The sequence below is a fragment of the Lissotriton vulgaris genome, chromosome 7 (assembly GCF_964263255.1).
Source record: "Lissotriton vulgaris chromosome 7, aLisVul1.2, whole genome shotgun sequence".
NCBI lineage: Eukaryota > Metazoa > Chordata > Amphibia > Caudata > Salamandridae > Lissotriton > Lissotriton vulgaris.
In genome coordinates, this window is record NC_141695.1 from 1,603,501,609 (window position 1) to 1,603,645,787 (window position 144,179).

The window sequence follows — 144,179 nt, forward strand, 5'->3', positions numbered from 1 at the left end:
TACGCGGACCCACCGCATAATTGAAGCCGACTGTTGCATGGTACACTATTATGATGACATCTGTTTAGTGCGGTTACAACAGATTATCCTGGATACTAAAGCGCTGCCGTACCCCAGGGTTGACGGCACAAGGCTGTGTTAGACTAGATACATAACCACAGAACATGTTTGCATTATAGCGCTGCCGGCCCGGATGGGTTGTAGGCACAATGCCGTGTATGTACCTGCTTCCCTCAATAAAGGTGTTTAAAAAAAAAAAGTGTCATTTCACAGATTACCATACTGAACAAGGGGTTTGGTGTCGGTCACCCACTCTGGCAAACCCTGGGACTAAAATTTCACTGTGATGATTCTTATCAGGCACCATTGAGAGGGGCTGTATATTGTTTTACCAACTTTAATTGTGTACATATTTGTAATTTAATAAATCTATGACTACTGGTTGCCAGTGTATGAGCACCTCATTAAGCCTGTGTTGTATATTTAATCAAGCCAATATAAAAAGTTAGAGGCCCTATCAGTTCATTGGGAAAAGACATGTCAGATTCCTCAGGTGGGATGTTTGTATGATTAAAAGTTATGACAAAGCAAGTCAGCCTATTGTGAAAACCAAATATTAATGGCAATTACATAACATAGCATGAAGCTTTCAAGTGTGATTTGTTATTACAGTGGGCTAAAGCCAGTGTTTGGTATTTCTGTTATATTGAATCTCACAGATTACTGTTGTAGGCAAAATCTTTGGTTGTTGGTGACCCACCCAAACAAACTTAGTGCAAATTGGATACCCGATTTGCACTAAGGTAATCCTTATCAGCATCTATTAATAGATACTTACAATTATTTTGATAACTGGATTTTTTACATTTGTAATTTTATTACAAATTTGCACTGTAGTAATTCTTATTAGAATATCTTCATTGCTGTCCACCATGAAGATATAGAGGTATATATATATATATATATAGGACATTTGGATCAGCTCCGTTCTGCTACTGGTCTGTGTTATTTACACTCTGCTTCCATCCATGACAATATAGTGCATGAGGTAATGGTTCAGTCCACAATAGTTATCAAGCTCGCTTACCCAGCGAGTTATGACATTTCCTGAACACATGTGTACATCTGCCTAAAAATAAGTGCGCTTTAGTATCAGCACTGGTTGGCCGGTCCTTTCGTTTTCAAATGACTCCTTTTATAGTTCCCCTTTCATTTCTTTGGTTCTCCTCTATTTATTTTAATGTTTCCTAAAAGGATACTGCAGGTCTCCAGGCAGTGCTAACAGGTCCCTAGCTTGCTGCTTATTTCATCTGCACTGGGCATCCCATGTGGCCACGTCCCCTAAATCAGGAGACCATTATGGAATGCTGTTATCCGTAGTGTTAAACATCAAAACAAGTGCTAATACTGATTACCATTCATTCCACAATTCAAAACAAGATCACATAACCCAATTAATATGATCAAGTGAATCTATTCACAAAATGATTTTTTTTAATTAGAAAGTAATCATTGTTTTAATATTCCAAGATGGCCAGCATATTGGTTCTTAATATGGCAGTCATTCTAGATGGACACCCACTGCTATGTTTCGTTGCGTTACTGAAAATACATACCCACTTTATTTAGACTGCAGCATGTTTCGTGTTGTGTCAGAAGGTGAATACAGTAATGAGTCATGATTCATGAATGGTACAGGCAAATGTGGGTGACAGAGTGAATGTATAATGACTTGGGAGCCTCAACCCATCAGTGACACAAAAAGACAATTCATTCATAAGCCAGACCTATTGGTACTACCAACACTTTTTAAATAAAGCAATGACTGTCTCTTTAAGGAATACGGGCTGTTTTAAAAAAAGAATGTAATGTCAGAAACACAAAGCAGGGCGCAAGGTCTGCTATCTCCCACAGGTCCCTGAGTTATTAGCCATTGATAGAGGCTTTCAAAATATAATGGGTCAGATGTATCAAGCAAATTCGCATTCGCAAAGGCCAAAATTCGCATAATTTCGGCCTTTGAGAATGCGAATTTGCTAAATGGAATGTATGAAGCAAAATCTGGTGCAAAATAAGGAATCGCAAAATTTGCGATTCCTTATTTTGCAATTGCATTTAAGGAATTGCAAATTTTGCGATTCCTCAAATGCAATGTATGTAGCAAAAAAAAAAAAAATGTCCAACTTCTAGTTGGTGGTCAGTTGCGAATTCCTTGAAAAATGCACATTTTTGAATTTTTCAAAGTGCCATGTGACGTACATACATGCCCTTAGGGCATGTATGTGCGCCACATGTGCACCCATGCATATTTCAGGGGCGCAACAGGGTGTCCTATGGACACCCTTGAAATTATTCTCAATTTGCGATTCGCAAATTGCGAATCGCAAATTGAGAATAACTTCCCATTCATTCCTATGGGCCTCCTTGCCCATAGAAATGAATGGGAAATTATTCCTTAATTGCGATTAGCAATTTGCCAATCGCAATTAAGGAATTTTTTGAAATCGCTAAAAAATAGCGAAGTTCTACATACATCCCAATTTGCAATTCCCAAATAGCGATTTGTAAAAAGTCGCTATTTGGGAACCGCTAATGATGGTAATGATACATCTGCCCCAATATGCCTTATTCATATCCATTTTGCAATGCAACTGATTATCTCTTTAGCAAAATTCTGGACAGGTCACAAAATAACGAATCTGCAATTTTTCACCCACAATTTGTACTTGTCCACTGATACATGAGGCAAGTTGTTTCTTGGTTGCTTGACCATTGTGACCTTTCATCATGTGTCCCGCAGGAGCTTTCCATTTGAGAGAATGTGTTCATTCTCCATGAAGTGTACTGACTGTTCTGTTCTAGAGAACACTGCATGGAATTATGAGCTGCTTCTGTTTTTCGCTTGGATTGCTACAAAAATAAAATGTGAACAAAACACGTCTCAGGCAAATCACACTTCAACAGGAAGCACCATGCCTCATTAGGCACAGCCTACTTTAATATTTCCCAGCCCCAGCTCTAAATGTGCGAAAACAAGACAGATATTTAATTTAGAAATATTCTGAAAAAGTGACCTTTGGGAAGTGTTGTAACTAAATCTTGCACCGAGAAAAGTATTTGCCCAAATGGCTCAAATACGCTCTTAAAAGAGCAAGATTATTTGAGAAAATCTGCTCAAGAGGCACTAATGAGTTTCAATTGACTAGCCAAAAGAGGTCGTCAATTCAGGGAAAGGTAAGTTAAATGTGGGTATACGATCCACTGCTTTTCCCTGATAAATCTATATCCATAGGTTAGAGCTGGCATTGTTCAGACTCCCAAGACAACCTAGGCTGTCCTGACATCTGACTGCTGTAAGAAATGAGTCTCAATAGAGCACTGAGATTTTTTAATGCATATTACCAATGGATCATTCTTATGGCCGATTTCAAAATGGTGCCTATTTTATTCCAGGGAGTTGAATGTAGGTCCTGGATGGCCAGAGCCAGGGCAGATGCTCAGCATCTTCATATAAGATACATTTAAATAGAATGAATTTGTTGCAAAAGAAGAGGCCGACAGGTAAGTAAACAGGAGTCTTCTTTATTCAGTCTTAACACCATCACAGGTTCCAGTCAGCTGGAGTCAGCTGTAGAATGTTCATGCATTCCTGCCTGGCTCGTACCAAGGTGGGAAGGGTGGGGGGGGGGTGTGTACCATTGTGGATTACAACACATCTCCTTACATAGGGAAAGAAAGGGAGGGGAAGGGAGGACAAGTACTGGGCTAGTGTGAGGAATCAACAGAGAAACATGCAGATGTCACAAAGAATAACGATTCATATACATTGCAGTACCAAAAGGAGAGAAGCTATGTGAAACAGTAATCAAAAAATAATAATAATTCTGAGTTTCTAAAGCGCCTGGTTACACTTGCCAGGGTGTCCCCGCGCTATCAAAGGATTGAGCAGCAACCTGGGCAGATGGAACGGGGATAGCCCTGCACCGGAAAATTAAGGCTTCGGGAACAGGAGAGTTTTCAGCTCCTTCCGGAACACCACCTCCGAGGGCTCCACACGAAGCTTATGTGGGAGGGAGTTCCATCTCCGTGCAGCTAAGGAACGGAAGGATCACCCTCCCATTCTTGCCCTATTGATTCTAGGGACCGAGAGCAGGCCGGCACCCATTGAGCGCAGGAGCCGGGTGGGCTTGTAAGGAAGAAGCAGATTGCGCAGAAAGCCCGGACCCTTGCCATGAACGATCCTGTGACTGACACAGAGTGCTTTGAACTCTATACGTTCCTTGATAGGGAGCCAATGCAGTGTCTCGAAGGCCCTTTTTGAGGAGGCTCTCCTGGGAAGCTGCAGCACCAGTCGCGCGGCTGCATTCTGGATATGCTGCAGTCTTAGGATGCAGCTTGCGTTAGCTCCCAGGTAAAGGGCATTCCCATAGTCCAGCCTAGAGGTAACCAAGGCATGGACCAGGGCCCTTCTGGAAGACGCTGGGAGTAGGTCGAGTGTCCTTCTCAGACTGCGGAGGATTCCAAAACACGTCCCAGCGACACACCGAGTGTGATAATCAAAGGACATTTTGGAATCTATCCACATGCCTAAGTTCTTGCCCAACTAGGAGCATACATAGGTCTTAGCGATCTCCTAAGATTTGTGTTGGCGTTACCCCCCATGGGAGGGTTGACAGGGAAGTTAGACGCCTCCCTGTGAGGGACAATCCTGTCCATGCGCCAAGTTTGTCCATTAGTTAAGGTAACTACATTTCTTCCCACTTTGGCTACCTTCGTGGGTTCTGAGAATCTTGTAACCTCTCTCCTATGGTGTTTTAGAAGATCTACACGGACCCAACCCCCTTTTTTGATTGTGTGAGATTTTACATGTTTAGTAGCGTCATATCTGACCTTGTACTTGGGTTGATGACTGGTAACCCGTTCCCTAATCTCATCACGGTTCACCTCATTAGTGTTTTGTCTTTTTACAGGAGGTGAGAGCCTGGTTTTGGGAATCCTCCCCTTAAGTGAGCTGAAGGGGGACACTCCTGTGACCAGTTTCGGGGCTGTACAATAGGACCAAAGATTGTCTTGCATGGTGTCCTCTGCCGAAATGCCTAAAATCTCAGCATTCTGTAAACATTCTTTAATCATGCGATTCATGCGTTCTACCAACCTGTTGGCCCAGGGACAATATAGCACAGTCTTGTGGTGGGTGATACCCATTTCAGAGAGAAATTCAGACATATTCTCTGAGATGAACTGTACCCCTTTGTCGGTTTCCTAGATGTCTGGGATCCCCTCCTCAAAGAAAACGTCTCTGACGAATTTTATCATTACTTTAGTGTCGATCTGATGCACACACTTGTATACAATCCACCTTGTGTGGTAGTCCACCAAGACTAATAAGAACTGTTCCTTCAAGGACTTTAGGTCGAGAGGACCAATAATGTGTAGGGCTAATTTGGATCATGGTTTGTCTGGCACAGTGACAGGAGATAGTGGAGGTTTTCTCGTTTGTTGCATCTTGTCTGAAGGGCTACATTCGAGACAATCCCTCACCGTTCTTTCCACCATGGTATCCATCCCTGGCCACCAGTAGTCCTGTCTTATTTTATTCTTGGAAAGACTGCGCCCCAGGTGACCAGCATGGGCTAGGTCCACAATTTATTGTCTCAGTGCTACGGGTGGAACAACTTTTTCTCCCCTGCAAATCGTCCCCTCTTGGATGTTTAGTTCCAGTTTTACTTCCCAGAACCGTCTCAAAGAGGCAACAACTTTGCCTTTCTCATTTGGCCACCCATTGACAATAAAGTTTTTAAGGACCTTCATCTCTTCATTATTTCGTACATACTCTTTCCATTCATCTACCTTAAGGCTAGATAACTTCAAAATTACATCATCAGTTTCAACATGAGGTGGATAGTCATCACCCTCCATGGGTGAGCGAGATAGAAAATCCACTACTACATTTTTAGAACCTGGCATATACTTATCATTGTAGTTGTACCCTTCCAGACCCAACATCCACCTCGCTATCCTGGGTGTGGTCTTCTCAGACCCCTTGGTAGTGAACGCATACATGAGGGGTTTGTGGTCGGTTTTCACAGTGAAGGGAATGCCCCACAGAAAGAAGCGGAAGTGTTTGATGGCCCAAGCACAAGCCAGCGCTTCTTTTTCCACTACGGAGTAATTGGCTTCTATTCCTTCAAGGGCGCGAGAAGCGGACGCCACCACTTGATCGTGGCTGTTTATCATTTGGGCGAGACTGGCACCCAACCCTTTGTTACTCGCGTCTGTGTACAAGACCATGGGTTTGGTGGGGTCAAACCTGCCCAACGACGGGGCTGAGGCAAAGCTCTGCTTCACTGTGAAAAACGCCGCCTGACATTCATTGCTCCATACAAATGGGGTCCTAGCTTTGAGTAAAGTCCTCAAGGGTTCCACGATGCTTGCGTAATTTCTAACAAACTTTGCGTAGTACTCTGATAAGCCTAAGAATGACTTCAAGTCTTCAACACATGACGGAGCCGCAGTCCCTTGAATAGCTGCAACTAGGTCAACCTTTGGTTTGATTCCGTCTTGGGAAATGGTGTGGCCTAGGTACTCGACAGACCCTACCCCAATTCGGCACTTGTCTCTCTTTAAGGTTAAACCTGCTGCCTCCAATTTGCTGAGTACTTCTCTCAAGATGGTATTATGTTCTTCCAGGTTTTTTCCATAAATGAGGATGTCGTCCTGGAAACACATAGTACACTTAATGTCCTTCAGCATGTGTTGCATGATCCTTTGGAAGGCAGCGGCTGCAGATGCCAACCCAAAGGGCATGCGCTTGTACTGGAATGCTCCCAGAGGTGTTATGAAAGAGGTCAAGTGGCGGGAATCCGGGTGTAGTTCCACCTGGTGGTAGGCGGACGAGAGGTCTAACACACTGAAACAGCTAGCATCTTTGATCAAGGTGAGAACTTCGTGAATGCGTGGCAGAGGGTGCCTGTCCACTCATATGTCACTATTCAGGCCCCTCAGGTCCACACATAATCTGATCTCTTTACTGGACGCCTTAGTTGTGAGGATAATGGGGGCTAAATACTGCAAGCTTTCTATGGGCTCAATGACTTCTTGTGACAGGAGTTTATCTAGTTCTGCTCTGAGAGGAGTTTGCATCATGTGAGGTACCGGTCTAACCTTGTGGGCCACTGGTTTAGCATTGGCTTTAAGCTTCATAGAATGCTGATACTTCCTTAGTAGGCCGAGTTTGTCCGTAAAGACCTCGGGAAAGTCGTGGCAGACCTCTGTCCCCCCCACAGACTGGCCAACTAGTAGGACTTGGTCAGGGCTATTGGGGTCTAATTTTATGCCCAGTTCCCTCTGGTGTGTCCAACCAAACAAGTTGGACCCCTTCTGTATGATGTAAATTGCGCCCACTGTACTCCTCCCTTTGAACCCTATGTTCATGGTTGTTATGCCTAACAAGGGTATGGGGTCCCCATTGTAACCCCTATATATCAGGCTGTTGTGCGCCTTGTTGCCATGAGGGAAACAACTTAGTGAATGTCGCTGCATTCACTAACGTATATGGTGAGCAGGAATCAGCAAAGACCGTCACCTCTCTTTTATCCAAGGTGATAGTGCAAGACGGAAAGCTGTTCGTCTTTTCATCATCTTTTAGTTGGAACACTAATTTGTTTTCCTGGGGGGCATCTTGTTCTATGGCCAAAACGGATTTGGTTTGGTGATCTTTACACATCCTGGCCAAATGACCTTTTCTTCCATACTTATGACAGGTTAACGATCTTGCTTGACACCCTGCAAAGTTAGCTAGATGTGAAGGGTTACCGCATCTATAACATTTGAGTTTGGTGCCTGTTGGAAAGCCACTGGGACCTTTGCTCCTGCTCTCCGTAATGATCTCTGGTTTACTTATTGCATTTACTTCTGTGTTCTTCTCTCCATCCTCTTTCATCGCTACTATACAATCCACAGTGTGCTCAATTCCTACTGCTATGTCTATAGCTTGTTTCAGGTGGGGGTTAGCAACTAATAATCTTTCTTGTATCTTTGTGTTGGTGGTGCACCTTACCAACTGATCTCTAATTAGGGAATCTTGCAATGCATCGAATTCACATGTATAAGCTAGGTCTTTAAGGGCCGCAATGTACATTTTAACCTTCTCATTCTTCCCCTGTACCCTTGAAAAGAACTTATACCTTTCCAACACCACATTAATTGTTTTTCCAAAATGTTTTTCCAGTCTGTTGACTGCCAATAGGTACACATTATCATCGTCCTTGCTATCCTCACCTTCTTTTGTTGAGATATTGTCATATGTTTTTCCCCCCTCAATCCCTAAATTGTGGAGCAGGGTATGTAGTTTCCTGAGGGCAGAGAATTCCCCCCCCCAATTGCTATAAGATAGGACTCCAATAGCCCGAACCATTGTTTCCATGGTAGCTGTGGCTCTCCTACCTCATTGAGGAATGGGGTGGTTGTGACATATTTGTACTGGCCATTATGTCGGAGTGGGCTGCACAGAGTAGGGCTTGAAAGGAGAACAGCTGTGAGTAGGTTTAAACAGTATCTTTATGTCCATAAGCTTAAGAGATCTGCGGAGACAGACCTAATATGGGAGCTATGCCAACAATAATGATGCTCGAAGAAGGGAAATGAAGAAGAAAATGTTAAAATTGTTCCCAATAGCTAGCGAACGAGTCAGCTGTGCTTGTCAGCGTGTAGGAAGGTGACAAGCATGAGGAAAACCATGGACTGTAAGCTGTGCTTGTCAGCGTGATTTGAAGCAGCAAGCATGAGGGCACCAATCGTGGAAACAGCTCAAACCGCTTTAACCCAAAGGGTATGCTCGCACCAAGAAGGAAAAAACTAAATGTACTTTTATGCTGTGCCTGTCAGAGAAAGAATGGGGACAGGCTGAAAGAATGGTGGTGAGGAAAGAGTTAAACAGCCTGATATCTTCCTTGAAGACTGCTCCCTAAGTGAGTCTCATAGCCGTCGACATTGACTCCCTGAGGCGGAGGGCTGCCTGACTGACGAATTTGAGCAGCGTGCCTCACTCTGGGAGAAACCCCGCTTCACCGTCAGGACCCGATACAATGGTTTCTTCTATTCCCTCAGACTGCGGGGACAATGCTGAGGCTCCGCCACTTCCCGGCACTTTCAAGAAGGGAAGGAGCAAACTTTCCTCCGACGTGGAAGCACTGCAGCGGAAGAGACGGCAGGGAAAGATCACAGGTTCCAAGTCAGGCAGGGTGCTAACTCGCACAGCGCTTCGCCGCTTCATCCCATCCTCATCGCCAGTGTTGCAAAAGAATAGACGTACGGGTAAGTAAACAGGAGTCTTCTTTATTCAGTCTTAACACCATCACAGGTTCCAGTCAGCTGGAGTCAGCTGTGGAATGTTCAGGCATTCCTGCCTGGCTCGTACCATGGTGGGAAGGGCGGGGCGTACCATTGTGGATTACAACAGAATTCTAAATGTAAATAATATGCTTGGGGCCTGATTCCGAGCTTAGCCGATGGTCTGCCATGGAGGTACTGATCTGTTGATCAACGCACATCTGCTCAAAATCAATTTATCAACAACACCTGCAGCTGCAAGACACTCCTCAAAACACACAAACAGTTTACCACTCACAAAGCAAAGCATAAGCAGAAGACCTAAGTAACGTTTTCTTATCATGTTGTCTGGAAGAAGACAACCCAGATTCTCTGAAAATAAGTTAGCTATTATGGTGGATGAGATCATTAGGGTTGAGCCACAGTTGTTTGCAGCCCTGGTCCAGGTAGCAACCATGTGACAGAGAAGGCAAATGTGGGGCAGAATAGTGGATAAGATGAATGCTGTCTCCAACAACAGATGCTCACAAGATGACATCCTTGCTTCCAGGGCACCCTGTCAACTGGCGGTGGTCCTCCCAGGTCTCTCAATGTCATGCACAGGGAAGAGAAGGTGTTTTCCACTAAAGGCATTACAGGAATTCCAGGAGTCTGGAAAGTAAAAACATTAGCTCTCTATTACTAACAGATTCCCCTTCTCCATATTCGAATAGAAACCCATTCAAACAGAGGTAACATATATTGAGCAGAAATCACACCCTCCCCTAGATAAACTAACGGGCAGATTTACAAGCCCATTGCACCACTTTTGCGTCATATTTAACATGGGGAAAATGACGCAAAAGTGGTGCAAGGGGCTTGTAAATCTGCCCCTAAGCATCTAACAATTTACTCATAGCAATGTAAAATCTACCCACTACGTTCTCATTTATATACCACATTATACATTATACACCAAGTCATTTGTGGTGGTAGAAGTTAGAATAGAATATATCATTCCATCTTGTTAGGACTCTAAAGTTACAGGTCCAGTTTTAAGAATTGCCGTACACTTCATTGTGGGAGGTTATTTTTATTAATTGTTTAGCATATTGTTCAAACAAATATATTTTGAACCATAAGTAAAAGCTAAGGAACGAGAAGTGCAGGTAGAATTAATTTTCATGATTTGTGTAATAAGTAACACTTATTTACCATCAAACCTAATCACCCTTTTCCTGAGCCTTTCAATTTTCTAGGACAGCTCATTCTGCTTAAAACTTAAATGTAAACATGGCCCTATTTGCTGTCATGATCACCAGTGGCCAACACTGATAGAACCAACAACCTTTTGTCAACGCTAAAATGGACATCATGCTATATTCTAAAATACATTTCTGTAAGGGGCATATTGGATTGGTTTCAGTTTCACTTTAAAGCCTCTGATGTGCCAACCATGACAAAAAACAGGACAAATAGGCCCACTAGTAGCAAGCATCAGCCATTTCCTGGCACACTTGTTATTCAGTGACTTTCCAGGCCGAGGAGGGTCCTCCTCAAGTCATAGAAAGTACTCAGCTTCAGAGGGAGGAGGCTTCCTTCGGGACAAGCAGAAACATCCTAATTCATTTCTGGTACTCAACCCACAAATACGGTAATATTATTAAAGACTTCCCAAAAGTAAGACTCATCAGACTGGTAAGGATGCAGTCACACACTTTGTTTTCTACCATGAAAAGACTTGTGAACAATCTCTGGATAAAGATAATGGCTAGAGTTTGCACAGGAAAAGGAAATATTTATTATTGAGAAAGAGACATTACAGTAAGTTGAACTCACCTCAAGGTAAAATAATACCCTTTTATGTGCATTTAAGAAATATTTTCTAGTAAAAGGAAGTTATCAAGATATAATTAAAAGACACTACTTACTTGGAGGTCTTGATTCACCTGAAGAATTGTCTCAATTCAGACTTGCTGAAAAAGAAAAAAGATGGAATTACTTTTAAATTAGCAAACAGACTGGAACCTATGAAAACATTTTGCACAAACTGCATCCTCAATGTATAGAAAGGTTGAAAGGACATGCACGTAAACCAATGAATACGAGACCAATAGAGTTGCACCTCTGTAGGGTGTATAGATAGCACAGCAACACGACCATCCTAACCAGGGAGGCTCTACCTATCAGTGACAAGGGTAGATCTTTCTCGAATCGCATTGACATTCTCAGGCCCTCCAGCACCCTTTCTATATTTAGTTCCAAGAATTTTGGTTCTGTATAGGCAATCCTAGTGCCTAGATAACATATCCCCTTTGTTCCCCATGGGAGCCCCACCATTGGAAGCTCTTCAGGGTGCAGCTTGGTCAGGCCACCTAAGAGCAATAGGTGAGATTTATGTATAGTCATAAAGAGTCCTAATACCTCCCCGAAGTTCTTCAGAACTCACAACAGTGCTGGGGTAGATGTCTCTGGATCCCACAAATAGACTAGTGTGTCATCAGTTTACAAAGATATAATGTGCCTTGTCTCTCCCACTTAGATTCCCCCAGGGTCTTAGTGTATGTCAGAGCAGTGCTGCCACTGGCTCCAAAGCAAAGACGAAAAGCAGGGGAGACAGGGGGCAGCCTGCCGCATCTCCGGTGTAGCGGAAATGACTGAGACACCACACCACCCGTCCACACCCTAACACCTGGGTCAGTGTATCCAGGTTATAAACCTGGGGCCAATCCCCACCTTCTCCAGGACTTGCCAGAGGTATTCCAATGCAAATGAATCAAACTCTTGTTCAATATCTATAAACGCCAGTGTGCAGGAATCTTTATTCAGGTGTAGTACATGAACTATATGGGACAGTCGGCGGATCGAATGTAAGGATTGTCTAGTCTGTGATTCTCGCCGCCCGACCTCCGGGATGTGGGCTGAATGGCTGTGTATAATATGTGGACACATGAACAAGGGAGTGTGGACCCGCGTTAATGATAATTCTCCTGATTGAAATGCTATGTATTTGGTTCTGCAATAAAAACGATTTAACAAATGGGACAGTCGGCGGAAATTGAACATGGTGCTTCTCTGCAGGATAAAGTTGCACTGGTCGTCTTGTATGAATGTTGGTAAGTAGGAAAGCAGGCTCTCTGCCAAGAGGCAACTAAAGATCTTAATGTCCACATTAAGGAGCGAGAGTGGTCTCTATGATGAGGCAACCACAGAGTCTTTGCCCGGTTTTAATACCAGCACTATGAGGTCCTCATGCATGGTGGCAGGCAGGAGTGCCTGATGAAGTGCCTCCTGATATACCTCATGTAGTCTATTAGTGACCACATCAGCATATTTGGGGTAAAACCCAGCTGAGAATCCATTACCTCTCAGGGTCTTAGCAGATTTCTGCTGCTGCATCGCTGCCAAAATGTCCTCTTTCGTAAGACACTCTTCAAGAGCTGCTCTTTTCTCTGCTCCTAAACCGGGGAGATCTATCTCAGCCACAATGGCCACCCCATGGTCATCTGGTCTTCCAACACGTTTTGCATACGCTCTACATAGATCGGCTCAAAATACTTCATTATTAGCAAGCTGGGTGTTAACTAATGCTCCTTTCATATCGTGCAGCACCAGCACTGGATCCCGAGAGTCTTGCTGCCTCAACAGGCATGGCAGCATGGCACCAGTTGTGTCCCCCTCTGCATGTAACCTCTGACGATATGCTTTGTATGTGAATTTTTCCAGTCTGCACTAGTCAGCTAAAAGGCTTCCACTGATTCGCTGCCAGTCTTTTCGTTTTTGCTGATCTGAGGGTAGCTCTCTCTCTTTAACTCAAGTATTTCGGACTTTCCACGGGCCAGGTTGTGTTCGAACTGCTGATGGAACCCGTACGTGGTCTTTAGGCAGAGCCCACTAATCACAACTTTCATCACGTCCCAGTGTTGGGCCTTGCTACACGAGCTACCCCAGTTCACAGTGAAGTACTGGGATAGTTCCTCTCAGATTTTGGCCATAAATGGTGGGTCTGTTAGCGCCTCTGTGCACAAGTACCACAATGGCACCACCGGTCGAGCACATCCTCTCCCATCGACATCAATATTGGGGAATGGTCAGATAGATAGGCTGCCAAATAGGAAATCTCCCTCACATGTTGTGCTATTCCAGTAGAGACAATACAGTAGTCCCAATGATTACTCATCCCAGTGGCAGGGGTGTAGCAGGAGAACACTTTTGAAGCCGGCTTTCTTTACCTCTAAATATCTAGTAGGTTAAAGCCCGGGATCAGGTCTATGAGATGGTCTGTCATGTGTGGGTTCATGTTCCTGCACGGTGGGTCACTGCCAAGTAGTCCATTGGTACACAATTACATTCGGCGCTGCCACCACCTCAGCCGTCACATAGGGTGCAGCAGCTGCTATCACACCAGTAAAGAAAGTCTCATTGTCATTATTGAGAGCATACACATTCAGCAGGAACAGTTCGCTCCCAGCTAATTCCGCCAAAGGATTACAAAACAGCCTTCCGGGTCCATGACATGCTCTCTATAGTGGAAAGGCACTGTAGGGGCAACCTATATCATGGATCCCCAAGAATATCCGGAATATGAGGTTGCATACAGCTGTCCCCTCCATTTATTGCCGGAACTCAGGATACAGTCTCCTCATACATGAGTCTTCTGTAGGAAGGCAATGGGTACACACTTGATCTTTAATTCCTCATAGCTGTTTAGTAAAGTCCGTAGCTTGAGGGACCAGCTCTGCCGATTATCAAACACGGTCGCCAAGCTTCAGCTGGTCATCTTTGAGAAAATGTAGTTTCCCTTCAACGACTTCAATTTGAGCTCCTGGGCCCCCCTACTATGGTCTGACAGATTTCGAAAACGCAGATGTGGTTGGGAGTAGGACAACGTCGTGTGGATAAGTGGAACCTTGCCTGCCCTATCTGCCTCCCTAAGGTAACATAATATACCACAAGAAGCCACTACATTACCAGGCTCAAAATCAAGAGATGAGGAGACGAAAACATGAGATGCTGTGCCTGTGTTGTGATTGTATGTTGCAGAAAGCTCTCTTCTATGTCTATGCCCAAATGCCCTCAAAATCATTTAGAAAAAACTTGAAAACCAGGTTGTTCCAGTGAGGGGTGTCAGTTGGGGTTCTGCTCACGGTTCTAGCGCTGAGACACCATTTTTGGCTTTTGCGCACTTTATAAATATCATTATCATTATCATCATTATCATTATCATTATCATGATGCGATCCCAAGTTCAAACATTAATACTGAACACAGTCTGTGCATCCTTTTCAATTAAAGGGCATCGTCCGCATGCACAAATTGGGTAATTTAGTGCGAAGGTGCATGTCCTCTGGCACTGGAGCTCAGTCATGCATATTGGCGACCACAAGCCTGATTCTGCGCTGTGATGGCTACTGCTCATGCACTTACTCGTAGTTTTAACAAATTATTGTATGTTCAATAGACCCAACGAAATCCTTGAACACGGTGCACAACTTCTTACTGTTCTTATATGCTGTTTGATACACAGCTATATGACTCAGGGCCCGATTCACAAAATGAACTTACTACTTTTGGCATTCACAGAATGCACTTACTACTTTTGGTATTCACAGAATGAACTTACTCATTTCGGTATTCACAGAAGTTAGGACTACTAACTTTAGGACTCCTAAATGCCTTCTGTGAATACCGAAAGTCTTAAAATTACGATTTTTCTCAATTTAGTAGTAGTAAAGTTAGGACTCCTAACTTTAGGACTCCTAAATGCCTTCTGTGAATACCGAAAGTCTTAAAATTAGGATTTTTCTCAATTTAGTAGTAGTAAAGTTAGGAGTCCTAACTTTACTACTACTAAATTGAGAAAAATCGTAATTTTAAGACTTTCGGTATTCACAGAAGGCATTTAGGCATCCTAAAGTTAGTAGTCCTAACTTTACTACTACTAAATTGAGAAAAATCGTAATTTTAAGACTTTCGGTAGTCACAGAAGGCATTTAGGCATCCTAAAGTTAGTAGTCCTAACTTTACTACTACTAAATTGAGAAAAATCGTAATTTTAAGACTTTCGGATTTCACAGAAGGCATTTAGGCGTCCTAAAGTTAGTAGTCCTAACTTTACTACTACTAAATTGAGAAAAATCGTAATTTTAAGACTTTCGGTATTCACAGAAGGCATTTAGGCGTCCTAAAGTTAGTAGTCCTAACTTTACTACTACTAAATTGAGAAAAATCGTAATTTTAGGACTTTTGGTATTCACAGAAGGCATTTAGGAGTCCTAAAGTTAGGAGTCCTAACTTTACCACTACTAAATTGAGAAAAATCCTAATTTTAAGACTTTCGGTATTCACAGAAGGCATTTAGGAGTCCTAAAGTTAGTAGTCCTAACTTCTGTGAATACCAAAATGAGTAAGTTCATTCTGTGAATACCAAAAGTAGTAAGTGCATTCTGTGAATGCCAAAAGTAGTAAGTTCATTCTGTGAATCGGGCCCTAGGTCCCCACCTCATTGCTTTGTAGCAAAATGCCTTACAGCGTCATGTGAGCGCTACACAACAAATAAATATGCAGCGATGTGGTGATACAAGTGTAGTATACAGTGGTCTGAAGTCAATCGTTGTTCTTCTAAGAGAGCTTGGCTTATTCAAGACCCGGCCACATTTGTTCTGTTTTCTAACTGGCAACAGGAGACTTAAACCAGAACTTTCCAAGTTTATATTATAATCCATTACATTGTGCAGTCAGACAGAGCGTGCCTCCCATCTGATGCAACCTCAGCGTCCTTCTCTCTGCCCGCCCACATTTCCACAGCGGACCTCCTTCCACAGCACCATTGGGTAAATTTGGCCCCTCATACTTGCACCCCCTGGTACTCTTGAAAATGACCCCATGCTGGGTTCACGTGGGGGTAATGGGGCACGCTGCCAGGCAGATCTGAAGCATTTACTGCCAGCACCAAATATACTGGCGAGTGACATGACCACAAATCCCAGAGAAGGCACAAGAGCCTTTCCTTACTGTTCTCTACAGATTGTGCAAGGCATGGGCTGCATCACGGCCACCGCCATATTAAGATCAGGCAAGGGTGGCAGTTTCTACACAGCGGAGGCAGAGTTTTAGGCCGAACTTCGTTCTACAGGCGGAGTGCTGAGTGGCAAAAACTCCGTCTGCGGAGCGGAGTTCACTACACACCCCTAGACACAACATCATTTGAGGTATGCATGACCACTGCATCTTTTTTTTTTAAAGTTTCCTAGTCCCCTGACATTCCACGTCAGGAGTTTGGATACCTCATCTGCTATATTTCTCACTCCAATAGATCATCAGAAGGTCCGAGCAACCAGGCATGGCCAGCCGTAACAGGTCAGCAGTCGTTAATCTTCTGTCAGGATGAAAATTCATATTTCCAACATGTCTCAGCAGTCCTTTTGGAATAAGAAAAAGTTGTTATATGGTAAATTTTCTAAATGTGATTTACCCGTAAACACTGCTACGTGTTTAGGGATGATCTAATCACCCATCAGGTATGAGCATGGCAGAATACAAGGTTTAAGAAATTGGAGATTGGCTTACCCCAAAAAGAGAGAGAGAAATACAGTGTTTTCTGGGATTCATCAATTTCTACAGACAACTTATTGACCATTTTTCTCATGTAATCGCCCCAGTACATGACTACTTAGGAAAAAGGTACCATTTCACTGGCCATGCGAAGCAGAACAAGGTTTCCAAAATAAAAAAAAAGCTTTTTAACTACACCAGTTTTGTTCCACCCAATTAAGGCCAACCTTTCCCAGTAGAGGCATATGCTTTTAATGTGGTAATAAGTGTGAAAAGACATGCCTACTACATTCAGTCGCCTTCACCTTTGAAGAAAAAGGTAGTGTGGTTAACAAGATGGCTTCACAGAATCCCCTTTGAAAAAGTATTGGTATATATATATATATATATGAGCAATATATATATATATATATATGTGAGCAACTAAATAAAAAGTTTAAATACTGCGAGGTGGAGCATATAAGTAACACGAGCATAGGGCCTCATTACGATGGTGGTCCGAAAAGTGTCTGACCGCCATCGCATTGGTAATGAGACAGCCCAACAAGGAATCAACGGTCACACCTGCCATATTTCTATAGGACCGCTCTGTAGGTGGTCAGAAACTGCCTTTTTCTACAGTGGCTTGTGTGCAGCCTGGAAAAGGGCAGCAGAAACAAGCAGCAGTAAAAAAAAAGGCATTTTTCAAACATCCATGCACTGTGTGGCAGGCACCACATGGTGCTTGGCACGCTGTGCATGGTGCATGGATGTTTGGGGGTGCATCCCATGTGCTCTCCTGACCACTCAGCTGTGGCACAAAGGGGACTCGGACAAGCTTGGGGCCCCCAAATTCTCTTTACGGCTCCTTTCCAAGGCGGGGGGACTGCCATGAAAAGGCTGTCGAAAGGGTCATCCTAATCCCTACAGCAGTGCGCAGGCACCGCCCTCATGGTAGAAATAAGAGTCTGACCACTGTCCAATGGGCTCCTTGAGCCTGTTGAATGCGGCAGTCTTTCCCTCCGACATCATTGCTCTGACCACCGCTACTGTAATCTAACAATCAAAACAAGCCCTGGATGTTGGGTGGACAGCCACCGACAGCCTGTCAGTGGCAGTCCACCCGACAACAAAATGAGGGCCATATTATATTTCCGTATTTGCAGAACACCCTTTCAGCCTTATCCCATCCTAAAAGGCATACCTCTTACCTGGCCTCTCGAGCACCCTGTGCCTTAGAAATAATTAGAGTAGTGGTGGTGCCTGAAGGTGAGACTTTTGTTGATCATTGTGCTGTCCCTCACAACATCTACATAGAAGTTGAACTACATTACTATATTCATAACTGTATCAGAAGTACTGCAAAGTGACCAGTGTTGACTGACGAGAGAATTGAAGTTGCCACATTCAAGTCTCACAGTCTGTTGTGAAAATAAAGTGAAAGAAAGAATGTATCAAAATAGGGTTAGTGCTGCATCTCCACTGTGTATGTAGCAAACAGAACCTACCCTTCAAAACGGAGTTGGTGTAGTGACAGGGACTCACTTAAGACAGATGTATTTGAATCACACTTACATATTGCAGATCATTTTTAAAAATAATGTTTTACATGTTGAGGAATACAGCACTGTTAATTGTCCTCTAAATGCATATGACCCATTGTTAAAGTTCAGATTTTAAATTGATAACACATTCGATGCTCTCATATTGTGTTGTATGACATCAATGAACCCCATAAAAAGGCTAGAATAGTTAAAAATGTAGGTGATGGACACACAACTGATTTAGGGATTCAACTTCACAGACTGCTGCTAAGGCATATTCCAATTGAGTGAAACAACCCTAGACAGCTCACACACAGTATCACAGCCTCGAACTGTGAAGCCATATTCAACTTCAATTCACTCATCAATCTAAAGTTTCTACATTATATATGCAAAATATATAAGGAAATTCAATTGGATCAATAGTGATTCAACATGACATCTATGATGGGGTAAGAAGTCTGCACAACTTTAAACAAGGCCTGAATGTTTTTGAATTAATATATTATTTTCAAATAATACACTATACAATTGACTCAATCCTTTTATGTTTCTGGGTTCTAAGGTCTAGCAGTACGTTTTCACTTGTCATAGTCAACTGTTTTGACCACTTTACCTGAGGAAAGAAAGATCAAAAACTTTCAGCACTCCTGCCAATGAGGTTATTCTAGAAGAGAGTTGTGACCCATCAGGTTTGTGTTGCTAGCACCCTACTCCTCTCCCACTCCATCAGAACACATAGATATAATTCATCCAGCAAAGTCCTATCCCTATTACACAGATCATTGAGCCCACAATCTTCCTGTTGTCCAACAACTGTGGCCACCTTTGTGAGGTTCTGTAATTGTCGAGTCGGACTCCATTTTGTTCTGTGCCACCATTTTGTGTTGCCCTCACGTAGGCCTGTGAAGGTAGCCTGGCGAATAAAGTGGCCTGGCCTTCTTAGTTCATGTACACATTAACTAGGTTTCTTTTTGACTCTGAAATGAACTGTAAGAAACTGACCTCTTCACCTGAAACTGACCTCGCAAAGCCAATTTCCCTGATCGATCTTTGTCTGAGATTGCCAATCAATGTTCAGGACATCGTTAACTTTTAGTTTCCTTGCACATGCCTTATCTTGTTCAGCATCTGTTACCGTTTCTTTTTAATGTTTCTTCATTACACAGGTTATGCTTTCAATTATAGGTTTGTCCGGCTTGTGGAGATTGAATTTGGGACATTCCTAATAATTAACTTCTGGGTTGGGATACTGTAAATTGAGTTTTTGTTATGTGATACTTTGTTTGAAAATGTACCTTATTGGCTAGAATTTTGTGCAGTGGGTGTACATTTATAATATGAATATTGGGTATAAACTAAAAGGAGACGTCTCGCCTTAGTAAAATGAGCTGTCTCCTGAGAATTTACACTGTGATGTATTTCTAAGATCACTGTTACTAGCTGCAGCTAATAAACTTGGTCTCTGATGCCATCCAGAAGTATTCTGTGTCTCTGTATACCAAGACAGGTGAACTCGAATATCTTAGGCGAGCCCCTGACACCGCTGGGTTAAACCCCGGTTCTTCATTTGTCCTGGCTCCTGACTCAACAACGTCTCCTATCTAGCCAAGACCCATACATCTTTGCCACACAGTCAGTTACAGGCAGTTTCAAAAGCATTGGGTCAGGAACTGCTGCACCAAGAGAGTCTCAGGTCATGGTCACCAATGTCAACAATGGTGCACCTGACAGGTAGGTTCAACTGGGCCTGAATATAGAACTTTTAAGGGCCCAGAATGAGTACCAGAAGGCCCAAAATGGTCTCCTAGAGTGTTGCCCTAGTAGGGTGCAGGGTGGGTTCAAAGCACTGTCTTCAGCAGTGTCTGATTAGTTGCTGCTTTCCATGGTCAAGCTCCATCTGCTGACAGCTTGGCCCCAGAAACATCTATAGATGGCAGCTCCACGGAAAGAGGGACACTATTACATAGAGAGCCATCCGTCACCAATCCCTGGATGACACTCAGGTCCCTTTTGTAGCTCTTAGGAGGGGTCATTCATTTGGCCTAGTTGGGAATAACACCCAACAAGTCACCACCAAGGGAAGCAAAAAATTGATGTCATAATGTGAGTGTCTGGACTATTCACTGTATCCAGTTTCTGACTATACATTACCAATCCACTCATGGACTGTTGCCAGGAAAAAGATGCTAACCCATTGTTGGCTCATCTTTATTTTCTCAAACAACATACATGTGAAATAATTTTTAAAGAATGAATTCTTCTTTTTTTTATTTTTTCGATATAAATAAAACAATTGATAAAAATAGTATTTCACATAAAGTAAAAAAAGGGTGCATTGAATCTTTTCTAAAATATAGATACGTAATAAAGTCCTAAAATGTGACACCCTTTTATTGAATACACAAAATGCACATTTAATAAAAAAAATCAAAATGTAAATGTTTATTATCTCAGTATGCAGAAATTCAGCAATAGCGATTGCTTAACATTTTGTGTAATCCTAAATCTGGTAGCACACAAATGCCCAACAAGGGAGAAGGATGCATCAACAATGTTAATATACACTTGCCAAAATGTGAACCATGCAGAGAAGACACAACTTTAGGAAGTAGTCAAAATAAAGGATTATGAGGCATACCGAAAATCAACAATTATTTTGGCAATAGAATGTACGTAAGAAATCCATCTTTTGTGAAGAGATCAAATCAGTGTTACAGTTTGTTAGCAATAACTCCACCAAATACATTACCAACACAAATTGGAGACTTCAGACACACTTTGGGCCTCTCCTCATACTTTGCCCATAACACATATTGGGCCAGATGTAGCAAAATCAGAAATACCGACCCTTAATTACCGAATTTTACCGATTCGGTAATTAGTATTTCTAATGTAGGTACCAATTCGGTAAATTTTACTGAATCGGTAAAAATCGGTATTTACTGATTCGGTAAATACCGAATCGGTATTTGCTATTGAATCCTATGGGCCTTGAAGCCCATAGGATTCAATATCAAATACCGATTCGGTATTTACCGAATCGATAAATATCGAATTTTGTTTTAGGCTTGTGTGCCATGTGGCACACATACATGCCCTTAGGGCATGTATGTGTGCCACATGGCACAGGTGTACATGCACAGATGTGCATGTACACCTGAATCGGTATTTTACCATGCAATTGTATTGCATGGTAAAATACCGATTTTCAAAGTCCTGTGTCAATGTTAAAATGTGCACCTACATACCAAACATGCATTTTTGGTAATTTTAGCGACCGGTATATTTACCGATTCGGTAAAATATACAGAATCTGTAATTTTACCGATTCTGTAATGTTACCGAATCGGTAAAATTACCGATTCGGTAAAATTACCAAAAATGCATGTTTTTTATCCCCTACATCTCCATGGCCATTTACCGGTCGGTAACGGCCGAATTCGGCCGTTACCGGCCGGTTAATGGCCAAAATCTCCCACCTACATCTGGCCCAATGCCCAGATGCATTAATAAAAGTAACCCTATTTCTACAGATATTTGATGGTAGGCAAGTGTCCAGAATGTGGGGAAGTACCTCTTGTGGATCAGGAACTCACTCCAGCAGAGCCCAGCAAGCAGGGCTCAGGCAGGTCCAGTGGTAAGGCCAAGCAGGGCCAGTTGCATCAGAACAGCTGGGCAGTTGCAAGGAGGCCTTTGGAGCTTTTTATTTCCCCGTAGCTCAGAAGAGCAGGTCAGCCAATTGACCCTTGGTCCTGTCTCCTCCAAGCAGCCAGGCCGGCCTCAAGCAGCAGGGCAATACTCTGAAGTACAAGGCAGTCCTTATGAAGTCTCCCACAGGTCTAGGAGTAAACTTCAGAGTTGCTCTGAGAGTCCAATAATAATACCTGGTGGCAGCCATTGAAATGGGAGAAACCACTAGACGCCCCCTATCTGGTTCTGGAAATTTCTTCCATCCATGGAGTCCTTCCAGGCTCCATGGAGTCTTTGTGAGTCTGCTGAGGCAGCCCTTTTGAAATGTAAGTAGAACAAGAAGCATCTGGCCCATCCTGACAGTAAGGCCCATCCTTGTCAACACCTAGTACCCTTTTTTTTCATTGTCTGAGACAAATTCACAACAGTTAACTGCTAACTACACTTAATCATGTGGCCCAGGACACAGGCCGCAGGCACCAAATCGTTATGACAAGAAAATGCCAAATTTCTAAAAGTGGCATTGTCAGAATTATGACTTAAAATCCAACTTTACAATTAAGTGGGTTTCAAATTACAATTTATTTGAGTGTAAACTTTGCATTCCATCTGATCCTCATCAAATGTTATCACTTATTAAATGTAATAAGGTAACCCAATGTTATCCAGTGGGGGAGATGGCCCTTACAGCAATGAAAAACGAATGTAGGGGTTTTTCACTACAGGACATGTAAAACTTATAAGTAGACCTCAAACTGTTTAAATGCTCTGCACCCTGCATTAAGGGCTGTTTAAGGCCTATCTTAGAGGTGACTTATATGTATGAAACAGGAAGCCTTAGGCTTGGCAAAAGGGTTATTTTTCCAAGTCGAAGAAGCAGTGAATGTTGTTTTAATGACAGATATGTTTTAGGATCTTGAGATAGTTTAACTAGAATGCCTACTCCATCACAATGTGACATTTATTTATTTATTTATTTATTTATATAGCACCTGAATCAACCTCCCAAGAGGTATCTCTGCACTTCAGACAGGCAGCATAAGTGTAGTGCTACTGCAGCTGATTTAGTAACAGAAGAGAGTGGTCTTGAGCAACTTCCTAAATTGTAGGTGGTTAGGACATTGTCTCTAGTTCAGGGGGAGCTCGTTCTAATAGCGGGAGCCAAGATAGAAAAGGGCCTTTCCCCCTAGTCTTGCCCTCCTAACTCAGGGAACCTCAAGGAGATGTTTGGAACCCAAGCGGAGAGACCTAAAGGGAAGACAGGGTATGAATTTCGCTGAGAGATAAGTGGAACCAAGATTGAATAGGGCCTTATGGATGGTACAACAAATTTGGAATTTTACCCTTGGCGTATTGGAAGTCAATGAAGCTGCAAGAGAAGAGGGCTGGAGGCAGCCCTAGGGGGTGCGTTAAGGACTATTTGTGACGCCGTATCCTGGACTACCTGCAGTCTGCTGAGCGAAGTCTCAATAGCGGCGATCAGCAGACTGTTGCAGTAGTCCAAACAGCTTAATATAAGTGCCTGAGTCAGAGTCTTCTGAGTAGAATCAGGAAGCAGAGGAAAGACTCAGCAAAGTAGGCCCAATGTATGGAAACAGGCACCAGCTGTCTGAGCAGCATCCTCCTTCAAATTAAGGGCTTGATCCAAACGATGCCTAAGTTCTTAACAGTGGATTTAGGAGCGGGAGGAGCACCAAGATCAGCCGGCCACCATTCAGGCGTCCCTTAATAAGGGAGCCTCTCCGAAGAGCAAAATCTCCGTTTTCCCAACGTTACACTGGAGGAGATTACTCTTCATCCAGTTTGAAATGGCTCTCATACCAGAAGGAAAGGTCAACTTTACAGAAGGTGTAAATTTGTCAAAAGGAAAGAGCAGCTGTGTATCGTTGGCGTAGGATATAGGGGTGAACCCATACGTCCTCAGGAGATTGGCCAAGGGAGCAACATAGATATTAACCCTTTCGATGCTGATGACGAGCTGGGCTCGTCATGGTGCACGGTGGTCGTGTGCTGATGACGAGCCCAGCTCGTCATGAGCCCCACCCTCGGGGGAAGCGCTGGCGCTCCCCCCGAGGTTCTCTGATCCTCGTTGTTTTGCTCGGGGCGGCAGCGGAAGAGCTTCCGCTGCCCCCCCCCCCCCCCCCCCCGGGAATCCCTGATGACGTCAGCGCGCACAGCGCGCGCTGACATCATCAGGGATTCCCTGTGCTCGGGAAGCCATTTGCTTCCTGCGCGCCAAGGAGAAAGGTAAGTTTCTCGTGTCCGGCGGGGGTTTGGGGCCGCAAAGAGGCATCAGGGGAGAGGAAAGAGATTTTCCTTTCCCCTGAAGTCTCTTTGCAGGGCATTTCTGCCTCACGATCGCGCACAGCGTCGCGATCGTGCGGCGGAAATGCCCCCACTAGCACCAGGGATTGTAAATTTAGCGTTTCGGAAGCGACCCCTTGGGCAAGGGTCGCTTCCAGGTGGGCAGACATTTTCTCGACGATTTTCTGCCCCCCCTGGGGGCAAATCGGCCCGTTATTTCGGCCGTTTTGCCCCCAGGGGGGGCAGAAATAAACCACTGGCACCAGGGATTATTTGTTTTGGCAATGTTTGTTTTGGGAAGCGACCCCTTGGGTAAGGGTCGCTTCCTGGGGGCCATTATTTTGTCGTTTATTTTCTGTCCCCCCTGGGGGCAAATCGGCCCGTTTTTTTTGCCGTTTTGCCCCCGGGGGGGTCCGAAAATGCCCACTAGCACCAGGGATCGTGAAATTAGCTTTTAGGAAGCGACCCCTTGGGCAAGGGTCGCTTCCAGGTGGGCAGCCATTTTATTTTCGATTTTCTGCTGACCCTGGGGGCAAATCGGGCCGTTATTTCGGCCGTTTTGCCCCCGGGGGGGGGCAGAAATAAACCACTGGCACCAGGGATTTTTTATTAGTGCATGTTTGTTTTGGGAAGCGACCCCTTGGGTAAGGGTCGCTTCCAGGGGGCCTTGATTTTGTTGTTTATTTTCTGTCCCCCCCCCCTTGGGGCAAATAGGGCCTTTTTTTGCCGTTTTGCCCCCGGGGGGGGGGGCAGAAAATGCCCACTAGCACCAGGGATCTTGAAATTAGCTTTTAGGAAGCGACCCCTTGGGCAAGAGTCGCTTCCAGGTGGGCTGTGATAATATTTTTGTTTTTCTGCCCCCCCGGGGGGCAAATCAGCCCGTTTTTTTAGTTGCTTTGCCCCCAGGTGGGGGCAGAAATTCCCCACTGGCACCAGGGAACTGTTTTGAGGCAATGTATATGTTTTGGAGGCGACCCCTTGGGCAAGGGTCTCTTCCTGGTGGCAAGTAATTGTTTTTGAATTTCTGCCCCCCTTGGGGCAAATCGGAGTGGTGTTTGCCTGGCGGTGTGTGTAGTGGTGCTTGGCTGGATGGTGTGCGTGGAGTGGTACTTGGCTGTATGTGCACGGAGTGCTGCTTGGCTGGCGGTGTGTGTGGAGTGGCGCATGGCTGGATGGTGTGCGTGGAGCGGTACTTGGCTGTCTGTGCACGGAGTGGTGCTTTGCTTGCGGTGTGCGTGGAGTGGCGCTTTGCTTGCGGTGTGCGTGGAGTGGTGCTTGGCTGGCGGTGTGCGTGGAGTGGCGCTTGCGGTGTGCGTGGAGTGGTGCTTGGCTGGTGGTGTGCGTGGAGTGGTACTTGGCTGTCTGTGCGTGGAGTGGTGCTTGGCTGGCGGTGTGTGTGGACTGGTGCTTGGCTGGCGGTGTGCATGGAGTGTTGCTTGGCTTGCGGTGTGGTGCTTGGCTGGCGGTGTGTGTGGAGTGGCGCTTGGCTGGATGGTGTGCGTGGAGTGGCGCTTGGCTGGATGGTGTGCGTGGAGTGGCGCTTGGCTGGATGGTGTGCGTGGAGTGGTGCTTGGCTTGCGGTGTGCGTGGAGTGGCGCTTGGCTTGCGGTGTGCGTGGAGTGGCGCTTGGCTTGCGGTGTGCGTGGAGTGGCGCTTGGCTGGCGGTGTGGCGCTTGGCTGGCGGTGTGGCGCTTGGCTGGCGGTGTGGTGCTTGGCTGGCGGTGTGGTGCTTGGCTGGCGGTGTGTGTGGAGTGGCGCATGGCTGGATGGTGTGCGTGGAGTAGTACTTGGCTGTCTGTGCACGGAGTGGTGCTTGGCTGGTGGTGTGTGTGGAGTGGACTTTGGCTGGATGGTGTGCGTGGAGTGGCGCTTGGCTGGATGGTGTGCGTGGAGTGGCGCTTGGCTGGATGGTGTGCGTGGAGTGGCGCTTGGCTGGATGGTGTGCGTGGAGTGGCGCTTGGCTGGATGGTGTGCGTGGAGTGGTGCTTGGCTTGCGGTGTGCGTGGAGTGGTGCTTGGCTTGCGGTGTGCGTGGAGTGGCGCTTGGCTTGCGGTGTGCATGGAGTGGCGCTTGGCTTGCGGTGTGCGTGGAGTGGCGCTTGGCTGGCGGTGTGGTGCTTGGCTGGCGGTGTGGTGCTTGGCTGGCGGTGTGGTGCTTGGCTGGCGGTGTGTGTGGAGTGGCGCATGGCTGGATGGTGTGCGTGGAGTAGTACTTGGCTGTCTGTGCACGGAGTGGTGCTTGGCTGGTGGTGTGTGTGGAGTGGCGCTTGGCTGGATGGTGTGCGTGGAGTGGTGCTTGGCTTGCGTTGTGCGTGGAGTGGCGCTTGGCTTGCGGTGTGCGTGGAGTGGCGCTTGGCTTGCGGTGTGCGTGGAGTGGTGCTTGGCTTGCGGTGTGCACGGAGTGGCGCTTGGCTTGCGGTGTGGTGCTTGGCTGGCGGTGTGTGTGGAGTGGCGCATGGCTGGATGGTGTGCGTGGAGTAGTACTTGGCTGTCTGTGCACGGAGTGGTGCTTGGCTGGATGGTGTGCGTGGAGTGGTGCTTGGCTTGCGGTGTGCGTGGAGTGGTGCTTGGCTTGCGGTGTGCGTGGAGTGGCGCTTGGCTTGCGGTGTGCGTGGAGTGGCGCTGTGCTTGCGGTGTGTGTGGAGTGGTGCTTGGCTTGCGGTGTGCATAGAGTGGCGCTTGGCTTGCGGTGTGCGTGGAGTGGCGCTTGGCTAGTGGTGTGGTGCTTGGCTGGCGGTGTGTCTGGAGTGGCGCATGGCTGGATGGTGTGCGTGGAGTAGTACTTGGCTGTCTGTGCACGGAGTGGTGCTTGGCTGGCAGTGTGTGTGGAGTGGCGCTTGGCTGGATGGTGTGCGTGGAGTGGTACTTGGCTGTCTGTGCATGGAGTGGTACTTGGCTGTCTGTGCATGGAGTGGTGTTTGGCTGGCGGTGTGTGTGGAGTGGCGCTTGGCTGGATGGTGTGCGTGGAGTGGTTCGTGGCTGTCTGTGCACGGAGTGCTGCTTGTCTGGCGGTGTGTGTGGAGTGGTGCTTGGCTGGCGGTGTGCGTGGAGTGGCGCTTGGCTTGCGGTGTGGTGCTTGGCTGGCGGTGTGTGTGGAGTGGCGCATGGCTGGATGGTGTGCGTGGAGTAGTACTTGGCTGTCTGTGCACGGAGTGGTGCTTGGCTGGTGGTGTGTGTGGAGTGGCGCTTGGCTGGATGGTGTGCGTGGAGTGGTGCTTGGCTTGCGGTGTGCGTGGAGTGGCGCTTGGCTTGCGGTGTGCGTGGAGTGGCGCTTGGCTTGCGGTGTGCGTGGAGTGGTGCTTGGCTTGTGGTGTGCATGGAGTGGCGCTTGGCTTGCGGTGTGGTGCTTGGCTGGCGGTGTGTGTGGAGTGGCGCATGGCTGGATGGTGTGCGTGGAGTAGTACTTGGCTGTCTGTGCACGGAGTGGTGCTTGGCTGGATGGTGTGCGTGGAGTGGTGCTTGGCTTGCGGTGTGCGTGGAGTGGCGCTTGGCTTGCGGTGTGCGTGGAGTGGCGCTGTGTATTGCGGTGTGCGTGGAGTGGTGCTTGGCTTGCGGTGTGCGTGGAGTGGTGTTTGGCTGGCAGTGTGCATGGTCTGTCGCTTGGATGGTGGTGTGGGTGGACTGGCGCTCGGCTGGCGGTGTGTGAGTACCTACCTTCTGTTGGTCACTACACACACTGCTAGTTGAGTGACACTGTACTCAGTCCATCATTTTGTGTAGTTGCTGTGGCAGATATTTGGGTGTGTGAAAGTGATGGGCCCTTGAATGGCGCTGTCTGCTGGTGTGAGTGTTGTAATGTGATGGGTCTGCGGCTGGTGGTGTGAATGTTTTGTATGTGTCACACGTACGAAAGGTGTATGAATGTCCTTACTGCCCCCGTGTGATGGGGGTACTGGTAGGAGCAGAAGACCGACTGGCACCAAAGGGGTTAGGCAGTAAAATAAATTCAAAAAATTAACCAGTGTCTTGATGTTAAACCTCATCTAATCCCAATTGGTCTTTGCCCTATTTGATGGCCCCTCTGTGCAAATGTAAATTTGGGGGGCAAATTTGTGTGTGGTTTTTTCAATTGTTATATTGTTTGTGAAATGTGGTAGTAATTTTTTTATCTTCTCCATTTTTGCCTTGTTCCAGGCTTTTGCTGTTTGGATTGTTGTAGGTTGCGGGTCCGTTACTGTTGGTTTTGCAGCTTGTGTAGTTGCTTGTGCTTGGTAAGTGAATGTATTTTGTACTACTTTCCCTTGTTTTTTGTCTTTTTGAAAAAGGTTGTACTTATATCACTTTGTGTGGCTCTGTTTCTTTTTTTCTTCAGCATTAGTGTTTTATGTGCACTTTGATTTCTAATTTGTTTTTTTTCTTTTCTTTCTAGTGGGATATCATTTCTTTTTGCTGTGTCTCAGCAGAGTAGGTGCTGGTGAGTGTAGCTGTATTTGGTAAGAGTGAAATTGTTTTGGATTGTATTGATCTTTGTGTGAAAGCCTTACCTTGTTTACTTCTTACTTTGCACAATGTAGGTTGTTGTTCACTTGTGTGTGCTGTCTTTCTTTGTAAGGATAATGGCTAGTCGCAGGATTACTGCTCAGCAGGTTCTTAGTTTGCTTTTTGAGTCTTCCTCTGACCATGGTTCAGAGACTGACTCTGATTCGGATTTGGAGGTTGGTGGAGAAGATTCAGGCAGTGAGTTTTCTCTTTGCCTGCATTCATCATCATCGGATGAAGAATCTTCTTCTAGTGCTGATGAAGTGTCTATGGTAGCGGAGGACATTGTTGCGCCGGTAGTGGACCAAGAGGCAGCTGTGCTACTTCCTAGGGCTGCAAGGTATCCTTTCTTTTTACGTCGGCATGAGGCAGGTGGGCTACAGCCTGCGCCCAAAAGGCTTCACATTGCTGTGGTGCGCCAAGCGGCATCTGGTGCTGTTAGGCCTCCTATTGTTGTAGAGCGGCAAGGTGCATCAGGGTCTGATTTGTTTTCCGGTGGTGTAGTGCAGCAAGAAGCTTCTCAGGCTGCTGGGCTTCCCGTTGGTGAAGTGCTGCAAGAGGCATCTGGGGCTGGTAGGCTTCCCATTGTTGTAGAGCAGCAAGATGCATCTGGACCTGCTTTGTTTCCCGGTGGTGTAGTGCAGCAAGAGTCTTCTGGGGATGCTATGTTTTCTGTTGGTGATGTGCAGCCAGAAGTATCTGTGGATGTTAGGCTTCCCGTACGTGTACAGCAACAAGTGGCTTCTGGTCTGCAGGCTGAGGTGGCTGCTCCCCCCGTTCATGGGGATGGCCTCTGGGTTCCCCCTGGCATGGTGCAGCCGGCATTGCCAGAGTTCACTGGTGTTCCTGGGTGTAGAGTGAATACTTAGAATTTTCAGCCAATACATTTTTTGCAGTTGTTTATGGACGATGTGTTTTTGCAAAATATTGTTGACCAAACCAATTTGTATGCAGAACAGTTTTTGAGGGACAATAGTGCCAGGCTTAAGCCCCATTCTAGAGCTACTCTGTGGACTCCCACAAATGTTGAAGAGATGAAGAAGTTTTTGGGTTTAACTTTTTTGATGGGCTTGCTAAGGAAGCCATCAATGTCTTCATATTGGTCCACTAGTCCCTTGATGACAACAGCTATATATCCAGCAGTCATAAGTCGTGATCGGTTTTTGCTTCTTCTTCGGATGATGCATTTTGTTGATAATGGTTTAGCCTTGGCACGCGATCACCCTGATTGTGACCGTCTGTTTAAAATTCGGCCTGTCCTTGATCACTTTGTTGATCGTTTTTCTGAGATCTTTGCTCCTGGAAAAGAAATTGCAGTGGATGAGTCTTTGCTATTGTTCAAGGGCCGCTTGGTTTTTAGGCAGTACATTCCTAGTAAGAGGGCACGCTATGGAATCAAACTGTATATGTTGTGTGACAGTGAGACTGGATATGTCTACAATTTCAGGGTGTACACTGGTAAGGAGTCCAGCATTAACCCTCCTGGTTGTCCTTCCACTTTTGGAGTGACTGAGAAGATTGTATGGGAACTAGGTAGAGGATTATTTCACAAAGGCCACCATTTGTATGTAGATAACTTCTACACTGGTGTGCGGTTGTTCAAGGAGTTGGCCAAAGTGGGCACTGTTGCTTGTGGCACAATGCGCAGTAACCGGAAAGGTTTCCCAAAGGAACTTGTTTGCAAAAGGCTTGTGAGGGGACAGTCTACTGCATTGCGATGTGGGGAGCTTTTGGCTGTGAAGTTTTCAGACAAGAGAGATGTGTACATGCTGACTACTATCCATGACGAAAGTACTGTACCTCAGCCTGTTTGGGGTCAGGTTGCTGAAGTGCGCAAACCTGTGTGCATTCTAGATTACAATAAGTACATGGGTGGTGTTGACCGAGTAGATCAGAGGTTGGAACCTTATGATGCTATTCGAAAGGCTTACGTTTGGTACAAGAAATTGGCTATTCATCTTTTCCATTTGGCATCCTTCAATGCTTTTGTTGTGTTCCAGAAGTCTTGTCCTGAGTCGAAGATGCCTTTTGTTAAGTTTCAGGAGTCTGTAATAGCCAGCCTTGTACTAGTGGAGCAGGCAAGTGTTCCTAGATTTGGAATGGTGGAGGAGGTGGCTAGATTGAAAGATCGCCACTTTGCTGAATTCATTCCTCCCACTACCGCAAAAGACTTTCCGACTAGAAGATGCAGAGTCTGTTGGCGTAGAGGCGTGCGGAAGGAGTCTCGTATGTACTGCCCTGACTGTCCTTCTAAGCCTGGATTGTGTCTGTCAGCTTGTTTTAAATCATACCACACGAAAAAGAAGTATTGGGAGTTTTAATGAGCTGTGAAGTGAATTGCCTGGTCTGTATTCTGTAAAAAAAATTGGTTTGTTTCAAGGTTTGGCTTTAGTGCAATGTGTTTGGTTTTAGAATTTGTGTAAGTTGATTTGTAGGTATTTCCATTTGTTTAGTGTTTTTTTGAAAAGAATAATTCTAAATGTGATTGTGGTGTGTGCAGGCTGGCGCTTGGATGGCGGTGTGCGTAGACTGGCGCTTGGCTGGAGGTGTGTGTGGATTGGTGCCTCCCTGGCAGAGTGCATGGTTTGGTGTTTTGCGGGTGGTGTGTGTGGATTTTTGTTTGGCAGGCGGAGTGCATGGTTAGGTGCTTGGCTGGCAGTGTGAGTGTATGGTGCTTGGCTGGTGGAGTGCAAGGAATGGTGTTTGGTTGGCGGTGTGTGTGGAGTGGCGCTTGGCTGGATGGTGTGCGTGGAGTGGCGCTTGGCTGGATGGTGTGCGTGGAGTGGTGCTTGGCTTGCGGTGTGCGCGGAGTGGTGCTTGGCTTGCGGTGTGGTGCTTGGCTGGCGGTGTGTGTGGAGTGGCGCATGGCTGGATGGTGTGCATGGAGTGGTACTTGGCTGTCTGTGCATGGAGTACTGCTTGGCTGGCGGTGTGTGTCGAGTGGTGTTTGGCTGGCGGTGTGTGTGGAGTGGCGCTTGGCTGGATGGTGAGCGTGGAGTGGTACTTGGCTGTCTGTGCACGGAGTGGTGCTTGGCTGGCGGTGTGCGTGGAGTGGCGCTTTGCTTGCGGTGTGCTTGGAGTGGTTCTTGGCTTGCGGTGTGCTTGGAGTGGTTCTTGGCTGGCGGTGTGCGTGGAGTGGTACTTGGCTGTCTGTGTGCGCTGAGTGATGTTTGGCTGGCTGTGTGCATGGTTTGGTGCTTGGATGGTGGTGTGGGTGGTCTGGCGCTCGGCTGGCGGTGTGTGAGTACTAACTTTCTGTTGGTCACTACATACACTGCTAGTTGAGTGACACTCTACGCAGTCCATCATTTTGTGTAGTTGCTGTGGCAGATATATGGGCGTGTGAAAGTGATGGGCCCTTGAATGGCGCTGTCTGCTGGTGTGAGTGTTGTAATGTGATGGGTCCGCGGCTGGCGGCGTGAATGTTTTGTATGTGTCACACGTGCGAAAGGTGTATGAATGGCCTGTAAAGAGGTTGGTGCCTTGACGTGGCTTTACAGCTCACGAGCTGTGAGTCAGTGGTTCAGTTTATCATACTTTCAATTATACGCAGTGTATTTCATTTTTGTGAAATTACTTGCAAATAAAATTGTATGTACTGAATCATCACTCATCCTCGTGCCAAATCCAACCAGTATGTGTGTGTGTTTGCGGTTTAGATGGCTGTCCAGTAATATTTGTTTTTGTTTTCCCTTTTAGAAGTAGGGTGTACCTTGTCCCTTTTTGTGAATGTTGTAATGTGTTGCTTTTCCTTCCGGATGGTGTCAATGGTCTGGTGTGTAACAGGTATGAAAGGTGCGTGAATGGCCTGTAAAACGGTTGGTGCCTTGTCGTGGATTTACAGCTCACGAGTTGGGAGTCACTGGTTTGGTTTTTATGCATTTATTTATTGACAGAGCATTTCATTTTTTGAAATATCTTGTTAATAAAATTTTATGTACTGAACCATCACTCGCCCTCGTGCCAAATCCAACCTGTATGTGTGTGTCTTTGAGGAATAGTTAGCCGTGCTTGAATGTTTGACTTTTGAGTAACTCTGTTACGGTGTACATTATAGCTATAAATAACTTACTAAATTTAGATTTTATTGTTAAACCATGGAAGTATATGGTCATGTCTTTCTGGTGAATTTTATTGATTTTTTTCCACAATCTCCTGCAAACTTGAAATTGTCGGTCAAAATTTCCTTGAATCACACGCTCTCAAATTGAAAACTTAATTCGCCACCGTACAATTTGGACCGTTTCCTTTTGCAGCCACTATGCCTACCCACGCAAGTGAGGTACCATTTTTATCGGGAGACCTGGGGGAACGCTGGGTGGGAGGAAATTTGTGTGAGCCCAGTGACGCCACGCTTTCCCACGCAAAAAAAGTATGTAAACACTGATTTTTCCAGCAAAAATTGAGGTTTACAAGGGATTCTGGGTAAAGGAACGTTGGAGGATCCACGCAAGCCATACCTCCTTGGAAGCCCCTGGGTGTCTACTTTTCAGAAATGTGTGGGTTTAGTAGGTTTCCCTACATGGCCGTCTCGCACGGGGCCAAAAACCCAGTTAACCCCTCTTTCAAAAGCTGGTGCTATTGACATTCACCTGGCACCTGGCTTCCTAACAAGACAATTTGTTCATAGATGAGCTCTATTTTCTGCCAAAAATATTGTGCAATATCATTGCATAGCGTTTGCGTGGGTGCCTGAAGATTCTCACAGGCCTTGGGGTCGATAAAAGATTGGAGGATGGGATGAAGGGTTTTCGGGGTGTTGCCAGCCTGAGCTAGTTGAGAGGCAATATGGGTTTTACGCGCAGCTTTTATATTTTTATGGTAACTGGACAAAGTGGCCACAAACCGATCTTTATCCCTCTCATCGTGGGTAGTGCGCCAACGTCTCTCATATTTCCTACAGAGTTGTTTCTGTATACGCAGCTGAGGAGAGAAGCAGGCAGTCTGAGGGCGTTTGAAGTGATTAGGGAAGCTTGTCAACAGTGCAAGAAGGTCAGTAGCCATGGAGACCGCAGAATTGTATTTAGCCAGGGCTTCCTCTATATTGTCTAATGCAATATTCCATGGCATTGAAAGAGAGGCTTGAAAGCTCTCCGGGGTGACTTTCTCCCATTGCCTACGGGTGTGATGTGTGGCAGAATTAGGTCTCTTCAGCTCCCTTGGGCCCTGAATGGAAAATTCAATTAACGCATGGTCAGACCAAGTTAAATGTAGGGGGGGCTTACACTGATAATGATCTGTGTGAGGTCAGTTTTTTGGAATGGGCCTTCTTTGAGCTTGGATAAGCCCGGAAGTGCTAAGTCAGCCAAGAGAGTTTGTGAGTCAGCATTGGAGGTACATTCACTATGAATGTTAAAATCACCTAATAACAAAAAGTTGCTGCTCGTAATCACATGTTTTTATTTTATTTCAGGAAGTAGTAGCGAGACATGTAGGTCATACTTAGAAAGAAAAGTGCTGTACTTTAAAAGGGACTAGTACTGCATTGTACTCCTATCCATCACATTTTCATGCATTAACTTGAAGTTAGTGTTTCACAACTGTGCATGAATATGGGCAAAAATGGTATCAGAAAACGTTGTGTCATTGACATATGAACATTTCAATACACTTTTCTTAACAATAAACTACAGTTTTGGCATGGTTTGTAAGTTATTTGACATTTACCTAACTTAAAAGGTAATCAATATCCCAGCCACCATATAAAAAGCTAAATTGTACATCATGTGATTGTTAATTCTGTCAAAGCAGTGAACAGTAACATGCCAAACAAATTGCCATTTAACATAAATGTATAATCATACAAAGTGAACATATGTAGAGATCAGTGTATTTCTTAACTTGTTTGTAATGTACTGTATTTTCTGTTTTGTTTTTCTTCTTTTACTCCCTGTAGGACAACTCCCACTTCAAGAAGAAAATCTGACAAGTCATTGCCCGGGTATTGCATTGGCAGGGTTTTTTTCTGCCACAGCACCCACTGCAAGAAAAGGTTAAAAGGGCCTTCAGCAACCTCATCACCCTTAGACAGCTGGGAAGATCCTTCCAACTGCCCCTATGATGCTACACATTCTGCCAGTGGCCATCAAATGTGACAGATCTCCACCCACCTTATAGCATGTAAAAAATGCACTCATAAGTCTAATAAGGCAGACATGATAGATGTAACATTTGTGACACAGTAATATAAGCTTAATAATAAAAAGCAGCATAGTGAGAATACTGTAGTTGTACCTTTGCTGATGTCATCTGCTACAGCAGAATTGTGCCATGTATAATAATTAAAACCTGGCCCTTCAGCAAGCGGATAATGAGACTCACACTCTTATGGTGCAAGTAAAATTTTTAGAGTCAGTTCAAATGTGTATTAAACTTGATGTCTTAGCAGAGTTCCAGTTGAATGTATAATTTGTGACATGAATAATTTCCCTTGGCCAACATTTCTGCCTATAATTTGTATTAGACATCCAGCCATAGAGCAGCTGTAATAACAAATTATTTTTAAAGGGTGGCTTAAGCCTTCACTTAGATTTTTATCCATATAGCTATGGGCATGTCAACATGTAAATGTTGGTCATGGTCTGTGAGCATATTCCATGTGCATAGATTTAAAAAAACAGAAAAGAAAACATTTGCCTACTTTCCATTGTGACACCTATGGTAGTCCTTTAAAAAGATTGAAAACATTCATACTGCATTTTCAATCAGAATAAATGCATATATAGGAAGAAATGTGTTGGGGCAAAAAGTACCTGCCTGATTTACTTTGGAGGACATGTTACTCTGTCACAAATGCGCATTATATTCTATACCATTTGTAATAAATGGACGGAATACAGGATATGCATGACATTTGTGACAGAGTAACCTGTCTGCCAAATTTAATATCAGGCACTTTGCCAGATGTGTGAGTTTGGCCCTTTTTTAGAGTTTGACAGACACAATACTCCGCCTCAAATTTGACGAATATCCTGTCAGCCTTAATCCAAGTATACAATTATATAATCCACTTGTAATAAGGCAGACAGAATATCCTTGACATTAGTAATCGAACGTCCTTTGTTCCCAAATCACAATCAGGTCCTTTATAATGTCACTTTGTGAGATTAGTATGGTGAAAGGCATTATGTTTGGGACTCCTTCATGGGTGTGCCTTTTCTAATTGAACTCAGTAGTTTGTAACTGCTTTCTGTATATCTATGCTTTCAACTTTCTCCTGAGCCAGCGAGGAAAACATTGGCCAGTCTTTGGGGGACATGGAGGAGAACCACTGGGAGTTGGAAGGAGGGAAACCATTACAAAGTGATCCAGTGGCATCAGGGGCAATGAGACATCTGGCTCTGAGCCTCCAACTTGGGCAAGCCCCTTGTGGTAGTGGACAAACCAACACCAGGTGTACTGTCTGCTCTGTGTCAACCAGCAGCACCCTCACTCCTGTACCTCCGGAAAAGAGCCAACTACCAGTCCGGAAAAAGGCTGCAGTCTCCTTTGCCCCAGGCACCTCTCCCCATGTCACTGACTTGCCAGCACTGGTGTCAGAAGAGGGATTGGAAGTCCATGAGAACATCTCTGTTGGGCAGATAGCATTGTTCTACGTCACCCTTGGTGTTAGTCAGCAACTCGTGCAAGTAACACCAAAACGCGAAAGCGGAAGGAACGTCCTGCAGGCTCCCGACGACGCAACTTAGGGATTTTACCCTTACAAATTCTCACTTTGAAAAACCGGATTCTGTTTGGAAAGTAGCACAAATTATGAAGAACTGTAAAGAACAAACTATATTGTAAATAGCCTTGAAAAAGCACTAAAATTTTTACCTAAATTAATAAAGAGCATTTTTCTACACAATATGGACTTCTGACTCTAACTATATGAGCAAGGATTCAGCCTAAGGATATCAAGAACTGTTGCTAACACACTCACTACCCCCCTTAAGACTTTATTGTTCAAAACTCAAGAGGTCCAGAGTTTTTTTGAGTGTGTTTTCTCCACAAAAACTATGTGCAAACTGATATGGACTTGGATTTTCCCTTGGACCACCCTCTCTCTCTAGAAACACAAGTGGATAGTGTTAGCTCTGCCCTATTATTCGCACAGAGATTTTTTGTGTGTCTTAGTGTCTCAGGCATCAGTAGCTCTGACACAACTGGCCCTATTCCTCCTTTTGCCCCAGTTCCCCTCCAACACAATTCAACCCCTTGCCCCATTGAAAAGGCTGCCCCCATTCCACCACTTGTAAACATGCTAAGCCTTGTCCCAACAATACCCGGAACCAATAAAACTTCCCATATTCACAAACAATCCCATACACTCGCTATTCATGTTGCCCTCTCTCCACAGAATCAAGTGCTTTGCCCCCCTCAACAATTTTCAAAACCCCACCCATCCCCATTGTTACAAATAGTGGGAAGGGAAAGAAATTGACTGGAGGTATTCTAGAAAATATTGAATGTGATAGGACACTATTTGTTTAAAACCCACCCTGAACTTTGATTTTTTTGTAACTTTTTTTTGTAAATATGTTGCATTATACCCAGAGGAGGAAGATTTTTATTTTCTCTTTTTTTCCAATTATAAAAAACCATCATTTTGAAACAAATATGCTAGTTGTTTGCTTGAAGATATGTTATGTTTTAAAAATGCCAAACTATTTCCATATCTGATTGCATATTTCAATGTTTACTGGTATGTTAACTATTTAATTCTATTTCCTCATCTTACTTTTTACCAGGTGTTCTATTGGTGGAGACGTAGTTCATTCCCTTTCCCATGTGTGTTATAGGAAGTGGTAGAGAGCCTAGTGTGAGTGGCATTAGTTGACTAGTTTAGGCCCAGATCTCTGTACTGGGGTGAATGTATGACATTGTTCTGCATTCTGTCCATCAATTGTTGGTTTTGCATTTGTCACCCTGAGTGGGATGGGTATGCTCAGACGTGAGTTCCATGCTCTCCACACCACTGGAGTCAAGCTATCCTGGCTGAAGACGGCTGATAGCCTGAAACCGGTCCTAGGATGCTTGATTCAGGTCCAGGAAAGACATGGCTTGGCAGTTCGGGCTGGACTGTTCCCATGAGGCACAGGGTCAAGGCTGATTTGCATATGGCCATGTCTGAACTGGGGTGGTGTGGAGGGCAAAAAAACGATGAATTTAGGCCCAGATCTCTGTACTGGGGTGAATGTATGACATTGTTCTGCATTCTGTCCATCAATTGTTGGTTTTGCATTTGTCACCCCGAGTGGGATGGGTATGCTCAGAAGTGAGTCCCATGCTCTCCACACCACTGGAGTCAAGCTATCCTGGCTGAAGACGGCTGATAGCCAGAAACCGATCCTAGGATGCTTGATTCTGGTCCAGGAAAGACATGGCTTTGGCAGTTCGGGCTGGACTGAGGCACAGGGTCAAGGCTGATTTGCATATGGCCATGTCTGAACTGGGGTGGTGTGGAGTGAAAAAAACCGATGTATTTAGGCCCAGATAACTGTACTGGGGTGAATGTATGACATTGTTCTGCATTCTGTCCATCAATTGTTGGTTTTGCACTAGTTTGTGTGACTACATTTCACACTAATATTTTTCCAAATAGATGTAGGAATAGCTTGAGATAATATGGCAGCTCACATATAGTCCAAGCCTTAGATAATGTATGCCAACACCTATGTTAAGGATATAAGTGCAATGTCTGATATGTGACTGTGTGTCCAGCCCTTGATATAATGTAGCTGATTTTTAGATATTAACATATCAGTGACTGGGTGGTGGAAATCTTTATTAGAGGTACGCAGTTGATTTATATTATTGTAAAGTGTGTAATAAGCTGGAAAATCGTGATTAATGATTTCTAAGGTCCATTCTCAGGAAGCACAGACTCAATGTTCCCTAGTGTTTGAAGACATTGCAGACATTGCAGAACTTTTTTATCCAGGAGGGCCATGCTTTCAAAGTGGTCCTAGACAGGAATGAAATTGAACATGTGATCGGAGAAGCTTCCATAAATAGGTTGGTCACTCTAACGTTATTTCTGCCTCAGACAGATCCATGCAACAGCTTTCCTAATGGTGTAGCTGGTGCCAGACCTGCTACAAACGGTGTCCCCCTTACCTCTGAGGGCGATGTACCAGCAGGTGGCTAGACAAGACACCAGTTTTTTTTTGGGCCTGCCATATACACTCAGAATCTTGACTTTTGAGGACAGAACCTTTTTCTCCTACTGTACGTACATTAACATGTAAAGCCACCGTACCCCTACACTGACAAGAAGGGAATCACTAGGACTCCACATAACTCTTCCAATCTACTAAGATATAAAGGCTGAAATCCGCTACTATTTTCAGTTCTAGTGTTTGAGGTGTATGCTTTTTAAAGAATGAGGGTCAGAGTTGAGATGCAGCACAGAGGAATGCAGTGTTATCAGGTTGATTGAAGTGTAGCATCACTTAGCAAAACTTACATATGGAACCCCATCGGAAATCACATCTATGTTTCAAGTGAAAAATTGGCAAACTGGGCATTTCATTAATAAAAATGTAATTATTTCCGATATAGTCCTCAGAAATGGCAAGGACTATGTTTATCGTTGCCTCTGGCTAACCTTATTGTAGGAAAGTGCAGTATTACGAGGTGATATTGGTTAGGTTTAACCATGCAATACTCTCACTGACCCCAAAGATAGTCCTTAGATTCACAATATTAAATTCTAGCTCAGTCCTAGTATTGTGACAAAAAGCAGTCAGGCGGAACATGTGTTAAGCATTTTAGCATACCAACATTGGATGATTAGTAATTGACCCAACTCTGCAGAAATCTGACACCAATTTATAAAAATAAAGTGTATTGTTATCTTAATTTCAGCACCAAAATCAATATGATTAGACACATATAACCGGAGTTATGGTTTTTAGAAGAAATCATAAATCACAGCTATTCAATACTGTAGAACGTTTGCATTTCAGTCAATGGGAAAAAGTGGTGAGGGCGTCAGACAAAACAACACCATCAACACACTCATTGTTTGGGCTATTTGACAGTAGGTCAGGGAGGGGTTCACTTTCCTCTTCCTGGCCTCCATCAGTGAGCATGAGCATGGTCATGTCAGCTCAGTCCTGGTGGGGTTTCAGGTGATTGGAATGGAGAATTTTATGAAGACTTCCCTTTTCTTCTCCAAGATTGCATAGGGCCCAGTCCACTTGTCATCGAGGGACACGGGAGCCCAGACTCCAACACCCAAACCAGCTGACCTGGTTGGTACTCCGCCAGTGCTGACATTTGGTCATACCAGGGCTTGATAACCTCCAGGCCGGCCTCTAGATGCTTATTTGCCTTCTTCATGTACTCCGTCACATGTGAACGCAGCCCAGTATATAGTCCACTATATCTGGCTTGGGCTCTTTGAGAGGTTTCTTTCATCCTTCCCTCACTAGACTCAGATGACCCCTTACAGGATGGCTAAACAAAAGTTGAAAAGGGCTGAATCCAACCCCCTTTTGTGGCACCTCCCAGTTGGCAAACAGCAGGCAAGGTCGCAGGGCATCCCATCTCCTTCTGAGTTTTTCAGTGAGGTCCATTATCATCCCTTTCATGGTTTTGTTGAACCTTTCCACTGAACCATTAGTCCGAGGGAAATATGGGGGGTGAACTTGTAGCTAATTTCACGTTCATCCCACGTAGCCTTAAGATGTGCATACATGAAATTAGCCCCTCTATCAGATGCCACCTCTTTAGATAACCCAACCCTGGTGAAGATGGCAAGGAGGGCCTTTGCCACTGCAGTGGCAGTGACAGTGCTGAGGGGAATTGCCTCTGGGTACCTAGTTACATCGTCCACTACCACTAGAATAAACCTGCTCCCAGATACAGTTTGAGGTTCACGGGGACCAACAACATCAATCCCTACCCTTTCAAAGGGAGACCCAACCACTGGAAGGGTAGTTAAGATAGCTTTGGTTGTGTGCCTGTCTTGTCACTGACTTGACAAGTCACACAGGAGCGATAAAACTCCTTCACTTTTTCAGACATCTTGGTCCAATAAAAATGGGAAACAAACCTGTCCCAGGTTTTAGTTTGTCCCACATGTCCAGCTAAGGTGATGTCATGGGCCAAGTTCAGAATGAACTCTCTGTATATTTGGGGGACCACCATTTTCTTGGCTACCCCTGGTTTGGGGTTCCTGGTCTCAGTAGAACCTGGGGGTACCAATGACTTCACCCTCATCTTGCCTTGCAGCTTGCTTCCTAAGGCCTTCAAGGTTTGGGCATTGCTTTTGCCCTTGGCATAGGTCCTCTCTGGAGGGTCCCCCTGCATGTAGGAGTTCTGCCAGGTCAGGCCAGACTCCATCAGTGGTAGTTCACTCCTCAGGCACTAGGGCAGGTCCCTCAAGAGAACTCTCCCCATGGTCCTGTGAGCTCTTAGAAGTTGCCTTAGCAGACTTCTTGCCCTTACTTTGAGTGTCTTGGTCTACTATTTCAGAATCCAAGCTCCCATGATTTTCCTGATGTGCTGCCTGTGCTCTTGTGGAAACACACACCTTCCCAGGGAGACCGAACATTACTGCATGAGCCTTCCTTTCCACTTCTACCCATGCGGAAGTCTCCAGATAATATCTCAATCAACACTCCACTGGGATGGCAGGGGACACAACCACCATCCATGGGCCAGTCACCCTGCCCAACTATAAGCTTTCCAACACCATTGGATGGAGTTTAGTCTCATTGTCAGCATTGGTCACCTGGTGACTAGCACCAGGTATCATTTGGTCTGGGAAAACCAGCCAAGCAGCCACCATACAACCACTGGCACCTACATCCCCCAGAGCCTCTACGTCAGTCCCGTTGATTTTAGGCTTTTGTCTACACTTCTCCAGGATTGAAGTTAAGACATCCAGGGCTTCATTATAAACCCCGCCCTGGGAAACTAAAGTAGCCTCTGTGTATCCTTTGGCCTCTCCAGAGTACACTTCCAATTGAGCCAATCCCTTGGATTGTCCACTGCTGGGAGCATCTCTTTTCTTGTGACCTGCCTAACGACAGTCATGACACAACCCAGAAGCCTTTGCTGGATCCCAGTTTTTACCTTCATACCCTTTGGTTCCGGAGAAGTCTTGGGCCCATCCTCCTGAGAAGAGCTTTGGGGGCCTTTCGAGAACTCCTTCTTTTTATCCTGTTTGTTGCTCGTCTCTTTTCCCTGCTAGGAAGTATGAGAATTCTTCTTGTGTTCATTCCCGCCATGGGTCTTCCTGGACAACCTGGTTCTGACCCATTTGTCAGCTATCCTCCCCAGCTCTCCGCGGAAAGACAACTTGGAATCCATCAAATGCTAGTGCAATGTCTCTGTGGTCCAGTTAGTTAAAATCAGCTGCGGCCTGTGCAGGTAAGAGTGGTGGGCAGTGGGGGATTTTAACAGATGACAATAAGGGGAAAATATTTATAAATTTAATTTTCCCTCATGTTCATCTGTCGAATCCCCCCCAATCTGGCCTCACTGCCCCACTGCTCCTACCTGCACAGGCCACAGCGGGTTAAAATGTGTTCGTTCATTTTAAAAAATGGATTGAAGAGTCTACAAAGTCCACCTATGTCTGTTTTTTACCTTTAGAGGTGCCCCTAAACTTTAACCTTTGTTTGACTGTAGTAAGTCCAAACCATTCTATGAGTTTTTCCTTCATTTGCTGATAGGACTTAGCCACATCCTCATTAAGGGTCAGTAGTCTATTGCTGCCCTTTATTGAGAATAACTGCAACGTGGAGAGCCCCAATGTTGGCAACCGATCCTTCTCATTTTGCAGGCCCTCTCAAAGTCTGCAAATCACTTATCATTGTTATCACCATTACTAAACTTGGGAACAATCCCTTTGGGGATTTTAGGGTCAAATGATTTCTTCCTTTCCATGTTACTGTTGCTGCTACCATCTTTGGGCCTTAAGCCCATTGTAACTCTTCTTTCCTCAAGGGCTAGTCTCCTCTCCTCGAGTTCAAGCTTTTTTGCCTCCAGGAGGAGTAGGTCCAGCTATTCCTCAAGACTTCCTACCACCTTAATAATGGGGGGTCTACTAGAGTGACTGGTAAAGGGATTCTGGGAAAGGGTGAAGAGTTGGGGTCTTCACCTTCTTCCCCGTCATCATCAATTTGAGCTAGGGCCTCATCCTCACCCTCTTCAGGGCCTTCTTCTGAGGAATGCCCCCCACCAGTCTTTCTTTCTCATAGAAGCGAAAGACTTTTTCAAGTTCCTCCTTTTTAGATGTAGCCCTATAGGTAATGCCCCTTGCTTTGCACAAAACTCTCAGATCAGTGGTCTCAGGACTGGGATGACCGTCAAGTCAAGATCCCACCAGCCCCCATTGTGTCTAAGGTTTCAACTGGAAGTTGGGACCTTTTCAAAATAAAAAGTATTTTTTATATTTTCCTAACTTACCTAGACTTTTTAAATGTACTATTGGAATGGGGGGTCTACACAGGGCCCTACAAATCAAATAAAAAAAATAGAAAACATTTAGAAAAAGTTATTTTTGAGTCTAAAGTCAATTAAGTGAAATTCTCATGCAAAATCACTTATGACCTCCTGGTACTACCAAACACAGGTTCAGGATCCTTACTGCTGTAACACCAATATAGGAAGGTGGAGTATTATGTGGGGATGCTGGTCAGGCCTTCCCCATGCAATACTCTCACCAACCCCAAAAATGGTCCTTGGATACACAATAATAAATCCTTAGCTCAGTCTTGGTACTGTGGCAAAAAGTAGTCAGGCTTTACTAGAAGAACATGTGTTAAGCATTTCAGAGTACCAACGTGGACTACAAGTAATTGTCCAGACTCAATAGAAATCTGACTCCAATTTATAAACATTGGCACATGTATCAACGTAGGCTTTTGCGATTCCTAAATAGCGATTTTTAAGGAATCGCTATTTAGGAATCGCAAAAGCCTATGCATGTAGGAATTGCTATAAAAATAGCGATTCCTAAACATTCCTTAATTGCTACTCGCAAATTGCTAGTCGCAATTAAGGAATGCTGTCCCATTCATTCCTATGGGCCATGAACTTGAGATTGCATGAGCAATTTGCGAGTACCAGTAGGTACTCGCAAATTGCTCATGCAATTTCAAGGGTGCAAGGGTGTCAACATGACACCCTGTTGCACCCCTAAAATTGATCTCTGCACATATGTTACACACACACATGCCCTAAGGGCATGTGCGTGTGCAGCATGAAACTTTGAAAAATGCCAAAAGGGCATTTTTCAAAGTTTTTGCAAATTACCATGAAGTTCATCTTCATGGTAATTTGATACTCCTATTAGCGAAATCGCTAATTTTTTAAACTTTCATGCATTGCATTTAAGGAATCTCAATTTGGGATTTCTTAAATGCAATCGCAATTTAAGGAATCGCAATTTAGAGATTCTTTAAATTGCGATTTTTGCATTTGGGATGATGCATCCCAAATGCAAAAATCCCGGTGGCAAAGGGGCGGATTCTGAGAATCTGCCCGTTTGCGACCGGTATTTGGTTTGATGCATGGGGCCCACAGTTTATTTTTATCTTAATTTAGACCACAAAATGAATGTGATTAGATACATATAAAGAGAGTTATGGATTTGAGATGAAAACATAAATCATAGCAGCTCAATACTGCAGAACTTTTGCAATGTGGTCAATGGGAAAAGTGGTAGTGACAATCGTTCCCTTGTAGGTCGAGTTGCATGGGACCCAAGGAGGGTTAAGGTAATTCGGGTCCCAGGACCAAGCCACAAAATCACTTCAATTTTACTGACCTGTGGAGGTCGGGTGCAGAGTTGTCCTGGCTGTCCTTGGTGCTGTATGGGAGCTGCAGGAGAGCTGCTTTTTACTGCTTACATGGTGCTGCGGGGAACAAGATTCAAAAACACAAATATGCAGTGGGTGCTGAGATCCGTCAAAGGTCAGATGGAGTTCCCTCTAGGTGCAGCATCGGTTGAAGGAGTCAGTTGCCGGACTGGTTCCTGACTACTGGGAGTGCTTACACTGCCTGGCAGGAGGTCAGCATCCTGTCTTGTGGGCAGGAAACGTGGTATGCCAGTCAGAGCCCCGAGAAGCTGGGGCAACCAGGTGGGCAACCCGGGTGCATGCCACATCGCCCTCAAGATGAGATTTGTGTCAGGGGTGAGAAGGCATGCTGTTGACACCAAACACAACATATTTAGGAGGCACCATTATGGTGCTGCCAACCTCGGGTTTGCGTGGTTGCCAGCCGATGTTATCCTATGGACCGTCTATCACTTAGAGTGTCCTTTAAGGGAAAAGGCCACTATAGGGACATATAAGCTTGCATTTACATTCCCACACCTTTAATACCATGCACCCTGCCTCCTGGAGTTTAGCCGGCCTTCCTTAGGAGTGATTAGCATATATTAAATGCAAAAAAGAACAATTGATTAACAAAATGCTGAACAAATGCAAACCTTCACCCACGGTACAAAGATTTGGGCCTAAATCAATCGTTTTTTTGCTCACCACATCATTCCAAATTGGACCCAGCCACCATAAATACTCATGGCCAATCAATGGTATGGTTATACAATCTCACAAAAATCAATAGATGCAAGGAATACGACTAACACCAACACCACATAGAGAATGGTATAGAAACATATTTAACAGTTATATTCTAACTAACATTTTTTTAAATAAATGTCGATGATAAAACGAGTGTGGGTATTTGTTTCTTATTTAAATGTTATTCTTTTAAATAAAATGTACTAGCAGCCCGTCCCGACGTTGTCTGGGTATGAATTGCTGCCGGCCAGAAGTATATTGTTTTGTAGGATTTCGTTTTGATAGCATTTCTTATCTGTGACAGGCCTGTGAAAAGCTCTGATTCACAGTGCACTGCTGAGCCCTTAAGAGTGCGCGTTCAGTAGTGTGTGAACTCGAGTTTCCCTACTTTATTTTTCCTTGCAATATTATATAGCGCGAACTCGACAACATGGCATGAGCACAATTTTCATTACAGAAGAACACATTCATTTGTGGTAGGCAAGGGGAGACAAAGCGATTTGCCTGGAATCACAGGATGTTGAGCTGATGCCGAGATTCGAATGTAGCTCCCCAGCTCTAAAGTTCGCAATTCTAGAACTTGTGGCGGGAGGTGTGTCTAAAAGTGTATGTTGGTGCTGGCCATCAATGAGAGAGACCTGTGCATTTTTCAAATGGGTGGTGAAAAAATATGAGTATGTTGCTGGAGATGTGGGCCGCCGTGCCACCAATGTACTTACCGGGGGAGGGTAAACACCCATTATTCCGCAACTTTCTTTCCTCATAGCATCACTCCGCATACTTTCATTACGAAAGTACCATGACTCCGCAATGCCATTATAACGCATGGCATTACATTTTATAGGGTTTTACCACACATACATTTACAACGAAATTTGTTGTAAACGCATGAATAGTAAAAGCATGTTTTTTTTTAATGTTTGGATAAGGTAAGTACGGGTATAGGGGTATATGTTTTGGGGTACTGAGGTATATGTTTTGGGGGTTTGGGTATTTTAAGGGTTCAGATATAGTTTTAGGCTATGGGGTACAGGGGTAGTTTTAGGGATTAGGGATAGGTATGGGTTTTGGGGTACAGGGGAATTTTTCGGGTTCAGGGCTAGGTTTGGGTTTTGGGGTATAGGGGTATTTTTAGGGTTCAGGGGTAGGTTTGGGTTTTGGGGTACAGGGGTATTTTAAGGGATCAGGGCTAGGTTTGGGTTTTGGGGTACAGGAGTATTTTTAGGGTTCAATGCTAAGTTTGGGTTTTGGGGTACAGGGGTATTTTAGGGTTCAGGGGTAAGTTTGGGTTTTGGGGTACATGGTTATTTTTAGGGTTCAGGGCTAGGTTTGGGTTTTGGGGTACAGGGGTATTTTTAGGGTTCAGGGGTAGGTTTGGGTTTTGGGGTACAGGGGTATTTTAAGGGTTCAGGGCTAGGTTTGGGTTTTGGGGTACAGGGGTATTTTAGGGTTATGGGGTAGGTTTGGGTTTCGGGGTACAGGGGTATTTTTAGGGTTCAGGGCTAGGTTTGGGTTTTGGGGTACAGGGGTATTTTTAGGATTCAGGGGTAGGTTTGGGTTTTGAGGTACAGGGGTATTTATAGGGTTCAGGGCTAGGTTTGGGTTTTGGGGTAAAGGGGTATTTTTAGGGTTTAGGAATAGGTTTGGGTTTTGGGGTACAGGGTATATTTATAGGGTTAAGATGGGTTAGTGTTTTGGCAGTCTTTTTACCATGTTGATTAATGGTGGCCCAATCACAGTGTAGCACTGGCACTTTAAATATGCACCTCTCACCATAGCTCGCTGTCATGTGAGCAAGGGTCAAGGGAGCTGAAACGTCATTAGGCGACAAGCAAAATAAAATATTGAAGAGAAATCGAATTCTGGTCCGTGCTCTATTTTCTGTTCGCGGCTGCTCTGCCATTGCAGTACGTAAGAGGAATCGAGGTTAAAGGAGATATATATATATATATAAAAAACCCTAGGAAAACTCAAAAAAGGACTGCGGAAACAATGGGCATGACAGTAAAAGATATCCCCTTATTAAGAACATTACACAATTTGGGAAAAGATACATTGAACGACTCCACCACAGGAACCCAAGAACGAAGGCAATAAAGGGGAGACAAGTCCTTTCAAAGCCACATCTACTTTCGTCCCAATCATGCCGAGGGATGCGGTGGATGTCTTCCATGATAGAGTAGTAGATGAACTTAAAACTCTTCATAAAAAAACCTGTATGCAAAGAACTAACAACTCTAATAAAAACAAACAATACTTTCAATTAATGGCCAAACTTAAGAACAATGACACAGTGGTGATAAACCGAGCTGATAAAGGGGGCAATATTGTCCTATGGGACAAAAATCTTTACAGAGAGGAAGCAAGTAAACACCTTGATGACACAAACTGCTATGAGCTGTCCAATGGAGTAGCAGTCCATAAAATGAATGAACAATATAAAAAAGAATTATATAAATGGACACGGGAGGGATTGATAACAAAGGAAGAAAGTAAATTTCTAACCAACAACTCTCCAAAGTTACCAACTTTTTATTTAATCCCAAAGGTTCACAAAGGGATTAATCCTCTCCAAGGCAGACCTATCATATCAGCTCAAGGAAGTACATTCGAAAACACATCCAAATATGTGGATTTTTTTCTACAGGATTTTGTGCGAACATTGCCTACTTTCATACAGGACTCTAGAGACTTTTTGGCTAAACTCAACCATGTAGATTGGAATGATGATTATCTGCTGATAAAATTGGACATTAAATCTTTGTACACGTGTATCAGACATGAGGACGGAATGGCAGCAATTGAATATTTCCTCAGTTTACGAAATATTCAATATTATGAACACAACAAAATGTTGCTTAAAATGATACACTGGTGTTTGTACAACAATAGATTCCTATATGACGGGCAGATATACAGACAAAAACAGGGAGTGGCTATGGGGGCATGCTTCTCCCCCAGCTACGCATGTTTACATGTGGGCTGGTGGGAGGCGCATGTCCTCAGGCGGGAACATCTTGCATCATACAACCTGCACATTATACGTCTTTGGCGCTTCATAGATGATATGTTTATAATTTGGAAAGGTACCGAAGAAGAAGCTGGTGAATTCATTAAAACAATGAACAATAACACATTGAATTTAGAATTCACACACCAAATAGAGAAAACCAACATTAGCTTCCTAGATGTGCACATCAATATTATTGCAGGACATATAGAAACTAGCCTGTTTGTTAAACCTACGGCAGGCAACACCTTGCTGCATGCAAGTAGTTTCCACCCCAGTCATACAATAGCAAGCCTCCCCTATGGCGAATTCCTCAGAGTAAAAAGAACTTGTAGCACAACCCAAGCGTGTGAGGAAGCCCTAGCACTTACCAAGAGGAAACTACTAGAAAGAGGCTACAAAGACAAAAACTTAAAAAATGCTTTGCATAAAGTGTCACTCATTAAAAGAGAAACACTCCTAGAACCCAAAGCAGTAGACACAGTTATTAGCCCAACACACAGAAGAGAAACCAATGTTGAACCAGAAGAATCTAAGAAAAACTGTAGATTTATTACTACCTACAGCAGACAAGCTAAAATCATCAAGAAAATCATCAATAAAGAATGGCCTATTATTTTAACGGATGGGATCTTAAATGAAGTTTATATCCAAAAACCAACTTTTTCATTCAGGAAGGCCCATTCTATGAAATCTGACTTGGTCAAAACCAGCCCTGAAATTATCAATAAAAATATTTGGCTTTCTGCCCGCACTGGATTTTTTAAATGTTCATCTTGCAGGGCATGTAAATTTGGCTCCAACACCACCACCTATACGACGGCATTCTCAAACAGGCCCATTAAAATCAAAGGGCATTTTACATGCAAAACCGAGTTTGCCGTATACATTCTAACATGTATATGTGGATTGAGATACGTTGGAAGCACTAAGCTGCCAGTTCAAGCCAGAATTCTGCAACACCTACGGGCGGTAGTGAACTCAGACCCGAACTACCCCGTGGCGAGACATGTGAAAGCAGAACATGACAATGATCTGAATGTTCTCACATATTTTGTGATTGACCATGTCCCGAGCAGTAAAAGAGGGGGTGACCGAGAGAAAACACTTCGTAGGCTGGAAACCAGCTACATCCTAGAACTGGACAGTAAAAGCCCCAAGGGCCTTAACACATGTGATGATTTACATCATTTCCTATAAATAGCCCAAGTGGCACCAGTCATTATAGTTTTTTCTGGAATAAGGAACTAACCGCCAATACCCTAGGATTCAGAAGTGTAACATTAAGCACTCTTTTTCCTTTAATAATACTAAGAGTAGGATAACCTTATATATTTTATATTAGGGTTTTAAACTATTTATGCATTTATACAGTTACATATATTTAGGTATTGTATATAAGGGGCTCCTTAAGTATAGGAATTACAAAGTGAGACGTCTATCACACAATATCACCCGGAGTGGGCTTAGACACTTTCCTGAACAGGCTTTCTTAAAATCAATTAAAGTCTGTAAAGAAAGAATTAAATCACCTCCATAAAGAAAGGACAGGCTGTCCACAATATAAACGTCAAAATACCCTAATCTCATTCAATCATCTTATTCTGCAACAATGTATTTGGACAGGTATAAAAAGTATCGCCTCATTATCCCCCACAAACCCCTCCTTACATATATCAAAGTGAATCGTATTGCCAATGACAACTAGATACAATTGGCTGAAAAAGAAATAGTTGTCATTGCAAAGCAGAAATTCACACATGATCATTTATTTTCAATTAATTTTATTTTTACTTCACTTTATATAACACACATACACATCAATGGGTGAAGAGATTGGTCTGCTAACGATGAACAATAAGTGTCAACCACTAGCTTAATAGATGAAAAGAACTCATAACATACGGGGAATTTTGTTACCACAGTCACATTTAATACAATACTATATTGGTTTTTCAATTTTAAAATTTGATGAATAGTAATTGTATATATTACTGTGTACATGATTATCAGTTTTTCAAACTTGTATTCCTAATCTAATAAGAAGGAAATTTACAAAGTTATATGTGTAAAAGATACAAGCCACGTTCGTTTCAAACTGTTTCAAAGAGTTCTTTCATCCGCAATGCATAGTATGTTGTTTATGTTCATTACATACGCTGTAACCAATCACGATGCACTTTTTTCAGTCAAATAATGGAGGGAACCTCACACTCACTACCAGCGAGCAAGGCGTCAGGTACGCCGAAACGCGTTTGGGAAAGCACGGTAATGCACTTTAAAATAATGAAATAATAAAATATTGCAGCGGCTGCTGTTCATACGAAGAGTCCGTCTCTCTCATTGTTCTGGGGACGCAGTGGTGCTATCGGCGTCGAGAGTGGAATCTGGATATATATATATATATATATATATATTGTGACCAAACCAAACTTTCAATCAAAAGAAGGCGCTGACTCCGTGAATCAAAATCCAAAATATATTTAATTACTCAGTTGCAAATATATCATATATTTGATGTTTTAATAATGTACTTTTACAATGTATATGACTTTACCACACATGCATTCGCGTTATAATGGCATGCGTGATAAAGTCATATGCGTTGTAAAAGTTTTAGAAATTATGTCTTTGCGGAGTAATAGTCCTGCGTTATAAAAATTGTGGAGTGATGGTATGCGGGATGTTGGTTTGCGGAATATCATCACATATTCCCGGGGGAGGGATAGTCCCTTTCTTGCCATTTCCGTGGAGGGGCCTTGTGTCCGGATGTGCGTGGAGCGAGGCCTGTGCGCAACAGAAGTGGAAAATCTCCAGTGTGCGCTTCAGGCGTCACCGGAAGTTAAGGTGAGATTACATTTGCTGCGCAATGGCACCTGTTTGCGCTCCTTCCGGCCCTTGGGAATAGCGCCATGCCTGACCTCCATACAGTAAAGCAGGTGCACGTCACTGGGAGCGCGGGCTAGCACACCCGGAGCTGGAATGTACAGAACCTGGGGAGAAAAAAACAATGAAATATTCGGCACAATGCTCGCTTTTTTTTTCCCGTAATCCCGCGCCCCGCACGCGCCCGCGCCCCCAGCACACGCCCACAGCACACGATATGAGACATGGCATGAAGGGCGGAACGTACCACACGCCCCCAGCGTTTGTCACTGCCTCAGCACACGCCCACAGCACAACGCAGACACGCTCACAAGGGACTACTTTGCTGGCACGGTTCTTTTACCTTTTAAATGTATATGGTGGGCGTCTGCATAGCCTATGTCCTTCTGCTGCAACTGCCCTTTCCAACGCTGTATTGGGTGTTGTGATTGGTGCTGTGGTTCCTGAGATTACCCGCCTCAAAGGTTTGGGCTCTCTCTTTATTATATTAGTACTAGCAGCCCGCCCCGGCTTTGCCCGGGGCAGAAGGGGGCTGGGGGCAGCATTTTAAGCCTCTGTGCACCCCCCCACCGACATTGCCCAGTCCACATCCCTCCCGCCCCCCGCCCGACATTGGCCATACCGCCTCCCGCCTTCAGCCTTGTGCCTTGAGCCTCCCGCCCGCCGCCCCCGCCCCGACATTGGGCATAGCGCCTACCGCCTCCCGCCTCGCGCCTTGCGTCTTGAACCTCCCGCCCGCCTCCTGCCCCGGCTTTTTAACCCCCCCCAGGTCCCGAAATACCTCATCCGCCGCTCCTCCCTACGCTGGAGTGCTTACCTCTCCACTGCTTGACCGCTTGTCAGCTACCTCATCCGCTGCTCCTTCCCGCGCTGCCATTGCTCCTCCGCTTCTCGCCGCTCCACAGCTCCTCCCGGCGCTCATGTTCTCCCCTCTTCCTGTTGCTGGTGAACTCCGCTCCTCCCCTCACGCAGATGCTCCTCCCGGCGCTCATGTCCTCGCTCTTCCTGTTGCTCGTGAACGACGCTACTCCCCTCACGCATACGTCGCGGTCGGCGCTACTTGCAAGGGACTACTTTATTTTTATTTCTAAATATTTTAAACAACGTTTTATTTTTATTTTTATGTAGCCTATGTCCTTCTGCTTGCCCTGAGGTTTTCTAAGATGCCTTGGGTGTTCAGATTGGTGGTGTAGTTTTCGAGTTTACCTGGCTCAAAGGTGCAAGTTCTCTCTTTATAACAGTAGTATAGATAGATTGTTTTAAAAATGTTAAAAGTATAAAACATTATAACATTTTAATTTCAGTGTTATTGTTTACGATTTAAAATGTCCTTTAATGATGTGCAAGTAATATAATACACATCCTATCACCAAGTTTCAAGCACACTTGATACTGCAAATGGTGGGGGGCGATATGTAAAAAAAAATCTACTATTTGTTTTTAAATGTGAATTTTTCTACAATAGAAAATGAAAAAGTAATGTAATATACATGTTGCACTCAAGCTTTTCATACATTGAACACCCCTGATACTACAAGAAGGAAAATATTTAACAGACAGGGCTTTTTCACACTAATCAACATATAAAAGACTTTGTAACATAGCTACCCCAGAGAAAATGTATAAAGGGATACAGTGAGTAATTTGTTAACAAGCTGAGTGCCAGGGTGAAAGTATTTCTTAGGAGTCCAGTGCAGCTGGTGCTACCCCAGCTCCTGCCACTGCTGCCAAATGGTGGTGGCAGCAGTACATATGAGCTAGTCTTTAAAAACTATATTAAATCGCTACTGAGGAATTCTGCTAAAAAAATAGGTAAACAGCACCACTATGTGGTAGATAAATACGTGCCAGTGTTTAGGCAATGGTGCAGGTACCAAGGGCCAGCGAACACCAGCACAAATTAAGCGCTAAAGGCAGTCCAAGTACTTGCATGTAGCGATCAAAAATAAAGGTAACTGAAAAGTGAGGTAGGCTACATCATAGCTACTCCAACTGGAGTGGTGTGTCCTGTGAGAGACATAGTCCCAGGGGTAGCGGATTAGGTGGTGGTGTTAGTTCTAACTTTTTTCTACACCAGGTGTGTGAGGTTTGGATCAGATTTGTGGTATTTCCCAGTTTTCTTCTATTTGCAGTTCTCCACCATTGGGACAATAATCTCTGCCCAGGGTGAAAGAACTCCACACATTTTCTTCTAGTACATTTATAGTAAATTTTGATCAGAGGACCCTCTACTCCCTCATTTGAGGGGTGTAGACTCGTAAATTTCACCCTCTGCAGAGATAACATCAAGTAATTCGTGAATACCATTCATGTGGAGCTCTGTGCTTAGGGATAGGTGTAACTCTCCTAATGTGAAGATCTCTGCACAGAAATGTCCCTTTGAGAATAGGCCCACCGGATTTAGGAACCACATTATAGCATTCTCTGAGGAATTCTTCTTCAGTACAGACTTGAAGTGTACCACATAATTTCTTGAGATACCCACAAATCAACTTTATAGAGTGAATATTCAAGTTTCCTTGGCAAAAAAAACGAAAGTTGAATAATCCCGCTGGAATTTATTAGTAAGAATTAAGTTTCTGAAATGTATGTATGCTAATAATAATTATGAAGCTGTGCTATTCAAGCTAAGTAGAAACCACATTGAATTCAACAAAAAGTGCTCCTTAGAAGCACAGCAAATTTTAGTTAGCCAAGAAATGGTGGAAGGATAGGATGTGGCAAACTCTTAGCAAAGTAGTAGAATATAAATGATAATGAATAATAAATATATAACTATAGCTACAATTTCTATTAGCCTGGGGTACATAATTATAAAAGTATATAATACATTTAATGCAAGCCACGTTTGAAAAATAATTGATAATAATTTAAAAAAGCAATAGTTAAACTGTCAGGCAGAAAAGAAATATGTTCTAAGTACTTTAAAAAGAATGGCCTTTTGACTTGAACGAAACAGAAATCATACTGATAATAATTTCATTAAAAAAGTCCTGGAAATAAATATAATTACTTTTATAAATAATGAGACCATATGCAATCTAAGCCAATTTGAAAATTTGAAAAATCTAAGTGTTAAGAGGCAGCAAGGAGTGTATAGAAAGCAGACTGCTACTCAACCCGAACCAGACGGCCAGCAAATTATTGGATACTGTGTTGCTACACAAGGCGTTTGGTGAAAAAGGGGGACGTAACAAGGGAAGACGGGGCATCTGATTGGCTCATAAGAAGTCTCACAGATGACTCCAAATTTCGGAAAGAGTGAAACAAGGAATACCTAACAAATAGTGAAAGTTAGTTTAGGAATATATAACAAAGGAACTAAAAACACCCTCCAAAGGCCAGATGACCACTGTGGTGAGAGGTTCTCTACTCGCTTCTTCTGCTCCCTCTTTTCTGCTGTCCACTTTTGTCTAGTTCCTTTTCTCCTTTCCCTTTCACTCAATCCTTAACATTTGCCAATATCTTTCACCCCTTGTGCCTTTGTGCTCTTTTCACTCATTTGTGTCACTCTTTTCACCTATTTTTCTGCTTGCTTTCTCTTTCACCCTTTTTGCTTCTGTGCTCTTCTCAGCCATTCTGGTCACTCTTTTTAACGTTTTTCTGCCTTCTTTCTTTCTCGCCCCTTGGGCCTTTTTGACCTTTTACGCTCATTTTTCTAATGCTTTTTTCTCCCATTTCAGGTCTTCTGGCCCCTCCGTCAGGCTCCCAGCAGTCCCCCAGTACCCTCCCATGCCTTTTCCCTCCTCCCGCCTTTGACCGCTCCTTATCTGCTCTTCCTGCCACATGCCCTTTCTGCCTCTTCATCCCACAACTCTACAGCCCTGTCCACAGTCCCCATGATCCTCCCTCCTCCCGAGACCTACTAAATGGCAATTGCTGCACCTTGGCACAGTCGGCAAGGTGCTGGTGCACCAAAGGTGCACTAAAGGCAAGCCCATTTGCGCCTATCCATGTCTCGAACACACCCAGTGACACAAACCCTGATCCAATTCCATCCCAATGTTATCCTATAGCGCTGCATCTACTTCTGCTGCTGTGCCATGCCACAAACCATAGTAGGAGCCATCACCTGTACCCACTATTGGTTCACCTGCAAATCCCTTCCCACACAAGCACCAGCAACACCATTAACACCCCCACCTAACACCACATGCTATAGAAAACCTAGACCCAAACACTCTATCAGCAAACACGTGACCGAAATCTGGGACCTGCTGAGCAGCGATGCAGACCTCCTGTCCCTTACAGACACCTGGCTAACCTCTACATTGGCACATTCATGCGGCAATCCCAGGGAGTTACTAGATTGCACAACAGGGCCGCCTTCACAAGCCAGGAGAAGGGCTCGCAGTCATCTACACTCTGTCAAGTGATCAAGGTCCACAGTGTGCGCCTCACCATTCTTGAAACATCTTCACTTAAAGCTGGAAATCTGTGAAAACTTCACCCAGAAAGGAACCTTTGCCTACTAACCACACAGACCACAAGCTACCCTCACCAACCTCATGACAGACTTCATTGTCCCTCTTACCATTGACCCTAAAACCTTCATACTCCTCGGTGTCCTCAACTTTCACTTAGAAGACAGGATCGAACCCTGCTCCACAGCTCTCCTCACAAGTCTGAACAAAATTTGGCCTGACCAAGCTCATCACCAAACCAACACACCTCCCAGGACACAAACTGGACCCCATCTTCACCATCAGTGATAGCATCAAGTACAATATCACTTCATCAGTCACATGGACCGACTACTCCAACATCCACTTCCAAATCAACACACTGCAAGACAACATATCCTGAGGCGTCAGCCTATCCAGAGTAGCTAGGGCAAGATCTGTGAAGCAGAGTGGATCAACTCCCTCATCACAAATCAACCTAACCCCACAGATCACCCCAACAAGGACATCACCAACATCATCCAATATTAAGGCCAATGACATCAACCTCATCCTCTCCCTGATGAACAAGACAACCACCACCAGAGCCAGCTTCACCAATTGCATGACCATGGTAGCAGAATGGATGAGAACAACTGCTGAATGTTTCACTCTGACAAGACTAAAGTATTCGTCTTCAGAAACAGGAACTCCCAGTGGAACGCCACCTATTGGCCGACAGAGCTAGGACAAACACCCACAGATCACGCTAGAAATCTAGGGATTATCGTGGACAACAAGCTCAGCATGAGAGCACTGGTTAATGCAGTGAGTGCTGCCTTCTTCAACATCTAAGGTATGCTATGAAAGAACTTTCAAGTGGCTGCCACAGAGCATCAAATGCAACGTCACACAAGCACTCATCACAAGCAGACTTGACCACGGCAACACACTCTATATTGAAATCTCACAGCAGCTCCTACACATACTTCAGACAATCCAGACAATCCAGGACACCGCCATATGACGTTCCACGCTGAACCCACATCTCTCACCGACTCAGATAGCTCCACTGACTTCCCATTGACAAACTCAGTGAATTCAAACTCCTCATGCACACATGCAAATACTTGCACAACACTTGGCCAGTATACCTGAACAGCCACATGCACTTTTACCAGCCTGCCAGACATCTAGGCTCAGCCTCACTCTCACTGGTACACACCCTTCATGTTCACAAAAACAGAGCAGAAGGTCACCTGTTCTCCTACATCTCACCGAAAATATGGAACACCCCACAAAACACCAGAGTATCCTCCTCACTTCTGGAGTTCCACAAAAAGCTGAAGGCCTGACTCTTTGAATAACTCTATGGGGACCACACTCTAACACACCTGCTCAAGTGCCTGGATACCCTCAAGGGTGATTAGTACACTGTATTTATCAACATAACATAACACAATTGTGTTATCGCTATTGTAAAATCCAACATATTTGGTATCTTTTATTTTTAAACTTCCTGACATTCCTGGCGGAGATAAAGACGAAGTTGACAAAACATGTTGGCTTCAACAACAAAGTCTGTCATTCTCTTCAAATAATTAAATGTGTCATGTTATGTGTAGAGTACTATTAAGAGTTTGTAAGTTGATACATTGCACACATCAGTTTGTTATGTATATGATGTTTATGAATATAATTGTTCCTTTGAGTTTTTGACTATTACGTGCAGTTCAAATTGTATTCTAGTTAGAGTAATTGGCTTGGTAGGCAGTAGCTCTGAATGCCCATTGGGTGTATCCAATTTATGCTTCTATTAAACCTTATGGAGTTGTTGTACTGATACGTCTGTTATTGGAACACAAAAAATTACCCAAGTAGTTTCACTGCATTACATGAAAGAGAGCAGGGTCTATCCTTAAGATCCAAATATATGACTGCTATTGGTACTGGTAAGGTATGCTTGACTTGTATTTGAAAATATTATAAAAAGATAATACATTGGGGGCGTAGCTTGGCCGACGGTGATGGCGGCTGTGTTTTAGGCTCACTCCGGCCGGCCTTCTAGTATCCTGCACAATAATCCTGCCCTGAGCATATACATTTGTTCACCGAATGCCGGAGACCCCGCGCTGCAGATCAGTGGCCTCCTGATTCCTCTGGGGGTCAGCGGAGCGAGGTGCAGCAACCCGTGGTGAGGGGGAGGCCTGGTGTGAGCCGGCAAAGGAGGGGCCAGGCCTGGAGTGCCGCGCCTGGCCGAGGTCGTGGTTTTTGGGGCCAGCAGCGGTGCGCTGGTGCTCTGGTCCGGGATAGCACTCCCCCTTCTTTCATTCTGAGGGGGAACTGCCTGGTTGAGGAGCGCCTGACAGCAGTCTGCGCTGCCTGGCTCTGCTGCGGGGGCCGGGGTGATGACGGGCCAGACGGAGACAGCGGCGTGAGCTGGCAAGGTCGGCACGGCGGCCCAGAGTAGGATGGCGGCCATCTTCGATATCCTAGGCCGGTGGCGGTGATTCTTGCGGGCCGCATCGAAGGTGAGGCCAGCTGCTGCCTGCTGCGAGCAAGGCCGGGGCAGTGAGGAGGCACTGCCGGTGGAGGCTTGGTGGAGCAGCCGGCCAGCCGGGTCGGACTGCGTGGCCCAGGCGTGGGGTGACACATCACTGCTGCCACATCGCGAGACGCCGCGATTGAGGTGGCCCCCCCCATTGAGGTTTCTTGATGCCCCGTGGAGTGGTGAGTCTTGGCGTTCTGCCATCTGGGGGTACTGAGCAGCCCACGAAGACGTCTGGCCGGATCTGGGTCCTGGTGGTCGGCTTGCCTGTTCTTCCCGACCCCTTGTGACCAGGCCCTGGTGGGGGCTGGAGGCTGCTGGTGATCCTGTTGCTACGCCCAGAGGACCTGCAGGAGTGACTCGGTGGTCGGTGCGGGCCTCGGGGAAGAGGAGGGGTTGGCTCATTGGCCTGCCTGTTGGGTGGACTGGTCTCTGCCTTATCGGCTTGACGGGCATTGGAGTGAGGAGCCCTATCATCTGGAATATCCTGAACTGCCACGATGACACGGGATTGCACTGGCGGTGGCCACTCCAAACAAGGGACTCTGGACAAATTCACCGAGGCTGGCCAGGCAACAGGCGCCGGGGGTTCGCAGAATTCGACGCCAGACAATGCAGCGCTGCTGGCGGCTATAACACAGTCCAGGGACATGCTGGACGCCAAAATTGGGGCTGTGGGGTCCGAAGTTACTTTGCTCCGCCAGGACCTGAGGAACGGGGTGGAGAGAATCACCGGTGCAGAGACTCGCATATCCAAGGTGGAGGACGACGTGTCTGTGCTAAAAAAGAAGGTTGTGGCCATGGAAAAAATACAAAAAGGCCTAGCCATGAGGGTCGAGGATGCAGAAGGGCGGGCTTGGCAGAACAACCTACGTTTCGTGGGATTTCCGGAGGGCTGTGAGGGTGACAACGTGGAGCGCTTCCTGGCCCAGTGGCTGGAGGGATGGCTGCCTTCGGACACTCTGTCTTGTTGCTTTGTGGTGGAGCGGGCCCACGGGGCCCTCATGTAGAAGCCCCCAGTCGGAGCATGTCCGCGGCCAATAATCGCCAAATATCTGAATTACTCTGACCGAGGCACCATTCTCCGGCAGGCAAGGGTGAAGGCCTCCCTCACCTATGATAATGCTACTATCCTCATCTTCCCGGACTACACGCGGTTGGTCCAACAGCAGCGTCAATATTTCCTTGCAGCTAAGGCCCGTCTCCGCGGTCTTGGGCTCCAGTATGCCCTGCTCTACCCGGCACGGTTGCGAGTCATCTATAAGTCCTGCACATTATTCTTTGAATCCCCAGAGGAAGTATTCCACTGGACAGATGAGACGGTGAAGATTCGAGCCAACGCGGCACGAGGTGGGGAGACGGATTCCTCCTCGAGTGGAGCGGCCCGTGAGGGTCTCAGGAGTCAGCGGCTCAACCATGGGAGGTCGAGATCTGGACGCAGCTCACGCTGTGGCTCAGCGCCTCGCCAAGGGGATCCGGCATCGGAACAGATACCAGAAGTTACATGAAGTCTGGGACTCCTGTCTAGAACCGTGGGTATGGTAACTATGAACGCTCAGGTGCACACTTTTCTGGGGCTGGGAGCCTGACCCAGCAGTACTGGGTGGGAGGGAGTGAGATCCCCGTTGAGGAGCTATATGCGCCTCAGGAGTGCTTGGCGGCCAATATGATCCAGCGATTTATTGATGACCTTCCCCCACGTATGGTTTCGGACGATGTGCGGGAACTCTTGGACAGGTCTCTGTCTGATGATGAATTGGGCGCGGCCCTGGGTGAGCTGCATCCCGGCAAGGGGCCGGGTCCCAACGGTTTCCCATGCAAATTTTCCCGGCGGTTCCATGCGCAGTTGGGTCCGCGCCTTCGTCCGGTGGTGGAAGAGGCACGCGAGAGCAGTGTGCTCCCTCCGATTGGCGACACGTGGAAGTAGTGATTTTTTAAAAGCCGGGTAGACCCCCGGAGAGTCATGCGCCCTACCGCTCGATCTCGCTGCTTAATACAGAAGCTAAGGTCCTTGCTAAAGCTCTGGCCAATAGGCTCAAGCCACACATTACGGACTTGGTATACCCGGACCAGGCGGGTTTCATGCCTCAGAGGGCTACTCGTCACAATATTCGGCGCGCCCATGTCGAGATACCCGCATGGAGGAGCTTGGGGGAGCAGGCTGTTCTTGGCAGATATGGACCGCGCTTTCGATTCTCTGAGCTGGACATACTTGTTTGCCCTATTGCGACGTCTCAACTTGGGTCCGCACTGCCTGGCGTATATACAGCTGCTATACACTGATCTTACGGCCTCGGTGCGCATTGGGGGCGCGGTCTCTAGAGCTTATCGGTTCGGCGGGGTACGCGTCAGGGCTGTCCCCTCACCCCGTACTTGTTTGTGCTCGCCATGGAGCCCCTTGAGGCATGGGTGCGCATAGATGCCCAACTCAAAGGCTTTCGGTGGTCTGCGGGACTGGCTGATAAAATAACGTTATACTCTGACGATGTTTTGTTTTTCCTCACTGATTTGGATCGCTCAGGGCCACGGTTGTTGCGCATTCTGCAAATTTTTGGCGAAACCTCCGGCCTCTATATGAATCCGGGTAAATAGACATTGTGGCTACTCGGTGGCCAGCGGCGGGTGGGAGCGTGGGCGTCGGGCCTCCAGATAACATCGGAAGGGGTGAAGTACTTGGGAATATACCTGTCAGAGGATGCGGCTGCCTCCCGGGACAGCAACCTCACCCCGGTATGGGATCGCACACGAGAAGATAAGAAGATGTGGTCCTGTATGCCATTGACTATATATGGCAGGTCAGCCATCTTCAAGATGGTGGCGCTCCCTCGCCTAGTGTACCAATTACAAAATCTTCCACATCGGATTCCCCCCCGCTGGTTTCAACAAATTAATTTGACGCTGAGTGGGTTTCTGTGGGAAGGGGGGATGGCGCGCGTGGCGTTACGGACGTGTTTTTTATCTTCCTATACGGGGGGCTAGCCACATCGGATGTGCTCTCCTACTACCAAGCCGCACATCTGCTGGTCTTAAACGACTGGTGGTACAGTAATAGGGGTGATCCGGCGTATGTGGTTGAGTGGTTTTTCATGGGCTCGGCGTCCGTACATATGCTGCTGTATTCGGCATCGCTCCGGAGTACCCCTCCCTCTGCCACACAGGTGGTATTTTACGTCTGGAGGCAAGCGCTGCGCATAATAGGATGGTGGAATGTGCTCACTCAAGAAACTCTTCTTTGGCGCAATGGGCGCCTTCCCCACATGGACGTGTAACAGGGCTTCCGGGGGTGGGACGCAATAGGAATATCTACACTGGGCGATGTGATGTCTGGCTGCTCCCTGAAGTCCTTTCCGAACTTACAAGACGAATACGGGATGCCCGCTCCCAGTTTTTTAAATACCTCCAGTTTCGACATGCTCTGACGCCATGCTTGACTGACCTGGAGCAACTGCCCGAGTTTAGTCAACTGGAGGCCAAACTATTCATGGGGTCATTACCAGATAAATAAATCTCACGTATATACCAGACACTGGTCCATCATTGCTCCTCTGACTTACACAGATTTAATTCCGCGCGGGAGGCAGATGTTGGGGACTTGGAGGAAGAGGACTGGGCTTAGGCGGGTATGGTGGGTTCCCCTGACTGTCTCAGGTGCGGGTCAGAGGTGGGTACACTTTTACACACTACATGGGATGTGCTCAGCGCTATATAGATTCTGGAATGGGGTCTTTCGATGTTTATTGGAGGTGTTGGCCTGGGAACTTCCTCGGGATCCCAAACTAGCTTTGCTGCATGTTATGGAAGGGGTTGGGGGTAACAGGTACAAGAGTCATCTATTGCTCCTGGGCCTTACTTTGGCCAAACAAGACATTGCCAGAGCTTGGAAGGCGCCCCAAGCTCCGCCGCTGGCAGCATGGAGGAATGGCATGTCTTTTGCATGGGAATAGAGCTACCTGTATTCATGGCCAGGGGGTGTCCCCGTAAACACTTTAAAATCTGGAAGAGGTGGGCTGATACCGAGGGCTGGACTTGGACCCTCCACCTGAAAGGGCAGCCCTCCCGTCCTTGTGACACCTAGATCTTTGGCAATTCTGGGAAGTGTCTAGATGGATTTGGCATGTCTTTTTTTTCATGGATGTTTTTATTGTATTTGGATAATGGTAGCAGCGTAACTGGGGGGAGGGATTGGGGGAGGGGGGGAGTTTTTTGTTTCTCATAAAAATCTGTAAACGCAATTGTTGCTACACTAATGCTTGCAGCAGACTCCGGAGGTCGGAGCTATGCATTATATATGTGTGTCCAGACAAATAAAATCTGTTTAAAAAAAAAAGATAATACATTTATACTGTATACTATAAATAAATTAAAAAATAAAGGTGAAGTTAGGAGGAGCCTCATAAGTAAAACATTGATTGCTTCATGTAACATTCCACCAATAATCTATGAAAATAAAACTCCTATCGTGTAATTTTTTATAAGTAATCCCCACATTTTAAAGGTTTGAGTTGCAAAGAAATAATATTCAGGGAGAAGGGCATGCTCAGGTAATTATTGGCTGGCACTCTTTTGAAAATATTGCTTAAAATTAAGCACTGGATATAATAAACTCACAAACGTAGTGTATCATCCTAGTTCTTTTTGTGTGCGTTTTGTCACAATTAGTCCAATTAGGCCCGTGAGATCACTCAATGAGTTACACTCTTGCAGCTGACATCGCCTGTGACCTATAGTTTTAATCCAAACAAATTCTACCTGGGCACCAAGTACTAATAGGGCACACTTTTCTTGTGTGCGTCATGAGACACAGTTAAACAGATGAGGGGGGCACAAACAGGGAAGTGTGCCCTATTATGATGAATATGCTGCCCTTTGGGCGGCCATAAACTCGTACTGCCCTACTCCAAAGTTGCTCGGTGTTATCTGTGCAGGCATTCATCCATCTGCCCTTTGAAGAGGGATTAGAGATCCCCTTGTAGGTGGAGGCAGTGAGTGACAGCACTCGCTTGAAGGGGGGATACCTGTCTGCCCCTCTTTTACCCCTCAAAAGGGCTGCCCTCAGTGGGCTCACTGACAGCGCACAACCTTTTTGTGGCTCACTTTCAGTGCACCTCCTAAAGGCATGCTTAGGTCTGCCATTGCATGCATAATATGGCACGGGTCTAGAGGCAAAGAGATCCCTTAATTTGCATGGGGCCACGCCCCCATGCAAATGAGGGCACATCCTCTCATGATAGTGCTAGTGCTAAAATGTGTTGCAGTGCTATCAATATTACAGAAGGGGAAGCCTATATATTTCCAGCCCCTTCTGTATTACCATTGTGCCAAGGGGGCACACAAAGCAGGTGAACAAGGGTCCTTAGCGGCTACCCCTTGTATCAATGTATATGTGCACGGGGAAGTATGGACTTTACAGCTTGCTTGTAATTCAGATGAAGCCACATCTCTATTCTGCAACAGGAAGGGAGGGGAGGAGAGTGTAGGGGAGGGGAGTGTGGGGGAGGAGAGGAAGGAAAGGAAGGGAGGGAGGGAGAGAAGGAAGGAAGGAAGGAAGGAAGGAAGGAAGGAAGGAAGGAAGGAAGGAAGGAAGGAAGGAAGGAAGGAAGGAAGGAAGGAAGGAAGGAAGGAAGGAAGGAAGGAAGGAAGGAAGGAAGAAAGAAAGAAAGAAAGATAAGGGAAGGGAAAAGGAAAAGGAAGGGAAGGGAAGGGAGAAGGGAGGAAGAATAGAGGGAGGGAGGGAGAAGGAGGGAGGGAGGGAGGTTGCTGAATTTAGGGAAGAGGGACTAACAGCAGATCCTGAACTTTGATTTCTGAGAATCTTGCCAAATATTGTTTCTGAAGAAAAATATTTGCGGTAGAAAGGCCCTACATACAACTGCTTAATGAGAGTACCTTTGACTTTTAAAACGTGGTGTAAAAAGTCAACTCCATTTTACGTCTCTCCGCGCTTCCTTCCCCTGAAATCTATGTGTTACTGTTTCCCCTTCACGGCGAAGCAAATGATGTTAAGGCTTTTTACCGCCCAATGCAAGCGGACAGAGAAGCTGTTTAAAAGGCCTGCGGCAATCAACATATTAATACCAGAGCGGGTCGAGCCGTCTTCTCTCTGGCCTCCTGCTCACCCCTCGCCTGCTATCACACTTTTTTTTTTATGAGAGACATTATGTGTTAGGAGAGGAAAGAGTCCCTGGGAGGTGATATGTTCCCATCCCTGAGCTTTGACTGCAGCTAAAAAACCCACAGACTGGAAAAATCAGACAGAAGCCTCTCGCAGGTCCGCATGTGCCGGGTCCATCTGTTGAATCATTAAAGCACAGGCTTGGCGGATAGGGCAGAAAAAACACACATTTGTTTTCGCTAAAATGAAGGATAGTAAACTTTCAGTTCCTGTACATTTTTTGCCACTTAAGCGCCCCCAGTATTTTATGTGATTCCATATAAATAGAGAAGCAGCTTAAAATATACTTAGTGGTTGGCGCTCTGGTTGAGTTAAGCGCTCTGGTTTAGTTCGTGTAATACTGAAATACTTTGTAATAGACAGTTCATACCTATGTTGTTTTTTTTGCATGGATCAACAAATCATCTTCTGTTAAAGTCATGGTCATATAGAAGAGAAAGATTAAAATACAAAATCAAAAAGCTCTTAAATAATTTAAAAAACATGTAAACTAATATTTTCTTTTTGAGGAGGGTGCAGAAGATTCTGTGCATCATTCAGAGATTTTACCATATATTAAGGAAACGTGGTCTAAAAAATGCAGGCGCGGTTTCCTTAAGTTATGATAAAAAAATATATAGCATGGTTACAATCCTGGATTCCACTGGCACACTCTCGAAGCTAGAATATCGTAGGTTCACAATATCGAGAAACAGATTATCGAGGGCCCAAATATTGGAGAGGTTAGTATATATATTCACTGAAAAAACCATAGGTTTCACACATGTTATAGTTAGCTGGACATTTCATACAAAACATTTGAAATTCCCCCGTTATAGTTAGTTCAGCTAACTATAACTTGCGCGTCCGCAATGCACTGCTGATGACGTCACATATTACATTACTCATGACATGGTCAGTGACATCACTCATGACATCACTGATGACATCTCAAATTACATCACTGATGACATCACTGATGACATCATCCAGTGAATGTGTGTCTTTCTGAAAAATAAATATTTTTTAATATATGTATAGCTAAAGGTCGATGAAAGAATAAATGGGTAAATAAGTGTCTAAATGGGTGGGTTTTTTTGTAAAATTGATTGGTTAACTGACTTATTAAGTGTATCTTAGTGAATACATATATTAGCGAGTAATGTTTAAATAATTAAATATATGTATCGGTGTCTCACTTTGTGTATAAGTGGCTGCATGGGTTGGTGAGTAGCTACATGACTGTGTATATGGGTTATTAGTTGTTTTTTTGAGTATCAGTATAAGTGTCTGTATGGTTTGGTGGCGGTATTACTTAGCGCATAGGTGCATGAATGACTGACTCACTGTTTGTATGTGTTTTGAAGACAGCATGTGTGCAGGACTGTATGAGTGGATGAGTGTGTGTATGGGTGTGTTACTGAGTGAATGACTGCCTCAATAGTATCTTTATGAGTAACTACATAAGTTTTAATCTAGTACATGTGAGTATTGATGTCTATAAGTGAGTATATGTGAGAGTGAGAGATTGGAAGAGTTCCTGTTTAAATAAGTATGTGTTTCTATAAGTGATTGTTTAAGAGAGTAAGTATCTTTAAGTTTCCGTAGAAGTAAGTGTGGTAGTGTGTGTATAGCTGTATATGCAAATAAATGGATGTTTGATAGTTTATTTGCATGTGTGAGTATGTGTGTGAGTAACTATGGATGATTGTCGGTGTGTATCAGGATGTATAGGTCTATCAGTACATATGATGAGTGAGTACATGTATGAGTGACTATATAGAACTGTTGGTGAATGAGTGGATGTGTATATAGATGGTGAAATTACTGAATAGGTTGTTGTAACTGGTATTGGAATCTCAATTTTTTTGAAAATTTTAGTTTCTATTTTTGAATGTGTGTATCAAAGGTTATATTACGCTGAGAGGAGGTCTGCCACTCTTTCACAAGGATGATGTCATCAGTGATGTCATCAGTGATGTCATTTGAGATGTCATCAGTGATGTCATCAGTGATGTCACTGACCATGTCATGAGTGATGTAATATGTGACGTCATCAGCAGTGCATTGCGGGGGCACGAGTTATAGTTAGCTGAACTAACTAAAACGGGGAATTTCAAAGGTTTTGTATGAGTGAAATGTCCAGCTAACTATAACGTGTGTGAAACCTATGGTTTTTTCAGTGAATTTGCAAGGTTTTTTAAATGCTAATTCCTAACTATAACGTGTGTGAAACCTATGTTTTTTTCAGTGAATTTCAAAGGTTTTATAAATGATAATTATTAAATGTATTAATTGTTATATTTTTTTATACCGACTTACTACATTATTTTAAACTATTTATTTTTAGATTTTTTATTTTTTAAATTACATTACATATTTTTAATATAAATTGAAAAAAAAGGTTTTTAAAAATGTTTAAATTGTAATATACATTTTTTTAATTTAATATTTTTTTAATTTATATATTTTATGTAGCAGGCAATAATATTCTATGGAAGGAAATTCGAGTTACTGGTAAGTACAGTTAAATTTACTTTTCAGGAATAGTAGTGAGCTAGATACCTCCAGTATGCGCCAGGCAGCTGTGTTGCAGAGAGGTGTTCAAAGGGCACGCCTCCTTTTTACAACACTCTGCAACACAGCTCCGTGGCGCTTACTGGAGATACCTGTTGGTCTAGTTGCCCCCTATGGGACCTCTGGATTGAACAGGAATTAATTCCCCAACTTAAAACGCGCCTCAGGGCATGTTTGCACTCACATCACCTCAAGCCCCGCCCCCTACCTTCACCACTGTGCTAACACACCATGTAGAGTGTTCTAAGTTGGGGGATTAAGTCCCCTTACATACTGGGGGTCCCTGGGGGCCAACTAGCCCACCGGGAACCTCCAGTATACGCCAGGAGGCTACGCTGCAGAAAGGTGTAATGAGGCCACGCCCCTTTTTACACCTCTCTGCAACGCAGCCCCGGGCTCGTTTGCGGAGGGGGAACTAATTTCCCTTGCATACTGGGGGTTCCTGGGGGCCAACTAGCCCACCAGGAATCTCCAGTATGCGCCAGGGGACTGCATTGCAGAGAGGTGTAATGAGGCCATTCCCCTTTTTACACCTCTCTGCAACGCAGCCCCCGGGCACATTTGCAGAGAGGGAACTAATTCCCCTTGCATACTGGGGGTCCATGGGGGCCAACTAGCCCACCAGGAACCTCCTGTATGCGCCACGGGGCTGCATTGCAGAAAGGTGTAATGGGGCCACGCCTCTTTTTACACCTCTCTGCAATGCAGCCCCCTGGCGCGTTTGCAGAGGGGGAACCAATTCCCATTGGAACCTCCAGTATGCGCCAGGGGGCTGCGTTACTTTGCCCCGGGGGGTAGCAGTCCCCAGGGCAGTGTGGGGGGGGGGGGGGTTGGGGCCCCCCCCCACACTTCTTTTTCACTATGCCCCCGGGATTTGGTCCCCCCGGGGGGTAATTTGAAAAAAAGCAGACTGGGTTTTTTGAAAAAAAAATTGGGGCCATGGGGGGTCTACACGTTTGTTTTTCTGCTTTCTTGTGCCTTGGTCTACCGAGCACAAGATGGCTGCCAACACTTCCTGGTTTGGAGTGTTGAAAGCCAATGAGCATACAGCTCGTGCTCGAAAAGGCACGCATACGGTACGCGTATATTACGCGTACCGTACGCGTACCCCACGATTTCTGTCAAAAATATAATTTTTTTGGGGCCTTGGGGGTCCTTGTGGGACTGCCTGAGCAGGCCTAGGGGGTCAGAGTGCTTCTACCCTGCCCCCTTTTTGAGTTCTAAACGTTTGTTTTTCTGCTTTCTTGTGCCTCAGTCTACCGAGGCACAAGATGGCTGCCAACACTTTCTGGTTTGGAGTGTTGACAGACAGTTGACGGCCAATCAGCATGCAGCTCGTGCTCGGGAAGGTACGCGTACGGTACGCGTCCCGTTCGCGTACCGTACGCGCGCCTAGATATATATATTTTTTTCTTTTGATTTTCTCAGGAACTACTGGAGGGATTTACACCATTTGAGCAAAAGCGTGATCTTCGAACCGAACTCTACCTCTCTGCCAAATTTGGTGTAATTCCGTTCAGCAGTTCGGGCTGTAGCTGTGACTAATCGTCCTACGGAAAATAACATGGGGAAAACACGTTTGGGACCCCCCTTTTTTCTCAGCCCCCACTTGAAAAATCCCCCCATAACTTTCAGGGAAGGAGCGGAGTAGAGCGGGCCATCTTCTTTGAGAAATTCGCAAAGATTCATCAACCGGCGCCAAAGTTATTCCCAATGTTGCAGATTTTTTATGGAAACTAGGGCCTAACTATAACTACCTATTGGCGACTGCCAGTAGGTAATACATATATATATATATATATATATATATATATATATATATATATATATATATATATATATATATATATATCACTAATGTAGGTATACATGGAGGAAAATCTATACAAACTTTCCTTAATGATATTTTGTCCCTTGATGTTCAGGTCATGATAGTGTGACCCTTTGATCTTCTGTCGCCCTTCCTTTCACCTGCGCCCGCCACAGTGCGGCAAACATGCAGGGATTGCCAGCACCACCCCTCCCCCCACTTTTACCTGTGGCCATCACGGGGCGCATACGCTAGGACCGCCGCAGGCGAAAAAAGGTCTAGCTACGCCAATGTCTGTCTTAGATATTCAATCCCACCTCCATTGCATAATGTCTTTGTGGTAAGAAAGTCTTAACCACACAGCCGACTGTAACCCTTAATGTGAGGGTATTCACCCTTAACCCCTTCACTGCAGGGTGTTTTACCCCCGCTGTGCGGGGGGATGGGGGCCGCGCGCAGAGCCCCCATGCTGGGGATGAGGTGAGCTCGTCATGAGGCACAGCGGAGCTGCCCGCATGACGAGCTGAGCTCGTCATGGCCGCACCCGTTTTTAGAACATTCAGCACAGCGGGGAAATTAGCCCCGCGTGCGAACGCTCCAACGGCCTTGACGAGCTCAGCTCGTCATGAGTACAGCTCAACTGTACTCCATGACGAGCTGAGCTCGTCACCAGCATGGATGAGGTTAACAAAAGTAACACTGTGTACATTGCGTCCAAGTGATAATTCGATGTAGGGTTGCATTTTATTTTTAATCCGAGCTGAGTCTACTAAAATGTTGCCCTTATTAAAGTTTGACCAATATTTTGGGGCATATTTACAAGCCCCTTGCGCCACTTTTGCCTCACTTTTAACATGGGGAAAGTGACGCAAAAGTGGTGCAAGGGGCATGTAAATCTGCCCCTTGTTATCTAACTTGAAGCCACCCTGAGGTCCCAGGATTTACAGAGCAGTTTCTTAGTTGACTTGGAGACCAGCTCTTGAGGATCTACAGAGATGCCCAAAAAGTTGCAGAGCATAATTTCGTTTTTTTGGAAGAAACAGTATGTCGCCTCCCCCTTGAAAGGTCTTCGTTTAATAGTTTCCTCCATAAACCCTTTAGGATTGGATTCACCCAAAACCTAAAGGAATTACAGCAGCCTTGCCTAGTACAAAAGAAAGTCAGCAAACCGAATTCTAGTCTCAAGGGAGCGTATGTAGATTTGTACCTTCTATTTTATTACGAAAAGTCCAAAGCACACATTCTGCATTATCGGTTATTTGACAGCATCAACAGCAACAAACTACTTATCAACACAAAATAAATAAGAGTTTTGCCAGGTAAGGGAAAGTCTGAATTAGAGGCTATATTCACCAACTAGCAGAGATACGGATGTATTTTAGCCACATATGTAATTTACAACTCTCACATAGGCCCAATTAGGCTACCAACTTGGAAAGGGACCTAGAGGTGGAGACACCCAAGGAGGGAGGTATAAAAATATGGGCGAGGGCAGCCAAGCCCTTAATAGGCCTACAATATAGCAAAACTGCTTATGGACTCATGACTTATAGACTCATGACTCATAGTACTTAGCGTCATCAAGATTGAGGGCAATGTTGGGGAGCTCAGACACATAGACACTAGTACAAATGCGCTGGCCATGTAGGCTTCTGCAATCCTAGTGGAAAGAAATCTTATCCCACGTCAAAAGTAGAACTATCACTAGGATTATCCTTTGACTCCAGCCCCTAATGATTCTGGTTGGAAACCAGAGAGAAGACAGAATTTATACCTTCTCAATCCCAGTGGAAAAAATTGATCACCCACCTATTATTAGAGATCAGATTGACAATAACACACACCTGAAAACTCCAGTCTCCACTTTCATTACCCTTATGACCGACAAAGGTCTGGAACATTTTTTCAACGGAGAAGTTGTCAGCCTTAGTGGATGATGTAAAAGGAACATTTGAGAAAGTGTGGCTGTCATTTGAAAAAATGTAAACATAAATGAGGTGTGCAGTTCCTCGTGACAAAAAACTAAGACAGATGGTTCCAGGGAAAGGAATTTGCTCCAATAGGAGCACGGGCCCTCACACACCCCAATAGGTGTCATGCTTCATCATTGGGCTAGATTCTTGTCAGGCCGGCACTGCAATGCCTAGTGGGGATCCACAAGGGGGATCTTTGTCGGAGATCTTTTAATTAACCGGATGGTGAAGTGAGGGTGCGTGGGCTAAAAAAGTGTAGTGTGGAATGGTGATGCAGGTAAATTAAAATAGGTGGGTGATGCTCCGGATCAGTCAAATTAATGAATGAGATCCCTGGCCTAATTAAAAACGTGTGAGCTACCTTGGAATATAATGGCCCTAGATAGCAGGGTGAATTAATTGGTCAACATGTTTCTCGCCTAGTTATGTCAGGAATAATCAAGTGGCGATTCTTCAGGACCTAGAAACAACCCTAAACTACACAGTATCTAGTTTCAGTAACTGTAAATACTCTCATCAAGATAACCAGTCACACAACAAATATTATAGTAAATACTGTACCTTAGATTAGGTAAAGTCATCCCAATAAAGCTATTGGTTAAAGCCCCATGAAACAAAAGTAGAGGGGAGGCCTATTAGCGTTAAGGAGGCCGAACAGCGCCCACCATGAGACCTGCCCCGGCTCTGCTTCCCCCATTCCTTATGTGACATAGGGCTTGAACTAATACACTAATTGGGGTGACTTTACCTAATATAAGGTACAACATTTACCACATTATTTGTAGTGTCTGAATCTGAATCTGAAAGGCACCAACAGATGAACCTTTTCAGGAAAGGGGGATCCAGCAGGAAACCAGGTGAGGAAGAGTCCAAGCAAAGCCTCGTGCTTGGGGTGTGGTTTTTATAACAGTGCTTACAAATATGGCTGCCTCAGCACTTACAGGCCAGAGATCTCGTCAAATCCTGGTACGTGCATCGGGACAATGTGCCACATGTATGGAAGGCAGCTAGATGGCTTTAGAGAGGGTCTTTCATGGTCAACAAGGCAAATTACATTCCTACCACTGCCACCAGGGACAAATCACAGGATACCAAGTAATGACGCTGCACATGAGAGTTAGACAGCTTTAGTACTAATAACAAATGATGCACCGAAATAGGGAGGGGGCCATTACCCGATGAGCCTGAGGACTGTGTTTGGGAGTTTAGGATACCGATACATATTGGGACACAGAAAACTAGGGAGTTGGGCCACGGACTGTGTTCAGGGGCTTGGGGTAAAAATGAAGAGATCCCATAACCTTAGGGTTTGCACTGCATATGTGGGTGACGCCTGGCCAGAACCATCACAGGCCCACCTCCCCAAAGGTGATCTAACTAGACAAGATTTATTGGGAAAGACGACATGGACCCGTTGTGCTAAAGATGGGGGCGTGAACGAAGGAAGCTGGTTCCCATGTTTATTCTGAAGGGCTTTATCCTTTCGAGTCTATAAGGTAATGCAAGTGCCAGACTTCATATTCTAGGTGGCCTTCGACTCGAATGGGAGGCGGAGGGGTATCATATCTAGGTGATATAGCTTTAGTCAGAAAACATGGAATACAGGATGGATAGTATACTCAGCTGGGAGACACAATTTCCTAAATTCTTGGTTCAACATTTCAATATTAGGAAACGGTGCAATGAAACATGGTTTTAGTTTATGAGGCTTTTCCAACTTGAGATTATGGGTTGACAGCCCGAACCAGATCTCCCTCCATAAATGTGGGTTCTTGGGAACAACATTTATCAGCTTGCATTTTCATTGCCTTTTTAGCTCTGTCAAGATGGTTGGTTGCCTTTCGTTGAATTAGTTGCAGATCCTTAAGTCGTTCCATCAATGATGGAACCAAAGTTAACATTTTAGCTTCAAATATTGGATGGGATCGCGGATGATGGCCAGTCTTACAGCAAAAGGGAGAACATCCAGTGGCAGAATGGCAACTGTTATAATGAACAAATTTTGCCAAAGGGAGGGCTTGACCCACCCCACTGACAGGTTACTGATGACAATAAGCAATGAACAATTTGCTCTAATGAGTGGTTAATTTGCTCAGTCTGCCCATCAGTTTGTGCGTGATAGGCAGATGGCAGGGCAACCTCAATGCCTAGAGATGTACAAAGAGTCTTCCAAAATGTTGATGTGAACTGCGGCACAAGGTCAGAAATTGTTTTGGGCAGTAGTCCATGTAATCCGTTAAATGAAAATGACACTAAATTCTGCTGTGGTAGGGAGCTTAATGAAGAGAATAAAAGAAGCCATTTTAGACAATAGGTCCACTATGACCAAGATTGTGGTGAGTTTATTAGCTGTCAGTAAGTCAGTGATAAAATCAAGTATTATAGTATGCCATGGTGCTAGGGGTATAGGCAGGGATTATCAGCCCTTTAGGGGCAGTGTGTGATGCTTTATTCCTGTCACACACCAGACAAGTTGAAACATGCTCTTGAACATCTCTACACATTATTTCACAGCAAAATTATCTCTAACTATTATCCAGAGTTTTTCTATCCCTGGGTGCCCTGCCAAGGCTGCATTGGGATTCCACTTCATCACCTGCTGAATGAATACTGCCTTAGGAATTGTCAAACACTTTTTTATGGAAGAACAGGTTGTTTTCAAGGGAATTAGCAGGGTCTTGTTTGCCACTCAAGAAGGTCTAATTTATCAACTTTTTCTCCTAGCTTGGTCACAAGTGTATCTACTTCGCACAGAGCTATACCTTTGTTCTGTGGGGATATACTGGGACACCTGTTTCCCTGGATTTTTGGGTGAATACCCAAACCTCGACAGGTCATTCGATGTAACTGTTTGATGCCTGGCCGGTATGTAATGTTGAAGGCAAATTCTCTAAATAACTGGAGCCATCGCATCTGCCTAGGAGTCAATGCCTTAACTGAACCAAAGAATTGTAAATTCCTATGGTCAGAATAGATGGTGATGGTGTGTTTAGCTTTCATCAAGTAATGTTTCCACTCAGTGAATACCAATTTAATAACCAAATATTTTCTTTTGGCAACCGTATAAATTCGTTCTGCTGTAAGTAACTTCTCTGAATAGAAAGCTATGGGATGTAGGCGGACTGATTCAGGGTCTTTTTAAGATAATACCCCTCATACAGCTACCTGGGAGCCATCTGCTTCAACAAAGAACACTTGATTTGTGTCTGGACATGTAATGCAGTTGCTGGTGTGATTTTATTTCTGTAAGATCTCAAATGCTTGATTCACAGATTCAGACCTTTGGAATGCCATTTCCTTCTTGAGTAACTAAGTTAACTCATCAGAACCACCACACCAGAGAAGAGGGTAATGAATCATCTGTAGATGTTTCCAAAACCTGAAAGTCTTTATACTTTTGCAGCTGTAGTGATATGTCTTTTTGGTTCCTTAGTGATTCCTGAAGGGGACAAGAAATACCCTGAGACATCAACTAACTTAACATGAAAGGAGCATTTCTCAAGTGTGGCAAACAGGTTATTCTCTTTTAAACGTTGAAGAATTGCTCAGATATGCTGAATGTGTTCAGCTTCAGTTAGTGAGTAGATCAGAATATCATCAATATATTTGATGAAACATACATCCAAGAAGTCCTGAAGGACTTAATTAATTAAATATTGAGAAATTGCTGGGGCATTGCACAAGCTGAAGGGTATAAATATGTTTTAAAACAATCTGAACTTCGTTCAAAATGCAATTTTCCACTCATCGCTTCTCTAATATGAATGAGATTTTGGGCCTGTGTAGGTTTAGTTTGGTGTAAATCATTGAGTGTTGAAGTTGATCCAACAAGACTGGGATCAAAAGGAGAGGATACCATTTTTTTACGGCCTGTAACTCCCCATTCTTTTTGGAAACAAAAAATAATGTAGGTGAGATGGTCAAAGCAGAATGACGAATAAAGCACAAATATAGTAGCTCATCCAAGTATTGTTTCAGGTTCAGCAATGGCACATATTCGACTGCTAAGGAGGTTTGCTCCCGGAATGAGATCTATCCTGCAGTCGAACTCTCAATGCAGAGGCAACTGAGAAGCTTTCTTTGGATCAAAGACATCCTGAAAGACATGACAGACATCTGGCAATTGTTGTTGGTTAGATCTGTGGGTTTGGGCACAATGTTGAGAGGTTAAGTCAGAAACCTCCTGGTTACAAGAGGTTACACAAGTTTGAGAATGTAATGTAACTTTTTGGAGTACCCATTCAATCTTGGGGTTGTGGTATTCCAATCAGGTAACTCCTAGAATGACTCCAAAAGTAGGAGTATCAATGAAGTCGGACTCTGATTCTTCCGTCTCTCCATTGTCACACACGGAGGTTAATTGTTTGGTTTGGAATTGTTTTAGGGCGGAGGACAATTCGAACCCATCTCCTGCCTGCACTGGTTCCGAGCTCTTCTTTGGGGCCCTGGGTGATTGAGCCGTGGGCGCGGGCATGGCTCTAGCATGCAAAGGTCATTGTACCAGCAATCCTCCAGGTCTCAGTGGCCAAGACATACCGAGCACATTGTAGCAGCCACTGAACATGTCTCTGGCAGTGTTACTGACTAGAGCATAACAAGCACGTGGACCGTGCTAACACGTCTATCTCGGAGCGTGGCTGAACGTGACAAGTGAGATGCAGGTATCATCCAGGAGCATCTTCTATGTAGCAGCTACAACCACATAGTGGGGACACAGGTCCCCTGATCCGCCCTGGATGAGATAAGAGGGTTCTCATTTTAACTTTATGTATTTTGTTCACGTGCACTTCACTTTGTTTTTGGTCCTGACGAAGTGCCAATGACCTACGGGCGATAGAGGCGCGAAACATGTTGACCTCGACTAGTGACACCCAGGCATAGTGGGCCTTGTGGGGTCAGTCATTTTTAAGCAGTACCTTTAACTGCCAAGGGTTACCTAGACAATCTTGTCGCTGCTCACATACCCTTGATTTTACTACACTATCATGTTTGCACTTTATTGATTTACCCTCCCTTACCCTTACCCACACACCCGCATGCAACATCCGGCTAATCCTCAAAAAGATCTCCGACAAAGTGACCCTTCGGGGGACCTGTAGGGAATTGCAGCGCCGGCCCTACGAGGAGCAAATTGCCCGATGATGAAGCATGACATCCCCCGGGGTGTGTAAGGGCAGCAGAGGAAGTATAATGTCTTTCCCTCTCCCATCAGGGTACTTTTTACCTAGAATTACTCTTTCCCCATTTTTCCCTGTTTTTAATGTATGGGTGACTGTTTGCACCCAGATACGTGGGTGACTTTTGCACCCGGGTATAGGAACTTTGTCCTTCTTTTGTGAACAGATTTGGTTTAGGAGCATGGACACTGGACCTTTATTGGCTCCTCGGTCCCCCCTCTCTTTTGTTGAATGGATTTTTGAGATTCCCAGCCTGGCAGCTAAAGAGAGGTCTATAAGTTACCAGTAGCCACTAAGTTAATTAGCATGGGAAGCACCTTCTTTTGTAGCTTGGAGAGTAACAAGGATGGGAAGATGGTGTGGGATTCTACCAACGCTATTAGCTAGATAATGGAAGATCCTAATCTCAGGCTCTCTCGGGTAAGTGATCTCATCACTCAATGAGAGTTTTAGTATTCCTGACTGGCTTCGCCTACATCAAGAATGGCCACGGTCTTTCTCATCTTGGACTTTACCAAACATTCTCAGGAAAAATGTACTGACTTTACATAGTATTGACATAGGTTCATTTTTCACCTCCGCTCTTTTCTGTTCTGCAGTCAGTGGATTTCTCAGCCCACCTATCTGCATGGGCACTACTTTTGGCCTCCTTCCCCTCAGTTCCTTTCTTTTCAGTACCACAACCGGAGTGTCATTGCAAACACTTCCTCTTTTCTGTTCTCCCAAACAGTGATACAATTTTACTACTAAGTCAATAAATTCTTCACAATTGTCAGGTAGTTCAACAATACGGGATAAGGAATCTTTGAGATCATTCCTCAACCCACGGTAAAATAAGGATGTCCTTTTTCCCCCAACCACCATTTTTTGGCTATCAACCAATTAAAAGTTGTGAGATACAGTAGAAGGTCCTTTGACCCTTCACTCAAATCTAGTAACTCATTGTTACTTGACTGGACAAAAACATATAAGGTGAATAATTTCATCATAGCAGTTTTGAAGTCAGTAAAATTGTATGAAATAGGATAAAATAGGGACATTGGTATCTATCAATGGAATGGACCGATTTGTTGCAATACCTCTTAAATAGGAAAAACCGAACAGTACTTTAGCGGCATCATTTGGGAAGGCATTGGGTTTACACAACAAATGCAGTTGACACTGACTCATAAAAACATCATACATAGAACTATCCCTGTAAACCTCTCGAGTGTTCCTGGGGGTATAGATGTTCGTGCGGCGACTGTAACATTCAGGGGTGGTTGAGCACCTGCGTTATCAGGCACAGAGTCAGTCTTGGGGATATTCTCCTGCAAAGTTAGATTGGTGAAGGACAGGAGGGCTCGTGGGAACAGTTGTGGTATCCCCAAAGGATTAAGTCTGGGTTTATAACTTTGTAGTTATCCTAGCAATTCCGAATTTCCCTCCCTTAACTTCAAGTCATCACTTTTTAGGTCTCTTGCCAAATGCACCATTGTAGGAAAGAGGAATACTATGTGGAATGGCTGTGGATCTTTACCATGTAATATTATCACAAGACCCCAAAGATGGTCCTTGTATTCATTATAAAAATCATTAGCTCAGTCCTGATGGAGTGGTAAAAAGCAGTCAGGCTTTACGAGACGAATATGTGGTAGGAATTTCAGAGTACCAATACGGATGATAAGGAATTAACAACACCACTCGAGAGAAATCCAATAACAATTTATAAAAATAGAGTGTATGTTTATCTTAATTTAGACACCAAAACGAACAGAATGGCATACATATAACTGGAGTTATAGATTTTAAAAGCAGTATTAAATCAGTGCAGTAAAATACACAGACAAAAATACATTGCGGTCAATGGAAAAAAACACTAGTGTCAATAGGTCACTTGCAGGTCGAGTTATTTGGAACCCTTATTGGGATAAGGTCAAGCGGGGCCTAGGACCAGGCCACAACAGTCAGATCAATTTTACTAGCCATGGAGTCTGGTTACAGATTTGGTATGGCTCTCCTTGTAGCTGAATGATAGCCGTGGGTGGCGCTGTTTTTACTGGTTACACTGTGCTGCAAGAAACAAAATGCAAAAACACAACAGGTGTACAGCTGCTGATGTCGGATGATGGTGGCACAGTGTTCTCTGTAGCTGCAGCATCAAGTGTTGGGGTAAGGTAATGGATTGGTGACAAAAAAGCCTTGGCAGTGGTAAGCACAATGAAAAGCTTCTTGAACTCCACTGGGTCCAAGGGACTAACGTAGCGGCCTGAAACTTTGGGCAGGTGAGACTACAGCTCTCAAAATGTACTGGACCACCTTTATTTGGGAGATCCATCGGAGGGCCCGATGGCCAGCGATTCTTTGGATAAAGTGAGTGCTTTTACCTGTAGCTCGCAGAGGACTACCACCACTAGTCCAGAGGAGACTGAGGGTGCTTCTGGCTTACACAAGGATCCCTCGCTTCAGGAGTGTCAGGTTTTAGCCAAGGATGAGGGTCGTTCACTCAGTTCCGAATAGGTTGCCTCAGGAACAAAGTATCCCTCTTTTGCTTTGGTGCTGTGGGTAAAGTACGGTTGTCAGCAACACAGGCCACCTCTTGGTCCTTCCTTGAATTAAGTTGTTCATATCTGAAGTTCTGGTGTTGGGGTCCCTTAAATCCTTGATTTAGGGGAAGTAGGGGAGTGGGAGTCAGTAGCCAATGGACGGCTAGTCCCAGCAGCTAATGCACCCCTAAGGTAACCACATCCAGTGATGTAGGTCACCTTTTCTTCCCAGAACTACCCTCCTAAAGATGATGGCAGAAGACGATTTTAGGTGTAAAGATCAGACTGCCCACCCTAAAGTTGCGGCCATCCTTCTTGGAGGTGTACACCTTCTGCATAGCTAATTTCCCAGCTTGCCCGTATGCAAGTATGCCTGGGGCAAGGGGAGGGCTGTGCCCTCCTCAGCGGGAGAGCCCAAATGCATATCAGAGGTTGTGCAGCCTTTGAAGCTCACCGCTCTGATGTGCCAATCCACAGTCTGCTGGTGAGGAGGGAGGTGTGACCTCCTTTTTGCCCAGACTTTGTTTTTGACTCCTGGGAGTGATCACACTGGCTGGCAGGAGGCCAGAATCCTGCCTTGGTGGCAGCAGATGAGGGAAAGCATGGGCTGGTCAGCTAGAGCACAGTAAATCTGGGTACAACCAGGTAGGCAACCCTAAGGTGCCACCTGGGTGCATGCCATGTTAGGGGTGAGAAGGCACATTGTTTGATACAAAATACAACATATTTTAGTGGTACCATAATGGAGCTGCCAATCTTGAGAATGCCAGGTTTGCAGCCCATGTTATCCTATGGACAGCTAACACATATTTTCATTTCCAATGGGGAATGATACTATAGGGACATGTAGGATTGCACTTATATGTCCACACCTATAATATAATGCACACAACATCCTGGGCTGAGGAGGCCTACCTTATGGATGCCTTACATATATTAGAGGCAGTGCACGTGACTGTGCCACACATGGAGGGCAAGGTCGAGTTTGAGCAGTTTGCACAGCTCCTGCAGCCTGCAAAGGCAGGCTTGCTATCAGTAGTTTGCTTGGGTCAACCAAGCAAAAAACCATGCTTCAGCCCTGGGGACCCCTTTACCACCAATGCCCTGGGCATCCCTGGTTCCATATACTAGGGACTTATGAGGGGGTTAAGTATTTGCCAATTTGGGATTACCAAATCACACATAGTAGTTTTAGGAGAGAGCTCAGGCACTCGGGTCTGGGCAGCAAACTCCAGTGAACTATCAAAGTCATAATTATCAGCAATTGTAGAAAAAAGTGCGGGTGACCGTAAGAAAAGGGGTACTTTCCCACATGACCCCCCCCCCCCCCAGACAAAAGTTAATGAGCAACTAATCTAACCCCTGGTAGTTTTCATTGTCTAAGTGGGAAAACCTGAAAAGGCCATCTGCATTGTCATGGACAGTCCCTGGTCTGTGTTCCACTGTAAAGTCCATCCCCCTCTAAGAGGCCAGTGGTTGGTTTGCTACAACCATCCTGGGAGTTTCATCAGCCGGAGATTGAACTAGATCCTGTAAGTCGATATGATTGTGAGTCTCCATGTTACCCAAAGGGAACACTAGTTGTCATGGCTTGACCTTCTGTTAGTAAAGCCAATCTGTACTCCGGGTGGTTTCAACGTGGTGATGCTGTACCTCCGCTTCTTTTGAGAACAACCCTCAGTAGCAGTCGGTGACAGCAAACATGGCAATTGACCCCCAAAAAAGGGTGGGTTAGAGAGAGAGCCAGAGAGATACAGAGAGAGAGAGCGAGAGACAGAGAGAAGAAAAACTGTGGACAGAGATTCATTCCTAAATCTCCTGCAAGATTTGTTACTGAGAATGTTGCCCTGCAATTCGGGAGCTATCTTTCGACAAAGATATAATTAGCACATGATATCACAGTTCTTCGAACAGTTTTTTAGCGATCATAAAGTTCAGTAGTGGGTATACCTGTATACATTCAGGATCTAATTTGCACAGAATAATTGTCCCAAATTAGCAGTAGTCTCTTCACAACCATTAGCATGGAAACGAGTCTGGCCTTTCTTTTACATAAAGCATGAGCACATATCTCTTGCTATCAGTTTTCAGTTTTTTAACGTCTTTATTTCGAATTTTCTTCATAAAAGACAAGCATACAAACACAAAGCACACAACAAGAATGTACAAATTTTAAACCAATAAAAATTGTTATAAATCTCAGTTTTCTTTAAAAAACAATTAAATGTACATAGAAAGACGTCCATAATAAGATTAATACAAGTATAAAAAACATTACAGAAATACTGCCCAAGAGGGATGGGTTACGCCTAGCTTTTAGATTTTCAGCTTGAAACACTTCGAACACACCTTATTCTGATTAGCCAGGCCCACCCAAGGAATTTTGCCAGTCCTATAGACAGCCATTCGGCTGTGTTGTATCTCAGGATTGACAATGCTTCCCTGCTCACCCGGGTGTTTAGTCTTTTACATAATGGCTTTAGCCACTTGTGGCGCAGTTCACGATAAGCTGAACATACAAATAGAAAGTGCCCTAGGGATTCTTTGCTTTCATGGCAACAGGGACAAAATATGGACTCTGAGTTCTGCCATCCACTAGTAAATTCCCTTAGTGGCAAAGTTCCTATACGAAACTGATGGCAAAGTTTCCTATCTGAGCTTTTGAGGATAGTGTCCCAATAGGTCTCTGTATGTGGAACTACTTTGTGGATCAAAAACATGCCTGTCAGGTTAGATTTCTCAGAGAGCATAATATATTCTTCCTTAACCGTGGACCAGAAAAGAAGTTTAAAATCTTTCTTCGACGGGAAGATGTTATTTCCCGGCTCGGTTCAGAGCAAATGAAGACCCATTCTAGTAAGAATGTTCTTGATAGATTTAAACTAGGGTATGTCCCCTGCCCCTTGTTGTGCTTTTACATCCATGACAAGTTCCGGGGTAGACCAGATGCGTCTCCATAACGCCACCATCCTATATTGGGCATGATGTTTGATGGAGTGGAAGCCCATATCTAGCATGAGTGGTAATGATGGTGTCGAAGGAGGGAGACTGACTAAATTACGAAATAATTTATTCTGGATCTTGTCCAGAACCGCCAGATCTACATTCCCCCAAAGGTCGGCCCCATAAAGTATGGCAGTACTAATTTTGGCGCTATAGATTTTAAGCGCAGGTAGAACTCTTTTGGTCAGGGAGCAATGTTGCTCTTTCACAAGGCACCCAGAAATTTTAGACTAAGTGCCGCTATTTGTTCTTTCGAGCGTAACCTATAATCTATTACAACTCCTAAGTATGTCATAACCTCTACTTGTTCTAGGCTAGACCCATTCATCGTCACATGGCCCCTCAGTGGTTTATTCTTTGTCAGGACCATGAACTTAGTCTTAGAAACATTAATTTCGAGGTCATTTTCGTTACAGAAGTCCACAAACTTTTTTATAGCTAACTGAAGACCCATCTGTGTTTTAGCTAGGATTAGGGTGTCATCAGCGAAAATTAAAAGGAGAAATGTGGTCCCACCCAGTGTTGGTGCGTCTGTCGGGGTAGCTGAGAGGAACTTGACCACCTGGTTGATAAAAAGTATGAATAGGGGGGGGGCCAGGACACAGCCCTGTCTCACTCCGCGGGTCACAGGGAAGGAGTCTGTTACCTGTCCCTGGCGACCCCACCTTACTGTAGCGAAATTTTCCTCGTGCATCCTGATTGTAAGCTCTAGAAGGGCAGTTGGAACACCCATTCTCCTTAGGGCTGCCCACATCTTCCCTCTGGGGACCAAATCAAACGCAGATTTGAGATCCACAAATGCTGCGAATATAGTACCTCCTCTTAAAAACACAGTCTTCCAGTAGATCATAGCAAATCTGAGTACTTGGTCAACTGTGCTTATGTTAGCCCTGAAGCCAGCCTGCAATGGAAACAGGATGTTTACTTCTATCATCCAGTTTTGGATTCTGCCTAGCAGCATTCTGGCGATTACCTTCTGCAGGGCATCGATAAGACTGATGGGGCGATAATTTCCCGCATCAGTCCTATCCCCTTTTTTATGCACAGGTAGAATCTCCGCCCCTTTCCACGAGACTGGGATTTTGACCCCTCTAGCTATGGCGTTCGCTAAGTTGGTTATGTAGGGGACCCAATGTACTTGATCATACTTAAAGAGGTCCGCTGGGACACAGTCCATACCATGAGCTTTTCCATTCTGCACTAGTTTTAGAGCTTTAGTAGCTTCCAATTCTGTGAAAACAATCTGATCATATGAGGGTACGGCAGTCAGAGCACTGGTAGCCTCCCTAGAGTTAGGGGAGATCCGTTCTGTGTTACTGAACTGCGCCGAGAAATGCTTAACCCATTCCTCGGCAGGAACATAATTAACAGGAGTTTGCTGGTCCCCAGTCCCTCCCCATTTCACAACTTCCCAGAATTTTTGTTGATTAGTAGATGTACTGGCCTCATACAAATCTAACCAACGTTGCTCATCCCAGTTTGTTTTCGCCTGCTTAAGCACCTTCTTATAGTTTGCCCTTTCTCGCTTAATATCTGTAGCAGATCGAGTTTTAATAGCCGCTATCAAGGAGCTATGGGCAAGACGGCAAGTCTTATCATACCATTTCGCTCCTGTTTGAACCGGGCCATTTTTCCTTCTTTTTACTGGTTCGATAAAAAAAGTTTTAATTTTCTTAAAGAGAGACTCGTGAATCACCCCGATTTGTTCCAATGACGTCCCTTCATCTAATATGGGCGCCATCTGTTTCGTTGTGGCTATTACCTCCTTTGAAACCTTATCTATAATGGTGGGATCATCCAGAAGCCTAGCCCAACGTACCCTTCTACAATCGTTCGGGAGAACAGCCTCAGCAGTAATACAATTAGTTACACTATTTGTCTGTAATTCACCATTTCATATTAAGTTTACTACTAGGGGATTATGATCACTTTCTGACCTTGTGACTATTTCCATATCCTCCAGTAAGCTCCAGAACTCCATCTTAATTAAGAAGTAATCAATACGACTTAAATAATGGGAATTGTCAAAAGTAGCATTTCCCATCGGGTCAGATTTTGTCCTCCCATTCGCTGCTCGTAGATCCCATTCTAGGCAAAGACCTAGCCACTGCATAACAGCCTCTGTTACTTTTTTGACAGGTGGAATAGTTAAGTGGGGAATGTTCCAAATTTGATCAGCTTCGCCATAACACCCATTATCCAAATTGGGGACAGGTTCAAATGAACAATTGAGGTCCCCAGCCACCATTACACATTTATCTCTGCCAATGATATTCAGTAGGGAATCTAAATCATCAGCCGTTTTCGTAGACTTCCCACCAGGTCGCCCCCTTACGTATATGTTAATCAGGAAGAGATCTTGGTTATTTTTACTACTTAATTTCAAGGCTAAAATGTCATTACTTAGTATAGGAAGGTCAGAGATGATTTTAAAGCCTAAGGATTGTCTGATCCAAATAACAAGGCCCCCAGAGGGCCGACCTTTTAAACCTTTACAGGCTGGTTTATAATAATTCAGGTAGCCAGCCCGATAAATAGCATCAGTAGACCAACTTTCCTGTAATATAATTACATCGTGTAGATCCACAAAGGACCCCCAATCTGCTTCTATCAGTTTCCCCTTCAACCCCGCAATGTTCCAGGATAAGATCTTAAGGGTAGGTACAGATAACTTTGGCAGAATATCAAGTAGATCCACATTCCCCCCACTGGTCTCAGACGTAAGAGTATGGCTTAAGATTTCCCCCCTACCTTTCCTTCCCTGGGGGACTTTTCTAGGGTCTGCCACGATCCTATCCATTATAATTATAGAGTTGGTAAGTGAACAATTCCCTGTAGCTCCAGTCAGCCCAGGTACCGGAGGGCCATTGTTAAGTCAGTCCACACCTTCCAGACCCAATAAAGGGGCAAACCGGTTCGATAGGTGGGGCTGAAACAATGGGTAGATTGGAGTTTCAAAATAATGTCTATCCCTAGGTCTATACCTTCTAGAGTAGGGGTGTGGTGTTTGGGCTCTATTAGAATTTAATGTGGGATAGAAATAGTGCAGGGATAAAGTTTGTACATCCCCAAGTCTGCCATATCTAGGTTCCCTGCTAATGTATTCAGCAACCCATGACTCTCTGAAGCTGATTACCACACAATCCCCCTCACCGCGGGGGTGTCCTAGTTCTAGGACACCCCAGCGCTGCACGGCCACCAGCTGCTGCGTGCGCCTCCCTGCCCGTGTGCCCCGCTGCCTCGCTGCCGCCGCGTGACCACGCCCCCTGCCTTAGAGCGGCGTGGTCCGTTCTCGCTCGTCCTGCCTGTTGTTTTTGCCGTTTCTGTATAGCATAGCATTTTTGTCATTCTGTATTGCCTGTATTTTTTTTTCCTGTTTTGGTAATTTCCTTCCTGTGTTGCCTTTTTTCTGACCCCCGTCCTCCCTCCCCGCTTCCCGCCACCGCCGCTAACCCCGCCCCTTTTTCTTCTGTACCCTCCCCGCTCCCGCCTCCCAGCTGCTCCGCCCCCCCGCGCACTTGGCCATATATGGCGACCGTGCGACGCAGGTGAGTGTGACCTAGTTCTAGGACACCCCCGCGCCGCACGGCCACCAGCTGCTGCGTGCGCCTCCCTGCCCGTGTGCCCCGCTGCCTCGCTGCCGCCGTGTGACCACGCCCCCTGCCTTAGAGCGGCGTGGTCCGTGCTCGCTCGTCCTGCCTGTTGTTTTTGCCGTTTCTGTATAGCATAGCATTTTTGTCATTCTGTATTGCCTGTATTTTTTTTTCCTGTTTTGGTAATTTCCTTCCTGTGTTGCCTTTTTTCTGACCCCCGTCCTCCCTCCCCGCTTCCCGCCACCGCCGCTAACCCCGCCCCTTTTTCTTCTGTACCCTCCCCGCTCCCGCCTCCCAGCTGCTCCGCCCCCCCTCGCACTTGGCCATATATGGCGACCGTGCGACGCAGGTGAGTGTGACCTAGTTCTAGGACACCCCCGCGCCGCACGGCCACCAGCTGCTGCGTGCGCCTCCCTGCCCGTGTGCCCCGCTGCCTCGCTGCCGCCTCGTGACCACGCCCCCTGCCTTAGAGCGGCGTGGTCCGTGCTCGCTCGTCCTGCCTGTTGTTTTTGCCGTTTCTGTATAGCATAGCAATTTTGTCATTCTGTATTGCCTGTATTTTTTTGCCTGTTTTGGTAATTTCCTTCCTGTGTTGCCTTTTTTCTGACCCCCGTCCTCCCTCCCCGCTTCCCGCCACCGCTGCTAACCCCGCCCCTTTTTCTTCTGTACCCTCCCCGCTCCCGCCTCCCAGCTGCTCCGCCCCCGCGCACTTCGCCATATATGGCGACCGTGCGAACGCGCAGCGGTCACGCGCAGTGGGCGCGCCGATTGTGCGCCGAAGGCGCGCCAAAGGTAAGCCCGTCTGCGCCCGTCCGCGCCTGGACCGCGCCCAGCGCCAGGACCCCTGGCCCACGAGGACCCCGACCGACCCGCCTGACGTACACCGCCGCCAACCTCAGCGCACTCAACGCCGGTCGACCCCCAGGATGCTACCAAGCCACACCACGACTCACCCACGGACCCTTCAGCTGCCATGCCTGCAAGTTCACCTGCATCCGGACCTGCCTCGCACCAGCACCCGCCAAGACGAACACCAGCAGCACCCACCTCAAGTGCATCCTGCTCAACACCCGCTCCGTCCACAGACACGCCATCGAACTCTGGAACCTCCTCGACACCACAGCTCCAGACGTTGCCTTCCTCACGGAGACCTGGATGAACGCCTCTTCAGCTCCCGACATCGCCATCCCAGAGGGCTACAAGATCACCCGGAGGGATCGCACCGCCAGCCAGATGGGAGGAGGCATCGCCATCATCCACAGGAACACCATCCGTCTCACGACCAGCACCGACAACACCCTGACCACCGCCGAACACCTGCATTTCCAGATCCACACCGACCCGAAGACCACCCTCAGAGGCACCCTGATCTACCGACCTCCGGGACCACGCACCCAATTCAGCGAGGACATCGCCGACTTCGTCAGCCTGCATGCCCTCCCCTCCTCCGACTACATCCTCCTGGGGGACCTCAACTTCCACCTGGAGAACAACAACGACCGCAACACCAGCACCCTGCTCGACAACCTCGCCAATCTTGGACTCAAGCAGCTGGTGTCCACCCCCACCCACCTCGCCGGACACACACTCGACGCAGTCTTCTCATCCAGCACAGACATCGACTTCAGCCACGCCACAGAGCTTCAATGGACGGACCACAGCTGCGTCCACTTCACCTTCAAAAGAACAACGACCCACCACCACCAACAACAGGCTGCCCGCAGAAGCTGGAACAAGATCACAGCCGACCAACTCGCCACCTCCCTGAGCCAGCACCCTCCTGCCAGCTCAGCGAACCCCAGCCAGGCCGCCGACAACCTCACGAAGTGGATCAGCAACTGCGCGGACGAGCTCGCCCCGCTGAGGACCCCGCCCAGCAGACCCGGCAGCAAGAAAGCCCCATGGTTCACCGACGAACTCAAGAGCTCCAAGAAGAACTGCCAAGCCCTCGAGAAAGTCTGGAGAAGGCAACCAACACCGGACAACATGACCACCTTCAAGCTTGCCACCCGGAAGCACCACCAGCTGCCAAGAAAACTGCATTCAAGGACCGGCTGGACAACAACGCACACAACTGCAAGGAACTCTTCAACATCGTGAAAGAGCTATCCAACCCCAGCGCAGGAAACAACGACATCACCCCTTCGCAGGACCTCTGCAACTCCCTCGCCTCATACTTCCACAACAAGATCGCGGACATACACAACAGCTTCAACAACCAACCAACGCACACCACGACCGAACAACCACCCCCCACCACCACCCTCACGCCTGGACTCCGATCAGCACCGAAGACACCATCCGCACGATGAACTCCATCCACTCCGGATCTCCGACCGACCCCTGCCCTCACCACGTCTTCAACAAGGCCGACGCTGTCATCGCACCCCACCTGCGAGACATCATCAACACATCCTTCGACACCGCCACATTCCCTGAGAGCTGGAAGCACGCCGAACTCAGCGCTCTACTCAAGAAACCCACAGCGGACCCCACCGAACTCAAGAATTACCGCCCCATCTCGCTCCTCCCGTTTCCAGCCAAAGTCATCGAGAAGTCCGTCAACAAGCAGCTGGCCGCCTTCCTTGAGACTAATGGATCCCTCGACCCCTCACAGTCTGGCTTCCGAGCCAACCACAGCACCGAGACCGCCCTCATCGCCGCCACCGATGACATCCGAGCCCTGATGGACAACGGAGAAACAGCGGCCCTCATTCTCCTAGACCTCTCCGCGGCATTCGACACTGTCTGCCACCGCACCCTAGTACAGCGCCTCAGCAACGTCGGTATCCAGGAGAAGGCTCTGGAATGGATCATCTCCTTCCTCGACGGAAGAACACAGAGAGTCCGCCTACCACCGTACAAGTCAGAGGCCACCGAAGTCATCTGCGGCGTCCCTCAAGGATCCTCGCTGAGCCCCACCCTCTTCAACGTCTACATGAGCCCCCTCGAGGCCATCGCACGCCAACACAACCTCAGCATAATCTCCTACGCCGACGACACCCAGCTGATCCTTTCCCTGACCAACGACCCCGCCGTCGCCAGAGCCAACCTGCACGAAGGGATGAAAGAGGTAGCCGAGTGAATGACGACCAGCCGCCTGAAACTGAACTCAGACAAGACGGAGGTCCTCATCCCGGGCTCTTCACCCTCCGCCTGGGACGACTCCTGGTGGCCTCCCGCCCTGGGCACCGCACCCAAACCGACAGACCACGCACGCAACCTGGGCTTCATCCTGGACTCCTCCCTCTCCATGACCAGGCAAGTCAACAACGTCTCCTCGGCGTGCTTCAACATCCTACGCATGCTACGGAAGATCTTCTGGTGGATCCCCACCGAGACCAGGAAGACCGTCACCCAGGCCCTCGTCACTAGTCGACTGGACTACGGCAACGCCCTCTACGCCGGTACCACCGGCAAGCTCCAGAAGAGACTCCAGCGGATCCAGAATGCCTCAGCCAGACTCATCCTCGACATCCCACGAACCAGCCACATCTCCGGACATCTGAGAGACCTGCATTGGCTCCCCGTCAACAAAAGAATCACCTTCCGCCTCCTCACCCACGCACACAAAGCCCTACACGACCAAGGCCCGAGCTACCTCAACAACCGAATCAACTTCTACGCTCCCAAACGCCACCTGCGATCAGCCAACCACGCCCTCGCCGCCGTCCCCCGCATCCGAAGAGCGACTTCAGGAGGAAGGTCCTTCTCCTACCTGGCCGCCAAGACCTGGAACGCCCTCCTGACCGACCTGCGCCTGACCCAAGACCACCTCTCCTTCAGGAAGAAGCTGAAGACCTGGCTGTTCGAGCAGTAGCGGCACCCTCTTCCCCCCAGCACCTTGAGACCCTACGGGTAAGTAGTGCACTCTATAAATGTCTTTGATTGATTGAAGATCTTTTTTACTATAACCGACCCAGTCCACCCTCCTAACTTTAAGGATCTCTATATTTGAGTTTGGAGGAAGTGGGCGGTTTTTGTTTAACCAAAATATTACCTTATTATGAAGATCTTTGTGTGTTTCTCTCTTACCATCCCCAAGGGGAGCCACGCCAGTTAAAATGATGGTATATGGTAGCGATTCAGGGGGGAGGTTCACACAATGTTTCCTAGGTACAGATTTAAACCTAGGCCGTGTACTTTGGTCAAGATGACTGGTAGGATTAGGAAGTTTCCTAGCTGGGGGATGCGGTGTGGAGACTACAGCAACCTTTTGCTGTGGTATACTCTCGGTTATCTGTTTATTCTTTACAACAGGGACTGTTTTTTGCTGAGGAACTTTTGTGGTAGGTGGTCCCGTTTTCGATCTGTTACCCTCATCCTTATTAATCACAGTGTTATTCTTGGGGAGAGTCGGGGCTGTCGGGGCTGTACCCTTTGAGGCTAGGGTGGCGTGGATTCTATTTGTTGCTGCTATGTTCTCTTTTACTAGCGTGTCCAGAGAGTCCATCTTGGTGTTTAGTAATCTAGTCCGTTCAAATAACGGTAAGAGTAAGGATTTAATCAGTAACTCTATTTTGGCCAGAAGTATTCCTTCTACAATGTTTACAGTGGCATTATGTTCCTCAGGTTGAACCACTGCTGTAGAGGTGGGAATCTGAGTGGGGGGTATAAAGGTAGATCTCAAACCCTCGATATGTTCCCCTAAATCGCTCGAATCTACCCCTTTCCGTTTACCAGGATTATGGGTGGGCGGGCATTGGGAGAGGATAGATGAGTTTGCTCGCTCTGTACTTAAGGTGAGATTGGGGGAGTCAGAAAGACCAGTATCCTCACCAGATAGATCATGGTAAATAGATCCGCTATCCACTATGATGTCGTGGGCTGTAACAAGTACACTATCTTTGTTAGCCCCCTCTGGATCCAGTGTTTGACTGGTGGATGCAGTTACTACTACTAAATCCTCATTAACATCGGAGCTGCCTTTATTTAATAAGGAAAGTGGAACGGGGGAAACGGCTCATTGATTTTACCAAGTGAGGATCGCTTGCCCGTGATTAGGTCAAGAGATAGGCGTTTTTCGGCAAGTGCTATTTCCTTCTCCAATATGCAGGTGGTGCGTTTAAAAAACTGATCAATTGTACCTGTAAAGGTACCATTGGAGGTGGAAACCTGGACTTGCCTTTCTTTACCTGACCGTAGGGGCATATTGACACCGTGCACTGACTAATCTGACACTATCCACAAAGTACAAACAGACAATCAATACAACAACCCACAATCAAAATTCAAAGACTGAGTTCTACCAACAATGTGGCAACAATAATGACCTGGTAATACACTAAATAAACACCTACAAGTAGATACCAAGTAATTACCAAGTAATATAGGAACAATGATGTTGGGGGGGTGGCCCGACCCGACCCTTGCCGGCCCCTGATGGCCACAGACGGTCCCGCCCTTGTCCCGGGCTTCTCCCGGTCGCTCCCGCGCAGCGGGGCTCAGCCGTTTATTTTGTATGGTCTGAAGAGGAAAAAGGAGGAGGAGCCTGCAGGGAGAGCTGCCCAGGTGGCTTCAATGAGGGCGGGCGGGCGCTCCTGGGACAGGTAGTCCTGCGTCTCCGCCTGCTAGCAGCCCTGCAGGTTTTGGTGATAGATGTTCCAGTTCGCTTTCAAGAAAGTTAAAAAACTGCTTCCCAGATGACGCGGGACCCGCGTCGCGGGTACCGCTAGGTGCTGACACGAACAGAGGGACAAACAGAGGGAAAGAAGGTCAGTTCCGCTGCCAGGAAAATGCTTCACGAGGTGTCCCACTAGTAGCCCAATTCAGCTACCTTTTCAACGGACCAGTGAGGGAGGAGCCTGCAGGGAGAGCTGCCCAGGTGGCTTCAATGAGGGCGGGCGGGCGCTCCTGGGACAGGTAGTCCTGCGCCTCCGCCTGCACGCAGCCCTGCAGGTTTTGGTGATAGATGTTCCAGTTCGCTTTCAAGAAAGTTAAAAAACTGCTTCCCAGATGACGCGGGACCCGCGTAGCGGGTACCGCTAGGTGCTGACACGAACAGAGGGACCAACAGAGGGAAAGAAGGTCAGTTCCGCTGCCAGGAAAATGCTTCACGAGGTGTCCCACTAGTAGCCCATATCTCTTGCTATCAATAAACGGTTCAGTAAAATACACATGAGCACGTAGTTCTTGTTTTCTGAAAATCTTAATGAATTAACCCAAATGCAACGTTGAATAAAGTTTCTCTGCAAACTATTAATTTTTTACACACAATCGATCAAGCAGGCCTGCTTTAGATGCCGAGCAGTGGTGCACCACATGCGCAAAGGGCGAAGGCATTGATCAACTTGTCCTAGCTTTTGTCAAAAACTGTACGCCCAGTAGGGGTAGCACTGTTAACATGTTTGTATTATAGGTTTGTATTGTATTATAGGTTTGTAAATATTATTGTAAATATATTATTGAACAAACTCCTTCCCACAAAACGTATAAATGAAATTGTGTAGTAAACCACAGACAGTGCAATATGAGGATAAACATTTTAATTTTTCTATAACTTTTGTAAAAATGAAATTTGTAAATATGAAATTTGTATTTGTATATAATGTGTGTCTTGTTTTTAAGCTATTTATATGAAAATTTTCTCCATATTCTACAATAATCAACTATGAATGTATAGCATACTTTTGTGATTTTAATTTAATCGAATAAAGTGTTTTTGACTCTGACTCTGACTCTTGTAATACTGCTGCCTCTTTCTTTGTTTTGCTTTCCAGGTTCTTCTGAAGACAGGGTGTCTGCTTGTGGGAAGAGTCGCTGGAAACAGGAATAAACTTTTCAGGTAAGGGAGATCGGGCAGGAGATCAGTTGAGTCCTGCACGTAGGACAAGGTCAAGCAAACCCTTGTGCTTGGGGCGTAGTTTTATATTTCCCATGGGAATGTGAAACAGTACTCATTTGGTACCACAGCAATGGGGAACCACCTTTAGGCAATGCATTTCAACAGGTTCGTGCATGCAGGAGATAGAAGAGGTCAATGCAGGAAAATCTATATTGACCACTTCTTAAGCTGCTGTCACACCTTCAATTTTTTAAGCTTCATCAGCACCTCTACCATCACCTACTTCATCTGCCTCTCCATTAGCACCTTCTACCACATCTGCTACATCAGCCCATCCACCAACGCCCAATGCATCTGCCCCTCCATCATTTACTCGTACCACAGTGGCAATATATCTGTTGAGGCAGAATAGAGAAATTATAGAGCAGTTTTGCAGTACTATGATATACACTCTCTTCTGTCATACTTTCATTGTTGTGAGAGAGAAGGATATGAGCATCCATTGGTGATGGTCCTCCCCAACATGCTTAGGGCATCATTTACAACTTTTTGGCACAGGACATCTTCACAAGGCTTCTTGCTCAGCTGCCATACATTAAAAGAAAAGGGCAGGAGAGTGTCATATTAATGAAATACGGTGCATTCCTCTTCGTTCTGCCTAAACAGGTGCACAAATTGTTGCCTGGTGCCATCGTAGGCATCCTTCAACATGGTGCAAGGGTGTCTGGGTTGTTGGCATGTTTATTTTTCTGCAGAAAAGGAAAACTCGGGAGGAGTACAGCTTTAACACATTCTTAGCTTTACAGATCATTGTAATTGTGGCAATGTGTCTAAACCTATGGGTGTTGCTTCAGAAAACCCATTGCAATGGCCATTGATGAAGAAAGAGTATGGCAAGGCAGCAAGTGGAGTTGAGTGGAGTGGGAATAGTAATTTTTACCTCTCAGCTATCCAACACTTTCCCTACTGTTGCACTCACTGGAGTGTGAATAGTCATTTTTACCCCTCTGCTATCCAAAACTTTCCCTACTGTTGCACTCACTGGAGTGTGAATAGTATTTTTTACACATCCGCTATCCAACACTTTACCTACTGTTGCACTCACTAGAGTGAAAATGTAAGTTTAAAGACTTTTAAATAGTTTAATGTATTAATTTATAATATTTCGTTTTTTATTAGATTTTATGTTATTGGTGTATATATATATATATATATATATATATATATATATATATATATATATATATATATATATATATATATTTATTTATTTGTAAATTTTCATATATACAATTATAAAATAAATTAAAATGAATAGTTTATTAATTGTTTTAAAGTAAATATATATATTACATTTTATATACGTATGTTTACATTTGTTAATTTATTATTTAATATATTTAATATTCTTTTTATACATATATTAAAATCATTATTTTGTACAACTATATTTTTTACATCGATATTTCTTTTTCAATATTTTTGTACTTATTATAAATATAAGATTTAGATATTTTTGACATTGATATTTATAACTCGATGTGGAGTGGCGTAGAGTAGAGTGGACTGGTGTGGAGTGCATTGGCAAAGAGTTCAGTGGCGTAGAGTACAGTGGTGGAGAGTACAGTAGAGTGGTGTAGAGTGCAGTAGCATAGAGTAGAGTTGTGCAAAGTATAGAAGAGTGATGTAAAGTATTGTGGCATAGAGTGCAGTGGCATAGAGTGTAGTGGTACAGAATAGAGTACAGTGGCATAGAGTAAAGGGGCACAGACCACAGTAGAGTGACCTTGAGTGCAGTTGAGTGGAGTGGTGCAGAGTAGTGTGCAGTGATGTGATGCGTATTGGCGTAAAGAGCAGCAGCTTACAGTGCAGCAGTGCAGAGTCCAGTGTTGCAGATTTCTCACATGACTGAGGAAGACAGTGTGAACCTATAGAAAATGTGCTCTCATTTTAGCTTCTTTCTTCCTTAGGCTCTATGTGAAAATCATGAGAGAAAGCAGTTTTCTTTCAAACATGGATCATCAAATCCCAGCAGAGGGTTAGTATTTTTTACTTGGTAAAATCACCTTAAAAGGCACAATATTTCAGGAAAATAACCAGGGTACCAACAACAAATTATTTATATTGTGACTAAAACGTGTCATTATTATTATTATTATTATCATGTGCTCTTTTTTGTGACTCTCTTAACCTGGCATTTGCTACAATGCAAATATAATGTTCAACATGAAGGATGATACATGTTCTCAAACGAGTCGTGTTAGTTCAAGTAGCAGAGCAACGAGACGGGATTTAGCCCGGGACAGTGCACTCCTGTTTTTCGATGAACACAAATGCTAATTTGCTCTAGAAATGCTTGAAACTTGAACTAACACGACTCGTTTGAGAACATGTATCATCCTTCATGTTGAACATTCATACTATACTTGAAGCCTTGAAAAAGCCCAGGTCGACGTGACCCAAGCGGACGAAACACGTGTCGGCTGACATCCTTTGCTTTTTTGAGACTTTGAATCAATTGGATTTTTATAGAAGATGCATTGAAAATAAACACAATAAGCTGCCCCAAAAAGTATTTGAATTTTCTTCTTTCTTTGCTTTTCTCGAATGTATATGGAGAAGCACTTACTCATAGAACTGCTTGTATGAATAATTTTTGAGGCCCAAAAGGTCCCGAGCCTGGCCAATTCTATCCCGCATTTGGATCAAAGGACCTCTTCTACTCAACACATAGTAACTGACTATTCACATCATCGTTAGAATCTGTTTTTCACCTTCTGAGTGTTTCTCCAAAAATAAGGTTTGCAATACCGCTGTTCCTGGTTTTGTGGATGAATTAAACAGCCCTCTCTTGAATCATGGAAAAGAAACAAGTTTCATCTGTCCCCAGTTTGCAGAGTTTAACATAAGGTTTTCTTTTGCAATTGTACATTATGGGTAGTTTTGCCTAAATTGTTTTATGTTATGTCGCTCAGGGCCTCAATTATGGCAGTTTGGCATAGGGTGGCGCAGCAAGGCACCTCGTTGAACTGCACTATGCCACAGTGAAAGGGCAGGAAATCACCATATTGAAGCAATACAGTGCATTCCTGTCCTTTCTGCCTGCGCTGGCACCGTTTTGACAGACTAGAGCCAGCATAAGCACCCTTGCAACATGGTGCAAGAGTGCCTTCCTTGCAGGCCGGATTGTTTTTGTGTAGGAAAGGACACCTTCTTGCACAAAAACAATCCTAAGAGCCGTTTTCCTCTTTCTATGTGTGCTGCAAAATGCAGCACATATGGAAAGAGGAAAAAACTAAGACAAATGACGGTAATTCTCCCCTTTATGCTTCACCTCAGGAGGCGTATAGATTTAGCGCTTTCCCCAGGTTGACATGTTTTGTAAATCTGGGGCAGTAACAAATTCCAGGGGTGTTGCATGGGAAAACCCACTGCAGATTGAACGCCTCCTGGGGGCAGGATAAGGTGGTGCAGCGATTTGCTCTGGGTCACCTTACTCATGATTTATGAGGCCACTTAAAGCCACACAGGTTGGCTTTGTATGGCTTCATATATCTTTATGAGAGCCCTGCATCAAGTATGTGCCACTTTATGTGGTGCAAAAGTGACGCAGGGCTATCATAAAGAAGCCCCTCACTGTTTACTTGTTTCTAACCATGCTTTACGAGGGACATTTTCTCTCAAATGATTACTGTGCTTGACTTGTATTTTCAGCTGATTTCTGTTCTTTAGTTCTTCCATACTTCTGCCTTTCCTGGAGGGCAGTTTGCAGCTTCAGGGCCTCATTTACAAGAACTGGCACATTGCTGCATCAAGGCAGTGATGTGTCAGAAAACGTTGCACTGCCTTATGTCATTTTTAAATGCCATGGATGCGTCATATTTATGGGACAGGGCTCCAGGGCATAGGTCACATGGTGCATCAAAAGAAATTGACACTTCCATGGGACGGCTGCCGTAGTTAAAACTGAAGTATGTGCAGGCAAAGTGACGTAAGTCTGGTTTGCGGCACGTAAAGTATCACAAACCACTTTTGCGTCACTTTTGAGTTCATCAACCTTCGAAAAACACAATAAGATATTAGGCTTTTGAAGAGAAAGGAGAAAAACAACCCACAGAAGGCAGATATGGAGCAGGGAACAGAGAACAGCAGCCTGGGCGACAACCCCAAAAACCCCAGAACCAGCCAGGATGTCCAGATAGACTCAAAGGGTAAAAGGAAGAGGAAGTGTAACTTCAGTGAGGAGAATGACATCTTCATCACAGAGGTGACAAAGAAAGAGTATCAGCTCTTTGTCACCTAAAAAGTGCCATTACGAAAGAAAGAGTGAATTAGGGAGAGGATGTGGTCTCACAGCTCGACTGCCAACTTTGGAGCTGGGAAACCAAGATTCGAGCTTTGGGGTCTACTCCACATCCTGTGATTCTGGGCAAAGCTCCCTGTGCCTACCAAAAAATTAATGTGTCCTTGTATAACATAACTAGTGCTCATGTAAAGTACTCCAATACCTTCGGGTCGAGTTTGTGCTATATAAATCTGCACAAAAAAAGACCATTTGGCAGTCCATAGTGGCCAAGATCAACAGTGTAGGACAAGCTAAGAGGACAGTGGCAAACTGCAAAAATTGCTAGCACTATTATAAGTGCAAGACGAAGGAGAAAATGGCAAAGAACCTGAAGGCAGCCATTCATCTGGAGAGGAAGGCCCGCAGACCAGGAAGAACTGGACCACTTGGAGGAGAGAGTGGGAGCTGTCATCCCAGGGGAGTTGGTAGCGGGAGTTCCCGGACAGGACAGGGCTGGCTATGAGGACCAGCAACACCCACAGAGTGAGTGGCAACAAGGGGCAATATGGGCTAAAAGGTCATGTTGTGCATTGCACCAAGCTGTGTCCCTGCGTTCCACAGCGCTTTGTGCAAGGGAAGGGTAGGAATATTTCTCATTTACAGTTAAACAACACATAAATGTAAGTCACACTGTCTACAAACATGTTGCTCAGTCCAGCTCTGTCTAGTTTGTCCTTTCCATGTGTGATGTTCAGCACCAGGCCAGGTTTACCTTTTTAAACTGTGACTTGTAGTGGAATGTATCACACAAGGCAGCAGAACTACAAGTCCCATAATACAACGCAAAAATATGGGCCAGAACACCACATCATGCAATGGATACTTGAACCCTACCCAACCTGACTGTGACGATGCATCCCGCCTTGCACCATGAAGCTAGTGTGTCTTACTTGGGTGGTCCATACACTTAAATCAGGACTTTAATGCAATGGGCTTGTCACAGGATAAACTCCTCACCTGATACGGGGCTCAGGGGTGGAGCACGTGAAGTATCAACAAATCAGAACATACAAAGAGCCATATGAATATTCAGTAGCATGAAACTACATGGCACGCAGCTGTCCCGAAGTGCGGGATGAGAGCACACAGGTGTTGCCTGCCATGGTAGGGACCACCTAAACTCTTGTCATGTACCAATTCATACTGGGGGTGGAGGTGAATGGAAGTGATGCACACCAGGGCACCATGTGTGTTAAAAGAAAACATGGAGTGTGAGACGGTGGGCCCCTGGTAGTGCAGTGGATTGTAGGTGTGACTGAGCACATAGAACTGGCACTGTGTCCAAATGGGAGACACTGAAAAGCAAGGAGGTGAGAAGGAATATGTGTACTGGGAGGCAGCCTGGCCAATACACATGCACAGCTGTGTCTGACAGTGTCACACTTGTGTTGCAGCTTGGAAGGGATGACACAGACGAGCCCATTGGTGCACACCATCCTACATGTGATATGGACCTGGGTGGAGGTGTACCACATGACAGGAGGGAGTCTGAAAAAGAAAAATCGTACCATGCTACATATGTCAAGGTAGGAGGATGAGATACAGAAATGGATTTGTGAAGTGACAGGATGAACTGTCTGGGCCTAGTAGTGTGGCAAACCTGAAACCAGTTTCATCACTATTAGCACGTGGGGTCCAGCTTGACCCATAGCCTTCAACAGACAGCCATGTCAGTCAATTGGATATGTTCATGCACATTGTTGGAGTTGGAGTCACATGAGAGTCAATGTATGATCTGGGTTCAATCAGTGAGTGACAGTAAGTTGAGTTCCTGGGCCTAAATGAGGATTGACAGAGGAGTTGTGTTTACATACAAGTGAGCAGGCCTGAGTCAAACAATATGTGATACTCTGCAGATAACCAGCTCTGGCAATGATGCAAAGGGGTGAGCATTAGTGCTAGCAATCAACCTAGAGTGGCAGTGCCCAACCCTCAGAGTAGGTACACAGTGCTCACTGTCCACTACTATGGAGCCGACATATGTCCTACACATCAATGTTGAACTGAAAGGGAATGAGAATAAACTCTGCCAGATAACCTATGTCAACACCTAACATAGATCCCCCTTAACATATCTCTAAATCATTGCAGAAGGATAAACAACACCTCCTGACCAGTTGCCTGTCTCGGATGAAGAACCTGCTGAGGAAGTCAGCCTGCCACCCTATTCCACAATGGTGGAATTAACAGAGGCAAGTGAATTAAGATGCTCCTAAGTGAATACTGGCCTAAAAGACAATGTCCGGTGTAGTGATCATGGTAAAGGAAAAAGCAGCATGGTGCTTACCGCTTACAACAGTAAGTACGGTCCCACAGGGGATTGGGAAGAACTGAAGAGGCAAGCGTGTTGGCATGTGCCAATTGGAGGACCTAAAATAAATGGGATAATGCAGCGAGTTAACAAGTGCCAGTGTGAAGAATAGTTGCCATGAGGGGTGCACAAAGTGGGATCATACCACTCGGGAGGTAAGATCCCAGGAGGGAGCGCATGACTCATGTAAGTCTGGTTTCACTGCATACTGCATGTGTCAATGCGCCTCTTCCTTTTTTCCTTAGGATTGCCAATCTTGGCTTACTAATACAATTCCTATATGGATCCACTTAATTAGACTACAGTGACCTGACTGCCCGAGTGTTAAGATCCTAGGGCAGGATTAAAATCAAGGGTGGATGTGAAAGAGAAAAAATGATTTCACACATCCCAAAGAAGTGAAACGGTCTACATGTTTCAGCCAAACCAATAGGGTGACCAACCGTCCGTTAATTTCACGGACTGCCCGTAATTTGGGCCTCTTTGTTGTGAAATCGATGTGAAGAAATTCCAGAAGAAAGGAATGCATTTTAAGGAACTTTATTCACGAAGTGAAAGAGCTTGTGGCATGAACAGTAACTACGCAGAGTCACATGTGTCTCCCGTGATGTCAGTTATATACACGCTAGACCTAACAGCTGTCCGCGCACCTGGCAACCAATAGGAATTGACAACACTATTTAACAACTAGACCTAAAACATCTCCCTTTTTTATGGGAGAAATGATTAAATAACTATACACTTTAAATATAACAGTTGTGAAAGGATTATGCTGCAAAAGTAAACTCCTTACACCCCTCTAAGCACTTAAGAAAATAACAAAACTATAAAGAAAATAGCGTTGATATAAACTACTTTGGAACCATTAAGCCAGGTTCAGATGGGGTTCAACCAAGGTGATCCTACAACTAAGTTATACTAACACTGCCTGGTTAGGATTGTGTTCCCTGCTCTATTAGGAGGAATATATACGTGGAAACCAGACACATCTCCTTTCCTTACATATTAAACAATGACACTAGTTTCAAGTATACTGTTTTATTTTTTTTTAATAGTGGCATAGGTGCCACAACTTGTGACATAATGTCCCAGAAGAGCTCTGCATTCTTCCAATAAGTTCTTAGTATTTGGATGGTATGTGAAGAGGTCTCTATCTTTGGTGCAGCAACTGAGCGTAGGAAGATATGGTCCACGCCGTGGCCATCCTTTTGAACGTTAACTTCCTGGGATTCTTGCAAGATGATTTAAGCAGGAAGCATCCCTTGAACTGTGGTCCGTTTTCCATTTCCACAAAATTCTTTCTTAGCCCAGTGTTGAATATCTATGTTTGAAATGAATACATTATATAATGGACAAAATTTGTCATTAAAACCTTTCTTGAGATCACTTCTTATAAATTCTTCTGAACTGCTGTACTTTACCATTAGCCCAATATGTTGGTATGACTTCTCTATTATGCATGACACCTATCCTACAACATGTCGGATTATGATTATTACTAGACCACTTATACGGTAGATAATACATAACTGGTAATAGATGGAAGGGAGTAGAGATGGAGGGACCCTAATCTAACACCATGGAATTGGTCATATAACAATGTTGGAACACATATTCTCATCAAAATCTTCCACCACATTAATATTTGTTCTTCCGTTGTACCTTTGGTCAAATTTACCACAAATGCTTGCGAAATGCCCTACCTTTAGGCAGCTAGTACATATTTTCTTACTTGCTGGACAGCTTATGGAATCAGCTTTATGGTTTAGGGAACCACATCTGAAACATACTATAGGGGAAGAATTAGAATTATAGTTAGAACTGTAGGGTTTTTCGTTGTTATATTCTTTTCTCCTTCTGTCGTTTACATAAGACACACTAGAACAAGATTCTTCATTTACCTTTGCTAATTCTTTTCTGCCTTCTAGTGACCTTTCAATGCCCTTGGCAATATCTACCACTTCAGACAAAGTAGGTTTTTTACAGGCCAGTAATTGTTCCTGAATTTTTCGCTCAAAGCAATGAAACACAAATTGGTCGCGGATGTACTTATCTGCCATGTCACCAAAATCGCATTTAGTGGCTAACACCCTTAAACTCCCGATATATTCCTCAACATTTTCTGATTCTAATTGTTTCCTTAATGCGAATCGATGTCTGCCCACCATAATGTTCTCTTCTTCGTCGAATTGTTTTTCTAATCTTTTCACCACCTCCTGGAACTCATCAAGGGGAATGAACTGTCCCGGAACAGGCTCATATTCTGGTAGGCTTTCAAAAATTTCCTGGCCCGCAACTTCTAAGAGTCCATAAAGAATAGCTTTTTTCCGCTCAGCGTCAAATTTCTTGCCATTTATCGCAACCAAATAATTTTCGAAAGCCTTGTACCATATCTTCCATTTCGTCACCGGTTTACCGGGAACTTCTAGAAAATGAGCTGGGGCATTGAAAATACTTTCAATGGACATGACTTGATTTTCCTCCCCTGACTCTCTTTTAATTCTGATATCAATTGTGACGCTAGTTTATATACATACACAGAATAGAAACACTCTATATATAATACTGTACGAACGATACTTGAACAGCTACTTACAGTTGAAATGTTCTCACCTCGAATTGACAAGAAGAAAGATGCACTTAACCTATGGACGTAAACTAAGCAAAGAAGCGTTATTCACTTATGATAAGGAGATAATTCTTTTTCCACTCCTTAACTAAACAAATATGATATTTTACCTTCTGTTCTGCTAAGCACTTGAAATGTGACCTTTGTTAAACTTACACGTTGCTGACAGACCTAAATGCTAAATCAACGAGTGCTTTACACAACTCAATTTTTTTTTAACAATCCAATGATATTGTAGTAAATAAAAATGAATAATAAGTGTACAATTTGATTTACATAACCTGCATGCGCCTCTGTTCATGAAGTGAAACGTTTTACAAAACACAACACAAGATTTTTCTACTCAGCAGTCTTATAATTACAGTCTTTATAATTTTCCATCAGTTCCCTGAGACCAACAAAAAGAAAACGAACACAATAGCAATTTTTCCGTTGAATGAAAACGACCTACAATTTCATATGGGAAGCAATGAACTGACACATGAGGTTTAAACTACTTGAAACGTCCAATAAACCTTTCACCCTCGACCGATGAACTATTCATTTGTGTGGCACAAGTGAAACTGAATGTTGACTTCACTTTTCCTTTGACAAAAAATAAATATGATTCTCTGTCAGTACCTTTTCTTATCCTGAACGCGTAACGGTGAAGCTGTGCCTCTCAATGTGAAATCGGCATCAAAATGGCGTCGCTTTGCCTACGTCACAGGCGCGATTACGTGTGAGCAGCGTCCCTGTTGTTACACAGCTGAGGCGGTTTGACAGGTGACAGTTGCCTTGAAGTACCCGTTAACTGTGACTGAAGCTTAGTCGCGCGTCACAGCACTTCAATTACCTCAACGCTGCGAACACATAAGTTGACAGAAAAAAACACGATCACAAAGATGAAACTTCTGTTGGAATGAAAAGCGCTCTGAACTTGCCTGAAAGTACTCTTGAAACAACTTAGCGAGTGCAAATGTTTCCACGTGATGTTCTTACGTCGACACTGCCTCACACCGGAAGACTTTTTTTCCACTTGAATAAATAACTTTAAGCGGCTACACATACACTCTTCCTCGTGTAGCACTTCACTGAAGAACGTTGAAAACTCCGCAGTCTGAATTCATGGCTCGAAAATAGAAAAGAAGCGAATTACAATAAGAATGTTTCCTGAAATTGAAAAGAAAGTAGACACTTGCCTCAAAATAAGGTTAAGTCCACCCGAAGAAATCTCCACCACAAGCTCTTAACTCTTTCGTCCCGTCCTCGTCGCCATATGTTGTGAAAACGATGTGAAGAAATTCCAGAAGAAAGGAATGAATTTTAAGGAACTTTATTCACGAAGTGAAAGAGCTCGTGGCATGAACAGTAACTACGCAGAGTCACGGTGTGTCTGTCCTTCTCACTCCCGTGACGTCAGTTATATACACGCTAGACCTAACAGCTGTCCGCGCGCCTGGCAACCAATAGGAATTGACAACACTATTTAACAACTAGACCTATAACACTCTTGTCCGTTGTCCGTGAAGGATTCTTTCACGGACGCCTTTTGTCCATAATTTGAGCTGCCCCCTGCAAGCAGCCTGAGAGTCCTGTAACTGTCACAGCAGGGGCAGCTCGCGCTCCTGCTGTGATCAGTGGGCTGCAGCTGCCCCTCCCAGACCTGTCACATATTTCTATCAGGCCCATTATCATTCTGTATGTTGGCCTAATTGTCACATACAGAATGATAATGGGCCAGTGACAGCATTTGCTGGTCCTTCTCTTTCACTCACTGCTCTTCTCGATCGATCGTTTGTGCAGCAGCATTGCTCAGTGAGTGTTACCAGCTGCCACTGCAATGTCACTTTCATCTTTAAGGCTAAGGGGTTCCATTAATGGCTTCAGTTAATCAGGGTCCAGTGAAGCTTTATATACTCCAGTTTATGCTGTGCCTCCTACTCGCTCAGCATTGTTAGGGTGTAGTGGAACTACTACTCAGTGGACAACTGGAAGAGTAGAGGTATGACTAACAAGCATTTGCAATGCAAAAGTTCCCGCATTTACGCGAGTTTAAGCTATTGGCATTGTAAATGACAATGCCTTACATTTATGTTTCAAAATGAAAACAAAAAGAAAAGGCATTGTTATTTACAATGTGAATAGTTCAAATTCACATAAATGCAAAACCTATTGCATTGCACATGCTTTTTGTCTGTGGTGTGACCTGTTAGGATCAGTTCTAGAAGGCACTGGAATTCCTTTGTACTTGGGAGAGGGCAACCTTGTGAAGACCTCTGTCTTGATAATGATGACTTGGGCCACGTTGGATTTTGCTTACAAAGACATCAGGGAGATTTCCTCAGATGTAAGGTTGGTACTCTGCCAGAACAAGAGACATCTTAAACCAGTGTGTGTGCTACTTGGAATAATTCCCGTACCAACAGCAGGGAGCAATATCCAACTCTTCTAATGAATCTACTGGAAAACATACTGGTAACCTGCACCATGTTTGCTTGTTGTGTAGGTAGGTATATTTTAGCATTATCCCTGTGATTTTTGTCACTTACTATTCCTTCCCCATTTTATTAAAATGAATGTATTCCTTTAATTATTTTTATTTTTAACAGCATTGTTGTTTGGTTGCTTTGTTACAAACACCACACGTCACAAGAGGGGGGAGGTTACTGCTTATGGCACACTACCAATAAACACTGGCAAATCCAATAGGTATGGCTTGTTTAGGTTTATGTGTTGAATGTTCTTCAGTAACATGGTTGTATACTGCATGAACAGAAGAAACACATCTAAGCTCTCCATATGCACTAGACAATACCAAGATGCACAAATACACTCAGAAACACACAGAGAAATGTATTTAGATATGCATTCAGTCAAACAACACATGTAAGTGCCCATACAGTCATATTTATATGACAGCTGGATGAATGTGTGGATTGATGGCTGTGTAAAGAAGGGTGAGTAGGCAGTTTAAAGCTGTGGGTGTGTACAGTATTGTGGGGAGATTGAAGCAGTTGTATTGTTGGACTGATACATGCAGACTTGGTGTGGGTGGACAGGTGAATGCATGGATGTTGGTGGTGGATATGACCTGGAGAGACGTTGAATGGTGGGCCCATGGCCGGGATAGGTGGATGCATGCCTGTGTGTATGCACAGGAGGCTGATGGCCCAGAAAGAGCATCAGGTGAAAAATGGAGCATACGAGCAATGTAAAGGTGTCAAACGATAGCACAGGAGACTTCTAGCACACAAACACTGTACTGGAACCGAGGGAATACAGGCAGCACAAGGGGTAGACTGTCTAGGAACTAGTGGAGATAAGGGAGAGCACAAAAAAATTAGGGCCTGGCAGGAGGGAAAACAGAGGCTGGGGCTCAATAGGACCCAGGGCGGATAGAGATGGGCAGCCATGTCAGAAAAGCGAACAGCTATGTGATAATACTAAATAAGTGTTTCCCTGCGTCAAATCTCCTTATTGATTTAATACCTACACTTTTGCAATTGCTTTATTAACCTTATTGCTTTCTCAAATATTCTTGGAAAGGCACCATTTGTCCATTCTTTTTGCAAACTTTTCTCAGGGAAGAACCCCCCGCCCCCCCCCACACCCCACCCCTACACCCACCACTTTCAAATGTAAAACGAATTTCGTTGCGCGCACTGAATCACATTTGGTGATGCAGTGCATGCAACGAAATTCGTTATTTATATGTTTACTTACCTGTAAAACTCCGTAATCCATACATTACCACCCTCCACCCTGCCCCTCCCCCTCCCCACGTCACCGCCCTGCAGGTCATCCCACTACTGACCGCGGCTGCTGGGGTGTTAGGTGGATGATGTCATCCAGGACAGAGGGTAGGAAGGCTGAGATTCCTGACACTCTGGCAGTTGTAATCTGGAATAAACCAGATGCCAGCATGTGGAGAACAGCCATGAGCCTGCAAAGGGATGTTGTTGGACTTGGAAGTTGGTGGCTGTAGCCTTGGTACTATCTGGTGTAGCAGTTGGACTATGGCCTCCCTACTGAGCCGGTAGTAGGTGATGACCTCATCCTCGCTGAGATCAATGAGGGAACTCTGCCGCTGATAAATGCGCTCTCTTCTCCTGTGCTGCCTTCTTGGTGGGGGGAGTGGTTGTGGTGCCAGTCGTCTCCATACAACTCCTAGCTGCAAAATGAGCACCTCCATGGCTTAGTTCAGCTTGCCAGACTGTTTTTTGACTCAGCGCGCCTCATGCTCTTGATGCGTCATTAAAAGAAAAACCATAAATATCACTGCATCCGTATTACATTGTATTTTTAGGTGGAAGCATTTACCTTGCATGTATTATTGGCTGTGTGGCGCAGACGGGTCTGGGGTAGGTATACTCCGACTCAGGCCTACAAAAAATAATGCATTTGGCCACATGTGTCTACTTGTAAATTTGGGCTATGGCCTGCACGGCCGGTGCATCACAGTTTTTTACGCAGCGGAGGTGCACCTTCTTGTAACTAAGCCCCTCAGTGTCTCCCCTACAGACGAGCAGTTTCACATTTCCTTTGATTGGTTAATTCAAATAACACTTCTTGATGTTTTGTAGGTTATTTATTCCCTACTCATTACTTTCGTTCTCTCTCGCCCCCCTTCATGGCTGTTGTTTGCACCCTACCCCAGGAGGGATCCTCTCCCTCCCTGTCTGCCTCTTTGAACCCAATCTATGATTCCCTCTGGGTGGATTCTGTGTACAGGCTCAATATTTGTTAATGCACAATGTTCTGCTCTTGTCTGTGTTCTGGCTGTGCGCCGGATAGCTATCTACTTTTGACACCTTTGAGAGTGCGGATTTATGTGCAGATGAGAGAAGATTTTGCTGACTTTATGGAGTTATGCTTACTTTTCTCAGCTTCCCCAAGTTTTAGTTTACCTTGCAGTTTAGTGTAACTTTCTGATTTCTTTTAACATAATCTGTTTTCTTGCAGGAATCAGTTTGTGGGAGTTTTTTTCGGAGACCTGGAGAGAAAGCTTGATAGAGATCGGCCTGAATGTCTCAAGTGTACCGACTCATAGCTTTTGAGCGGCAGTATATGCATGATCCCTCTAAGCTTACATCTTGCTGGGAGACATGAGAGGATGGAATTGAGGAACACACCACATGTTCTTCCATGGATTTAAATACAAAAGACCTGCCAATACTGCATGAAGTAAGAAACACACAGGGGTGCCGCCCTGGCAATAACAACACAGGAGCAGCAGTCATCAAAAGGCCACGAATGAAGTGACTTATTGAGAGTTCATGCAGATTGCAAAAACAAAATTATATTCAGAAAACAAGCATTGGCAATGCCAATAGTTGTGGCTTTTAAGGATTGTTGTATGATAATGTGAAGCAGTACAAGTAGATAGCACGGTAATAGATGTGTATTTATGTAGAAGCAAAGAACTGTAAAATAATGTTGTAGGTTGCACTATCAAGCCAGATCTAAAAATCATATAGTTTAATGGCTAACCTGCTCCCATCTGTGCTACTACCAGAGAAAAACAACATCAATTATCTAGTTATCTGAGATACTTTAATAACTCCTACCAAATGCAGATCCCTCCAACATCAAGGTAGACGAAAGAGACAGGTATGCTCCAGGACAGCTTCCACCCGCCCCCTTTAAGATTTTGGAGCATCAATTGCAGATCCTTGCCACAACATAGATATAATATCCATGACTTTCTTGTTGAAAATCAACCTGATGCGATATTCCTGACCGAGACGTGGCTCCGGGACTGCCCAGGTCCGGATATTGCAGATGCAATTCCCTCCAATTATGCCATTCTTCGTCAGGATAGAGTTTCTGGCAGGGGTGGCGGAATTGCAATTATCTACAAGAATGCATACACTTGTAAATTGGTAGATGCCACTCAAAAAGATTGTGAATCAGCCCTATTTAAACTGTCCATTACCCCCCCAATTCACGCTGTCAGGATTATTGGTATACCGTCCCCCTGGGACAGCGAGCTCATGGATAACATCATTACCGGATTTTTTAGCTCCAGCACTGCTTAAAGCGTCGAATCTTACGATCTTAGGGGACCTAAATATACATCTAAACGACCACGAGTGCCCTTATAGGAATCAGCTTCTCTCCATCCTGGAAGCTTTTAATCTTCAACTTCAAAACACAGGTCCCACACATTGTGCCGGTCATCTATTGGACCCGATTCTGTCCAATCTTTCTTTAGACTGTTCTCGAGAAGCCCTACAAATTGCCTGGTCTGACCACTTAGCTGTCCCCTTCTCTTTAGATATGGCTGAAACAGCAATAAGACCTGAGGTGGAAACTGCGAGGCCAGCCCGGAATTGGGGGAAGATCAACATGCCAGAACTCAATAAGCTGTTGATCAAAACACTTCCGTGCACTGAACTACCAGTTGCTGCACTCAATTGCGCCACTGAACTCTGGCTAACTAATGCTGTCAATTCGGCGTTACCGATGACATCGAAGTCCGCTCCTTCACATCATCCCCCGGCTCCATGGTACTCGGAACAACTTAAAAGCCTCCGCTCACAATGTAAGACCTTGGAGCGTAAATGGAGACAAGGTTATTCCCCTTCACGCAAAGTCATCTATAAAGAAGCCTTGAAAAAGTACCACAATAGCTGTAAAACTGCTAAAGCAGATTACACTAAAAAAACAGTGACTGATGCACAAAATTGCGCAAAGGTGCTATTCTCCGTTGTTAAAAAATTGACTGGTGCAAATTCTACTCCTCCCCCCCGGCACTTGATGCCACCCAGTGTCAGTCCTTAGCAGATTACTTTATAAATAAAGTTGATCTTATCTACGACCATTTTACTACACTCCCAGGGACTACTTCTACTGCCCCTGATATGGTCCAGGAACCGGTGAATACCGCCATTGATGCAGTAATTACTACCTGGCAGCCTTTAGATGCCACTTCCTTTGTCTCCTGTTTAAATAGTGTGCGATCGGGCTCCCCACGGGACGCTCTCCCGGCCAAAATATTAAAACAATTAATCCCCTCACACACCCCATCATTATCAAATTACTAAACGCTTCTCTGAGTGAGGCCCATGTTCCCCAACCTTGGAAACACGCCATGGTTGTACCTCTACGGAAAAAATTGGGTGCAGATCCTTCCAACTCCGCCAATTTTCGCCCTATATCTTTGTTGCCTATCTTTTCGAAGATACTGGAGAGACATATAAATTCCCAGCTGTCTAAACTGGTCGAAAACACTGCTTTTCTCCATCCTTCTCAGTCAGGCTTTCGGCCTAGGCACTCAACTGAGACCGCCCTCCTGGGGGTAACAGAGAGTCTTAGGCACGGTGTCGATCAGGGAAACACCATGGCGCTCATCCTGCTGGATTTGAGCGCAGCCTTCGACACCGTGTCGCATTCCATCCTCATTGACTCTCTGAAATCTCTAGGTGTGGCAGGCCAGGCCCTGGCCTGGGTGGTGTCGTTCCTTAACGACCGAACCTTTCAAGTGTTTTCTTCTAAAGCAGCTTCCACCATCTGTCCATCTACCCGCGGCGTTCCCCAAGGTTCAATCCTTAGCCCTTTATTATTTAATATTTATGTTAAACCCTTGGCGACCATAGTTGAACAGGCTGGGCTAACCCTGTTCTCCTACGCAGATGACACCCAGATTGTCTTCTCCCTATCAGGGAGAGACGAGAACAATACCTCCGCACTCAAGTCTGGCCTCATTCTTGTGGCCGACTGGATGCGGAGAAACTGTCTCAAGCTGAATGGGGAGAAGACCGAGGTGGTCATTCTGGGTCAGAACAAACATCTCTGGGGTCCCCGCCATTGGCCCATTGAACTGGGAAATGCGCCAACACCATCCACTGCAGTTCATAACCTGGGCGTCATTATTGGCGACAGGCTAACTATGAGGCAACAGGCTACTAAGGTTGCAGCCATTTGCTTCTCAATGCTGCGGTGGCTTTATAAGATTCTGTGGATGCTCCCCCTCTCCTCCCGCAGAACCGTAGTCCAGGCACTTGTAACATCATGCCTGGACTATGGCAACATTCTCTACCTGGGCGCAGATAAAGCTACCATACATGTGCTTCAGGTTGTGCAAAATGCGGCTGCGCGCCTGCTAAAGAACGTCCCTAGACGCACTTCAGCCGCTGCCGCCTTGCGTGACCTTCACTGGCTGAGCGTCCCTGAACGTGTTAAATTCAAGGCACTCTGTTACATGTTCAAGGCCAAGCAGGGCAGCGCTCCAGCCTACATTCAAGGGCTGGTAAAACCCTACAGACCCTTGCGCTCACTAAGGTCATCGTACACTGGCAATTTCACAGTGCCAAGATGGAAGCTGACAAAAACGGGAGGCCGCTCCTTTTCTATTTTGGGCCCTAAATATTGGAACTCCCTCCCACTGGCACTAAAATCAGAGACCAACCTACTTCGCTTCCATAGGGCTCTGAAGACTCTACTTTTCACTAAGCGTTGCCAATAGTTGGTTGTGGCCTCAAGTCAGGTGATGCACCCTCCTTTCTTCTACAGTCTATCCCTGGCGCCGGGAAACCCATTGTGGGTAGCTGTGCGCGATAAAAGCTTAAATAAATAAAAAAATAAAAAATAACATTACAATGTCATGTATATGTGTTTGAAAGTTCAAGCTCAGTCAGCTGGATAAATAAACCAAATGTTCAAAGCTGCATGGGGGACAAGCAATTTTTGAGGAAGCACACAACTTCTGCCCAATCAAAACATGTATTCCTGGTTATCAACATGTGGGCGGAGCTAAAGACCTTCTCCTGGTGATTCTGACAAAACTAGTGACAGCTGTGCTGTCAATCCAGGACATATTGATTTGAAGGGGTTAGTTCTTCCATAGTTTTTATTCCAGAGGGGCTTAGTTTTTTTTATAGCAATTTGAAGAGCACAATAGGGAATTTTACCTTTAGCGATCCTGGTATTCTTTTGTTGTTGGTGTGACAGGTAAGAAGCTTGCACCATTCATAGCAAACATATTGTATTCTATAAATAATTTTGGTGGGGCTTGGAAATCCTCTGTTAGCCATGGGCTTCTTTTGATTCATAACCTTCAGCCATTATCTTTAGACATTGTCTATCCCATCGAGGATCAGCCATGTTAGTCAGGTCTCGTGGCTCAGTGGACTATTGCATCCACTGCACGGGCCTGTTTTTGACCTCACGGTCACAGGTTCTAATCCCGGTGGATCCACTCAACCTTTTATTCATCTGAAATCAATAAAATGAGTACCATTGAGTTGGGTAACGATAAACGTCTGCTATTCAGTGCCAAGAGACCCTGTTGGGGTGCACGTGCGCTTTACAACTGATTTGGTGCATATTGGAAACTACTGTTCATAACTTTTCTTGTCAGGCCTAAATTGCAGAACTGTTAACGTTTACAGATCAGCTGTAGCTGCAAAACACTCCCTTGTAGACGGCATCTCTGTGGAACAAAATGTAATGACTAAGAAAATAATGAGAAGTATGAGAGTACTAAACCCTCCAACTGCAAAATACCCCGCCTATGGGACGTTAGGGACGTCTTACGAACCTAAACATCCTGGGGCAAGAACTGTAACATTTCCCTAAAACATATTTGTTATAAACTTACTGTATTATTATGTCTAGTATCGTTCAGAAGAACGTCAGACGTTAAGGCTTTGGACGTCTCCTACAGGGTGTACCCGCCAGAAGGAGTTTGCTTTTACCTCAAAAAGAAAACCAAAACTATGTCATTATCTATCTTGTACCCTTTCTTTCCTCAGAACAAAAGAATCTCTGCGAAAGTGTGAGAGGAAGCGAGAAACAATTATTAATTTCGCATAGATGGCCTCATAGGGGAGTTTCCTCGCCCACATTAGCAAGATGGGTGAATGAAGTTACATATGAAAGTAGTGTGGATGTCTCTATTTTCGGGGCACACTCCCTTAGAGGTGCTTCGGCTTCCAAAGCATTTATCCTTGGGGGTCTACAAGAGATCCTGAGGACAGCAGATTGGTCGAATGAAAGTATGATTAAGAACTGTTACTTTAGACCAATTTCAAATGCGATTGATAACGTACTTAATGCACTTTAAACTTGGCTAATGTTAGCCTCCGTATCATGCCATGAAATTTAGATTCTTCACAGCCCGCCGGGCAGAAAATCTGGATTTTATTAATGACGCAGAGGCTAAGATTATGCCTCCACATGTTATGGTAACCCACCCTGTTGATATTAAAGACATTATGTAAATCTATTCTTTCTATTTCAGAATAAGAAACTTCTTGTTCCTGGACTCTCTTCTGGAAAATTGTTTTGAACTGAAGTTTAATCTTTTGTCTGTTGAAATGATCTGTTTGGCAGTTACACAAAGAAGGAAGATGGCTGCTCATGGGAGGACTTTATACTGTGTTAGAATGTTCATTGAAGTTCCATAGTCTTCAATTGTTGCTGTTGTGAGCTGACAATAAAGAAGATTTACATAATCTTAGCCTCCATGTCTTTAATAGTATTCTGATTTTCTGCCCAGCGGGCTGTGAAAAATCAAATTTTTTCCATTAATATATATAAAGTTAGGAATGAGAGAGGTACGAATTCCTCAGAATTTTGCTCGCTAATAAATTTGCCCCATTTGAGCAACCTTAATGAAACATTTCAGAACTATTCCTTTTTCTACATTGGTGGACAGTGGATATGTTTGAAGAGATTGCTCAAGGGGGTGGGGCTATAAAACGTGTTTTGGCACCAATGCATTTTCCATAGATTTTCTACTTGCGCATAGCGGCCAAACGGTGGAAATGATTTCCATGAAATGTGTCAGAAATATACATTATGGCTTGTAGATGATTCCTTTTGGTGATAAAGGTAAGTAGGATAATTATATTTAAAGTTATAAGGCATTCAAACTGAGTGATATTTGTGACTGCTGTAGTTTTGTGAATTTCACTCTACTCTATGCCACTCAGCTCTACACCACTCTACTGTATGCCACTCCACTCTACACTATTCTACTGTGCCCCACTCAACTCTATACCAGTCCACTTTTAGCTATTCCACTGTAAGCCACTTCACTCTGTGCAACTTCACTGAATGCCACTAAAATCTACTCCACTACCCTCTACGCCACTCCACTCAACACTACTCTACTGTATGATACTACATTCTATTCTGTCACTGTATGCTTTTCCACTCTACCCCACTCCACTGTATGCCACTTCACTCTACACCACTCCACTATATTCTATTCCACTGTATACCAGTCCACTCTGTGTGACTTCACTCTACGCTATTGCTCTATATGCCAGTCCATTCTATGCCACTCCGCTCTATGAGTTTCCCACACTCTACGACATGGCATACCACTCTACTGTACAACATACCACTCTGCTCTATGACACTTCGCTCCACTCTATGGTCCACCACCACAGTCCACAGCACTGTACTATACAAGATGTCATTCCAATATATAATACTTTACTCCACTCTATGCTATGCCACTCCACTCGACTCCACTGTACAACAGTTTACTGCACTCTACGCTACTGTACTATATTTCACTCTTTGACACTTTACTCTAATCTACAGAAGTTCACTCTTCAATACTCTACTACATTCTGTGCCCCTGTACAGTACTCTCTTTCGCTGTATGCCCAAACACTCCACTCTACAGCACTCAATTCCACTCTATGCTACTGTGTGACATTCTGCTCAACTCTATAACACTCAATGGTACTCTACTGCACTCTAAAACACACTACGTTACTATCTCTGCACAACTCAATCCCATTTACTCCACTCTACTCTATGACACACTGGTACACTCTACTATGCAGTTCCCCTCTCCACTCTATGCATTCTATGCCATGTGACTCTACAATACTCTATAACACTACCCTCTACCACACTCTACAACACTCTACCATACGGCACTCCATTCTACAACACTCTACTCCACTCTGTGCCCCTCCACTGTACTCCACAGTACGCCACTTTCCAAAACTTTGCGAAAGGCCACTGTATGACACTTTTCTCCACTCTATGATAATCCAGACCACTCTACTCCACTCCACTTCAACCACCCTACTATACAATATAACTCTCCACTGTATTACAGTATACTGTACTTTTTCCTATGTAATTCTGCTGAAATCAACTCTACTCTACTCCGCTGTAGAATACTATACCTCACTCTACGTCACTATTGACACTCTACTCTACGCCACTCCACTGTATGTCACCCTGCTGTACTGTGTGCATCTCCTCCACTGTATTACACTGTGCTCCAGTCCACTGTATGACAGACCACTCTACAGCACTCCAGTGTACAACACTACACTGTGTAAGACTCTCTGCCACTCTACTGAACAACACTCTACAAAACTAAACTGTACGACACTGAACTGCAGTATACTCCACTCTATGCCACTACATTGTACAACACTCTTCTCTACTCTGTGCCACTGTATGACACTAAACTCGACAACACTCCACACCTAGACACTCAATTCCACAGCGCTGCATTAGACAACACTCAACTGTACTATATGACACGTCACTCCACTATACAACACATCACTCCACTCTAAAATGCTCCACTCCACCATAGACACACCATACCACTCCACTGTGTAACACACTTACTCCACTATACGCTATGTCACTTGACTCTCCTCCACTCCACTCTATTCCACTCTACAACACTACACTCTATGACACTACAATGTACTGCACTGCCCTACACTATACTTCAACTTAACAAATAAAAAAACATTTAAATTTATAAATTTAATGAAAAAAACAAAGGTGAAGGATAAGTTATAGTTTATACAAATGCATTTATTCTTCTATACAAACCCAACCTCAAACTGTACAAACATTAGATATTCTAAAGGGATGTATGACGTTACAAAGCATACTTTTACAATGCCTACCTTTACAATGCAATTTTTACACCGCAACATCCATTACAACGCATACCATTACAAGCATGCCATTACAACGAATTCTTTGAAACTACCTTTGCAAAACATTCCACTACAACGCATACTACATTTACAACGCATACCATTACAACGCATAACATTACATTGCATGTCAGGTAAGTATTGGATAGTGTAGGGGTAAAAATTACTATTCTAACTCCAGGGGGTGCAACAGTAAGGTAAGTGTTGGACAGTGTAGGGGTTAAAATTACTATTCTAACTCCATGGGGTGCAACAGTAGGGTAAGTGCTGGATAGTGTAAGGGTACTATGCGTTGTAATGGTATGCGTTGTAATGACTGCGTTGTAATGGCATGCGTTGTAGTGGTGTGCGTTGTAGTGTCATGCGTTGTAATGGTTGCGTTGTAAATGCATGCATTGTAATGGATGTTGTGTTGTAAAAGTTTGATTGTAATGGTAGTGCGGTGTAAAAGTTGCATTGCAAAAGGTTGTTTCCCATTCTAAAGTTATGGTTATAACTTACATTTCTAATTTACACACCATCTTAAATTTACTACAAGTCACTTACTTCTGCACACAGTCTTGTCACCTCACTCGCTACACTACATTATCTATATCTCACCATTCTACCGTGCATGTGTTCTCTGAAATTATGGAAATTCAGATGTCATCAGTGTTGTTATCAGTGTTATAATTTTACGTGCTATAAGTCATGCATTATGAAAGGGCATAAAGAATGCACAAAGAAGGGGCAAGTTATACACAGTTTTTCACTTTCTTCCTTGTTGCTATCATCAATGCCATTGGTTTTCTTTTCATCTACATGCAGATGATGGTGAGATATTTCTCGAATGACGTACTTACACCCCTCACCTACAGGCACCAGTCCCAAACCAACTCTCAGCCATCAACCACTGGATAGCTATCTTCTCACTTACGTTGAATTAATTCCAAACCAAAATATGTTATTGTTCTGTTATATTGGCACCTGCCTCCCTACATACTCTATTGAGTTGTCCTCAGATATTCTGACTGCAACAACCTCATCTAGGAAACTTGGTGCATACTTTAATGTCACAAGTCACATAAAAACGTAAATAATTAACACAACCTGAACAAATATGTCTTTGAACGTAATGTTTATTGCACTTTGCTTTCAACTAAGAAAATGCGTGGGTTAAACATTTCCAACACTTCGATATAAACGCATAAACATTCAGTGACTTCTATTTACAGTGCCTTTTGTAATTGGAAGTTGAAAGATACATGCTTTCTCTGACTCCAGTTAATGTTTCAAACCATCCCAATCCACAACGCTAATCATGTAAAAATAACACAGCAGATTTCTGTTTGTATTTCTATAATATCAGTGGTCTTTATTTAAACACAATTATTTGATAGGTTCTCACTTTGAGATAAACTCACCCTCAAAGGCTTCTATCACAACTGGGCCAGATGGGGATTGTAAATACTTACACCGCTGGGAAACGTATTTACCAAATGCAGTAAGTACCTCTTTTTCTTAATTTTCACTCAGTGCATGAAGCATATCCGCATGGCAGTATATATTTAGCATTTCCCGCAGTAAATATCAGCATGCTTGACCTGGTAAAAATGTAATTGGGGGAAAATTGACGGGTTTGGCAATGTTCACGCCCCTAGGTCTTCTGGTATGTGCAGTAATGGGACTTACCACACATATAATTTAACACTCACTTCAAGCTGGGGCCTAAGTGCTTCTGTGTCTCAGTTAACCCCTTTGCCGGGGGGGGGGGGTTATTCCCCCACGGGGGAGGGGGGGCCGTGGCGCTACAGTGCTCGTGACGAGCCCAGCTCGTCATGAGGCACAGTACAGTGGACCTGTGCTCATGACAAGCTGGGCTCGTCACGACTCAGCCCACTGATTGATTCTCCCGCGCAGGCGGGGAATCAATTATGCGTGGGCAGACTGCGAAAGTTAAGACAAGCCTAGCTCGTCATGAGCACAGCTCCACTGCGCCTCATGACGAGCTGGGCTCGTCCTAAGCATGGATAGGGTTAAAATAATCACTTGCAGAAACTGTGTTATGCTGCCAGTTTTAATAGGTCCTTTACAGAAGAAGGAAATACTGCCCACTGATACAATCTGCCCTGCGACTGTATCAGCAGTGGTAAAATTATCATAGTTGGCAATTTTAGAAATGACGACAATCCCTTTCACAGAAAAAAAGGAAAAAAGATACATAAAAGCTGATGATGTTTACTGCCCAAAACAAGATCTGCTCTGGGCTATTATTAAAGTGTGTAACCTGCCTAAGGTCTTTCAGGAACTATGTGGGAACAGTCCAGCCCGAACTGCCAAGCCAGGTCCTCCCTGGACCGGAAACAAGCATCCTAGGACCGGTTTCGGGGTTTCACCCCTCTTCATCCAGGATAGGTTGATTTCAGTGGCACAGTGAGCCCAGGACCCACGTCTTGGCATACCTGGCACACTGAGGGTGAGAAAGCAAAAGACACACAATTGATGGATGAAATGCAGAAGGACCCACGTCTGACCATACCTGGCGCACTTAGGGCGAGAAATCAAAAGACACACAATTGATGGCCGGAATGCAGAACCGGTCCTAGGATGCTTGTCTCCAAGGAAACCGGTCCTAGGATGCTTGTTTCCAGTGCAGGAAGGACCTGGCCTGGCAGTTCGGGCTGGACTGTTCCCATTGGGCGCAGGGTCAAAACTGCTTTGCATATGGCTGGGTCCAAACTGGAATGGCATGGTGAGCAAAAAAATGATGGATTTAGGCCCAGATCTCTGAACTGGGGTGAATGTATGACATTGTTCTGCATTCTGTCCATCAATTGTTCTTTTTGCATTTGTCACCCCAAGTGTGACGGGTATGCTCAGACGTGAGTCCCGTGCTCTACATGCCACTGGAGTCAAGCTATCCTGACTGATGAGGGCTGAAAGCCCGAAACCGGTCCTAGGTTGCCTGTTTCCAGTCCAGGTAGGACCTGGCCTGGCAGTTCGGGCTGGACTGTTCCCATTGGGCGCAGGGTCAAGACTGATTTGCATATGGCTGGGTCCAAACTGGAATGGAATGGTGAGCAAAAAAACAATGGATTTAGGCTCAGATCTGTGTACTGGGGTGAATGTATGACATTGTTCTGCATTCTGTCCCTTAATTGACATTTCAGGCACGTGCAAGACTTCTCGACTATGACATTTATGAAATGCATTATGACGTGATTCCATGCACCTACTAAGGGTATTGCCTTATGTGTGTTAACATAACAAAATGAGATAATTATGTTCTCTGTATTTCTTCCTCTGCTTATTCTTGTATTGTAAATATATGAATATTGGCAGGTTTCCTTTTGGGACAGTTCCATTTAGTTATTCACTTTATACATAATGTGGTGGCACATTTTGTTGTATTTGTAATCTGTGATGCTCATCTCAGTAGACCTTTTAATACCTATGAGACTCCTAGGCTGGCAACGGTCATGGATGCTTATTCTTCTGCTTTATTTGTCTGTATTACTGGGTGAATAAGTGATTATTTGCACTATACTATGCAATGTTAGAACTTTGTGAGGTTTCTTTTATTATTTAAAACAAAGTTATGTCCTAGTTTGTTATATGTTGGTTTGTATAGTATATGTGCATGTTTGTTTTTATGTCTATATTTATGTCAAATTTTTGTATACTATCTACAGCCCTGAGGAAGTTCAAGAAAGTTTGAATGAAACGTGTTGGCGGGATGTTTGTAACCCTTTGGATTTTACAAATCTGAAAACTGGATGTGAATAAAGCGAGAAATTTCCTAATGGACCCAATGATTCATTGTATTGTTTGTGTACTGGTGTACCATTCCACCTTTGTGTTTGTCAAGATTCCTTCTGCTCAGCACTCTTTGGCTATTAGCTATGTGAATCACAGGGTTTTACACAAGTTCCAAAACTATGGGGATTCTTTCGATGTTGGTTGGACTTGCGTCTGCCTGACACCGTGGTGGAAACGGGACCGACCGACCTCCTTTCAGCAGTCCCTACCGCCTAATCATGATGCGACTACACATGGTGCAGTCGCATAATCCCATTCCTCTATTGGAGCGAGTGTTACGGCCGTAAACCAACCGTAACACAAGCTCCCATTGAGGAATGGTAGTCTATGATCATCCCTGCAACCCGGGGCAGGCACCTCAAAATGCCTGCCAGGATCAACAATGGGTCACCTACGGAGGGCCCTAGGGCCCCAACCGGAGTCCAAAAACAGAAGGGGGCCCTGCTAGAGGACCCCAAACATGCTTTCCAACAGGGTTTCCATGTCAAAAAGGCCAGCATGGAAACCCTGCTGGAAGTCATGCATCATGATCCAGAAGGTGTAAACACCTTCCATTCGGATTACCGGTTGGTCTCCTGACTGGCAGACGGGCTCCTGGAGTCCGTCGGAAGCCAGTCGGAATGACCGTCCGGTTTCAGTTCCGACCGGCTGTATCCTAATCAGCTGGTCGGAATTGCAAACCGATGATAAGGCCCGTACGGGAGCCTCTTCTTAATCATCCCAAATATATTTCTTCAACCGGAAGAGTCTGGCAAACATCAAGGTATATTTCATTTGCAAATCAGACTTTTGTGCAAAGTTTACTGATGATAACCTGGTTGCTAATTTCTCTTTTTCCATTTGTTTCTCTGGGAAAACGTGAGTAAATACCACAAATGATCCCTAGCTGAATTCGCTATTTTGTCTACTTTTAATAAAATTATTGGTTTAATAGATGTTCTCCCAAAAAATTTGAGTTGAAACCACAAAAATAGAAAATATTGACTGCCATTCAGGATAGCAATGATTCAAATAATATTTCTTCTAACTATTTCTGAAAGCTGGGATGAAGGCAATCTTAGCACAGCAAACTTTTTTTTTAGAAGCCATTTTTTTAAACACAGAATTGGTTGCGGAGAACTATGTTTCATTTTTCAAAATAAAAACAATATTTTACTTTGCTTTGGCTATTTTCGAAAATCTTCCAAGAGTAATCTAAAATACTGAGTAAAGTTACAGTCCACAAAATGTGGGAGAAAGATGCCAAATTGGCCCGGATGTTATATGTTGACGTACAGAGCTTGACTTATTATTTGGTGGGTGGCCAGTCATCTGCCAGAGTGTCGGAGGGCATGATATTCAACACCCTGATGGACTTACGCCTGACAAATTTAGAGATCGCCAGCGGCGGCTCCTCCACTAAGGTGGAAGAGCATCACCCCACTGCTCTGTGAGCAGGTGAAAACGGAAAAATAAAAGGATAACAACACATTGTTATCATCATTTTATTTTTCCATCCTTGCTTAGCTTGTTGGGGGGCTGAGCTGTGTCAGAGGAGCAGGGGGAGGAGTGGTGGCACTCTGTAAGTGCTCATGACTGTTTGGCCGGCTCTCAGACCAATCACAAAGCTGCTATCAGCAGCGTTGTGATTGGCTAGGGAAGTCTGAAAGCCTGGGTGGTTCCTGTTTCTGCTTCCTGCCCCTGGAGTCCTCGAATCCTGGAAGCGGGCAAAGAGGACCGAGAGGCGCCCGCGGACGGAGAGGTAAGTGATTTATTTTATTTTTGCCATTCCCTCCCATCCGTGATCCGCCTCCCCCATTGCGTTAAGTAGCAGCCGCCACTGGAGATCAGCATCAGCCCAGCTGGAACTATGTGCCCTTAGAGGAACTGCCATCATGGTGGTTCCTCTGACGGCAGTACTAGTTTGGTGGAAGGCTGCTATCTATTAGTTCCTTCATCCCCCAACGTTTTTGTGGTTCTGAAACAAACTCGAAAAGGAGGAGTTTATTTCTCAAAAATAAAATAAACAATGACCCAATTCCCCTGGAGTCTTCTCACAGAGCGTGGAGGTCATTGTTTAGTTTCTATTCGTGACTGATAGTGATGAACAGGAAAAAATACATCAGACTATCTGCTGTAAATAGGGTTGGCAGTCTAATGACCTTACTCTGATGCCCTACTCTGTCAGGACATAGTGATAACTTTTCTGACGGCAGAGCCAGCAAGGGCTTTGCGATCTAGTACAGCCCAAAAAGTACAAGTGGCGCGAATCAGAAAAGCACACTGGGGTGGAAGAAAATGTTCCCACTAAGCCTCAAAATAGTGGGACGAAAACCCAGACCATTTGAGATCCCAACATAATGTTCTAGAATTCAGAAAGGATTTAAAAACCTGGCTCTTTAAAATGTAGGCACTGTATGCTGAAGGTGTAACACTTTTCTTGCATATTTCTCTCTGTCCTTAGGTTTTATTATTCACTGGATACTAGAGTCAAGACACTGAACGGTATTAGCGCGCTCTATAAAACCCTTATAAAGAACATTGGAAAACTGGCCACCTGCCGGACTCAGGAGAGAGCAGGAAGCCCGAGGGTTTAGCAAGCAGGGCGCTCTGTTGTGACATATTACCATTTCTGTCAAAGTCTAAGTCAGACCCAAAGTTATGAAGGCTTAAGCGCAAACTATCCCAAATGTCAACAAGAGAACTGAGCACTGGGATAGAAATCTGGATGGCAAAATGGAAAAGAAGCATCTCAGCCAAGAACCAACATAACATGAGAAAGACACAGATGTTGTACCCAGCACACCGGGTAAAGGAAGCAATTGATAATTACTTTGCAGCATTTAGATGGGAACTCCAAGTAGGGAACTTGGTATCAATGGGCCCGATTCACAGAACTAACTTAAGGCAAAATCCTAAACTTACTACAATTGGAATTCACAGAAGGCACTTACTCATTTCAGTATTCACAGAAGTTACGAGTCCTAACTTTACTACTCCTAAACGGAGAAAAATCCTAACTTTAAGACTTTCAGTATTCACAAAAGGCATTTAGGAGTCCTAAAGTTAGGACTCCTAACTTCTGTGAATACCGAAATGAGTAAGTGTCTTCTGTGAATACCAAAATGGTAGTAAGTTTAGGATTTTGTCTTAAGTTAGTTCAGAGAATCGGGCCCAACATTCCTTACTAAGGCCCTCATTTGGCAATTAGCAGGCGGCCCACCCTCAGCAAGGGGGCGGAGGTAGTAACCTCCACTCTCCTTGTGAACACTGCTCACCATATTTGCCTTTCGCATAGAACTCTATACCTTAAGGAGAGATGTGGTTACCGTGGCTGCTCTGAAGGCACCGAAAGGTTGCAGAGAAGCCTCCATATTTCATGCACAGAAACAAAAGCAATTTTCAAAAATAAACTCCCAAAGTAGGAGTTTCATTTTGTGAAACTAAAAAACATAATGACCATTCGACCATGGGATTTTTTCCCAGAGTGTGGGGACATTTTTTTGCTATGACGGACTGTCAGAGCTTCTGCCCTAGATAGGGGTGGCAGATTGAGGAACTTACTCCTACAGTTCCTAGTTCCTAGGGCTGTCAGCTTAAGCTTTCCACCTGTGGAGCGTTGAGGAGCACCACAGGTGGAAACATGACATGACGGTCTGCCAGGTGATAAAGAGAGCCAAACTTTAACTGAGGCCTAAGTTTTAGTAAGATGTGAAAATAAGAAATGAAAAAAGCAGATCTCAAGACAGAAGAATCGTGCACTTAGCAAGATAGATAATAGAGAACACTGTAGAAACATCAATATAGTCAGTGAAATAATTAAATGAGGGACAATATACTTTTAGTGAAGTTCATGATGGCAGCAATAAACAAGTTGGAGAGAAAAACAAAGACGTCATTTCAGGAACATTAAAAGTATACATAAAAGATATAGGTGTCATTTTAGACTGTCAGTTCTAGGAGCTATTCAGATGTCCAGAGGAAGTGTTATGGTGGTATACATGTTAATTTTTTACCATGGCATACATCAATGTCTTAAAGGGTAACAATAGCACATGGTGCAAGACGAAAAAGAAGACTTACAACAAATGTATATATGATTGATTGGCATTATGCAATAATCAGACTCAGAAATCAGATCCACGGGTGGCAATGCAGATATTGATCCATGCAATGGTGCTATCTGCACTATTGATAGTGATGACACAAATTGAAGCATTTGCTGAAACGTAGTCTCCATTTAAAACATTGATTTCGGAACAGGTTTCATTTAAAAAATTGCTCATGTAAAAGAAATGGCAGAATGTAGGGGTTTGGTGGACTCCAGTGCCAAAAAGCAAAGTTTTGCATGCACAATGGAAATTCGGATGAAATAATTAACAAATAAAAGAATGGGTGTCAAATTAGGGAAAGTTAACACTGTTTCCTGTGAAATAAAGTTGAAATAGAGGCTACGCCAGTCAAAAATAATGTAAGTAATGTTCAACTTAGGCCTGATTCTAAAGGGGGGGTTCATTTCCCATCCTTGCATGAGCTGCGTTTGCACAGTAATCAAAATTCTGATTTTTTAGAGAACACGCCCCTGCAATTTTCTCCCAATACTTTTCCCTAGGTCAAATATGGACCAAAATGGAAAGATACATGCAGAAATGTGTGTGGCAAACACCAGTTCCACATGTAATTCCCAATTTTTGCCTCACAAACTTGGAATAAGAGGTATTTACAGCAACTGGTAAATATTCCACCCACGGGTAATGGTATTTAATAGGTGAGATGAATGCCTTACTTTTTACCAATATCACAAAACAAGGGTCCAGAGCAAATTGACAAATACAAATAAATGTAGTATAGAACACAATGGTAACCATACAAAAAAATCCTGTCCAGCCGGACCAGGGATTTATTTCAATAAAGAGATAAAATTAAATACAGGTAGGTAATTTGAAAGTGAGGCACACTCCTGTGCCGTACTTGTGAGAGGGAAAGTAATAGAAGAAATGAAAGGGGGGGGAAATAGAGTATACAGGCAAAAGGAAAGAGCAACCTGGACACTTGTTATATCAATGAGATAGTGTTCTCCAGCATAGACTATACATAGCGGTACATATTAGTTACATGTATGTCTATTTATACAAGTCGACGGCGTTTCGATCCATTGCTCAATTTAAGGGATCATCATCAGGACTAAAACAGTTTAAATTTTGCCTGGTTAAATTCAATACGCCTGTGGAAAGAGTAGAAAAGAGGAAAAAAAAAGGCAAGGTCTTGCAGACACTATCAGCAGTTTTACATTTTGCATTTTCGGAAGCGCAGTGCACCTGTTGAAATAAAGCAAGCACTGAGTGCGGCAGTGAACACACGTTGTGACTGTGAAGGAGCATTGAAAAGGCAAGGTCTTGCAGACACTATCAACAGTTTTACATTTTGCATTTTGGGAAGCGCAGTGCACCTGTTGAAATAAGGCAAGCTCGGAGTGCGGCAGTGAACACACTTTGTGACTGTGAAGGAGCATTGAGGATTATGAATGGGCAGGCATGACATGTGCCTAATGTGAACCACCTTAGAGATCAGTGGTGTCATGGCGTATTTACGATGACCACAACGATGAAGAATAGTGGCAAATTGGAGTTTTTGGTACCGTGTGAATATCATGCAGAAGGGATTATAGCAATCACAGCATTGACTGATAACTAAAAAGTTACCTTGAAAACATGCAGAACGGTGGAATGCGACTGGCATGCGTGAGGAATTGGCATTCGGCAGTAATGTGAGCTTACCTCGATTCAGAGGGTACTAGTTATATGATTTACATGCAGTGCTTGGATTGCTCGTAAATACAGGATGGAGCAGCCGATAACGCTGTGGGAAGAAGGAATGAAAGCTCATAAACCGGAAATTAAGTGAGCTAATGGCTTGACCGTGGCCGAAGGTATTGGTGCTTACCAATGATTGGCGCTCGAAAACGAGCCAAGAAGTAAAAATTTGCGGAAACGATTTCCTCCGTTCAGGCGGTCTTACGATACAGAGATCCGCTATGAAAAAACGAGTGGGATTGTTAAAACAATGGTCAAATAGGGTTAGTGCACAGGAACTTATGCAGATTACGAAGCTTACCATTTAGCAGCAATTAGTCAGCAGGGGCAGCGAGGTGGCTGGAGACAGTCCGGATGCTCGCGCTGTTCTGTAAGAACGGGGGTCAGGGCGTCGCAACATTAACGCACTGGTGTCAGGTGGTGGTCATGTGACCACACGAAGCGAGCTGAAGATGGCGGCCATCTTGGAGTGGTGAAGTGCCCGAGTGGGGGAAGAGTTAGTGAAAAGTGGACCCCAAAGTGACTTAATGTAAAGCATTACACAACATCACAAACAACCTGTTGAGGCCAGTTTGATACAATACGGACTGGCCTCAACAGGAATGAGGATTGGACCAAACTACTATGAAGTGTTCAGTTAGAACAAAATAACCTGAATACAGAGCACTTAAATGGACAAATGGTTTTTTACCCAAAGCCTCATGCCTATAATTGCTGCTTGTGATCACGTGCAACTTTTATGCCTTCAACACAGTTGCTAGTAAGACATTCGATTGTTTAACTATAACCCTGTACATTTATGTGACCTGTTGTTTGTGATGTTGTGTAATGCTTTACATTAAGTCACTTTGGGGTCCACTTTTCACTAACTCTTCCCCCACTCGAGCACTTCACCACTCCAAGATGGCCGCCATCTTCAGCTCGCTTCGCGTGGTCACATGACCACCACCTGACACCAGCGCGTTGCGACGCCCTGACCCCTGTTCTTACAGAACAGCGCGAGCATCCGGACTGTCTCCAGCCACCTCGCTGCCCCTGCTGACTAATTGCTGCTAAGCGGTAAGCTTCGTAATCCGCATAGGTTCCTGTGCACTAACCCTATTTGACCATTGTTTTAACAATCCCACTCGTTTTTTCATAGCGGATCTCTTTATCGTAAGACCGCCTGAACGGAGGAAATCGTTTCCGCAAATTTTAACTTCTTGGCTCGTTTTCGAGCGCCAATCATTGGTAAGCACCAATACCTTCGGCCACGGTCAAACCATCATGTCGGGATTTTAAGCAGCGCAAGAACAGCCGCGCGCCACTAACCTTATGTATCTGGCCAGCAGGAACGATGGGATGAAAGTCCCCTCGACTTGTCTAAACACAACACCCAGTGGTGATGTAATAATCACTTTCTGAGCGTGTATTGCAAAAAGCTGTGAAGTGATAAGGTGTAGAAGAGTCGGGGTTAGCGGTACTGCCTTCTGGGTCTGGTCTGAGTTATCCACAAGATCTCGGTTGAGAGACGTACTGCAGCTTGGAGAGACAAAGGGCAGGAGTGAGTACCTTGTCCGACTAATGTCAATCCCCCCCTGGCCCCGGGTTACTACACTTACCAGATGTAACGCTATATCGTCGTAAAGCGTAATCGTGCAGTTCCTAAATCCGAGATTACCGGATACTTGTGATGAGAAAGTTATCGTCACTTTCTTCAATAGAGTATATTCCAGTGAGACTCTTCTATCCTCAGATACTGAAAAGTGCTTTTTATTTACGGGCGCTTTGCTCTCAATGATATGGCCGGGATGCCCGCCACCCCCTCCCAACACCAATTCCCCATGGGAGGAGACAAACACAAGTTTGAGTTTTTGGAAGGCGGGGGGGAGTTACCCCCCCGGCCGTATTTATTAAAATATGAAACAAAATTTAAAACTTTAAATTAAAACGTTTCATAACTTATGTACAATTTTACTTTCATTACATTTTGATGAAGACATGTTCTTTGGCTAACCTTAACAGATCTCTAATACAAAGGTTTCCTAGCCGAGCCAAGCATCCTGAAAATGCATAACATTCTAATAAAATTGTACATCCTAGCATTAAGGGCCAACGGCAAGGTCTTAACCGGTGTCAGATCCCTACTACCAAATTCCCGCCCTCACGGTGTGAGTGGCGCATGCGCAGAGGACTTTACCCTCGTTGCCAACTGTAACTTAACTTCCCCTGTCGTGGGGGCCCCCTTTCACTCGACGCCATCTTAAAGGTCGTCCGAGTTCCCGTGTGAGGTATCTGTAAGAAGGACAGCGTGGACTCCCCCCCTTCCCCACACTCTCTTCCGCGGGAGCGGATATCCGGCCCCCGGGAAATTCGTAGGAGGGGCATATAGCCGTCTCCCCCCTGGGAGGGGCCTATGGCCGTCTCCCCCTAGGCGACCCATCCGTAATGGGTGCCGGCTCCCTGTGGGAGGGGCCAATGGCCGCCTCCCCCGGGTGCTCCCATCCATACTGGGTGGCGCCCCCCCCTAGGGACCTTGAAATCACTGCTCACGGATCATGACCTTACCGCCATAGGCCGGATAGTTGACCGACTATCCGGCCCCCCCACCCCTCCTAAAGGTCATGCCTCCTCAATCCCACTAGCCATGCTATGAAGTCTCCTATGAGTAAATCATTCCCCGCCCTGGACAGGTGAACCCCATCATTCAAGTAACAGTGATCACCCCGAATACACCCATGGGGAATGCTCTGCAAATGCGCGGAGCGAAACAATTTCCCAATTTTATTGTTGACCATCTTTACCGAGTGGTTCAACGCCGTTACAGAGAAACCCCTCTGCCAAACTCTCCTGGGGATCATGTGGGACCAGGCAATTGTGCACCCCGGGAGCCTCCTAGCCAACCAGCTGACTGCCGACAATATGTGTTCCACTAACACTCGTCTTCCCAGTCTTGCCAAGTCATTGCCCCCCAAGTGCACTATGATTACAGATGGCGGTGACCTTTGCCGCCCTAAGAGTCCCTCCACAAACGCTTGAAATTGGTCAAAACAGAGTCCCACCTTCCCATGGAAGGTCACTCTGAACCCGTATTCCCCAGATGCGTGAGTCGCGTCACCTGCCATGAATACGTCCCCAGCACGCCTCACGTATGAGTGGCCCACGACCCATACCACTTGATCTCCAGACGGTGATCCTTGACCGCTGGTCCTCTGGTGTTGGGTCGATCCCAAATTCCGCCCCGCGTCACAGGCTTGCGAAACTGTAATTCAAACAAAAGACAACAAGCGTGAGTGCATTTCATCAGTCTTTTACAACAAGTGCAGTCGCACATACCTCTTGAAACAGTTCGAGGACCAACGGCCCAGCTGTTTAACCTCTTCCGCACCCAGACCCCGGGCCGTAGCCTCAGTAGCGGCCCCTATTCTGAATGAGTGGGTCCCAAAATCGCACGGGTTCAAGCCCGCCGCAGCGATTGTAAGTACCAGCACCCTCTGAAACTGAAATTTCGTCAACTGGGTGCCGTCCTTGTGTCTAAGCAGGCTCCCTCCCCATGTCGCCGGCCTCTGTGCCAGGTAGTCCTCTAAATACCTTATCGGACAACTGGGGCTCCCTCGGGCACGCTGTACAACAACACTACTCCCCAAAGCTTCCTGGTCTGTCTTGGACCTGGCTATCGAGATTAAGATAGAATCACCCCGTATTTGGACGTGATCCCTGCAAAGGCCTCCCTCCACATCCTTCTTGTTCCTCACCACAAGCTCACTTACCCGCATGGCCCCATGGAATGCCAATGCAAAAGCTGCTCGGAACAGAACTACCTCGGAAGGGGAGGAGCATGTCTCATCAAGCTTTGCTAGTAGCAGAGACAATCTCTCTAAACCAATCGGGTGCCTCGTATCTTGTCTGCGACCCTCCAGGCGTTGCCAACCGTGGAGCGCCTTCCTGACTAGGAAAGAACCCGTCGGGTCCCGTATGCCGTGGAGCTGTGCCATAAATGATATGGCCGCCCTATGTCTGTTGGCAGTTGCGGCTGATCGGCCTTCTTTATGAAGCGCCACTAAGAACCCCAGGAAGGATTCCTCCTGCCCCCAGCTATGTCTCCCTACCGGCCCTAAAAAGGCGCAGTATGAACGAAACGCTCCCTCATAGGCTTTCCTCGTCCTGGGCGCTAAGCTGGCTGCCACGAGGTCCTGTAATCCGGGGCACCGATCAGCCATAGTGCTTCGGGGAACGGTGCCGCCACTAGATCCGCTGTAGGCAGATAGCCCCTGAAAGCCTGCATGTGTGAACGAGAGAGTGCATCAGCGGCAATATTCAGTACACTCGGCACATGTTTTGCCCTAACTGTACATTCAATCTCATGCATCGCAATACAATTTCTTTCAACAGTCTCAAGATCCACTTGCAGCGTGCTGCCTGCTGATTAATGTACTCGACCACCGTCATATTGTCAGACCAAAACACTACTGAGCGGTCCCTAAAATCTTCTGGCCATGCCAGCAGAGCCACCCAGATGGGAAATAGCTCCAAGAACCCAATGTTGCCCGTTAGGCCACTGGAGTGCCACCACGTCGGCCATACTTGCGCCGACCATCTGTTACCAAAGATTGCGCCAAATCCCACGCTCCCAGCTGAGTCGGTCCATAAACCCAATTCATCAGACGATGCTGGGGGTTTGTTCCACGCCACCCGACCGTTGAAGTCCGCCAGGAATGCCAACCAAATACGCATATCCTGTCGCACCTCTGCCGACAGTCTCGTGCGGCGGTGTCCCTCCTTGAGGCCGACCATAGCTTGTGCAATGGAACGTGAGAAGGGGCGAGCTATCGGTATTACTCTTAAGGCAAAGTTAAGCTGGCCCACTGTTTGTTGTAACTGGTGCAGGGTCACCTTCTCTTTACCCAGGCATTGTATTAAGGAAGCCCTGAACTTGGCCACCTTCTCCCTTGGCAGACGGAAGCATCCCTCCACGGTATCGAGCTCAATCCCCAGAAACTCCAGTGAAGTAGATGGCCCCACTGTCTTACCTGGTGCCAATGGGACCCCAAACTCCTGCATGAGAGTGCAGAAGTCCTGCAGTGCCTGGGTGCATTTCATAGTGCCTGCCGGCCCTAAGAACAGGAAGTCGTCTAAATAGTGCATCACCTGTCTATGCCCCGTGGCCTCGGTGAACGCCCATTCCAAAAACAGCTGAACATTTCAAAATAAGCACAAGAAATTGAACAGCCCATGGGCATGCATTTATCCATGTAATTCTTTCCTTGAAACGTAAATCCTAGCAAGCACTGGTCCCGCGGGTGTACTGGGAGCAACCTGAATGCTGATTCGATGTCTGATTTCGCCATCAAGGCACCGGGTCCCAGGCGATTCAGTAGGTCGACGGCATCGTCAAACGATGCGTATCGAACTGAACAGACTTCCGGGTCAATGGCTTCATTCACCGAGGCCCCCCTCGGGGCCGACAGATTGTGAATGAGTCTATACTCCCCTGGGTCTTTCTTCGGAACCACTCCTAGGGGTGAACACACGAAATCCGCCACTGGCAGGCATGGAAAAGGTCCTGCTACCCGTCCCAAGCTGACCTCTTTGTTAATTTTCTTGGCGGCCACTGCCGGGTTGTGTTGAACAGATAGCTGATTCTTACAAAAGGAGCTCCCCCGAAAATTCCCCGCCGGGATGTTGAAGCCATATAGGAAGCCATTCCTCAAAATCCCGGCGGATACATGATCAGGGTATTTGTTCAGCCAGGGAGTCAAAGCCAGGATGTCGATGCGTGAAGATGATTGCTTCCCAAGCATCACATCAATCCTGCTTGGATCCCCCCTTTCCTCCCGAACTACCGCTCTTGGACCTACAGCTACTTTCTGGGTGTGAGGAGTTCCCACAGCCCGCACAAGATGCCGGAACCTACATGTTCCCTGGGGCCTGTTACAGTTACCTCTGTTGAAACCCCAACAAACCCCACGCTTGCCCCCATTCCCGCCGGTCTTGGGCTGTGATTCCCCACCGATGCTTGCTCGAAAGGGCTGTGCCGGTCTTTGTTGGACTGTCCCGGACCCGCTCCCGCCTGGCGAGGACGTGCCCGCTGATCCAGGCAAGAGCTGTTTGTGCCATGACACCGTGTCGAGACAATCCCATGTTAAAGTTACATCAAACTCTTTAGACTTTCAAAAGTGAACATCATAACCCTTCCATTCCTTCCCCCCATACATTGCATAAAAATCCACGATCCTGTTCTGGTAACATGATAAATCGGGCAACACTTCGGGTTTACGTTCCCCCATTACTGCCGTAAATATAGAAAAGGCCTTCACCCAGTTCGCTATGGTCTCGTCGACCCTAAATTCCGCCATCTTGGCCCGCCATACGCTGGGGTGCCATAAATCTTTCTGGGTCTTTGCGTACTCTATCTCACGATGGTCGGTCAACAGTGAATACATATTAATATACTTGTCCCCCCAAATCATTTCCTTCATGGCTGCCGGGATGTGCTGGGACAACCTTTCCCGCCTCGAAGGCACTGAACTCTCCCCCACCATTGGCAATGGGTTCTTACCGGGTTCAACCGCCGTGTTCGCTGTCTTTTCTCGGCCATCCGTCATGACTCCCGGTGCCACCTGTGGGGGAATATAAGGAACATTCGCCGTCCCGGCTTCCCTTGACTGCCGTAACTGCTCAATTATTATTCTGGCTTCTTCGGCCGAATCCCCCGCAGCCACTGCCCCCTCTGTTTTCTTCTTTAGCCAGGGTAACACTGCCGCTGACTGAAGGGCTAGTTCTGGGGGCATCTGATCATCCTCAACTGGCGTTATCACAACGGGGATTGGTAGACCCTCGTCCGGACCTGGTACCGGGCTGTCCACCGGTGCGACTGGGCCTGCTGGGGGCACCTCCGGGACTGGGCCCTCCCCGGAACCCGCCCTCCTCTTACTACACTTCCCCTTACCCTTTGGGGCGACGTCCGGCATGGCCAGTCCTATCACTTTCTTAGGCCGCCCGCGAGGTTGTTCTGGGCTGCTATATGCTTCTTAACCTCTGCCAAGCCCCGACCGATCAAATCCACTTTACCCAGTTTTCGGTCTATCGCCGCCATTCGGTTCACCAAGGTGCGTAGCATCTTCTCCATCTCGGAGCTCTTTCCCGCTTTTTTGCCAGACATGCCTTCAGTTACTCCATCCGACTTGATCGACAAGGTCCTAGATCCTCCACACGCCTGACACTGAAAGAGAAACAACAAAGATTACAAGTTCTCAAAATTGCTGCTTGTTCCGTCGAGGGCTCACGAGCAACGTGTGGTGCAGCCTTCCGAGCACTTGAACAAGAGGACGCTTCATTGGATTCCCGCTCTATTTATCCGTCTGCGGGAGGGCGGGGGCCCTCCTCGGGTATGCCCATCCGTGTGCGGACTTCCGGGCGGGTGTCTAGGACAACCCCTTCTGGGCGGGAAGCGCGTGCTCGGGCTACGCCGCTTTGGGCATACCAGCCGAACCACGCCCCCCGACCAAAATGGTTTCCCGGGGGGATCGGGCCACCCATCCATACGTTCGGGGGGACCAAGTGGTCTTCCCTTTCCATTCTTGGGAACAAACAAGATGTCTAATGGTTCGAAGAAAAGTATATTAAGTAAGAACCCCTTCTTACTAAGTCGGGAACCTCTGGTGTGATAAAGCAACAAAGAACGCGTAACACACGGGATAATATCAAGAAAGTAAAAAGGGTTTGGAAAGAAGAACGAGCCCGTTCTTCTTTTGTATACTTGAGACTGCAGCAGGAAAACTTCTTGAATCCTCTGACCTCACAGGCTTTTCATCGGCGTTGGCTTGAATCCTCTGACCTCGCAGGCTCTTCATCTGCGCGGGCTTAAATCCTCTGACCTCGCAGGCTTTTCATCGGCATTGGCTTGAATCCTCTGACCTCGCAGGCTCTTCGTCTGCGCTGGGTTTCTAGGGTATACATCCAGCGGGGACAACACCTTCCGCCATAACCAAAACCACAAAAAACAATTGTCAAGCAACTACCTGCTGCAGGGGAGGAGCTTATATAGGCTCAGCCTTTTTTCCTGCCTTCCATAGCCGCTTTGCCTTCTGGGACATGTAGTCCGTTTGGAGAGATCGCGCTATTCTACATCGCTTTCTTCTCGCCGTGGCGGCGAGAACGATCGCGACACATTAGCTCACTTAATTTCCGGTTTACAAGCTTTCATTCCTTCTTCTCCCAGCGTTACCGGCTGCTCCATCCTGTATTTACGAGCAATCCAAGCACCGCATGTAAATCATATAACTAGTACCCTCGGAATCGAGGTAAGCTCACATTACTGCCGAATGCCAATTCCTCAAGCATGCCAGTCGCATTCCGCCGTTCTGCATGTTTTCAAGGTAACTTTTTAGTTATCAGTCAATGCCGTGATTGCTATTATCCCTTCTGCATCATATTCACACGGTACCAAAAACTCCAATTTGCCACTATTCTTCATCGTTGTGGTAATCGTAAATATGCCATGACACCACTGATCTCTAAGGTGGTTCACATTAGGCACATGTCATGCCTGCCCATTCATAATCCTCAATGCTCCTTCACAGTCACAACGTGTGTTCACTGCCGCACTCCGAGCTTGCCTTATTTCAACAGGTGCACTGCTCTTCCGAAAATGCAAAATGTAAAACTGTTGATAGTGTCTGCAAGACCTTGCCTTTTCAATGCTCCTTCACAGTCACAACGTGTGTTCACTGCCCCACTCAGTGCTTGCTTTATTTCAACAGGTGCACTGCGCTTCCGAAAATGCAAAATGTAAAACTGCTGATAGTGTCTGCAAGACCTTGCCTTTTATTTTCCTCTTTTCTACTCTTTCCACAGGCGTATTGCATTTAACCAGGCAAAATTTAAACTGTTTTAGTCCTGATGATGATCCCTTAAATTGAGCAATGGATCGAAACGCCGTCGACTTGTATAAATAGACATACATGTAACTAATATGTACCGCTATGTATAGTCTATGCTGGAGAACACTATCTCATTGATATAACAAGTGTCCAGGTTGCTCTTTCCTTTTGCCTGTATACTCTATTTCCCCCCCCCTTTCATTTCTTCTATTACTTTCCCTCTCACAAGTACGACACAGGAGTGTGCCTCACTTTCAATTACCTACTTGTATTTCATTTTATCTCTTTATTAAAATAAATCCCTGGTCCGGCTGGACAGGATTTTTTTGTATGGTTACCTTTGTGTTCTATACTACATTTATTTGTATTTGTCAATTTGCTCTGGACCCTTGTTTTGTGATAATAGTATATACCCTTGGTCCCCAGCTACCTTACGCGTCCCCCTTGTTTTTTACAAATTACTTTTTACCAAGGCACTCGTATCTTAGGGTAAAAAAAGGATATAGCCAGAATGTCAAACCAAGTGTGCGCCCATCAGGTGTTTAAAGAATTACACATGCTATTAATGTTTTTTGCGTTGCACTCACTAAATAAGCAATATTATTTGTTTCTCAACTTCTACATAAAATACAGAAGATTTTACCGAACATTGGCAATGCTAAATATTTTTTTAGACTGGATTTGAGTGTAACGTGTAGCCAGGCAAAATCAAAACCAGTATTTATTTGGCTGTGTACAGCAGAGTGATCATTTCAATATTGTACAACGTCCTTTGGACTGAGATCAGCTGTTGTTGTTTCTCTGTTTCTCTGAATTTGATCCATATCCTACAGAGATACAGCTGGGAGCACTATAATACTGGATGGTACAGCTATATTTACTGAATCTGGGAAAGAACTTCATGTTGGAGCAAGTATTGATTTTTTTTAACAAGTGTGGAAAGTGTCATGGTGTATACTACTAGCTAAAGACGTAATGCATGTAAAGCATAATGTAACTTTGTTAAATGAGCTTTCTCACCATCCAACAAAAATAAAAACGAATCACCTTTTTTAGGATTATATGAACATTTGAAAAGGTTTGTAGTTGTGATTTGCTGTTATTGGAACTATTATAAGGACTGTTGAAGAAATTCTATACATTTATGATGGTTAAAGAGAAAGAAATAGTTTTTCTAAAAATGAAAATACCCATATTGAGAAGGTCATGTGGTATGATAAAGAATATAAACATACAATTGCTTTGTTTGCAATACGTTCCTTTCGTTTGGTAGAGGAGAGAAGTGTAATATGTTGAATCAATAACAGAAATAATTTGAATAACCAGAATTGGTAGATATTGCCACACCTTAAGCTTGTCTTGTGACATTCAGATTTGACTCCATCCTTCAGACAGTTCTTGTGATGGTGTATCAACCAGACTCAGGTTCCAATGGCACACTGAGCAACGGACCCACGTTTGGGCACACCATTGCCACTTAGGGCTTAACATCAAACACACAAAAGGTTGTGGGAGGAATGCTTACAATTTTTCTCACCTCTAGCATTCCCTCAGGGTAGCGTCCCAACCCATTGCTCTTGTGCTCACCATGCCACCTCAGTTTGGATCCAGTCATATGCAAATCAGCCTTGACCCTCCACCTCATGGGAACAGTCCATGCCCTCACCAACCCTAAACACAAGCAACCCAGACCAGTTTCGCCCTGATAAGAGCTGATCAGCCAGGTATAGCTTGGTTCCAGTGGCACAGCCAGCATGGGTCCCACATCTAGGCATAGCCTTGCCAAATAGAGTGAGACAGTCAAATCTATTTTGGACTGTTCCTATTGGAGCAGGGTCAAGGCTGATTTGCATAAGGCTGGATGTCATCTGAAGTGGCATGGTGGCCAAAAGAACAATGAGTTGGAATGCTACCCCGAGTGATTGTCAATGGTACGACTTATTGCACGCATTCTCCCATCACCTATTGTGCGTTAGATGCACAATTCTAGGCCTGTGCTGCTGCACTTACAGAACCAACCATGTTAACTACTTTGTTATTTCATACTGTGTCATGTTGTCTTGTGATGAATTGTGTTTTGTGGTATTAAATGGCTCTCAACATCCTGTTCAGAAGAAACTTCAGAACTTAAGCACCTTATGGGCATTTCAGATAACAGGTCGACCCTGAATGATTGTGAAGTAAAAATAAAAAAGTGTACTAATACAGCTCAAGTAAAGTTGGGCAGATGTGCACAGCCGATAGTGTAAAATCCAGTATGAGTAAAGTGACCTTCATTATTACCAATAATTATTCCTATAATAAACATATGTTTAAAAAAACTACAATGGCAACTTAGACCCATTTTCAAATTCAATAGGTTGCTTGTTTCATTATTTAAAAAAAAAAAAAAAGAAATACATGCAAAGGAAAGTAACAAGAGTTGCTACAGCTGCCTGTTTGCGAAGAGATTAAGATAGGTTTAAAGAAAAGGGTACTATTAATTAAAAACAAAGAGCAGCTGTGTACAAAACAATTTAATGCCTGGTTAATGAACTGTATTTTTTTTATAGAAATAGAAAAAATTTGATTTATACGGTACCTTGGCGGATGCTTATTGTTAATCATGAGGAGAGATGGTCTATGAACATAAGTACATTATTACAGGGAATAATTGAGCACTTCGAGAAATGTTTAAATGTATACATATTTTCGTTTCTGAGTTCTATTAGAATTAAAATGGATGACACGTTAATACATGTAGTTCCACTCGTCTGTGGTGATAAAGTAAACAGACAATGTAAAACAAAAAACAGAGGAAGGTGGGTATTACATCCCTCTCTATAGCGGCATGATATCTTAAAAAGTGAATTGCGAACACAGATTAAAGAATATTTTAATAACAATGACAACGAAGAGTTTTCACAGCAGGATTATGGGACGCCTATAGCCGCATCATTGCTGCAGCAATTCCCGTGCTGTGCTGCAATTTTAAAAATCCTGCGTTATGTGACAAGGTCAACTCGTCACACGCACAGCGCAGGTAACGCCCATGACGAGTTTACCTTGTCACACGCATCGAAGGGGTTAAGGAATTACGCCAAGGCAGTTCCATTGGAGCAATGGCTAATGCAAAACAAGCATTGACCTAGCCAGTAGGTCTCGCCTTTGGGACCTTATACGTGTTTAGCCATGCAGCACATTATCCTGGGTGCTGTGCCTCCAGGGATTGAAGAGCGATGCAATTACTATGCACTGGGAGCATATTTACAAGGGATTATCACCACCAGAATGTCACTTTTTGTTAATGTTCTGGTGGCAATAGCTCTTTGTCCTTACTTTCAAGGCAGAGTTAAGCAACTTAACGTAGCTTAACACCGCCTTGTCAATAATGCCCCTATTCACACGGCACTTAACGTGTACGGGCCGGGTAATGGGTGTTGCAGTGAGCGTTCCGCTGCAGCATCTATTGCTTTTTGACACTGCCCCCTATTTGCACGGCTGGTGTAACTATGGGGCAGTGCCAAAAATAAGACCAGAGGAACCCTGGTCCTAAACTGGTACAACAAGGAGAAATTATTAATTTCTCCTTTTTTTTTGCTGTTTCTTTGTATGCTACCGCTGCATTCTGTAGCACACATAGAAAGAGCAAATAGCCAATCGTGATTGTTCATGTGCAGGAAGGTGTCCCGTCCTGCACATAAGCAATCATTAAATAATGACGAGTTGCAACTTCTATTGTGCTGCATTCTACAGCACACAAATCGCCATTAGTGATTGTTTATCTGCAGGAAGGGACACCTTCCTGCACATGAACAATAATTCCCTGTAACGCAGGCACCCTTGCAGGGTGCCTGCATTGGCACTAGGAGCTAAATGTAGCGCCACTGCTTGGGGAAAAGCAGATGTGCGCTGTATTATTGTAAATACGGCGCATCTGTGTTTATTCAGAATTTCGGAGCATGGGGTTACCAATTTTGGTTTAACACTGCGCTCCACCATTCTGTTGTAAATATGCCCCTGGGTCATGCAGTGTGATTTAGGAATGCATGTTTGAAATTCATGCTAGATGCTTTATTGTTGGTATTCTGAGGTGAGCAGATCCCTCTAGGTTTCTATACTAGTTGGTTAGTGAATTGTTAAAAAGCATGAAGAGGACACTGTTGCTCTCCCTCTGACATTGTTTCGTGGTGAACCGTGTAGTGGGGTTTACTCCCAGCTAGGAGGAAGGTTATAGGGCCACGAAATTGTCTGTTTGCAAGTGAGAAAGTTAGGAGTGTGGGCACTAAAGAATCATAAATCGAGCACACAAAATAAAATGTAACTCAATTTATTATAATAACCCAGTTAGAGTACCCGAATAGACAGTCATAAAGCATTCATAAAGTATCCTGTATATGTCATAATGGATGACTCTATTCAACTTTAAAACACAGGACCAAGGAAAGTCGTGTGTCTTTTGTGATGACCCTCAACTTACCACTGGTGCTAGAAAAGGTAAAACGGGTCCAGCCAAGGGGTGGATCTGAGTGACAGAGGAGCAACCCTCAGGAAAGTACTCATTAAGGCAGCAGATGGAACAGGGCGTTGCTATCAGCGGTGCAGCTGGTGCAGTGACACCGGGGCCCAGGGGTGGGAGGGTTTTCTAACACGTCTTGAACTGGCTGCGTTTTATGTAAGAGGGCTGACTCTGTTTGTTGATTTTTAAAGAATACCTGCTTAGGGACCAGACCTATTTACACTTGCCTGAGCAGTAAAATGGGCAGGGTGATCTGTGGGGTGGACAGTGCAGCCACACAAAGGGAAATGCAGGAGGGAGAAAATGTGAAAGACGAAAGGGATGGATAGAGAATAAAAGAATGAGAAGGATGGGAGAGGATCTGAGTAAGGTAAGGAATTTGTTGTTGAAAACAGAGCAAGAAACAAGAAATCAAGGCTCACGCCTGTCTCCCTTCCAAAATACTAGCCCCCATTTCCCCACATTATAAAATATTCCTGCAGACGCAGTCAAATCGTTGTAAGCACTAACGCATTATTGATGCATACTCTAAAAAAATGAAGACAGAATTTTATTCAAAATCAAAAACAGAAGGGGCTATCTACAAATGAAAACGAAGGGCCAAATTTATGAAAAGTGTTGCATCGCTGCGATAAAACAGCGATGCAACACTTTATGTTGAAATGCCCATGTGGACTTCCATATGTGGGTAAAACATCATGGAAAATTAAAACTCGACTAACAGACCACCGAAGTAACATCAGAGTAAAATCGGCAAAATCCACAGTCGCAGTACATTTCAATGAACATCAACACAATCCCAGTCAGCTAAAATTTTGTATTCTGGAAATAGTACCAGTACTGCCAGGAAGAGACAATGATCAACATCTCCTAAGGAGAGAACTATATTGGATACATATACTATCATCAACAGCACCAAGAGGATTGAATGAACAGCTGGAATTCAGTTGTCATTTATAGACTAACTGAACTAACTTGTCAGTTAGAATCGAAAATGAATGGTTAATGTAAAGAGTTATCATCATTCAATTCACTGTTCTCCCTAGACAGTTTTTAAAGTATATTATCTATTGTATTGTGAGAGTCACTTTCAAAAAAGTAACACCATTGGTTGTTTCTACACTGCGTATACATGTCAACATTCACTATGTCACCCTCGTTTTTCGTTTTTACACAAACACAAGCTTCAGCCTCCACACAACATCGCGTAATCATTTAGCACTGTTTAAACCCGAAGGGACACAGTTTACACACCAGACTATTTAATCCTGTACGGATTTATTTCACATTTTCGATCTAACAGCCTGATTCATCAAGCTGAATTGCGCTCGCAAAGGACCAGATTCTGAGAATCTGGCCCTTTGCGAGTGCGATTTTTGCATTTGGGATTCATCATCCCAAATGCAAAAATCGGTAATAGCGATTTCGCTATTTTGCGAGGAATTACATTTAAGGAATCTCTATTTGAGATTCCTTAAATGCAATTCATCATCCATTTTTAAATAGCGAATTCGCAATTTCCGCCCGCTATTTACCGCGAGGTCAAACCTCATGGTAAATAGCATGTTGCACACACACATGTCCTTTGGACATGTGTGTGCGCAACACCTGTTTAAATTTGCATTTATGGGGTGCTACAGGGTGTCCTTTGGACACCCCTGGCACCCTTTAAATCGCTATCTTATTTGCGATTAGCAAATTGCTAATCGCAAATAAGGAATACTCCCCATTCATTCCTATGGGCCTTTTGGCCCATAGGAATGAATGGGGAGTTATTCCTTATTTGCGATTAGCAATTTGCTAATCGCAAATAAGGAATATGTTGGAATCGCATTTTTTTTGCGATTCCTACATGAATCCCGTTTTGCGAGCCTGTAATAGCGATTCCTTAAGAATCGCTATTATAGACTCGCAAAACGGATCTTTGATGAATCAGGCTGTAATTCTTTAGATAACTTCCACCGATAACACATTGTTATCACACGTGACCAGTTGGGAGCCAATCAAAACATTTGATACAATTCCGACGTCACATGACCCGGTATACCCATTTAGAAAGCTGTACACAGCGTGCGTTCAACGTTTTCGGACGGACGAGCGCGGAACACCCTGAGACAACTACCATCCGGTAAGTCCCGTAACTATTAACGGAGGACCAGGATACTTTATCGGTACAACTCAGCGAACAGGCTACTGCGTTAATTCACCCATTGACCCTGTTCACTTTCTTTTTACAGGCTCGCCAACACCCGCAAATTTTCGCCGACAAATAGTTGAAACAGGTTTGAACGGTTATCACACTAGCTAGCGCACATTTGTCTACCAGTAGAGCACATATTTACGATGAAACACACCACGAGTTCACCTCAATTTTCATGATTGTGTAGACACTATCACTATAACCAATTTCGTTGCATGACACCACGCCACTCTTTTCTTTAAGCAAGTATGACAAATAAGTGTTACAAACCATGACTCCCTCTGCCTACTCCCTTTCTTTTCCCTTTTGAATGACTACAAATGCTTTATGATGTATGAAGTTGTACAAAATGAAATGAACATGAATTTTTCTTTTGAAACTGTACTTGGTTACTTTTCAGAGTATTACACGTCCCCTGAGGAAGGGCAAAGCCCAAAATGCATTGGGTCAACGGGCCACTTGTTTAAACACCATGAGAACAATCATGTGATGAATTTAAAAAATAAAAATAAAAAGAATGAACTCAATCATACAACAGAACTTAGTCTACATTTCAGGAATAAATTGTTGAATATTGCACCGAGTGCTCTGGAGAGACACTGATCTCGAGGGACACAGTGCGATCTATAGTTTTGTCCAACCCCAAGTACAGGGGGTGTTACTCCATGGGCACCACCTACCTATATTGACTTTGACTACACCCAAACACTAAAAGGTGTGCGTACCCTACTAACCCCCTTCCTAGAGACTCCACCTGAGACAACAACGAGGAGAACGCAAAATCTGGGTTTTGCCGAAAACGTATTGTTTGCAGTTTGGGAATTTCGCTCTTAGCACCTCTATCACCCAAACCGAAACATGTTTGGAACGTCATTCCTTATGTCCACTAACTGCTGGATGAACAAATCTGTTTAGTCGGACGGACGTCATCTGTGTGATCAGCAGGGAGGAGATTCCAAGTGCAGATCAGCTGTGGACCAGCAGGGCGTGCGTGCTGGGAGAAACTGCCGTCAGACCGCTTCCCTCAGCTCTGTCAAAAAGCGTTTTACAGATGGAGCTGGGAGCAGAGGAGCCGCAGCAGCTCCTCAGGCTGTAATGGGGCAAGTCACTCCTCTAGCTTTTTTTAAAAATTATTTTTGGAACTGGCTTGGCCAGGGCTTTAAGTGGGCCTGCACCTGCCAGTGCTCAGCACTGGCAGTTGTAAAAAGCAGGTGCCGAGACGGGTCTCTATTGGGCTCTCCATTTAAAAAAAAATCGTAACTCTGCAGAAGGACTACCCTTCACTGCCTGTGACGTAACTTCAAAGAGACGAGTTATAGTTCTTTTACAGTCTCTTCATTTCAGAACTGAAGCATTTTCAAAGCTTTATACAACGAAGCCATAGTTGTTGCTATTTATGTTACACTACTAACAACCAGTGGCAAAGCCAATGGTCCTGGCATGTTGTAAGTGTAATGTTACATGTTGTATTATATATCTGGATACGTTGATAGAAGAAGCAAAATACTAGTCGGGAGGCACACTATGCAAAGCACAGATTTTTAGCTTAAATGTTTTAAGCCCTTAATTACACTGGCCATGCCCCTTTCAGAGACTCTCCAGTTTTTTCATTGCACTTAAACCTTTGGGCTTAGCAATATCTTCTTGACACCTTGCCTGCCTCTGCTCCCACTACAGTACTCATGTACCAGGGGCAGCAGCATGTCCTACTGCTTACTATGCAATGTGCAAGTGGTTGTGACATCCGTGGTGGGGGGCGCACCCTGGTGTGGAGTGCTGAGGGGAGTTGCAAGCCCTGTACCACTGGTAATGTTCTCTATGTTTTATGGTGCTGCGCCACTCCGGATCCTAAGGCACCGCCTGAGCTAGACTATCTCTAAAGTGAATGGTATCTGGAGGGCTGATAAAATGTCCCAAGGGAAGAATACACTGCTGTGGGCATGAGGTGTTCTGCAGCGATAATCCTTATAGCGGCACCTCTTGAACTGCACTGTAGAAGATGTGCGGTTATTCCTGTTGTTAGACCTGGCATGCTTGGCGTGGTTCCCCTGTCTTTTTGACTTTAACTCCTGTATTTGTGACTGTATGCTTGACTTTGCTTTTGCTTGTTTGTGTACTTTAGGCACATTACGACTGAAGATCAGTGTTAAAGTGCCAGCTTTTCGCTGTGTAAATTGTGATTATGATTGGTTTATCCATGATTGGCATACCTGATTTACTGGCAAGTCCTAGTAAAGTGCACTGCGTGTGCCCAGGGCCTGTAAATCAAATTCTGCTAGTAGGCCTGCAGCACTGTTGTGCCACCCACACGAGTAGCCCTGTAAACCTGTCTCTGACCTGCCATTACAGTGTCTGTGAGTGCAGTTTTAAACTGCGATGTCGACCTGGCAAACACACCCACTTGTCAGTCTCAAAACTTCCCTTTTACTGCATGTAAGGCACCCCTAAGGTATCCCCATGGGCAGGGTGCAGTGTATGTGAAAGGTAGGAAATGCACTGGTGTGTTTTACATGTCCTGATAGTGGAATACTGCCAGTTTTGTTTTTTTAATATTGCAAGGACTGGCTCTCCCATAGGTTATCATTGGAGATGCCTTGTCACATCTGAAAAGTGTAACTTTTAATTGGAAAGAGCTAGAGGTTTGGAGTTTGGGCTCCCCCTGAACTCAGGATTTAAACATACATCTTTTAGTAAATGTTTTTTTAAGTTGTGTGTTTTTGGAAATGCCACTTTTAGAAACCACGTATATGCTGTGCCACTCAGTATTTTGGCCCTGACTTTTTGAACTGCCTCCACCCAGGGGCGGGTTCCCCTAGTATCCAGATTGCTTAAAAACAGCAGGTTTTCACACGCTGCCATCACGCATCCGCTGCGCATGCTCGAGAGACCAGTACTCTGCGAACGCTGACTAATTACACTGGGACAATCGTTTCCATCCTGGTAAGCCGCCCCCCCGCTGTTGTTCTCTGGCGTAGATGAGAAGTTGCAATTGCTCTGCTAAGATTTCATTCCTTTGGATTTTAGTTGTTATATTAGGAGACCGTCAATTTCTTCACGTCGTCTAAAGTCCGGGATTTCTTCGTGACTGCGCTTGCCCGAGGAATCAGGGCACTTTGAGACGCTGACCGGGTATACCGAGAGACTCTGTTGATCCGCGGTAAGCTTTCCAACATGCTGCGGTCCGATGCAAGCGCGAGAGGTTTCACCCTGCATTTCATCTAATCACCTCACTTTCCTCGTTGCAGCGTTACTAAAGGCCAACTGTGGATCCATCCATTCTACTAGCATCTCCATTCAGACGCGGACTTTGGGAGATACTGGTAAGACACCAGCTAATCTATGTAAAAACATGCGTTATTTCTAAGTGCCCTTGCCAGTCTAGAGCACTGAATGCTATGATCTGCTTTTAGGTTTCCTACATTTTGCTGATAAAATACAGTCCCTTGCTGTGGACCCAGTGCCGATACTGATATGTAAATGAATTCCTTCCCTACAGTTGAGAACAGTTTTTGCCTATACAGCCTTGTTACAGGAACGCTAAAAACCCGATTTTTTTCTGTCCTTTTCTCTATCCTATCTCTATAGGAGTCTTCCACACTTCACTAGTTTCTTCCCACAATTGAAGAGGGTAAGCTGTGTGTGGTCTTGGTGGTTCAGTGCTCATTAGCGCTCTTGTTTTCTCGTCAACTGTTTACATTTAGGTTCTGTGTTTTCTGTTTTTCAGAATATCCTTGGCCCTGAGGAGAATCCCTTTTTGACTTACAGGGATTTGAAACGCTTAGGCCTCTGTCATATGGTCTGCTCTTGTAATTCAAGTGTTGAGTTGTACCCCATTTGAGTTCATTTTGAGTACACAACCTTGATGAAATGTTTTTTGATAATTATTATTGTCACTGATTATTTGGAGTGTACTGTTTTTTAGAGACTGTTTTGTAAATTCTAGATTGATTAAGAGAGCAGTTCCTTTCCATTTACTTCCCACACTGGTACATTTGTCACCCCAGATTGTGTTGAGCATTCTGTATGAATGTATGTATGTGAGTTGAATGACTGTGATATGTTTGACTAGTGAAAGTGTGTGTGTAATTTTATCGTGCTGTGTCCAATTTGCTCTATATGTGTCTGTAACATTTTGATTGAAATAATCCATATGTTGCATTTTTTCATTTACATGGAATAAATAGCTATTAATTAGCAATTCCCGGTTCAGAATAGTTTTTCTTCTCTGGATGCCATTTAATGTTTTAAACTTTTATATAAGTTTTGGCGTATCCTTTTGTTTTGTTGTTACTTTTAGAAAGGGGGCGTTTTTTTGCTTTACCATCCTGTACTTCTGCCTGCCTGTGGAATTCTCTGGTTTAGACTGACAGCTGGGTTGTTTGTGCATTCACTCTAGACAGTGACACAAATTGAACTGAGGTGTGTCCTGCATATCCTGATTGCCCATCACCAGGCTGACAGAACTTCCTGAGCTAGATTAGCAAGAGGAGTTGTCACTGACACCTGAACAGGGCTAGGCCTGACCTCTCACAATGCTGTCTCCACACCCCTGTATTGTATCTAGAGCAAGAACAGGCGAAGACAGGATCTGTGCACTTCAAAGACTATCCTTTGAAGCATGCCTCCGTCAAATGCCAAAAAGCGTTTAAGTATTGGACCTGTAACCCCAGACGTTTAGAAGCCTTCTGGATCAAGACAAGACGCTGCCAAGAGGAAGAGAAATAGAGCAGTCAGGAAGAGTACTGCCCCTTTGTTGTGTTGCTGTGCTGGGTTGGCCTACAGTTGCTGCTTCTACCTCTCACGGAGGGGCTACATCTACTATGAAGGATGTGCCGTCTATTTTAAGATAAACTATAATCAACCCTGAAAATTGAGGGAACTTTATCCTATGCCAAAAGAATATGAGTCAGGATATTTCCAAAACAGTACTTTAAAGCCGCATTATGTCTATGACATAGAACTGGTGAGAACCATTACGCCCTTCATGGAGAGAAGTAAAATAATATAACAAAAGGATCCCAC